We start from the raw sequence: 116,576 nt of genomic DNA on the forward strand, positions 1-116,576 counted from the left end.
TCATTTCATTGCCCAAACTCTGTAAGGAGCATTGTAAGAGGTTTTTATAAATACAAGTATAGCCTGAGTTTTTAATAATCAACCCAAGGTAATTGCTGTCCTGTGCTGGGTTTATTCCAGAGTGGCCACGACAGAGCTGTCAGGAAGCACCTGGTGGCAATGACAGTGACAGTATGTATGTGACCTGTAGAGCTGGGGATGCTGACAAGCACGACAGGGCTCTCAGTTCCAATTGTTCTTTTCAAACCAAGAAATTACATCCCGCAGTGTGTGGCATAGTGTATGCAGAAGCTCACTTGTGAGCAGAATCAATGCTCCCCAAGTGATGTGAGATAAGGGAGAGCATGGGGAAGTGGAATATCTTTATTACTTTTTTCAAGGGGAGATTCTTTTTCACTTTTTCATTTCCTCTTGCATTTCCTTTCTGTATTTGAGCTTTAACATTAGATTTTATGCTGTCATTATAGCATTCAGGCAAAGACAAACATATTTCGTTGGGATTGTCTCTCTTGTTTTCAGGACTGAAAGTCCCAAACAATATGGAGCAGTCACAGCCGTGTACACATCTGGAGTCTTTTCATCTGCTCCAAAGAGGCACTTTCCTTTATTCCTATTCACTCTCATTACTTAATTTCCTAAAGAGGCTGCAGCTCTTCAATGCCTGAGTATGTATGTCAAAATGTCTCACTAGGCTCTTCCACAATGTGGAACAGTATATCCCCTTGCCAGAGCTGAGGAAATACATTTCCTTTATTTTAGCTCATTACTCTTTAAGAAATTGTTTTTCTTCAATTATCCTGACAACCTGGATTTTGACAGCTCCAGACTCACTGAGTGAAGCTCCTGCATCTCTGCAAACACCTTTTTTCCTTGAGACATCTCTATCATCTGTCATGTCCTTCCTAAGTCCCAAACTTTTATTTGGGACTTATGTCTGCCACTGGAGGCTGGGTGTCAGCACACAATTTAAACACCGATTGCGAGGTTTTAAAATACATCTGGTTTACAGGCCCCTTTCTGAAAGGTAATGTGTGGCTTTGCAGGCTCATGGCAATCTCCACAGGTGAGCTTGTACTCACCTGTCCTGTGCTAATGTAACTTCTATGGCCAAGTTTTATAAAAGGACTCATCACTTGCATTGTTTGGAACAGCATCTTAAAGGAAGCATTAGCCCTTTGCTGGTGACACTGGGTAAGATGCATTAATTTGCTGGAAACTTGCAGACAATGTTGATGCTACTTCTTTCCTAACCACTGCTCTGAACATGTATCTCATTTTCAGGTGTAATGAACCTCTCTAAGCTTTTCCTTGTCTCATCTTCCAGTATGAATATTTTTTGGCAGTTACCCATGACAGTCTGATGGGAAAGAAGAGTGTATCACTTGCTGATTATTTTTTTCCTCTTTTGTGATGAAAAAGCACCTGTTGGGTATTTATCAACTCATCTCTTCTTCAGGAAAGAGAACAGACTGGCTAGCAGCAGCTTCAGCACTAACAGGCTGTCAGGTAAGTGGGTCTCATGGTCCTTTTAGGGACACAGCAACTGTGCCTGCCTGGCTCCACAGGTGACAACAGCTGCCCTGTCCTGCTGGGATGGCTCTTTTGCAGGCTTCATCAGCTTGCCTGAGTTTGATTCTGGTTTTGTAGCTGTTTTGTCACTGATTTTAAGGCAGCCTCAAAACTGCAGGTGCGCTCTCCTGTTGACAACTCTCTTGCCTCCAGTTAACACCAGACACCAAACTGTGGGGAAAATTAATGGCACCTGCAAATTCTGTGCACTTAAATACTGAGATGCTTCATTTGCAAGTACAATGAGGTATTTCGGTTTCTGAGGCCTGTGCCTCATGTATCTGCATATCTTAAGCATGTAAACAGCTGGAATGTGCTCTGCAGACCTGCTGGGCTGGCAGGCAGGCAGGCTGGTGTGGCTGTGCACAGCGTGGTGGGGATGGCTCCTCAGCATGTCCAGCAGCGTGCATGTGATACTGGTGATCCCTGCCAAAACAGCAGCCCCTGCTCTGCCCCTGTCCTCCAGTGGCTTTGGGAACAGCTCTCTATGGCTCTCTTCAGCACACCTGATTATAGCTGAGGACTCAGAATCACCTTGAACCTTGCTCCAGGGTACCCTAGCCCAGTTCAGACCCTGTACCAGAGCCAGAAGGGGAACTTTAGGCCCAGGGGACCTGCCAGGCCCTCACTGAGTCCAGAACAGCCTTGGTGACTTATGAAGAGGACCCATGTGCCCTCAGCCAAGAGTGCAATTTTCCAGAGCCCACCAGGGCTGGGCTTTGGGCTGGGCTTTGCAGAAGGGCAGTGTGTGCGTGGTGTGCAAGCAGTTAAATCAAGCAGAGATGTGCTTTGTAATCCCTCTCTGTAGTTTCCCTCCAGCGATTCTCAAGTCATTTTGAAAGCTCATATTTTGGTCTCAGTCTATATAGAAAACACAACAGCTCCAAACCCTCATCCCAACAGTACACAGGAAGGCCGTTGCTGTGCTCTCTGTCAGCACACATGGCTTTCTGTCATGTCCTGGGGCTCGGGTCAGCAGGCAGAGCTCTCCTACAATGCTCCCAGGCTGACAGGAGCTCAGGCAACTCCAACACCCTCACAGCCCAACCAGTGGGATGTCACGCTGGGGGAATATGGGTGGAGTTTGCTCCCTGGACCTTTGTGCCCCTCAGAGACAGGCAGTGACAGCAGGAGCTTCAGCAGTGGGCTGGGGCAGGGGCGCATGGCTGGCCAAGGCAGCAGATTGCTGAAGCCTTGCCCACAGCATCCCCGAGATATTGCCCTGGGGCTGCTGGGGTGAGGCCTAGGGAGCCTTCCTGGGGAAATAGAAACATTGTTCTTAGGAAACAAAATTATATTGTAGGCACCTCGGCTGCCAGGTTGCTTTGTGGGTGGGTGGCAAGGCTCATGGTACTGGCCTGTCTCTTGGGCTCTCTGCTGCCCAGCCAGGAGCCAGAAGCCCCAGGGGCACATGGAGTACAACACATGGCAAATCCTAATTTTAATTCTAACATCCTGTTGCAGGAGCAGCTGCCTGATCCCCAAGCTCCTCTGCCCTCCATCCCACAGGGGTACAGCTGAAGAAGTGCCTGCAGTTCCTCCTGCATCAGAGGCTGGCTGGCTCCTGAGCAGATCAGCCCTGTGCCTGGCCAGGGATGCCAGCTGCCCTCCTTCGCCCGCCCTCACCTCCCAGAAAGGGCTGAGGCTGCCACCTCCTCATACTCCAGCTGTGGGCAGTGCTGTGCAAGGCTGGCATGCACAGCTTCAGCTCGTCCCTTGCACTGCACGAGAAGGAAATGTGTTTTCAAAGCTGAGTTGCTGAGGAAACACCAGGCTGAGCATGCAGGTGGGACAGGCAGAGCTGCCGTGGGGGCGGTTGCTCCGCAGGACAGATGGACAATGTGAAGCCATTAGACAGGCAGGTGAGCTGTGTCAGATAGAGCAGAACTGCCTGCAAATGCAAAAAAATCAAGGTTGTCAGGGAAAGCAGGAATACAGAAGGGATAAAGAACTCGGCATTAACCTCCTCTTGGGAAGAGTGTCAGGGCAATAATAACTTGCCAGGGCTTTGATTTCTGGTGAATGCCTACGATGCAAGTGATTTGTTCATTGCTGGTGGAAGATTTTGTTGGGAGTAAAGAGACCAGAGGAAGCAGCCCACGCTCATTGGCTCTCTCCAGATAAGGAATTGTTTGATAATGTGGCATCTCTGCTTTCTGAGCAAGGAGTGCTCATGGACACTGTACAGGCAATTCAGTCCAGCTGGCAGCCTGCAGGGTTCTTTATTACTGTTTCTTATGATTATTGTAATTTTTGTTATTATGATTACTGTTATTTGTTATTACAGACACCTGCCAAGACACACATGCTATTTTTTCTGCCTTCCTAAACCAGTACCTATCTTGTTAGCTGTGAATCCGTGGGCACATATTTGAGCAAGCCACAGTTTCCCCTGCCAGAGTGCCAAAGTGGGGCCTTCAGAGGGGATTTCTCAGAATGAACTGAGCCAGCTGTGCTGTGGGATGTGTGTGCACATCCATAAAACAGACTGTCATTTTTTATCTGTCTTGCCCTTTTCTTCATAAGACAATGTCCAGATCACATAAAATTAAACTTCAATACATGGAGAAATGTGTTTCTCCATACACTTTTATATGTCCAAGCTTGGCTGCAGGCTGTATTCTTTTGAGTCAAGTTCTTGATACCTCCTGGGAAAGCCAGAACAAAAAGACTTTAAACTGGTGATGTTTTCAGGTGCAGAAAAGCTGACTAAGATCATTTGGCATCCTCTGTATGGACCTCTGCCCTGGAGCACCGAATGCAATTTGGGAATCAGCTGCCCAACACTATTTCTAGAGAGAGTCAGAGCCAACCCTGCTGCAACAGGTGGGCAGCCAGGGCACAGGCAGGAGCATTGCTGGCAAAGCTTTCACAGCCCCTGATTTACAATTTATTCTGTTTTTTCTGGCAGAAGATGTAGGTGATGTCTGGACTCATTTGGTTGGCCAGGTGGAAGGAGCCGGCCACGGTGTCGGCAGTGCCTGAGGTCTGTGTGCCAGCACAGCACAGCACAGCACAGCACCCTGCTGGTTTGGCCATCGGCCCTCCCTGAACCTTTCCAGGTGCAGGTGGCACCGGCTCTGAAACACAGCAGGCACGATGGCAGGGGCACTGCGAGACCACGGAAAGCCTAGGTCGTTGATGAGGCTGTTAGCACTTTCAGTCCTTTAATGTCCAAGTCCTTACCAGAAGACACTGGCGTAATCTCGGCTCAAGTGGAAAAATGCCGATGACTGGAAATGTCATCAGCTGCCTGTGGGCCAGGCTGGCCCTGAGCTGATAAGGAGCAATACAAAATAAAAATGTCAACACAAAACTGGAGAAACATAGAGGGTGGTTGCAGCTCTTCTCCATCCTCTAGGAAGCTGGGCCCCTCTGTTACCAGTCCTTCTAGGAACTGAACTTTCCCTAAAGCCTCAGTGACCAACTCTGCTCTTCCTTACAAAAGGGAAAGATGGCTGCTCTCAATGCTGTGGAGAAAAAACTGAACTCTTGCCCCATTGACTTAAATAAAGAGGGTAAGTTAACTTCTGTTGCTTTCTTTAATTTTTTTAGGGCAAATGTCATGATGTTCTCTTCTGCAACCTTGTTTTCTTTAAGCCCTGGTAAATGGTGGGGGAAGGAGACCCAGCCAAAAGGAGGGCTGATCCACCTCCCTCTCATCTGGAGTATGAGCTTTGAACACCAGCTGGACACTAGGTTTGGGCAGCAGCTCCTCTCACCCCATGCCAAGTGTGCTCTCAGGACTCCACAGGAACACCAAATACTGCAACCTTTGGGCAAAAGTAAAGCTAGAAATGACTATCTAGCCTTCTTTCTTTGGTGGGAGGGACGTGTTAATTCCTCATGGAGAATGGGATGCAAAAGCTCAGACCTTGTGACTTCTGGAGCAGAGCAGTGTCTGAAAATGTCACCTAGGCATTGAATCTGTCTGCATCCCTTCTCTAAGTTTACAGAGAAAATAAAATCTATAAAGTCTAGGGGACTATACATGAACAGCCAGCAGATTATAAATGACTTACTCATAAAAGCAACATGTGAACTTTTCCATGAGTGTTTTAGTGAGAAATCTTTGAGAGAAAGAGCTCAGTTCCCCGCTCCTTTCGGCAGCATGGGCTCTCTTCTCCTGTCATTACGGGCTCATCTTAGAGAGTAACCCCCCGAGCCATCTGCTGGCTCTGGTCTCCTCTGCACGGACACGGGCCCTGTGGGCAGCCGAGCGGCGGCGGGGGCTCTGGGTGAGGGCTGGCAGCCCCCGGAGGCAGCGGGGTCCCCGGGGGGCAGCGGTGTCCCCGGCAGCGCGGGGCTCTACAGACGGGCCCGGCCCGGCCCTGCCGGCCCCGCTAGATGGAGCTCGGGGCTCACGCACCGAGCGGGCCCCGCGCTGGGCCCGCCGTGCCCGGCCGTGCCGGCCCCACAGCCCGAGGGGCCCCGCCGGTGGCAGCCCCAGAGCCCGCGGGGCCCCGCCGGTGGCAGCCTCAGAGCCCGCCGTGCCCCCCGCGGCCCGGCCGGAGCCGGGGCTGCGCCCTGCGCTCTCCGGCTGAAGCCGGACAGTCCCAGCGCTGGCGAGCTGGAAATGTCAGCGTGGGGCTCGGGGTAGGCAGCCACGGGGGCGTGGGCAGAAGACGGGTGTTGGACAGCAGGGGGAAGGATGCGATGCTGAAGGTCAGCGTGACAAATGTCATGCTCGCTGTCAGGCACCGCCACGTGCCTTTGAAGCGCTGTGGCAGTGATGGCTTTAAGGAGAGATGCGTCGGCGCAGGGAAAGGTGGCCTGGCAGGCACCGAGCTCCTGATGTGCAGATGTAGGAGAGAAAAAAAAAAGCTTTGCTGAAACGCTTGCTTTCTGAATGGATAATTTAATCAGTGACACTAAGTCCTTCCAATTATTTCTTTCCATGGGTACTTCCTATTTATTAATTTACTTCATATAAATCCATCAAGCAGTTGCCACACAGCAAGTAAACAAAAGCACCCCAGAGTTTTGCTGGGGAGGCATAAAAGTAATCGAAGAGGTTAATTATCACCGTTAATTAATTGCTTAACAGATTTGGCTGTGCACAGCATCTCCCGGTGCCCTCGGGAAGCCAGGGCCATGTGGCTGGGGTGATGGCAGCAGCAGGGGCACCAGGCAGGGTGCCACTGGCAGGGCACTCATGAAGGGATGGGGTGGTCGGGTATCAGCGTCCCAGTCTGGGACAAGGAGGTTTTGTGGAAGCCTCAGGACACCAAGGGTGTGTCCATCAGTAGATTTCCTTACCTTCCAGAGTGATTTGCTTAATCAGCTTTGGCTTCCTGCTCAATTAAGCAGCTCCTTTGGTGGGGCAATGGGAATGGAGCGGTTGCCAAGGGTTGCCTTGGGAGAGAAGAAGGTTCAGAGGTTGGAAAACTCTCTCTGAAGGGAGCCATGAAGGAAGTTTAGACTAATTTAGCATAACAAAGGAAAGGTTAAGAGGTGACTGGATCATCATCTCTAAGTACTTATTTAGAAATAAGCCTTCTGGGAGCAGAGTGCCTTTAATTTGGAGGACAAAAGCATAACAATATACAATGCCTGAAAGATGAAGACAGATGAAAACGAGGTGTCTCCCTTGTTAATGCTTAATATTCCCTACTAATGTATTTGGAATGATGGAAGAATTTCCATCTTTGAGTATCTTCAAATCCAGACTGAAGATCTCTCTAAGAGATAAGCCTGGGGTCAGGCAGAAATTATGGGCTTGTGTTTCTGTGGCCTGTGTCTTGGAGGAGTTCACATGAAATTATTTTATCTGATCCTTTAGCCTTCAGATCTATACATCTCCCTGCAATAACTAACACTGCCACAAATGTGCTGATTCCATCTGGTTATTTGCAGACAATAACATATCACATTTTGTGTCTGCCTCTCCCCAAATTGTGGTTCTGATGTACATCCAGGGCCTCTGTGCCATTGCAGACTGCAAAGCCCCCTGTGAGCCCCCTTTCCCTCAAATGGATTTCAGTGATGCAGTATTTTGTTGTGCTGGTTTTCTGTCCAAGGACGGCAGAAAACTTGTTGCTGCACAGTGTGGTTACAACATGTTTTATAGTCCAGACTCTGTGGTTCAGTCTGCTGAGGACTACTGAGGTATGCAGTATCCCATCATCTGCACAGGCCATGTGACTTTATTTCTGCTGAGCTCTGGCTACTCTGAAAAGTGACTGTCGCTGAAATAGTGGGAACAAATACCCACTTTTACAGAAAATGTTACAGTTTGGGAGAAGGAGTTCTCTTCCCCCAAAAAAGTTCAGGTTTCTGCTGCTTAAGTCTGAATTTGCCTGATGAGGACATGAAAAAGCTCTCGGCTTCCAAATCCACCTGATTTAAGACAGCTGGCTGCATGGTTTGAATTTCTTCTCCTGGAGTCCTTGAGTTGCTCAGCTGAGCGTTGTGTTAATGCTGGGCTTTGAATTTGCTATTGCTCCCTGAGTGGCTATGCTCTGCTGCCCAACCGTGCGGTAGTTCCTCGGCTGATGTAAATCAGTTTAGCTCCACTGCCTTTGCTCCTCTGTCACATCCCCCAGCTTACAGCACAGCCTGGCGCCCCAAGGCAGCCACCGCAGCAACCTCACTTGCCCCCAGGGGCCGTGCAAAGGAAGGTGAGGTTTAGCTGGAGCTCCACTTAAAGCCCAGTTGGCTGAGGCAGAATTTCGGTGGAGCGGCGCTGTTGTAATCTTGGTCCCAGGGCCAGGGCTGGACGCTCCCCTCTCCCACTCTTTGGAACAGGCGGGTGAAGTGTTGCTCTCTGTCAGCCCCCTCGGTGCTGTGAGCAATACAAAGGAAGGCAGCGTCCCTGCACTAGGACCTTGACTTCAGCAGGCTTCCTGGTGGATTCAAACTTCCAGCATGACTCAGGGTATTGCAGTGAATCTTTAAGATAACATCTTTTGCTTGCCAGCATGTAGGCTGGCTGCCAAAGGTGGGGGAGGAGATCTGTTATGAGTCTTTTGTACGTGCTCATAGTAAATAGATACATGCCAAATTGATTACACTTGCCTTTCTATCTCTCCGCTAGGAATTGAAGGAAAGGAAGAAGTAGTCCCCTGTGGTCTGCCCCAAACCACTGCCTCACACACTTGGTTTCTTAGGTGCCTGTAGCTGCTCACTGCTGCTGCTGCAGCCAGCACACACCCCAGAAACAACGGCATTGGGATCCAGATTTTGCAGCATGGGTTGAGATCTCTGACCTGCTGGGCAGGATGCTCTCCCACTCCATGTTGGGATGCTCCCCCACTCCCCAGTGTGCTGCAGGTGAGAGAGTGCTGGTGTCCCTGCTCACAGGTGAGGGGAACCAGGATGCACAAGGCCAAGTGACTGGGGGTGCTGCTGGCTGGGGTCCGAGCTCCCCATGGCAGGGACACCCTACGTGGCTCAACCCCCATTCTGCAGAGCTCAGCAGCATGCTGGGCCAGCTCAGCCCCACCTCATGCCCTTGGTCCTTGCCTGCTTGCAAAACCCCAGGACAGCGTCAGTTTTTGATCTAGTCTCTCACTGCCAAATCATTAATTTTTCCAGTTTAAATGCTTAATACAATGGCCCTGTTTTGAAGTCTGCCAGCTGAGCTGCCTCTGAGCTGCTTAGGACTATCATTTCCAACTGTTCTCTGGCAAGATGATTTCTCAAATGATTTAAAAAAAATAATCAAAGTTCTAACCACATCTGTGGCTGCCTATATCTCTGGGAGCAGGGAAGATTAGCTCAGAGGCCATCAGGTGCTTTCTGAAATGGAAGTCTTCTCCTGCAGACAACACAGCTCCTGGCGGTAGAAAGACCAGCCGCTAATGTGTCTCTTGCTGAGATTTCTGGCACTAGTTTTGTGTGTGAGTGAAAAGAGCAGCCTAAAACCACCTGATTTAGGCTGCTATGATAAATAAACTGTGGGTTCTCTTCACACACACCATCCAGCTGTGCTGATGCATTGGCAGGCTGACCTGGTAAGGAGATCTATAGTGTTAGTGAGTGGTTTTACTTAAATGCTTCTCTATTCCTATTAGTTCTTCCTTAGACTGCAGTATTGGTCCTTCACCCTTCCCTAGCACAGCTGGCAATGGAGGCAGCAACAGAGCACATTTGGAGCCTTCTCTGTGGCATACCAATGAGGTTCTACTTGTGTACTGCAGCTGAAGCTCTGTTCCCATCATCTCTAGGAAAAGTTGATTAGGTCCAGTGGATTGCTGACTTCTTTTATGAAGAAGCTGTAAAAAGTTTTTTTCTTCTGCTAGTGCTTTTCTCCAGGGAGTTGTTGGCAGAGAGAGAGAGGCGAGTGTCTCAGCAATAATACATTTCAAAGTTATTATGCCAGCAGAAAAGAAATACAAGGGTTTGAACTTGGTAATATATATTTTTTTATGACAGGACAGAACTCTAAAGGGGCCCTCCTGCTGTGCAGACCTCCCTGGGTTTGCAGGGCTCCTGGCTGGCTGCACTGCAGGGTGACAGTGGCTGCAACTGGAATCCCATTTCAGGCTGAATCCTGGGGGAGGCTTCTGCCACTGAGCTGGCTCCCACGCTGGCTGGGGAAGATGGGGATTTGGATGGAACTTGTCTGTCCCTTGGGCATGTCCCTTCTTCTGGCTGTGGACAGACAGGGGCCCTTCTACCTACACCTACCAGTCAGGCACCTACCAGTGCCACCGAGCCCGAACCTTTGTGCTGCTGTGCTAATGGTAGTGCTTTCACATAGGAAATGAGTGTTTTGTCATCTGAGACCTCTTCTTCTTGTAATGATTAACCTTTTGCTAATGATTTGATATAATATTGGGCGACATTGAGTGCTGCGATATTGATGTTTAATGTGTTCCAAAGCAAGGGCTCAGGAAGCAATAAAGATTTACTTCAGCTAATGTGTGAGGGCTGGGTTCTCCCTGGGCCCTGCACTCACTGATGGCCTGATATGTTTGCCGTGGTGTGGCAGCATCGTCTAACAGAAGCTGAATTTCTGGCTAATAATTTAATGAAGGCTTTGCTGTATTTCCAATTACTGGAAAAAGCCATGATTCTATTCTGATATGTGTTATAAAATCAGCCCTTCGTACTGGAAGGAGCCAGGGGAGAGCACTTCCTATCTCTCTTTTGCCTCTGACCAGTGCTACAACAAAGCCTGCCTGCCCCATAACAACATGTTGGGCCATACAGAGGTGCTGCCCATGACTCTGGGAGGCAGCTCCTAAATGGAGGAGAGTAGCAGAGGGCAGAGCACCTTACTGGGGCACCCACCCAGCCCCAGGACCCTCCATGCCCCACACATGGCTGAGGTAGATGGAGCTGGCACAGGCTGACACCACAAATAAGATGGCGTGGGAGGAAAACTTGGAAGGACAAATTACTGTGAGTATTGATTCCCCTGACTGCTTGCAGAGGGATTTCATTTAGCAACACTGCCAATGACATTATGTGCAGCATCTTGTCCATGGCTGGTTCAGTGGCATTAAGAGAATTACTTTGGCCTAATGAATAGGAATAAGAATATTTCAACCTTCTCCCTGGAAAGTAATGGTGGATCATCAAGTGTGCAGCCAAGTTCAGGTCTAGTCACTTGCCAAGTGAATGCAAATGACAGGTTGTTTTATTTAATGGATGCCATGGTGTGTTGGCCAAAACTGTTGTCTCTTTTCTTTGTAGATTGGTTTTCCCCCCTCTCTTCTAAATCAGACTTTGTCTCTGCTCCTGATTGGCTTTTATTTTCCAAGCAGAAGACATTTTTGCTGACTCTTGCACTGAAATCTGTCTATAGATTGCACCAAAACTCCTCTATCAGCTGTATTTTATGCTGTGCTAAGGGAGGAGGCAGAAGCTGGTGTGCTGGTAGTGGTCACTGCCAGCCTGCAGTGGGCCACAGCTCCCATCTCCCTCCAGCTCAGAAACAGTGAGATGCTCCATCGATGTCACTGCTGCTCTCCCATCACTGGGACCACGGGGACATTGTGGAGTCCCACACTGTGACATTGGGCCATTTGCTGGCATGGTGGCCTGGGAGCAGCTGGGCTGGGGTGCAGTTGGGTTTGTGCAGAGCACTTGCTCTTGCAGTGCTCCAGCACCTCTGCTGCCAGCTGCCATTCAGCCAGTGCCCCACAGCCACTCCCCTCCAAGGCCTTCCTCCTCTGGCATGGCTCGTGGAAGTGCTGCTGGCCTCAGCTGCTGCTGTTGTCAAGAGGTTTGCAGGGGTGAGAGGCCAGCCCCTCATCTGCTGCAGGCTCACTCAGCCCAAGAGCGAGGTGGCTGCTCTGGGCTGCAGGGTCTGGGTGGTGCTAAAGCACGGCTGCATCCCCAGCACAGAGTCCAGCCAGCCAAGGCCAGGCATCTGCAGATGGGGAGTCCCATTCCATCAGGGCCTGGATTTAGTCCTACACATACAGTGACTTTTTGAACACAGGATGTGCCTCACCACAGCTCAGAAATTAGATCAGCATGAGACAAAATACCATCACAAACTAATATTTTCAGATGGGACATAGTGTTTTGCTTCATACAGCAGTGAGGATTTGCAATGGCCAAGGGCATACCTACTCTGTAGGCACATAGTTTGTGGTAATTGGGAGTGGGGCTGCAGCAGAGCCTCAGCCCCAATGGGCTACAGCTGTGAAAAACAGGTGAGCAGCATTGAAGGTAATGAGGCATGGAATGCTCAGGTGCACTGACCAATCACCAAAGGGAACAGAGGGCAAATGCATCAACAAAGGTGCAATGCATCAACATGAGGTAGAAAAGGTTGGGCTAAAGAACAAGAAGGGTGCTTAAAGCCTTCTGAAATTGTATGGTGATACTCTGTGTATTGTGGCAGTCTCAGCTGTGACATATGCTGTGACAGGTGGGCTTTTCCCCTCTTTTGTAAAAAAAATAAAACAACAAAAAACCAGAAAAGTGTTTGCAAAGTAAACTCTGACATTTCCGCTGCAGACTAGTCACCTTTCAAGCGAAATGGCTGTTACTGCTCACTGGCAGTTAATCCTTGCATGGAGATTTTTGTTTAAAGAGCTGGAGGGAGGTGGGGTTTTTACTTATTTGTTCAGAATCAGGGTTCTATCCTAATTAATTTTTTAGTTGACAGGTTTCTGCCTTGTTTCTCCAAGTGTTTTGATGTATGAGCAGAGATGTCGCACGGGATGTGTGTTTACAAAAGAGGCTGATGGGAAAGATCAAAACTGATTTGTTTTGTTTGCAGAGAAAGAGGCTCCAGATCTGTGAAACAGAGCAGGGAGTGTCTGAAGGCCTTAGACACCAGCATTTTCAAGCTGAAAATGCGGCTGTAAGCTGATGACCAAAGCCCTGCTGACCTTGCAGAAGCCTCGATTTCATGTCAGATGTCTGTCACATCCTGCTGCCTCCTCCCAACCTGCTCTGAACAAAGTAACTCAGTGCAGACTTGGGGATGAGCCCAAGGGCTTCTCCATCTCCAAGACTGAGCACAGCAGGGGCTGCTGAGCAATTTAGGAATGATCTGGGCTGGGAGAAATGCTAAACAGGTCTCTGACCGTTTGCAAATAAGCTGCAAAATCGTGCTCACAATAGGGCTGCGGAGCTGCCTTTTGACTGGAACCGTGCCTGGAAAATTATTTCCCAAGTGGGGACTTCAGCCATTACAAATCCCTGACTGATGTGGTCGAGGAACATGGCAAACACATGACCCATTACCATGATCCGCCAGGCTGCATCCTGCTAATGTGCTTGTTTAACTCTCTCCAGCACCACCCAGAAGCTTCTGCCTCTGTCTCCAGTGTCAGCCCTTCGTGGTGCAAACCCCCATCCCCACAGGCACAGATGGGAGCTCCCTGGAGGAGAGCTGGCCTGGCTGCTGGGAAAGCAGAGTGGAGAGCATGGGAACAGGCAGGGAGCTGGCTGCACTGCTCCCACAGAGCCTGGGAGTGAGTGCTTCCTGTGAGGGCTCATCAGGGCAGTGGTTTCAGTGCTGTGTAGGGTGGGACAGGGGATTGTCACCTCTTTCCTGACGCCTGACTTCTTCTAAAAACTGTCAGTCTCCCTGGTTCTCTTTCTTCTGCCTGGTTTGCTTGCAGCCTTTGTCCTTCGTGGCAAGCTGTTGCCAGGATGGATGGCTGTGGTGTGGGGTCTATGATGGGATGGATGGAGGTAGGATGGTAGTCCTATTTGGGCTCCATAGCAAAAGCATAAAGCATAGCTTTATGGGCATGGTGTCATGCTTTTGGGAACCCTTAAGGGCATGGGCACCATGTGAGGAGCTCCCTGTCTCACCTTGAATTTTGCTAAGCATGTTCACCTGCATAGGCAGACAGTGAGCTGCTATTGTCCTTCACAAGCTGTTCTAACTTGTCTCTAGCAGGGCTCCAAGAGCACAGTTTAGTTTGCCTGGAATGATTGTCATCCACAGCAGCATTGTGGCTGGGCCTGAAGTTGGAGCCAGCTGAGGTGCTTGGCTGACATGCACAGATGTAGAGCTGGGTGCTCTTGCCTTTCCAAGGAGCTGTGGCACTGTGTCCTGATGTTAGCATAGGCTGGCATTATGCTTGGTGAATTCAGAGGATGTTTTTACACAGTGGTGGTTGGGAAGGACTGAAGAGGGTTTCTTCATCTTTTTAAACAATAGGTAACAGCAAAATCAATCCCCTGCCTCTTTTAAAGACGGCTTCTTTTCCTGATCGGTAGATAGATATAATGAGATTCTCAAACTCGTAAATCTGCTGCGACTTTATTGCCTGCATCTGTTGGAGATGATGTGAAGAGAACTTCATACAGAGAGGACTCTTGAAAGGTTACAAAGGGAACCAGCAGTCTTCAGAAAATCTTCATCTAGAGAAAACAGCCAAGAAAATCCATGTAGAAGAAAGCACTTGAGCTGGATGAATAGGTGTCAGGGATGAATGCAAGCCACACTGGCAATGGGGCACCTTGTTGTGAAAGCAAACTGAAGCTAGTCCCTCATATGGGGCAGCTCTGGTGCAGGAGCCAGCCTGTGGCTTCTGTGCACAGCCCCCAGCCCAGCAAGGGGCTGGCCAGCACCCCTACCCTCACACCTGACACCCCTGTGCTGACAAGGGGGGCACGAGTGGGGCAGAGTGGAAATGTGTTGAGGCTTTTTTATTTGTGCTCTGGTGAATGTTGCCCCCATTTCAGCCTCTGCTCTGAGGCACTGATGAGAGGCATCCCTGTCACTTAGACCCTTCTCCAGGCTGCTGGGTCTGCCACAGTGGACAGCCCCATGGGTGGGGTGATGGCACACCATGGCCTCACCACATCCCAATGCTGCTTCACCCTCCCTCTGGGCTCTCACAGGGTCACCCATGGGGCCAGGGATGTGGGAAGGGAAAGGGGTGCAGGAAATGGCCACAGGCATTAACTGCATGGTTAAGCTGGTTGATAGATCAATGGGCATCTGATCAGCACCCAGGAGAGCTGGGGGCAACTCTGTTTTGTTGAGGAGCCCTGGTCCAAGGACTGGCAAACACTGGAAAGATTCCAGTAGCTCCTATGCAGGGTGGCTATTTCTCAGCTGGGACAGCTTGCTCAGTGTGGCCGTGGCCAAGAGAGTGGAAGGAAAATGAGATGTCCCAGCCTGTGCCTTGCCCCAGGACCAGTGGTCAGGGAGCTGTGGTTGCCAGGCAGGGGACTGCAAATAGTGAGAATGGGCTGGAGATGGTACCAGATGGTGCAGCCTGCTCCCAGAGCACAAGCTGTCGTGCAAGGTCATGTCTGTAGTGTGATGCAATGATGTCCTCATGATGCCATAATGCACGCTGGCACTATTTTAGTGGCAGAGAGTTAGACTTAAACCTTCATCTTCCCGTTGCAAGGGGCAAGATATGTTTGCTGGTTTTCCTGCCCCAGGTAGCCTCTACTCCTGCACCCTTGCTGAGACAGGAAAGCAATCCCGAAAGCAGAGCTGCAAGTGGGGAGAGAGCAGATGACATCTTTAAGCTGTGATCATTGAAGAATATTAACTGCTCTTGGGCTTTCTGACTGCCAAAAAGTGATGCTTGAGCAATGTGGCGCCAGGAATCCTGAAGTCACTTTTGTAGCCTTGGAAAATGCAGCTGCTTTGGGATTTCAGCCCAAGACGGCTGTTATTATCCACTGTGCAGAATGAAGCTTCTGTTGGGAGCTTTTACAAAGGCCATCAGTCTTCCCAAATAGTGGTTGTTTTTATCACCTGGCAGTAATGATACTCTCTGGTCCCTTTAATATCTGAGTGTGTTCCCAAAGTGAGACCAGGAAGCTCATTTAGGGCTTGCCCCCTCCAAGGGAAACAGCTTACAATTTTCTGCCAGGTAGCCCTACCGTTGTGAGAATGGGCACAACTCACCTAATAAAAACCTTGCTGACAGACACGACCTCCTGGAGGTTTATCTGAGCCGTTTGTTGCAGAGCAGAGCAACATATATCAGGGCTGAAATAGGTGCCAAGCAGCAATCCTAATGCACACCGTGGCTGCTGTAATTGATTCGCAGGCAGGACAAATACCCGGTGGAGAGTGCGAGGGGCCCTGCCTACTCTCCCAGCTAAAATGTTATAACGCTGTGTGAAATCGTATTGCTGAAGCCTGTGGCTAAAATCCATCTTGTGGGCTGGCTGGCTGTAAAGCTGCATCATCCAAAATATCCCCGTCCCTGCACACACTGGCTGGGGCACTTGGGCTCCAGTTCAGAAGGAAACATATTAAAAAATGGATCAAAAGTTATGACTCTTGCCAATAACGTGTGTGCAGCATTGCGTGTGCCTTGGCTTCCATTTTTTGCCTATGCTGTTTTATTGTTCCTCCAGGTAAATGTTGAATGAAAAGAGGAAGCCACTTAAAACCATGGGGAGTTGTGAATTTTAGCCACGGCTAACGTTGATGGGGATGGCTTGGTGTGGTAGTGTGGTGGTGGCTCTAGGAACATCCCAAATTCCTCACACTAGGAAACAGCCTTAAATTTTGTGGATCGTCTGGCATCTACTATGTACGTGTGGGGTCAGCTGTGGTACTGCCTTCCCATTGCTCAGCTGGGGAACTTGGTGGGAGGTGTCCCTGGAGGGGTGTGAAATGTCACTGGACACCCCTAGGCAGTCTCCCCAAAAATATAGGCTGGCTGGGGGAGCAGGCAGCAGAGACAAGCTGCCATCTCCTGCAAGCTGCTTAATTTCATCAGCTGCACAGGGCTGCTTCACAACACATCCCCCCAGCATGGGATCAGGCAGAATTAGAGATTTGATCCTTGGGAAGGGCTGGGGGAATGTCTTACAGTGCAAAACTGGAGGAGCTCAGCTTGTTTAGCTTATTAAAAAGAAGATTAAGAGGTGACTTAATTGTGCTGTGTGAGGTACCTTCATGGGGAGAGAAAGGCAGGTATTAAAAGGCTGTTTAATCTAGAGGAGAAAGGCATCGCACGAGCCCGCGCCTGGAAGCTGAAGCCAGACAAATTCAAATTGTGAATCAAACAGACCTTTTAAAAAGGGAATGTTAATAAAGATTAAACTACCCAGGAGAGCCGTGCATTCCTTTGCCTTTGATATATTTGGATGCAGACAGGACATGTTTCTGCTCTGTACACTTGAGCCAAGCAGGAGTTACCAGGCTTGGTACGGAGTAATTGAATGCCAGACGAGGCCCTGCATCAGGGAAGGTCAGGTGAGATGATCTAATGGTCTCTGCTGGCCATCAGTGCTCCCATGCCTGGAGGCTGTGATTTGTGTGCTTGTGTCCAGGCAGCTGGCAGGGACACGGCTCTACCAAGAAAAATCAGTGGAGAAACACGAGGAACGTGGCACTGTGTCAGAAGGGACAAGAAGACAAGTGAAGACTGATGTGTATGTGCAGAGTTAGAATACTAGAAAGGAAAGGCTTTCAGCCAGAAAAAGGCTTTTCATGAAAAAAACCCATATTATTTCTGGACAGTAGCAGACATGTAAATTTTTTGTGCTTAGCTACCCCTAATTTTCCTCACAATTCATTCAAAATAAAACTACACCTCAAGTTTTATGTTGACCAGGAAATCAAGGATTTGATATGAAAGCTTTATTTGGGGAAAGACAAAGACAAGTCACATGCCAATTTTATGTAAGTACATGAAACGATGTACAGTGAAACGATACCTGAAAATCTCAGAGAGACCCAGGAGTGGCTCAGGAACCACTGCTCACTTGGCAATGCTGGAAAATGTTGTGAATTAATTTTTCTCTTTTATTTTTATGAGCCACTCCTCAGGGCTGGCAGTTGAGTATGGATGCAGAGAGGAGCTGCTGTGGGGTATCCTTCATAATTTTTAATAATACTGAGATTCAGAAGAGCTTATCTCCTACTCTGTGCCCTGAGACCCTGTCCTGGCCCTGGGGATGGCCTGCCCTGAACAGGATTCTGAGATGCAGCACAGAAGTGTGGAGGGATGCACTGAGTCTCAGCTGCTCCAGGCGAAGTGATGGGCTCCTGCAGCAAAGGATGGAGCCCAAGAGAGGATCTTGCTGAGAAGTTGTTGTTCAAGGTGCTTTTCATAATATTTAAAAAATGTGTTTGCTTCCTCTGGCAAATGTTCAAACATCTTTAAAGTGTCTGTGGTGCCAAGCTGCTTCTCGCCCTGTTTTAAGAGAAATAAGCTTTCTTTAAAGAAAAGGAGGCACAAAAAGCGCAGCGAGCCCAAAGTTAACAGCGAGCAGACCGAAACTAAATTAACACCAGCAAGATTTCAGCTGCCCCTCCGAAATATTGTGTCTCACGGCAAAGGGCCTGCGAAAAGATGGGAGAACAGATTGCTTTAGCGCATCTTCATGGTGTCTCTGCGGCACAGATGAAGCTCAGGCTGGGTCCCCTTCCCCTTGCCAAGCCTGCAGTGGGGACTCACAGCCCCCAAAAGTGGACACTGGGAGGCAGAGGCTCTGCAGTGCCATGAACACCCATGGGTCCAGCACCACAAGGGGATGCAACTTGGGACGCTGCAGCCAGAGAGTTTAGAGAAGCATCACCTGCAAAACCAGAGCGTGAGCCCAAAAAAGAAGCAGTGGAGAGAAGGCAAGGGACAGGGAAGGAGAGCCTGGCCCTTCTCCACTGCCATAAATTGGAGGCAAGAGAATGGGAGCGTTGGTCGTTGGCCATGGTGTCACAGCTCCGTGTGGATTACATTGGCCAGCTTCAGTGATGAAAATAGGCAGCCAGCAGTGAGTTCCTCTTTGTAACAGAAAATAGTCAAAACAGCTTGAAAACTATTCATAATGAGAGCTCTGAGAACAGCCAATGCTACACACACAGAGTGAATACTGTCATTAAGCACTCTTTGGATGACAGTCCCAGCAGTTCATTATCCCCCATCACTGCTTGGGGAGGGCGGTGGTGGAGAGAGAGGGGTGAGTTTTTTTTTAAATGATCCTTTTCTTTCTTTTTTCTAAATTAATCTCCACTGTAAAGCAGAACACCAAAGGAGCAGTACAAAGGCAGCATCCTGCCTTGCCAGTGACCTCTGAGGCTGGAGCGTGGGGCTCTTGCAAAAATCAGTGCCATCAAAACACAATCCCAGCCTTGATTTTATTTAATTTGCTAATGGATTGTATTTATCTTTCTTTTTTTTTTTTAATGATATAGTTTCTGGTTGTATCTTCTTCCTCTGAAAGTGCAAACAAAAGTTTACTTGTAAGACCCTAGCTAACATTTCTGACTCAGCTATTAGGCAGTGTGTCCAGCAGCTGTGAGCTCCAGCCTCACCACCCATTCACCACGAATGATGCAGCAGCTGCTGGAAGCCTCCTTCTCCATGTGAGGATATTCACCTGCAGGTTGTGACTTCTTTGTGGATGCAGGTGGGTGTCCTGGGCTGTGTCTCTGAAGCCTCTCCATGAGGGAACTGTGGGGCAGGGGAACAGCCAGGAGGAACAGGTCTCCCTGCCCTTGTCCTGCAGTGGGCCAAATCCTGTAGTTCCCTGTGCTTAGGGAAGAGGTGCAGGATGCCAGGCTGGGTATGGGCAAAGGACTGGCAGCTCTGTCCATGTTTGCAGGCCAAGCCAAAGTGTATCCTGCCTGGGCTAAATGGGGATGCCAGCTGGAGGTGGTTTATAATTAGTTCATAATTAGCAGCTGGTTTGAAGAAGTGTTTGTTTCTGTCAGGACAGTGTTACAATGCACATTGGGTCTCCTAACCAGAGGTTTTTAGGATGTGAATATCCCTGTATGCCCAGAGGAGAACTCTGTGCCCTTGCCTGGTCAGAGGAGCCCAGAACCCTATTACTGCCATCCAAATTCATCAGGGCATCCCTTGGCATCAGGAGGAACACTTGCTAAAACTTGTGCTAATATTTCCCCAGACTGCAAAGTCACCTGGGCAGCTGTGATGAGTCACTGTGGCTGTGTGTGGCTCCCTGCACTTCATCAGCATTATCTTTCCTTCATCTCCAGTATCTGAGGAAAGCATCAAATCTTATTCCCGAGTCAGAATCTCTTCAATTCCAGCAACATTGCTGTGTTCACAACCTTGTCCTCATCCTGAGGCTGAGAACTTCAGGCAGAGGTGTTAATTTTTTAAGTCATTGAGCAATGTCCTGTTTGTGATACTGGATATCCAGAAATACAAGATACAGCAGCCCTTCCCATCCTCCCAAATCACCCACCAAACCCTCCACCATTCCAGCCAGCTTCACTGTCCTCCTCAGCCCTTGAAATAGATCCTGATTTAGAGCTGCTCAGCTGCAGGTCCCATTACAGCCCCCTGCTCCTGTGCTGTGGTCTGGCATTGTTGCATGGCAGGGACTGCAGATCACTCTTGGAATGGTTTTATCCCAGAGCAGAACACTGCTTGTTCCCAAGCGTGGCACTGCTCTGTTTTAATGAGCTTTAGACATGGCACTGTCAGCAGAGCCCTGGCTGTTTGATGATGGCCACTGGGGATAATTAATCCAGTGTGTGCCCAGAGCCCCATGCCTGCCTGTGGCCCTGGCTGGGGCAATGCCAACAGCATGGATGGGCTGTGGCTGAGATGTGAAACTGCCTTAAAGGGGCCTCTTACCCATCTCTTCCTCTTAAATTGAGGCTAACATTGTTTCTAAGCTCAGAGTCTAACTTCTTCCTTTGGAAAAAAAGAAAAAAAGACTATTTTTGTAAAACAATTCCAAGTGGGACTCTGTGACTCACTCCATAATGCTACCAGGCCCAGATTAGGATGCTCCTTGCTGATACCCATGTCTATACCTGGCCTCCACAGAGCTGGTGAGGACAAGGGTGGGGCTCCTCATCCCCGGGAAGTGGGCTAATGTGCTTTGCACCATCCCCTTTCCTGAATCCCCAAGGCACACAGCTCATGGGGAAGGGTTACCTGTGCTGCTGCCTTTGCCTTTGGCCACTTCAGCATGTTTCCTCCATGTTTGTCCCAGCTCTCTGGAGTGTGCTGCTGCTGCAGCTGGAAGGAACTGCTTGAATGGCACTGAGTACTTGTGTACTTGAAGTTCAGCAAAGCAAGAGTTACTGAGATGGCTTTCCCTTTCCAGGAAGAAAGCCAGAACTGGAACTGGCTTTTTCTTCCTCCTTCTTTCCTCTAAACCAAAACAAACAGAAGTTTTTAGCTGCTTCAGCTGCTTCAGGTAATCACTGCCTGTGTGTCAGAAAGAGCCATGGAAAACTCTCTTTGCTTCATAAAACTGAGGTGGCACATTCATCATTCTCCTGGACACAACTGGCCTGACACGTGTTGGCAGGGAAATGGCACCTTCCTGGCACTGGGATTTTCCTGCAGTGGCAGCAGTGGGCAGTGGTAACAGGACAGCCTGGGGCAGGAAGTGGCACAGCTTCCCTGCCTATCCCCATCCTCATCCCTGGCCAGGCTGGGAGGCCTCAGATGTGCTTTTGGCACAGGGTGTTTAGGCAGGGTCAGCACCACCTGGGAAAGCACCCCCAGAAGGCTCCAGGCCAGGCTCCCATCACCCCCTGTGTGGGTGCAGGGAGGGATGTGGGGAGCACAGGGATGGGTGCCACATCTCCTTGGCTGAAGCAGTGTGTGTCACCCATAGGGAGTGCCAGGCCTGGTTTTCTATGTGTTTGCAGAATGTCTCCTCATCCAACAAAATAAATAAATGGATAAATAAGAATTGCCGGGCGAGATGTGGTGGCAGGGTGCCAGTCCCAGCACAGCCAATTCATTTTCAGTTCTCATTAATTTGGACTGACCTTTGCTCACATTTCCACCATGAGCACGTTCAAAACAAGGCAGACATTTAACTCTGTTTTGGGCAACGTTACTCTAATGTGGCTTTTTTTTTTTGCTTAGCTCTCTCTTTTATGGTAAGCAAATGTACTGCCAACTTTTCTCTTGCTATGTACACCAGCGAAGGGAACCAGATGCTTTGTGTTTTCCTCCGAAATGTATCTGAATGTTGTTTTTTGTTTAGTGTTTCGGAGGGAGGGCTGGCTTACAGACAGCATTTCATAAATCCAGTCCTCAGTGCACACTGTTTCCCAACTTACAGCGGGTCCTGGCTGTGGATCCTGGCTGGATTTGCGGTCTCTCCTCACACAGTGTGGCAGCAGCCCCTGAGGCGCTGAGGGGCTGATTCCCAGCTGTCCCACTCTCAGTGGGGCATGGCTGCCTCGGGGGGAGACCCCCCTGGAGGGGTCCCCAGTGAGGTGTGGTGAGGGTGTGGGGCTGGGCAGGCTCATCCCGCTGGCTGGCTTCTTGCACAATAGACCATCCACAGCCTGGCCCCATGCAATGGCCATGGCTCTCGAGATCAGCCTGGAGACACATCCCAGGGGAAAAAAATCTCCAGTTCAGGAATGGGGTTTGCTGCTTGTGGGGGGCAGGATGTGAGGATTGGCCTGGTGAGTGCTGCTCTGCCTCTGGAAATGGAGGGGTTTCACTCCCAGAGACACTGGGGCCATATGGGGCTGCCTGTGCCCACCCCTCTTTGCCCGGGGGCTCAGAGCTGCTGTTCTGCGTGGTGGGGGCTGCTCCTCCTCCTCCTCCTGTCTGATAAGACCTGAGCTGTTGAAGCCATCCCAAGAAATTCTTGCTGTGCAAGAAAATCATGCAGTATTGGGCAAGATTGTCAAAAATACCTATGCCACCAGGGCATTTCTGGCCATTTTAAATAATTTCTCTCCTCTACCTCCATCAGTACTTCTGCTGCTATTTTTATAATCACTCTTCTGCTTTCAACTCCTTATCTTTTTTAGCTTTCCCTCTCCTTTTCACACTTCATGCCCTAAAATCTTTTCATCACTTTTTTTTTTTTTTTTTTTTTTTTTTTTTTTGGGTCTGATTGGGCTTTATTTCTTCTCCTCCACCAGATTTATGTGAGTTGTCAAGTCCAGCAGCCGTTTGTCTCTGCCTGATGACAGACTTGTGTCCCACCCCCCTCCGAAATCAGATTCATGGCTCTTCTTTAAGGCCCTTTAATATTTTAATGCTTTGACTATAAATTCCATTTTCTCTAAGCTTCAATCCTTCTGCGGGCCTTCCCGCGGAGGTTCGGGGCGCCCCCCCGCTCCCGGCCGTGATTTGCGGTGTGTCACAGGCGGCGTTTGCCGGGGCTTTGCTCCGCGCACGGGAGAGGAGGGCAGGGGAGGGGAGCGGAGCAGGAATTCGCTTTTCCTTAAGCTCAAACGATTCTTCAAACCTTGACAGGAATTGACTTTTTTTTTTTTTCTTTCAAGACATGATTTGTTGTGGGCTTGTTGTGCTTTTTATTAAAATGCTCTCGTGGAGTGCTTAGAAAGGTTGGCTTTGCACAGCCTCAGCTTCCTTCTTTAATAAATGCAGCCTCGGCTTACAGTTTTTCCCTCTGATGTGTCAGCTGGGGGACTCACTCTCCATCTCAAATGCACCCAGACTACTTAAATCATCCTTATTTCTCTCAGAGGGAAGAGAGACTTTTGCTCTCCAAAACTTTTCACACCCTAAGTTAATAAAACTTCTCTGCTGAAAGGGATGGATGTGACACTCTGCTCAGGATTTCATGGCCGAGTGCTGGATTATTGCTGTGGTGTAAAAGGCTCCCCAGCCTTGGTAAGCACATTGAATGTCTTCTTAAAATATGAGGTTGAAATGCATTTGGCAACGGCTGTGTTGCTCAACACAGCCCATCACCGAGGTGTCCTGTGCCTCTGCTGAAGCCACTCTGCTTCCAGGGCTGCACAGAGAGCTGGGCTGGGAGCCAGGGCAGAGCTACTCTGTATAAACCCCAGAGACCAGGAGGGCAAAAACACTGCTAGAAATTTGGACAGTTTTTGTAGAGAAATCAAGTCTGTCATTAAGCATGAGGTTGGCAGCTGATCCAAAGGGTGACAAAGCAGCCCTGCACTGTGCCAGGAGGGACCTGATAGGAAATTATCAGCAACATCTGGGACAGCGATTTCCTCCAGGTTTGTAAACATTTAACCAAGGAAATGTTAGCAAAATCTATTGCAGCAAAGAGTCGTGAGCCACCAGCATGGGCTGGCTCACCCTGCAGCCCTCCAGCCACTACTGCAGCACAGGGAAGCAGAGCTGTATCTCTTCCCTTGATTTTTGGCACCCGGGCCGAGGCGGGGGCAGAGCTGCTGAGTGTTTAATGCAGTGCTTTCCATTTTGGATATTAGTAGTGCAACTGAGTTATGACACAGGAGCTGAGAGAGGAGTCATTCCCTCTCAACACATTCAGGATTAGTTATTTTCCCATTAAACTGCTTTAGACACGGTGAGTTTGTTGCCTCAAATGGGTCACTGCATGTAACAGGAGTTGATAGGAAAGCCTAGTCCTACCTGATCAGTGTGAGTGACAACATGGACCTATTGAATTTGATGCAAATTTTGCTACAGATGCTTACAGACCAAAACTCAGTGTCACCCTCTGTATTTACACCACAGGGCTCTGCTGAGCAGCCACAGTAAGGCTGAAAGGACACAGCAGTGGTGGCACTGGCTGCAGTCAGGTTCCCAGCGCTCAGCTCACCAGGAGTCAGCACCTGGGGGTTCACCAATACCTCTCGTGGCCAGGTGGGTTTGTCCATTTGGGGTGTAAAGGGGGAAGAAGTGAACTATTATTTCAGTGCAGCTATTGAACAGAGCCATCCAACTTTCATGGGAGGGGGCCATTGGAAGCTTCCCAATGGAGAGAATGTGCCTTTATGGGTGTTTGTCATCAGGGTTCAGGGGGCCTGGTAATTATGGAGGCAATGGACAGGCTCCCTGTGGTCCCTTCAGGGAGGGAGTGGAGCACCAGCCTCCCTGAGTTAGCCTGTCAAAGTCATTGTCCACAGCAAAGCTGGCACCAGGCTTTGCTCAGTCCTGTAGGATGGCTGGTGATAGTGCCAGGCTCCAGGAGACAGAGGCGTTCTTCGGAGAGACAGAAGAGAGTGAGGCAACGGGAGGCTCTACTTGCACCTGCCTGCAATTAATTAATTACGAATCCACTCATTAGCTCAGCCCCATGGCTCCCCTTACTGCCAAGCCCCCAGCTGTCCAGAGAGCAAGTCATTATTTGAAAAGATTTCCCATTAAATCCAGAAGAAAAGGAATATTTGAAAGAAGAAGGGGCAAGAGAAACAGCAAGGGTGCACACACGATTGCAATCAGCTGTAGAGGATGTGCAGGAGTGGCTGGATCCCCATCTTGGAGCAGCCTAAGAATGATGAAATAGATTTCATTATTCTGAATCAGCCCCTGATTACTCTTGTGCCATGTGAAACACCCCCCATAGCTCCCCACAGTCTGACCTCTGCTTGCAGTGGGTACCTTTGTGTGCATGGCAAATACACCGGGGCACTCCAGGTCCCACCCCATCCTGTCGGCTCCGCAGCAGCCCCGTCCATGTGCAATCCCGGCTTGTGCAGGAAAAAAACGCCTGAAGATTTAAATTTGGTACCTGCCTCCCCTTGGTGCCCAGGCAGCAGCTTCAGCCCAGCTCACAGGCTTCTAACCTCAGCCAGAGCACACATCTGCTTTGTGGGCCGTGTTTCTGTTGCCTGCTCTCTGCTGCCTGCGTTAGCTCCCTCTCACTGCAGTGATTTACAGGCGGTGTTACGGCAGGACAGCTCTGACACTGATTGAGTCGCTTATCTGCCGTCTCCGTCCTGCTCCCTGACAGCCTCTCCCCCAGGTATCAATCTGCACATCAGTTCTTTATTCCTAGGTGAGAGGAGAGCTGTCAAGGTTGCAGCTACACTGTCATCTTCATCTAAGCTGCCAGCCACCCTTCATCACTTAAAGACCCTCTTTAACACAAACGCTTTGGGAGGGGGTCACCGTGTTGGAGATGGCAGCAAAATTTCATTTGCTCTCAAGGTGCTCAGAGCTTGATGGATTGGCTCTTATTTGTCAGGGTGCCCATAAATAAACAAGAGTTTCCAGGCTGTAGGTTCAGCCCCACAGCTTCTCCTTTGTGCAGCCCTGCAGTGGCTCCTGGCTGCCTGCTACAGGGTACCAGGACCCCTGTGAGACACGAGGCCTCCCTAGGCCTGGGTTGCCACCAGGGCAGTGTGACAGAGAAGAGGTAGGGTGGAAAAGACAAGTATGTGGAGCAAGATTTGGCGTTGGGATTTGCCAGGAGTCCTCACTGTCTTTGTGATGAACAGGGCTGAAGCTGAACTGCAGAACACCACCCCATCCCATCACTGCCCACTTTAGCAGGTTCATAGAATCAGGACAGGGACATGCTGGGATACCAGCACCTGTACCCTGAGGTAGAGAAACTGTGACAGGCTGGCCCCCACCAGTGCACTTTAGTTCTAAATAATTTTTCTAAATTATTTTTAGCCTAAAACTGCACTGGTAAGAGTGATCCTCTCTGGGATCACTGGCAGCATTAGGCCATGGCACAGGGTGATAGGAAAGGACCTGCATCCACTTTGGGGTTTGCTCTCAGATGCTGCTTTTGGGCCAGAACAGCTTCCAGCCATCCCCAGCTCTGACAGGAGATGCTGTGTGTGTGCACTGGATCTGTGTTAAAACCCCATGTAACCTTGGTGTGCCACACAGCCTGGGGTAATCCAAAGGGACAAGCTGTGCACAGCAAAGGAGAGCAGTGGGCATGGTCCTGCGTGTCTCAAGTTGCACCTCATTCTGCTGGGGCCTCTGCTACCCACAGCCCTCTTCAGTTTGGTTTCCTTGTTGCTGCTCTTTCATGAATAAACAAGCCACTGAAACATAATCTCTACCATAATGTTTATTAAATAGTAATTTTAAAAGGTTTTTATACAAATCATATAAACACAGTTTTATTTTTTGTTTTGTTTTGTTTGTTACACCAAAGAATCACAGTAAAAGCTCTTTAAGTCCGTAAGTCCTGGCTCAGCCAGTAAATGGTCAAATACCTTGAACTGCAAACCTTGGAGAATTTCCATTTCTGCATATAATTTCTTAATGGTTTAATTCCCATGCTCACCTCCAGCACCTTCCCACAAAATGAAGTCACCCAGAACTACAGCCTGCCCATTAGCAACATGTCCTGCCGTGGGAAGCGTGTGGAGGCAACAGCCCATTTAAGCACAGGCATTAATGCCGATTTTCTTTTTATTTTCTGAAGTTCACAGAGGGAATTGCAATCAGCAAACCTAATCTATTTGCAGAGGAGGATGCAATGAATTGAATGCACCAATGACCTTTCCCCCCCTCCCTGTTGAAGTTACAATCAAACACAGTTTTCCATAGAACAGTAAAGCACCCGGCAGAGGTAAGTGAGGTATTGGCTGTGCAGCATGATCGGCCTTCTCTCGCCTGGCGAGCTCACACGTGGGCCCTGCCCCAGCTGCCAGGGGCCAGCGGGACACACGGGCTGGGCCCGTGCCACCTTAGTGCCAAGGTCAGCAGTACTCCCCTGCCCCAGATCAAGAGATACATTAACACGAGTCAGTCCCACAGAATAAGTCACATACACGATACATACAGAGAATTCACGTGCGTGTGCAAACACACTATTTCTGAATATATCTATATATGAACTCTTCTCTCTGTACGCCTACTAGACACCATAACATCACCTTTTTAATTATATATTTTCACCTATTGTTTGCCTAAGTTGGCTTTTCTACTGTATGGTCCTTTTCCATTCATCCTTCCCCTCTCTGGTGATTTGAAGGGAATGAAATCATTGAGCAGCAGCAATCCAGCTTTGAAATGGTCTGGTACATTTCCTCTCACTGCCTCTGTTTCTTTTGTACAGTAAAATAACACCCCTGTGGAATTTGTCTGTGAAAAACGCCAAAGGAAATAAGGTGATTTGAAAGGAGAATCAGAGACACATTTACTGCTGTTTTTGTCGGGTGCACAGTGTGAATTAGAGAAATGGAGGCTTTGTGTGCGCATCTCCGCGTGTGTACACCCACTGCAGAGGGGCCGATGACGCAGCTGCTCTGCCTGCTCCCCCAGCACATGTGCACCTTTCTCACAGCAGAGAAGGGGTTTTTTTCCCTAAAATCTTATTGTCCGAGGGAGCTCTTCATGAAACAGTAGTCAAATGTTCCTATTCCCACAGTGCCAAGGAGTAGCTGTGGCACTGCTCATGTGTCCATGCTCATATCCTCTCCAGATGTTGCTTGTGTCCCCAAACACCTGGGCTCCTGCACGATGTGTTTGTGGGCCTGGGCAAACTGAGCTTCACAACACATCACATCTTTGTCAATAGCAGTTGGTGAGGAAAATGATGCCATCCCCACCCCAAACTACTTGCCAGGTAAAATGTAAAAACCAGGACATGCCAGGTATTACCAAAGAGCCCCTGGAAAAGCAAACCCAGTATGACAGAAAGGTTTCTAATTTATCTATGTGCAAGCTGATAGAGGTGATCCACCTGTACTGAACTGGAAATGAAGGCATTGCTTTGGGGTTCAGCATTTCAACTCTTTTTTTCTCCATTCAGTTATTTTCATAACACTCCTGTCCCACAGCACAGTGGTAAGAGGAGAGGTACCAGCTGCCACAAAAAGTAGCCAGACCATTTGAAAGTAGAAGGACCAGATTTCTGCTGGGGTCTAACTAGCAGAGAGTGGTGAAGAAGAGCATTTTGTGGGGAAGGATGAAGGCCTCACTTGCTTTTTGCTACAGCACTGATCATCAGCTGGAGGAAAAATACTTCTAAGGCACTTGTTCAAAGTAAAAAAAACAACCAAACAGCTCACAGATAGAACTTGGGGGTTTTGCTACTAATCAGGAGCAGTGCAGCTTTGCTCCAAAGGGGATGTGGTGGCAGCTGTTTGGTCCAGCAGTGCTGATGGCACCAGCTCACACCCCCCAGCTCCAGGGACAAGGGGAGCATCAGGAAGGTGAGGGGGTGCCAGTGGGCACCATGGCCAGGCTTCCCAGGGCTGTGGGCATGGCTCCAGCCTCCTTCCCTGTTCATTTTCCCTTCCTGGCACTTTGGAGAGGCTTCAGCACTGTGCCTCAAGTCAAACCCCAAGTGAAGCCCCCTTCCCAAAGCCATTGCCTAAGCGCCACCAACCCGACAGGCTCTATCTTTCCTTTGCTGCAATTTTCTCATTATAGCAAAAATTAAATGGCAGGCTCAAGAGGGATGGGAGATTCAAATAAAGGCCTTCCTGATGAAGGCCTCTGCTGTTGCAATCAAAGATATGGATTTAATAAATGGCTCTTATTCACAAATCACTTTAAGGCTCTTCAGCTTTTCTCAAAGAGGTGCTTCTACACATAGGGTTTCCCTTCTGTTTTCTTTCTTAATGATTTCAGAAAGCGCTGTTGTTACTGTTGACAGTAAAGCCAGTATCCCACCTTTCCCCTGCTACCAGGAGAAGAAGGAAAGTCGAAGGTAACAACATGCTTCCGTTTTCAGGACCGCAAACTGCAGCTTCCTGTTCTTAGTGTGGCGTGCACAAATCCCTACATTGATATCTGGACGGAGTCTAAAATGGACAGGGGCTCCGTGTGTGTGTGTGTTATTTCTAAAGAAATCCCTCAGCCTTCTCAGCAACTTACCAGAGAAAGGAGGTGGGAAATAACAACCAACATTTAGTTTCTCACATCCAAAAGGTAAACCAGGCTCCCTTACCACATCCAGCCACTCACATCAGCAGAATATGAAGATGAACAAACAAACAAGGGGCTCAGTCCCCCCTTGCCCGGCACAGTCTGGTTTGCAGGAAAGCCACTCGGTCCTGGTGGAGTGTGACCCAGCAGCAAGATCTGATGGCAGGAGCAGTGCCTCTCCCCACTCCTGCTCCCCTCATTCCCTGTTATGGCATTCAGTTCCCATAGAAAATGGCAAAAAAGTACAAAAGTACCCCTCTGCCAGCCCACCTCACCGGGCACAATGCCAAGGGTGATCCCCAGGCACCCATCAGGCCTCCGAGCAGCACTTCTGGTGGTTCATCTTCACCTTGTGCTTGATGCCATCGTACAGTTCGAAGTTGTAGTTCTCCAGCGTGGTGGAGCTCCTCGAGGACAGCCCGGCGTACGAGCACGTGCAGTAGAGGAGCAGACCCGCGCAGATGGCCCCAAGGAGGACACCCAGGGAGCTCATTGCTATGATGGTCACCAGGATGGGATCCAGGGTGTACAGCCAGCTTTTCTCTTTGTCCAGCTTCCCGGTTCCTGGAGAGTTAGTAGAGAACAGTGTGTCGTTCCTATCCGATCCAAAGTAATCTGCAGTGGAACGGGCACTTATTATCCAGGGATCACTTTTTACTTCCCCCTCACCTTTTTACATTTCTAACTTGGAGCTGTGATGGCTTTACAAGAGTTAAAGTATATATAGGGGATTATCTCAACAGGATTCACTAACCCAGGTCTAGAAATCATGTGAAGCACCCAACTGGCAAGAAAGTTTGACACCCTGATTCACTTTTAGACATCAGACTATTGACATAATGTGCAAGCATTCTAACCCACCAAAACTCTGGACCTTCCAGTGCCACTAGGTTCAAATCAATCTGTCACAGGTTTCAGACTTAATTTTCTTGATTTACAAGTCAAAATGCCATGCAAGCAGCAATTAATGCTTAAAAGATCAGTTTCACTCGTCCTAACACAAATACAATACATTGACTTCGCAAGGTTGCTGGCTGTTGGAAAACAGGAAAAGAAAACCAATGCCTTTGAATGCTAAGCCATCACTTCAATGTATGTTCTCAAGTGTGCTCTAGCTCCTAACAGCACTAAAGTTGAGATTTGTGAGTAATCTGAGCATCTGATACTGAAACACAGGCTGTCACAGCTGAATTGTCCACACGCATATGGACAATGTCCATGTCCATTTGCATACCAACCTGGATCGTCGTTGTCTTCAAAGTCTTGCTCAGAGCTTGGGAATTCATCCTCCATTCTCGGGAAGTTCACTAGAACAACAAAATGGGAAGCACTGTTTGTTAAAAGAGGCCTTCTGGCAGCATCATTGTCACTGCTCACTGGACTGTGAGACCAGCCAGAAGAAAGTAATTGTTAAACTACTACAAGGCTCTTCCTTGTGGAAGGAGTAGGAACTCATTATCTTCCCTTGGCCAAAGTCAATGAAGACTCTTGCACACTTGAGAGAAGAGGATCTTCACACTATGTCACATTTCATAACCACCAGATCACCAGCTTTTAAGAAGAAAAGAGAGTGAGCAAAAAGCAAAGAAATCAGACACCTTGAATAGCACTAAAATATTGTCATTGGTGCCTCCATAATGGCCATAATTCACTATTAACATGCTCATGGGTATTACCCTTACACCTTTGAGTAGGATCTTAGTGCCTGTCATTACTTGCCGCTAATGCTGGATCCATTTAGCACACACTCTACTTTTCATATTTTCCCATATGTCTGACTGGATATAGACCTTCAATGACCCAGTTCCTCTTTGGGTTTCAGATAAATTCACAGTAATTTGAGGAATTTATGTGTCTTCATTATATGTTTTAATACAAAAGCTGGTTGAAAGGGAGAGAGAGGCAAATGGTCATATCTAGGCCCTTATGTTAACATTTCCCTAATCCAAATTCCTTTTAGTGGTGACATCTCTTTCTATTGTTCAGCACAGACCAAGGACTAGCAACCAAATGCACATATTATAATCTGAGCAGAAGTAAGTTATTTTCCTGTGCAGTATTCCTATCATTTTCTCTGCGTACAGTTACCATGGCTCTTTTCCACTTTTTCAAAAGAAAATGTCTTTTCATTTCAATCTGTGAAGAGTTTTCAAAGCTGACTGTAACTTGGGGTACTCAACTGAGAAGGTGTCTTGAAATGATCAGGAATGCAAAAAATCAGGGACTAGAAAGCGCTAGAAGTCACACCTTGGAAGTAGTTGTGATTGGAACCAAGATTACTTTATGCCTTGTGCCAAAATGGCAAGAAGAGTTTAAAGAGGTTACTTACAAATAACCAAAACTAAAGACTGTAACTTGTACCTAAAAAGCCACATGCTAAGAAATTACTCAAAACCTTATAAAAGAACATTTCTGCATATTTGCATGGATATTTAGGACTTGAAAAGGCCTCCTGAATTGTCAAATACATTTTTTTGCTATCCCAGACAATGTGTCAGGCAATGCATGCCAGGGACATGTCAAGGTTCACTTCCAGAGCGGGTCTCTGCTGAAATCCATGCTGCCCCAACACCACCTGACCTCTGCTGGAATAATGACACCTTCTCATTCCTCAGGCAGAATTGTATCTGCACCCAAAGAATGAAGGGATTTTTTTGAATTTGCAAGTGAACCTGGCAACAGGAAGGCTCACAGCCCAACACCTGCCCCTCCTGCCGATGAGTTCTGCATCGAGTGAGTCAGTTAAGCTGACTCAAGGCTGCTGGTACCTTGTCGAAGAAACACAGGTGCACACTGCTTTCTGTAAATCCTCACTTTAGCGGTGAGTTCACATGATTTCTCAACAGTTCTCGAACTGACAGGCCCAGATGGCAACATCTTAGGGCTGGGAGAACTGCCTGAGGGCCTCTTGCAAACATTTAGATCCAAACATGTGGAAAAATAACTTGCAAAGCATTTCACACGTGGAGACGTCTGAGCTGCTAGTCACCCATTGGAAGACAAGCAGTGAGATTTGCCATCCGGGTCACCCACACAACCCTACAGAAACTGTTTGTTGCTTAAAACTGTATGAGCAGAGGTCAAAATTAGATGACAGTCTGCCCAAGGAGTCTATGTGTGGAGAAAGGCTCTTGGAAGTCATTTGACATTCCATATTGTAGCTGCTCTAAATTTTGTGTGAGAACAAGCTAGCAATTTGATCCTTTTGTAATTTCCCAGGGTAGCCTTGAGGGAAAAGCCAGAAATAAAAAAGTATTGGTTAATCAACACTTTCAAAAGAACACCAGTTCTTCCAGCCTGAAAGGAAGGAGCACTGGGAAAACTTGAAAAGAGAGAACATTTATACAAAAAGCCCAGCCTAGAATCTGTTTACTCTTCTAGTGATTTGCTCAATTCCCCATGCTAATACAACTCTTAAGTCCTGCTTAAATGATATCTTCCTACTTGCCTACTTTCCTTCCTCCTCAGGCCCTCATTCTTCTGTTCCCCACATGCCATTTCATTGCTATTTGATTGTATGTTATCATGCAGGGCTCTACACCCTCCGGAAAGCTTTAGAAAAATGTAATTCGACGTTTCTTTTTCCATACTGGGGCTTCTCGAGTCATTAACTGAATCAGCTCAGGCTGTGTGGGTGTCTGTGGGAATTGAAGCTGGTGGTCTCAGTTCAGTTCCTAGTGGAGATGATTTAGAATCCAGCCTGTCACAGAATCTAGCCTGCTGTTTGTCATCAGTTAGCCTCCTTTGGGACAAGTCCCAGCAATACGTTGACAAGTAGAGCAGGCCACAGAAGGCAACTCCCTTAGAAAGTGGTCCCCAGAAAAGCCCTGCAAGCTGGTGGGCAGAATGGGAGAAACATACATCAATCTGTGTTGTGGAAAGCTGCTTCCTTAAAGGGCAGATTTCAGGCACAACTTACCTTGCATTTTAAAAGGGAAAAAGTATTCTGGAGAAAGGTAGTCAAGAAAGTTAGGGGGAAACTGTAATTAAATATGAGGAATTATTTCTCCTGAGTGAAAGGCCATTTTTAAAGCCCATGTGCCAAATGATAGCTGTGAGCACCTAGCCAGTCCTGGCCAAAAGATGATATTAGCAATGATTTTGGAAACAGCCAGATGCCAAGAAAGGCTGTTATCTGTTGGATCTGAGAGCACTGCCAGCTAAAAGGCTAATTTATGGGACCTGGAAAAAGAAAGATAAAATTCTAATCAGACAAGGGCTGATTTAATACCATGTTTGTATGAACTCACACAGAGGGAGAGCAGGAGAGAATTAGTATTTATATAGAGATTAAAGAATTTCAGTGTACATCTGTTTTAAAATAGTAGCAGGGGTGGGAGGGATTGTGCCAGGGTGGTGACAGGGGCAGGAGAGCAGTCAAGGTTCTCTGGTGTCCCACACAGACATAGACACATGCCCATGGCAGGAAAGCTCTCCAAACCTGCCCGAGGCAGCTCACCTCTCCAAAGCTGAGCTCACCATGTCTCATGGCACGTACTTCCCACCACCACAGGTGCTCAATGCCAGCCCTCCTGCACGGGCTTACCAGCAGCAGCACCACCTCTGGCACAGACCCCCATGACAAGCCAAGAACTATTGCTTTGGAGAGAACACCCAGCCCTGATTGCTGGAACCCGGACACATTCTTCCAAGGCAAATGACAACTGTCAAGAAAAAAAATTGCTGTTTCTTTCCAGCCTGACTTTGTCTGGTTTATGTCCAGGCACCAGGTGCTGCCTCCTGCCAGGTCACTGAGGGGAGCTCAATCACCCTGGGGCAGAGCTCTATCACCTGGCATCTCTCTCTGCACACAGGCATTTGCAGATTATCTGTGGTGTCTCTTGGAGTCTTTCTGGCTGAACAAAATGAGCCTCTCAGCAGGAGGTGCCTTTCCCAAACAATATATCAAACTTGCAGTAATTTCCAGATCTTTTTATTGCCTGCCTAGAGCCACTCTGGCACAGGATAGCCTGGCCTGGAGAGCATGCAGGATGCACTCCCACCATCCCTGTGCTCCTGCTCCCCACTTTCTGCAGCGGTCCACAAGCTCTGGGGCTGAAAGCCATGCACCAGGGGATGGGTGCTTTGTGAGCTCTGCTCCTTACAGTCTTCCATTCCCAGTAATATCTGTGGCTGTGCCTGATGGGACAAAAAAAGCAGAGTGTGTAGGAGGAAGAAAAACAAATTGCTGGTTTTGGGGAAATAAGCAGCACATGGTTGTTTCCCCACTGTGGAAAGGACTCGAGGGCAGCCAGCTACACGCTCACCCCTCTCTCCTGCTGCTACCACATCCCTCTTGGCCAGTGCTATCCTGCCCAGTGAAGGGAGCGTAGGAGGTACACTGCTGCTCTGCTGCCAAACAAGTGCCCGTGAGGGTCTGAAACATTAAATGCAGCCAAAGCTAGGAAAATGGGGTCAGAAATTGACATTTCCCAGTCTTGGCATAACGAGACAGAGCCCCGGCTCTGCTCTCATCCTTGCTTTTCTCTCTTTGCTCATTCCCAGTCCTTTTCTCTCCACAGCAATAGTGTGACTCCAACACACATCACTTTGTTTTGACACGGCGGAGCAGCCGCCGTGGCCTCGCCTTGACACCGCTCTGCTTGGCGCAGCGCTGCTCCTCTGGCTGGGAGCCCCGGGGCTGGGGGGGCACCTCCCACCCTCGGCAAATGGAGAGGCACCGCTCACAGCAGCAGCACAGGCTCCAAGCAGAAACACTCCCTCGCAATCCCCCATTGCTCTATTTCCAGCTGAAAATCCACCTCACTTCTCTCTTTCCCACTCCTCCAGAAACACAGGACTACTTTAGTTTACAGAAGGGATAAATCCCTGCCAAATTTCAAATTAAAACAGTGCTTTGGCTACAGCTGAGCATCAAAGAAAGCAAACAAGCTGCCACTCCCTGGCTTGGCCTCCCTCTGCAGTGCAGGAACTGCTGGACCTTATTCTCAGATTGCCTTGGGGCTGCCCTGGTGGCGGCCAACTGTGCACACCTCAGACCACCACAAAACCATTGTCAAACTGAGGGGCATGGATGATCTCTTGCAATCCTTGGGCTTCCCATATGAAGATACGGTGGGAAAGTATGGCTGGGCAGCTGAAGACCCCTCCACCAAAAGCACCTGGAGACATGGAGCCAGGCTGGGTGTTTGGTGTGGAGGTGGCCATGAGCAGGCAGCTATTTCCAGCCGTGGTGCTGCCCTCCAACATGTGGCACCTGGCCCTGCTGAACGCACAGCAGGTGGCCAAGGTGGCTACCCAAAATGAGTACCCTGCCAACCCTCCCTGCAGCAGACACATCCCCCATTGCAGCCTGACCCCTTCTCCAGCCCTGCTTTTGCACCTCCCCTCAGCAGTGGCACCGGGCCAAGGAAACAGTGGTGGTGGCATGTGTGTGTATGGCATGACTGTGGCATTACACGGTGTAATCCTCTCCTCTCCCCCTCTCAGCTCTGGAGAACCCAGGTAAGGAGCTGCCATGCAGGTTCTGCACTCTGTGCTGAGCTCACCTACCCCAAACCGAGCGGCTCCTCGGCGAAGGGCGGCACTGGCCCCTGCTGCCACGGAGCTGGGGGAGAAGCTGGCAGCCCTGTGGCATCCTGGTATGTTTATCACCCTCCCCGTTGTTGCTGTTTGTTTTTACAGTGCAGTGGCTAACAACACGATGCCTCAAACTGGCAGTCACGCCTGCAGTTTCTGCTCAGAGCCGCCAAAGCCTGTGATGGAGGAGCTGTGGCAGAAAGCCAAGCGGCTGTCCAAGCTCGCCTCGGGGCCTCGCCTGCTGTCTGCACGCCTCACTCTGCCCCTGACACGGGCTAAGTGGGGGCTGGCCCTGGTAAAGTCAGCAGGTTTTCACAGGGTTTCTAGAGGGACAAAAATCCAAACACAGCCCCACACACAGCCTGGTTTCTACCTTGTTCCCTTGCAGGTGGCAGCAGAGGCGTTTCCACCAGGCCAGGAAAAGCCAACTTCACCCCCACAGCCCGGGAACAAGCAGCTCTGGGCACCCTGTGCCAAGTGCCATCCTGCAGGTGCCTGCCCTGGCAGGAGGCTGACCCAACTGTGCGGCTGGTGACTGAGCTCTGCAGCCTGCTCCTGCCCGATCAGCCATCTCAGGCACGCTGACATTGCCAAGGCACAGCAGCGCCTTTCCCACGGCACCCTTTGCTTTGCCAGGTCAGTGCTCCCTCTCTCACATGACTGTTAGGCACTGGCTTTGCCCCAGTGCTTACAGAGAGCGCCCATGGACCCCCTTCTGCTCCTTCAGCACAAAACCAACTGCAGAGATAAGATAAAAAGATTGACACCATCACAGCACATACCACTAGGGAGCCACGCCCAAAGCCTCCCCGTGACACACAGGACACAATGCTGTTCCCTGAAAAACAGAGCCCCCACTGCTCCCCCAAAAAGTTTTCCTCTTTTTTTTTTTTAAGTAGACACATAAATGCCTGAAGTTACTGGCAGAAGAGTTTGCATCAAAATCACACTAAGCTGTATTTATTTCCTTAAACAAAGCATGCTAATTTTAGCTGCTTTCTTCCCTAGGATGTGCTGCAGCCTGAGCAGCACCCAACTCTCCGGCCAATCTGTCTGTGGCGCACGTACGGAATAATTAATCCTGAACGATTTCTCCCTTTTCGTCTGTTTACTTAACAGAATTTTTTTCTTCCTTGTTGGGAAGCCATCAGTCACTCTCTCTCCCTCCCTGTTTTTCACATGTGCATATTTGTTTTGAATTTTGCTTGAACAGTCGCTGAAGTGTACAAAATGCAAATTACAAGTGTAATTTGCTTTGCTGTACAATTACAGGGAAAAAAAGCCCTCTCCCAAAAAAGCAGCATGGGTACTCAGCTTTGCTTGTGTTTGAATAGCCAGTGTGAGGGATCACATTTGAATTATTTTTTTGTTGATGGCCTGAATTCCTAGTAAAGTCAGGAAGTTTTGTTGCAAAGCTGAGCTTTATGCCAGGGTAAAGAATATGAGAGAAGGAAAATAAAGAGGGAAGGAAAAACCTCTCAAACTTGCAGCAAAATATATTTCACATGAAATGTGATGCTGCTGACTCTGCTGAAGGGGTGAAGGGTGCACATAGGGAAGATGGAAAGCAGAACTGCTGCAGCAGAGGTCCCTGTAGTAACAAGTTGGGAGGACTCAGGTGGAGGGAAAGCAGGGACCTACACCTGTCCAAACACTCGCACAGGTCCCCTGCACAGTCTGACACGCAGAAACAGGGACTGCAGAGAAGAGGAAAGGAAAGCATTGCTGCTTTCATTATTAATTTTGCTAATGGCTTACCCATTTTTTGCTGAGCTCAGGGAGGGAGCATGTGGCTCAGCTGAGCTGGCAGCCAGGCCAGCCCCAGGGGCCCTGGAAAGTCGGATGTCCTGTCTCCAGGGGCCCCAGCTGGAGAATTTCTGTGTAATCACACTGAGCAATTTAGCACTTAGGCAACGCTGGTGAAATCCCCAAACAATCCCAAGAGTCAGTCCAGCCTCCCCAAACTCCCATAAGGCCTGGTACAAATGTAATGGATCTAAAAGCTGCTGTTAATACCCAATCCTGAGTGCAGCGAGGCAGGGAGCCCACAGCATCTGGGCTGCTGGGAGCTGGGTCTGCACGCAGCAGGAACTGGAGCTCCACTTGGCTAAAAGGAATAGTCCTGATGCTCCAAAGAGTTTTGGAACTCTCCTTTGCTTCAACCCACAGCGTTGTCATTAGCAAAGAAAGAAGAAGAAAGAAAAACCCCAGATATTTGTATAAAAATATCATCATTTTATTACATTCCACACAATACATCTTCAAAGAATTTCAAATTTCCACAAGATATTTTTCACACACAGGCAACTGGGCAATGCTGGGGATGTCAGGGCTCAAGGAGCAGGGGAGAACTGGGAGTAAAAATCGAAGTGACCTTCTGTTTTGTCTTTGGTGATTTTGGTTTAAAAGACAGGGTGCCACATTCTCCTCTCTGACACACCAATGCACACTTGCTAAGTCTGTGGGGGTGAACCTGGTCAAAGTGAAATCGTCTGAACTAGGGAGACTGAGCTGACTTTGGAAACGGGACAATATCATCTGCTGACATGGCTTGGGCTGACTTGAAAGTAAGCACATGCCAGTATTTCACATCTGTTTTAATTTGCAGCTGACCAAGGGGGATAGGAATCCACATCCCAAACCAGATGCACTGCAACACCAGTGCTGTGTGATGAGGAGGCTCACACTGAAAGCACTCTTACCCTGGAAACTCCTCTCCAGGGACCTTTCAATGGCACTGCCTTCCAGGTGGCAGGAGCTCCCTGGGTCTGTTCTGGCCCTGTGGGACAGGCATGTCCCTGCTGCTCTCCAAAACCTTGTGGGAGCCAGGCCCAGGTGCCATGAGCACCCACCATACCTAATGTGCTCACCATGGCACATCACCCTGGGCTTTTCTGCACTCCTTGCTTGTTTCAGCCACTTGCTGCTGCAGCTGAGAGGATCCCACTGAAATCTGCTGTGAAACCAGCACGGGGAACTGAAACTGGCTGCACGAAATTAAGGCAAGGATGGGGATAGAGTGACACCCCCATTGACAGAGATCCCCTTGGGATAGGGCTATGCTGCAACAGAGGCCAATACCACTTCAGCACAGTTTGTATTTTTACTTTTTTTCCCAGACCAAAAGGCAGCTCAAGACTGCAGGGAAGTTAACAGAGCTGCTCATCTTGATTCATTTTATGCAATATTAATGGGCAAAGGAGGGATGGGCACTAGCAAGTTTAGAAGGGGGGAGGGAATCTGATCAGTCATCACAGATGGACACAAACAAGATGGAGAACCTTGCTCACTGGAGGTACTTTTTTTGCCTGCAAACAGATTAGGGTTAAAAATTCAAACCACTTTTGCATGTCATCATTCAGTAATTTATATAAGGCATTTCCACTACAATACACTGGGCCATTCAACAGTCAGAGGCATGTGGAGGCTCCTCCTTGCCTCCCCAGTTAAAGCAGCAGCAATAGCTGGGCCCCCCAGGTGCACTGGCTGGGCTTGGCTTGCTAGATGTTACTGGTGCTCTAAGAAGCAGAACATTAGCAAACGCAAAACTGACATTCTAAAAAGTCAACGGGCAATTTTTATGATTCAGCAGCTATGGATTGGGCAGAAGGAAAAAAATCAAACCCAGAAAAGGGAACTATACTTCTCCCTTGAACATTTCTAGCAGAAAGACAAGGAGGAGCCCTCTCCCCCTTCCCTGTGTAAAAGCAAAACCATCAGCACCCAAAGTGAGGATACTTATTAAATAAATAAACCTTCAATTCTCAAGAAACTACAGTATTTAGCATCCACTAAGACCTGCTGAAGTCTACGTGTTACCCTAAGGCTGGCTTTAACAGATACAAACAAAACATTCATTATGAGCTTCTCTGATATAAGGCAACTTTAAATAGATTCACTTGCAGGTGGGGGAAGAGGAGGGCTTCCCCTCCCTCTTCCAAACAATGGCTGTGTTTTCATGTTGGCTGCAGAAAGAATAAAATGGAGAGATCTCTTGCTTTTTGAATGTCTATGGACCTCTCTGGATTCTTCTAGCCACCTGAGGCGGACATTCCTACTGTCCAGCCTGGCCTTTTCTCAATTTGCACCCAAGACATTAACACTATCAAACAAGAAACCCAGCCAAAGCTAGATAAGGCAACAAAAAAGCATTGCTCTCTTCCCCAGGTAAACAAATCAGGGCATTCACCATAAACACGTCCCAGACCTTCCAGAGAGGAGGTGGGAAGGAGGGAAAATTAACAACAACAAAAACAAAAATAAAAGCATTCCCTGTGCAAGTAGAAGCAACAACAAGCAAATTAAAAAGGGGCTGTTTCTAAATATACATTCAGTCAGTCAGACACACACAGTCCCATGCACACTCACACACGCAGGTTTAGCACATGCACACGAGCCTCACACACAAGCTTCCAGGCTCACCATCAGGTTCCCTTGCAGGTTGCCTACAGGGAGGAGAAAAAAATCCCAAAACCCAAAGAAGCTGACCAACAACAAAAAAAACCAACTCCCCAAACAAACACAACAAAACAAAATAAACCCCCACCTGACACCCCAAGTATCTTTGAAAAGTAATAGAAAGGGAGTGTTCACTTTTGAAGTGAAGGGGCGGTGTGTCTCTTCTGGCGATCCAAGATGCAGCATTAGTTTAGAGTTTGTAAAAGATCTGGGGAGGGCTGGGGGACGGAGAAGGGATGGAGATATCTAAGAGTTCACACGTATGCTAAGTAAGGAAAAAAGTGCAAAACTGAGGCAACGTATTTGAAGTCTTAGTTTCTGTCTGTCTGTCTGTTTTGTGTTTTGTTTGCTTTCTCGTTCCTGTTCGGCTCTCAGCAGCGCAAGCTGGGGTCTTGCTCTAGTTTTATGGTTAGGGTGGGCTCCACGGCCACAGGGGCCCCGTTGGCATAGTGGGAGGTTTTGTAGGTGATGGAGTGATCACTCTTCTTGGCCGCATAGCGGAACCGGTGGTAGTGGAGCACAAGGGCCAGCGCGACGGAGACCAGCACCACAACAGCACCTCCGGCGGCAATAACGTAATACCAGTAGGCTGGGATGGGCTGCACTGACACCGTGTCCACTGTGGGCTCGGTCCCTGGCAGGAGGGTTGCCCCTGGGAAGGAGACACAGAACAGGGTTGCTAGGTGGGAGGCATGCAGACGCACAAAAAGAAACACACATGCTTTCAAGAGTACAGCACGGAGCAACACGAGGTCCCACAGCCGCCTCCAGATACAGGGCGTGCTCCTAGGGGAGGGCACAGACTGGCATTTGCTGAGCCCACATTTTCAAGGGCCTTTCCCTTCCCTTTTAATTAATCAGGCTGCCTGGAACGCAATACAAATTCCATATGCACTATTATTACTGTTATTTTTGGCATCAATGAATGTTTTTTCCCCTTCTTTATTTTGGCCATCTCCAGATCAGCCACCTGGTTTTGTCTCCACATGGCAGATGTTGTCAAGCAGTGACAGAACACATCACGTTCGTAATTGGAAGTAAAGCATAATCTCAGATGGCTGAGGAAGTTACCACAGGAGACTGGGAAAGAGATTACAGGGAGAAGCATTTGTCATTCTTACTGCAAAGACAGAGAAGAAGTTCTCTGTCTGAAAGTGCTCTGCACACAGGTCTAGTCTCACTAGGTGCCCCATTCACAGACCTACACAAATTTCCTTACTATTTCTTGAAGCAAGAAGGGATGGTAATAATTATTAATAGGGCATGGGCTGCAAAATTCAACCCAATATTCAGACAAGAAACTTATGCTCTCTGCAGCTTCAGGAAGCCAAGACTATGGATTCATGCTGATAAAGCACCACACCTCGGGAGGGCTGGAGAAGCACCTGGCTCCCTTGAACTCATGGGCAGGCAGTGCCCAGACTCAGCCCAGCCACGGCCAGCCCTTCCTGCTCTTGCAGCTGCGGCGTGTTGCAGGGCAGGGCTGCTGTCCCTGGCTGGGTCACTTGGGGACATCCTGCCCACATCTGTGGCTCAGGGGGCCCACACAGCCTGCATGCACCGGCAGCGCCCACGGCAGGACCGCTCTGCACTGCTGCTGCTGCTCCCACCTCCCCGGCAGCACTCCCGGGGGAGAGCTGAAAATAACTAGGGAGGGAGGTATTTTTGCACCATGTTTATTTACTGGTTACTTCAAGGGGGCTGCAGTGCCCAGGGAAATTCTCAGGAGGGTTTGCTCTGCTGCTGGACACGTTGACCCCCTTCCTGTGCTCACCCTCTCCTCCTGCCCCTGGCTGGCTAGTGGGGGGCAGCTCCCTGACTTGGTGCTGGCCTGCAGAACTTTGGGGGCTCCTGGGTTTGGTGTCTGCACATTGTTGAACTCTGTGCTAACCAAGCTCCAGCTCGGTTTCCTGAGCAGGCTTGGAGGACGCCAAGGGGAAAACACAAAACAGTGCAGGATGCGCTCAACTTTGCCAGCAGCAAGGGCATCTTGCAGCACAGCCTCTGCCCTCCCCTACAAACACTGCCTAACAGCAGAGTCACTGGCTGGAAATTTGGGATGGCGATGGCTTTGCTGCTAGTGGCACAGGAGATGAGGCAAAATGATGGTTCCTCTGCCACTCACAAGGCTTTTCTCCTCTCCCTATTCCTCAAAAACTGGGCACAGGGACTAAAACCAAGAATGAACAGTGCACCCAGATGAATAGCTACAACAACAACAAAAAAAAAACACCTCAAAAGCTAGGAAAAAAACACACAAGCAAGACAAATCCTGCTTTTATAGAGCAGGAGGCTGGGAACCACCCACATATTTGTCATTGTAGGCAAGGAACTCGGATGTCTCAGGAGAAGCCTAACTGGAGATATGCTGCTCTCAACCTGTCTCACCCCAGCTGCCCCTCACCATCAGGAGCGGGGGTGGCCCTGTCCCTGCTGCCCCCCAACAGTGCCTGCAGAAGGGGCATACAGGCTGGGCTGTGCGCTGAGGATGGCAAAGGTAGGGAGCAGGCAGCCCTCTGACCTCCTTCCCTAACTCCACTGGGCATGCTGGTTTGGGGAATGAAAGCATCACACCCCTGTGCCTCCCCAGCAGCTGCTGCCCCTCACCTGTCTGCATGGGGGTGGCAGTGTGGGACATCCCATGGGGGCTGCTGCCAGCTCCCTGGGAGGCTGAGCATGTTCAGTGCTGCCTTGAGCCTCACTGATAACCCCCCACTGTCTCTCTCCACAGATCCAGCTGGCTGAGCTGGCCCAGACCCGAATGTGACCCAGCACCATCCCCAATGGATCAGCAACACCTCTCCTGTGCCTGACAGCATGGGGGTGCTGGGCTGACCCCCAGGGAAATCGTGGGGCTGATTGCTGTATAGAGGCCACTTGTGTTTACACTTGGTGACAGTCTCTGCTTACATAGCACCTTGTTTCAGTGAGAGATTTACAAACAAACAGCCTCTCACACCACTGATATGCACCAGGTCCCATGGTGGGAGCTGGGATGGGGAGAGGGGCAGGTGTCAGGGGTGACAACAGCCCCTGAGTTTCAAGAGAGTGGGAGGAAGGCTTCCTGCTGATGGTTGTACATTGCCCAGTGGGAGGCTGAGTGTGCAAAGGGTGGGTCTGGCCAGAGAGGAGCACGTGCCATAGTGCCCAGCCTGCAGCCCTTGCCCCTTCCCTGTGCATCTCTGCCTGCCTGGGGATGGAGGGAAGCAGCATGATGTACTGAAGATGATCCTGCTTGTGGGAAAGGTCCCTTGGGGAACTCAAGCTGGCTGCAGCTTCAGGACAGCCCCTGCTTGGCCCTGACCCACCCCAGATGTCCCAGCCAGGGATTCAAGCATGAGGGTGGTGCAGAGCCCTTCCTCAACCCCCGTTTCCACACTGCATGGTCCTGCTGAGGAGATAGCAGAAGTCTGGAGAGTTCATTTAGCAACTGAAGTCATTAAGGAATCACACTCAGTTGTCTCTAAGCCCTAATGAAGCCAATTCCCAGTATTAATGATTGTTCTTCCTTACATTGCCAGACACTAAATATAGCTGCCCATCCACTCAACACACAGAGCTGATGTTATCTGCTCTGTTTTTACTGGCTCTGCTGCTCTCTGGAAGTTTTCTGTTATATTAGTGGAGAAGTTCACTGCTCAGGGAGATGGAAAAAAAAAATCCATCTTCTTAACTTAATAATTTTTCCACTCCCCTTTGCCTTCTGCCACACACACACTTGCCCTTCCTCATTTATTCACTAGTGCTCTCATCTTAATAAAGAACTGCCTCCTGCTGTTGTTGTCAAGTTTGTGGCTGCTGTGTTTATGGCACAGCTTGGAACACCAGTCAGTGGAAACCTGATTTAATCCCTAGAGGGTGGATATTTTACGTGGTTGTGCTGCTGGTCCTCGCACCTCCACCCTGGCCAGGTACTGCCCCATTCCCTTTCCAGTAGGGAACACTCTATAGGGACTAGTTTTGGAGTTTTGCACTGAGAATCAAAACCCAAAGAAGGAAAAGCAATAGTCATCTAGGAAAGAAAAAGGAGAAAATCCTTTCCAGAAAGCTGCCTGGAGGGCTGCCTGCCTTGCTCTGCCGCTGCCGTGTCACAGCTCATATTCCTGCCCGAAATCACTGACATTAACTGCTGTGGACAAGCAACACAGCTGGACTTTTCATAGATGACACAGATGAAAGCAAGTATTACACTCATCTAATCTGAATGCCACAAAACCAGTGTCAGTCTCAACCCCAAAACTGCTACCTGTCATTGCTCCAGAGAGATATCTCTATCTTGACTTTAGGATACCAGCAGGCAGAGAATCCACCAGTCCCAAAGGTAAATTCTCCCCGTGGTTTTTCTCCATGGTTTTTCTCCATGCATTATTTGGAATATATATTTTATTTTTCACCTGGTATTTATCTAATTCCTTGTTTCCAGACACTTGTTGTACCCTTTCTTTAAGGGTGGAATGCATCAATGCTCAAAGGCAGTACAGTTGAAGCACACTTTCCTGGTCCTGTAAGGTCCCAAACTACTAGGTGAAACATACTCCACCTACAGATTCTCTTCTTATTATTTGCTTTGTGATCCTGGAGCCTGTAAGGTGCATATTTTCAGCTTTGCTCCCAAGCCAGGAGAGGAAGGATTTGCTATTATTTTTAATGGTATCTGACTTTTTCAGTTCATCATGTAATTGCAGGAGTGGGGGCTATAGAACATCTCAGTAATTCATACATGGTTTTTCCTCTCCAGCTCCATTTTTTTTCTCCACCCAGGGACTTCTTCCCCTCATTTTACCCTCCCCTTCTGTTGGGCATGTCTGTCTCTCCCTCATTTTAATTATCATGTAATTGCCTCCAGTCTTCATCTTCACTTCTCCATCTTTTCCCTCTGCACTTTACTTTTTCTTCCCAGGTCAGTCCATCCCTCTGTGCCATCTATTCCTGCCAACCATCCAGGGGAACCTTTTCAAACTTTTGCTGCAATTGCAATTGCTCCCCTGTTACGACCAATGCTAGGATGTCCTTGAGGGAGCCAGGAATGGGCAGGAGCTGCTGGAACAAGCTGGCAAGTGCCTGTAACAGCATCTGCCTGTGGTGCTCAGGGACCTCACTGTTTCTCCCCAGCCAGTGTGCCCTGGGGAATACGATGGGGAAGTGGAGGCACTCAGGCAGCAGGGCAGGGCAAAGGGGAAGACAAGCAATATGAATTAGCAGGACTTTAGGACAGACTTTAGAATAGAATGTGAGGACCCAGAGAGGGGTTCAAACTGTAACAAGTCTCAAAAGACAAGGATGGTGTTTGTAAAATAGATACCAGACCAGGCCTAGGAGAATGCAGAGCAATGGTGGAAGTCATGAATGGTTGTGAGGCTTTAACTGCCACCTGAGAATATCACAGCAGCTTTTCAGTAACACCACAAGCCTGAATATCAGATAAATAAGCCTATAAACAAGCAGAACTGAATTCCTAGTTGTTACACTATGGGTGTGACTGTAAAACATGGTGTTGGACCCTGCACTTGTCCCTCACATTGGTAACACTCCACAGGCTGAATCCCCAGGGACAGAGTCGTGCATGTCCCTTCAGTCTCGGCGCCTACTTTGCCATCGCTCCCAATGCACACGCCCAGGAGAGACAGCTCTGCCCACATGGAAATGCAGCTGCTTCTAGGATAGAGTCCAGCCATATCTTACAGTTCACCAGCACAGTACAGACATCATGTCCCAGTGAAAGCAAAGGGCATTGTTGATTCAATTGACAAAACAACTCTCAAAATTAAGGGGAACTCCAAGTTTGCTCTTCATCACAACACAACTCCCAGACATATTCCTGAAGAGGCAGGCAGGAAAACAAAATCCAAATTTCAAAAACCCATAAACCCCTCAGACTAAACTGATGTCTGCAGAAGTAGATAGTTTTTCCCACCCCAGAACAAGACAAACAGCACCCCCCCGAAAAGAGAGAGGCAGTTCCTTGGAGTTCCTCACCTTTTCTCCTGCCCTGCAGGTTTGATCAGAGAAGTGTTGGTTTCTATTCTCCAGGCTAGTATTAAGCTGTTAAATATACCATTTTCACCTTGTTTTCCTTTTATTCACTGTCACCTTCAGAGCTTCTGATGGCAGTTTGCTCTCTCACTTATACCTCCCAACTCCCTTCCCTTTCCCAGCAGACTCACCCCACCCTCCTTTGCCAGCACTGAACATGCCACTGCCAGAGCATCTGTGAGCTAGAGAACCACCTTCCCTCACAACAATGTGAATTACTCCCACCAGATTTCACTTTTAACTGGCTACTCTTTTTTTTCCATTTAAGTCAGTTGAAAACTACTCTTTATTCTTCAGCCTTCCAGGCTTAGCTGCTCTTCAGGAGCTAAGTGCTTCTCATGATGGCAGGTTTCCTAACGCTATTCAGTCCCAAGACGGGGGACTTGCCTGCTTGCCTGTTTTCTGTCACCTAGCAGAAGTCAGAGGATGCCATCTCCTGCTGCTGTGGTGGGGGAAGTTTAGTACACACTTGCCATTTCAGTGCTCAGAACATTTGCTGTTTGTACAAGCACACACATTGCTTTCCTTCGATGTAAAAGCCCATGCCAGCAGAACAAAACCACCGAGAGAAGTGCAGTTTTACCTGGAAAGTAGGAGTTCTCACCTGGGAAAGCTGTGATGGGTTCTGCAGAGGAAAAACAAAAACTCATGTTAGAGAGGAGAGTATTACACCAAGCCCCCAGTTCACATCCTCATTGATTTGCAGTGGCTGAGTGAAGCAGGCTTCCACAGGAGCCACTCGCTGGGAACAGCACAGGGAGCCAGCCAACCTCAGCCAGGACTGTGAGAAACCTGGCTCCAGCTGGGGACCAAACAGACACAAAAAGCTTTGACTCAAACACACTTCAGAGGAAAATATGTCTGAGGTTGAGGGTCATTTGTATTCAGCCTGGTTGGCCTGAGTCATCCAATGACAAAGCCTCACCTGGCCCAGTGATGAAACCCTGAAACCCCCTAAATTTCCAAAAGTGGTTTTGGTTCTGGCTCAACTCTGGCACTGTTTCTCACACAGGAACTGTGTTAATTCTGGGCAGTGATGCCCTGCTCCTCTCTATCTCACAGTGACAAGAAACAAAGGCAAGTGATAGTTTTCCTTCTTTCAAGATACTTTGGAGATGTAATCTATTACAAATTACTGGATCTGAAAAGCAATAATCGGTACTTACTACTGATTACTTTCTTGCAGAAGTAATAGACTTCTGATTATTTTTAGATTACTTCTGCATTATGCCTGTGAGTCACAGAAGCAGACTCTGGCTCTACTGAGTGCTATGAAATCATCATTTGGGTTCAAAATGCGAATGACACATTTGTCAAAGGAAAAAATTATTGTGACTTATTAGCATTCTTTCATGCTAAAAAGGAATCAGATTACTTCCAAGGATTATATTTGAAAAAAACAGTAGCCTGTGCTGGAGTCAGCTATTCTCTGAAAGAAAGAGAGCAGCATGGTATTGCTACCATTTCATTATTATTTTGGTGAAACTGGAAATGACCCCTAAGTTATGTTAAAGTTTGCAGTGGGAACCCTTTGCTGGAAAAGTTTGTTTCAGAGCCATCTGAAACAAACAATCCTTATGGGTTTTAAGATCCACATTCAACTTCCTAGACAGGGTAAAATAATTTTGTATAGCAGTTAGGTGTGTTTTTTGGGCTGAAAAATGCTTGAAACTTCATAATTTATTAATGCATTTGTTTTTGAAATATTAAGCTTTAAGTTCATGAGGCCCAAGATACAATAAGACTGGAGCTAGGTGAATTGCTGAGCTCCAAAGAAGTTAGATAGGAAATACTATTAGTGTTAATCATGGCTCTTGCTTCTCTTTAATGCCATAGAAGGCAAGAGATTAAAACACCACTGTCAAGCCTTAAATACAGGGAATTTGACATCTGAAGTATTAGCTCCTTTGACAGATGGGAGACCAGCAGAGTTCAAAGCATCAAAGAAACGGTGCTTAAGAGCCTCTCTGGGACACTCCTAGTCCTGTGTTTTATTATCAGTGCTGGTTTCTGCACCATCTTTACCCTCACCTGCCCACATAGGGTGACAAGCAATGTAAGCAGCTCTTTCCAAGCATGGTTTGTCTGGTGCTTCCTCCCCTGAGAAACACCCCCTGGGACAGAGTGTTTGTCCTGCTTGGGCTGGGAGGCACTGGGATCATCCCTTGGTGGGGGTAAGGAGAGCAGCTTCACTGAATGGGGCTTTTCAAAGCCCAAAAGGGAGAGAGGCGCTTCCCTGCTTTTTTCATTGGCTTCAGGATGGGTCAGACACTTCCTAGTGAAATATGCTTCTCCCAGGACATGCACAAGAGCAGGACCTTGCTGCTCTGGGCAGCTCTCAGCACAGCTCCCACTAATTAAATACTGCTGGTCCCATGCTCAACTGGGATACCTCTAAATACACACCCAAGCAAGACAGCAGCCAGAGCCATCAGTGTGATTGCAATTTCCTCCAGCTAGAGGAAAAGTGCAGGCAGTGGCTCCACCTGCAAACTGCTGAAACACTTTTTTGCTCCTTTTTTTCCCCCAAGTCCTTTCTGTTTTTACCTGGCTTTTGGCCTGATTTGGGGAATGGTGAATTCTAGGGCAAAAATTTCTTTTGTTATTGTGTTAACATTGCTGTAAAACCTCTCTGCAGTTTTTTTTTCTTATTAGAGAAGACTCCTTTTGAACTCGTTGGCCCCTCTAAGTATGTAATACTGACTGACAGCTGGCTTCTTTTGTTCAGCACTTTCCTTTTAAATTTGATGTATGTCCTTATCACACAGAATAGTCCTCAGTAACCCTCAGCTGCTCTTTCAGCTTTGCGTGGCAGAGACATGTGCTCCCTTCTCCTCACACCAACGCAGGCAGAGCCCTGTCCCCCAGAGGCTGAGTCGCCCTCCTTTCTTTCATGGGCAATCAAAGTCCCAGCTGAGATCCAGAAGCTCCTGCTAACTCGGCCAGGGGAGGTGTGGCCCACTGACAGCTCGCAAGGCAAGGTGCCCCCTCCCTGCCTCCCTGCCCCCAGGCGGGATGCACACGTACCCATGCAGTTCTCCAGCGGGATGTCGGTGCCCAGCCGGATGTCATCCAGGGCCAGCTCTCCCGAGTGGCCGTTGCGGATAAATCCCTCAAACACGATCTGTGGGAAATCGGGACAGAAATGTCAGTGCTAAGTTGGGCGCTTCCCAGCTTAGAACCACCTACGGAGAGTGGCTGCTGCTCCCAGAGGAAAGGGTGGGAAATTGCTCCAGGCTTTCCCTACAGACCTGTGGATCACCTGACACTAGTCCTGCTTCCTTGCCCTGCCTCTGCCAGCCCTTTCCCAGGGAAAACTGCTGTGCCTGGACAGTTCAACAGAGAGATCTTTGCCTGGCCTGGCAGCTCCTGGCTTGCAATTTTTTTAGTTAAGTGCCTCTCATAAGGAAAAAAGACTCAGTGAATCCCCCCTAGCCCTTGCACAGATGGTGCAAGTGGCATAACTCTGAGTTACTGCAGCAGCAGCTTTGGCCCATGGTATTAACTGAGCTATGATCACAAAAAGGAAGGGAAGGACACAAAATGCACAACTACATTAACCGTAAAGTGCTGTTCCCATCAACATTACATAAGAAGTATTGAAATGTCAGGGGAGAAGGGTCAGCTTATTCCTACTTAATCACAGGCAAAATATATTTACAAAAATAAGTAGAGTCGTTAGCTCTAAGAACTGCTGAGTGGAGACACTTGCAATATTTACATAATGACGCCATTATTCAGCATGCTGGTATATTCACGTTTAGCACACAAAGTAGTCAGCCAGTGCCCATCATTCTTATCTGTAACCATATTGTGTTTCCTGGTATTTTATTAAAAAGCCAAACCCATACAAACTAGTCAGACAGCTCCAGCTTTTGCTTTATATCCCCCTGCCTACTCTGAAGGCATTGGAATAGGCTGCCAAGTGAAGTGCTGGAATTACCATCCCGGGAAGTGTTCAGAAGGCATGTGGATGTGGCACTTGTGGATATAGTTTAGTGCTGCACATGATGATGCTGCATTAATGACTGGACTTGATGATCCTGGTGGCCTTTTCCAACCCAATCCTAGTGATACTGGGATTCTAAGGGTACAAATGATTTCCTAGGGCTACGTACTTCACAAACCTCCTCTCCCAGTATTAGGTGTCCTCTTTCATCTAAGGTGCCTGGGATCCATGCCTGCCTTCAAGGACACCTCCCTGAAGGGCTGAGCATCTGACTGCACAGGCAATGGAATGTCTGGGCTGTGGGTCCCAAGCTCGGGCCGTCAACCCATGTGGGAGGCAGCAGTTTGGAGGGATCAGTGGCCTGACAGCAGCAGCTCCCTGGGTCAGGGTCAGGGCTGGGAGCTGGCTGGAGCAAGGCTCCCCACCAGGGTGGTCACTAAATTGCTGCCTCAAGCCTGGGAGTCCATATTTCCTTCTGCCTTGGAGGGTGCTGGACGCTGTGCTGATGCTCATTAACAAGTGGCAACAGTAGCACTGTCTCCCTGGCAAACGGCACGCTGCCTGGAAGGGACAACTGTGCCAAAGACACTCCTGGAAGCAGCAGCCTCTCCATGGGATGCTGGTACAGCTGTGCCAGAGGGGCTCAGGTGGCTGTGGCAAGGCAGCACAGTTCCCTTCCTCCCTCCAGCTCATCCCTTCTCTTCCCCTGATCTCTGAGAGTGGGACAGGGCCATGATCCTACAGCCCGGCACCGAGCCCTCTGATCTAGGCTAAGGTATCAGAGAAGAGGATTCACAAACGAGCCTCCATTCCCTCTTCCTTCTCCTATGTCAACACTTGCAGCTGAGGCTGGAGAATGGCTGTTTGCTGCCCACCCTTAGGAGCTGGCTGTGCTCCCTCCCAGCTTCCCACTTCTCCTGGCTGCTGGGTTTGCTCCCTGAAGCTGCCTCTGGTCAGACTATCTGATGACCTTCACTTGGAAGGGGAAGAAATGCACAAAACAAAATGAAGGGAAAAAAAAGAAGGAAAAAAAAGAAAAAGGGAGAATATTTGCAAAATGGGAGATCTGAGGAATATGAAAGGCAACAGGCTGAACAAAGGCCCAAGTCTGTGCAGAAGACAGGCACTCTCAGAATAACAAACAGTGTAGCTTAGTTACTATGGTAACTTGAGAAACACAATGAAAACAGCCACATTTCCCAGTGATGAATGGGCCTGGGCTCTGAAACACTGAGATCAAGATGCTGGAGAAGTCTACCTGGTCCAGCACAGCTTCTGCAAGCATCTTACCCGGTACTCCATGTCGTAGCTTGGCAAAATGATGCGGCCTTCCCTCCACTCCTCCCCTTGGTCCTCCGTGATGACCCACAGTGCCTTGTGCTCCTGGCTGGCTTCCCGCCAGACCCGCAGCATCACCCCATTGCTGCCCCATGCCTGGTACTGGAAAACCATGCAGACAGCACTCTGGGGCAAATAGATGGTGGGGCTGATGAGCCGGGCTCGCTGGCTTTCCCGCCTTCCGCTGCTTTGCAGTTGCAGGTAATTCTTGACATCTGTTTAGGGAGAAAAACGCCATTCTATATTTTTTCTGCAGCCACTGGCAACAAGTGTCTCACCTACTGCCAAGTGGCTTTGGCAGTGCTGCATGGCAGTGCAGCCCCATGCCTGCAAAAGTGGGGTGTCACACCAGCACCCTTTGTGTGCTCATCCAGCTGAGCCACTGCTGTACCCTGTGCAGCCCAGGCAGGGCATCAAGTTGCACACTTCCCTCACCAGCCACCACCTTCTCCCTGGGTAGGAGACCAACAGCAGAAAGTGGTTAAGAAAAAGACTGACATAATTAGAAGAAGTGAAACAGCTGGAGCAAGTTACTGTCAGAGGAAGTGATGCCATGATAATTGCATTGGCAGGGGGTATGTGTGTTTATTCTACTGGGAGCTTCCTCAGTGAAAAAGCCTGAGGTGGGTTTTTCTAAACGCCAGTGCTGAAAACTCATCTTGTTTTGAGGATACACACAACAAAATGAAACTCTGGCTCTCAGTTTTTCTGTAATGCAGCAAAACATCCTCTAAAGCACAGCGCAGAGGAAGGACATGGACCCAATGCATGAAGCATGCATAGGTGACAACTGGGTGGTTGCAAACTTGAAGGTAGCTGGAATACATACAACAGAGGATTCACTTGCTTTAATATTACATTTTAAGTGTGCCACATTTTTTGTCAGTCCTCAGGGAGGAGAGATTTGATACACTTGATATCCCAGGAGAAGTTCAAGGCTGAGGCTGGAACTGGAGATACTTGATCTGAATACCAATAGCAGCAAAAGCACAAGGATACAAATCCCGAGGCACACCTGACTTTAGCTGGAATCAGTGATTTCCAGCCCTCTCTGATGAAAAGCCTCCTCAAGGAGTTTCCCATTTGCAGCTTGGATGTCTGAAGTCCCTTAGCACAGACTGAAAGCCCAGTGTGTAGCTGAAGTGATCTTTACCTGTCTCTCCATCATGACCAATGTCAGGATGGAATCCCTTGGGTCGCTCCAGCTGCAGAGAAAGGTGACCCAGACAGGCCAGCTACAAATATTGCTAGATTTTGCATTTTGCCCAACAGAGGGATGTGCATGCTTGCTCTTGCTGCACAGTGGGCAAGTGCCACTGGTGCTTCATGCCAGCATGTGCCAGGCACAAGAGGATTATCTCTGCCCCAGAACTACACTGAAGGGTTGGTCAGTTCCTTCCCCCACATCTTAGCCTGCTGGGCCAAGCTCTGAGCAGCAGCTTGGCCCTGCCTGTCCTGCTCCCCCTGTGGCTTCAGTGCCCACAGCAGTGACAAGAGCAGTGTCTGTACTCAGAATGTTTACAGAGTGTGCTCAAAACACCTCCAAAACTTAAACCAGAGAGACCTGAACTTGGAATCCATGGTAAGATAGGTCCCAACAGAAAACAGCAGCTGACATCACTGCTGCTCAGCAGTTAGGTGACATCACAGCCCAAGGGAGATCTATCAACAGTGCTGGCCCTGCTGCAAGATGTCAGTGCCAGAGAGCAGAAACCAACCACTGTGAGCTACGCAGCCTTCTAAAATAAATTTAGGACAAGATAACAGGAATATTTGCCATCATTCTTCTCCTACCATGTGTGATCAAAGTACTTCAAAAGCATATCCACTCCTATGAACTTTCACTGATTTTGCTGTATGAAGGACAAATCTGTTCCCAACTGGCCACATAAAGAAACAGCAACATTTTAGCAAAATTTTCCAGCCCCTGTGAAATGTCCCTGTGCCACCTGGCACTTTATGCCAGCAAACAGTAGCAGAAAAAAAGGATGAAAGTGTGTTTGCCCACTCCTGCTTGAGTGAATCACTTGAAAAAGTACCATGCCGTTTTCTAATGGAGGAGTGTTCTTGTGATTTACCTCAGAGTGGTAGTAGTGGAGGAGGAGATGTGGGAGATAAACAAGTGGAAGAATTAAAAAAAGAACAAGCTGTATTCCATGCCTAAGGAGTGATAAGGCATAATAAGTCATCAAGGTCTCCTGAATTAAAATCCTCTTTTTGTAATTCACTACAAGCCTCTTCAAATAAAAAAGCAGCAACAAGAAAAGAACAGCAGCAACAAACAAGGGAGCAAATCAGACTGCAGTCATACACTTATCTCACAGCTGAAATGGTCTCACAGGCAAATCTTAAATAAAAGCACTAGCCAGGTTGAAGAATGATCAAATCCAGATCCTCAAAGTTCAGGACCAACCTTTGGTGCCAGTACCTAAGCTGTCTGAGTGTAGGGTTTTGAGCCATCCTTGGATCTACCCATAGCCCGCAGCTGACTAGAGGGGACTGACTATTCTAATGGTGCAGCTGGACACCTCCCATTATCCTCACCCTGAAAGCCAGTGGTATCCAGTGTGGCTGTCTTGCCACTTCAGCAGAAGAGCCTGTGTGCCTCTGAGTCACATCCCTCCTGCCAGGATTGACACTGACCTTCTGTTTGTTCCCATTCCTATCAAACTGTGAAATCAAAGAAACTCTTAAACTACAGCCAAAACTAATGCTCCCTTCAGCAACACAGGATCTTTCAGAGACTTGGGAACCCCCCATCTCCTGTGCTCTCTGCCCAATTCTTGCTGGGGCTCAGAGAACTCTCCTGGACCTACTGTCAGTCCCAAGGAGGCTCAGTCTTTGACTGGTGATTCCAGTTGCTCCCCTGCAAATAGCAATGGGTTTGGGCACCGTGCACTCTTGCTCCTGGTACCAGTACCAGTTTCTGGGGTGGAAAGCCAAGTGCAAGCAGGCATGACTTTCTATGTCATTTGAAGATGAAATGGCTGGATCACTCTAATGGCTAGTTGGACCTTTGGAAAAGCCCTACAAATTTGCTGAGACTGACTGAATAAGGGCACTGTGGAGGTAATTGTTGGAACAGCATGTGGAAGCCTGGTGGTTCCAGTAGTCACTCTGTTTGATACAGTAAATGGAAGCCTTTGGCACAGAAAGCATCTGAAAGGCTGATTTCCCCTGTTAAAACACTTGAAGAGAGCTTTGCAATGATGAGCTGATCAATTCTTCCAGGATCAGAAGTGCATTTTAATCTCTTTCCCAGAACTTTGCTTTGCAGGCTCTGTTTCTAACACGACAGCTACATCCTCCACAGAACTGGCACTGCTAGTTCAAAGCGCCGGCTCAAAAAAGGCAGGAAAACCCACTCAGGCATTTTACCTCTGTTTTGCAACTGATGCTATGGAATAAATCTCATGGACAATTTATGGGATCATCTGGATGTAAGGGAGCCATTAATGTGAGCATGGAACCACCCCAGCCAGATGATGGCAGAGCCCCTCCTGTGTGCATGGCAGTGAGTCCTGGATAAATCACCAGCTGGGCTCTGCAAACCAACCATCTGGGCAACGTGGTTTTCTCTTGGCACACCTGCCCCCTCCTGCTAGGAAGCCATCTGAGAGGACATTAGGGGCAATGGGGGATGAAACCTCACAGTTTGGGTCAGACTGCAAGCACAAGCCACAGCAGCCACCCCCTCTGCAAGGTCAGCCTGCCTTGTGCTTGGGTCCTGCACATCTCACACCCTCTCTCAAGGAAAGCACCTTCCCTCACGAATCTCAGCAGCACATCTGGAGGTGTTCCAGCAAAACATGTTGGGCAGCGTGTACACAAGCAATTATTGAGCTTTTAGACTCCCTCTGCATTTCCCCCTCACTGGATATTGTTGAGTTACAGCTGCTGCTCCCGTGGAGGAAGCACATTAATTGCCCTCACTTACATCCCTCCAAAGGTCGCTGCACTCTCCTTTGCTGCACAGTGTGCTTTAGCTGGCAGCACGGCAACCCAGTGGCAGCCACCTCTTGTCTGTCAAATCCCAGAGGTGACCACACTGCTGTGGGCACTGTCTGCTGCTTGCACAGCCCCAAATGCCACCGCAACCACACTGTGTCATGGCCAAGTGGACATCCCAGTGAGGCATGAGCCTGCTGTTCTTCTGGGGCATGTGAGGTGGAAGCTGTATCAGCTCTTGCCATTCCTGGGGAGCAGATCAGCTTGGATGCTCTCATGACTGCAGGGTGGTCGGGTAGCAAGGGAATGGCAGCTGCATGACTATGCAGATTGAAATTTGATAGCTATCACATTTTTAAATTTTTTGGCAAATCATGCAAATTCACCTCAAAAGGCTGCCACTATAATTTCGTGACAGGCCTCTCCTCAATGACAGACTTTCATTTACGATGGGAAGTCAATCCTCCATAAAACTAATATTTATATTAACTAGATCACTGCATCTACTGGAAAATCCCCTCAATTTTGATTATGTGTTAATTAGCCTGCCAAGTCCTTGCCATTTCAGTCTCTAAATCAGCCCATCAAAAGGCATAAAATCCCACACTTACCTAGAACCAGGCTCTCAGCCTGCTCTCCGGACCCCTTCTAATGGACCCACCATTACATCCTCTCAATTAAGCCTCGTGCCCTCAACAGCACAGTGCAACTGTGAGTCCTGTTACCTTCCCAGGGAGTGCAGGGAGGGCACAGTGTCCCTGACAAATCAAATGCCACTTAGATCCTGCCATTTATGCTATGTGAGCTGCCAGCCACCAAAACTTGTCCTTTGGCAGCGTGGTGGGCACCCTGCCTGCCCCTGCATGAAAGGTGTGCACAGCCCCACCATCCCAGCATCTGTGCCTGCACAACTGCAGAGCTAAGCAGGCTGGGGCTGCATGGCTGCAGAGCTGAGCAGGCTGGGGCTGCATGGCTGCAGAGCTGAGCAGGCTGGGGCTGCACAACTGCAGAGCTGAGCAGGCTGGGGCTGCACTGCACAGGCTGCACGCACTTGCTTTCCCCAGCCCTGCTCTGTGACCCACTGCTGTGAAGGCATGGGGTGGTGCACAGCTAAGGTTTGAGAGAGGTGTCTTGCTTTGCAGAGAGCATTCCAGCCTGCTTCTTTAAGCAGGAATGTCACTGGTGTTTGGGTCCAAAAAGCAACTGAGGCAAGCAGTGAGCCCCAGAGAAATGGTTTCTTTTCCTCTGCCTCCAGCCCAGCCCAAGCAAGCAGGAGCTTTGCTAGAACAGACCATGGCCATACCTCCTCCTCTCATGAAAGGCAGTATGGGCACATGGACAGCCAGAGCCTGGCCCTAGCCTGCAGCCAGGGAACTCACACTGAGCAGCTGACGCTCAGCAAACCTCTTGAGATTGGGGTGCTGAGGTGTCCCAGCTCTGCCATGCTGTGGGCAGCCAGGGCATGAAGGACTTTCTAGCATTTGCTGTCCTCACTGTGCAAATGAGAGTCAGGAGAAACACGTACAGCTTTGCTGAGAGGCAATCTGCCTCACACATGAGGGGAGCGAAGAGAGACAGAGATGGATATATGGTCTCCTTCCCACAGTGTGCAGCTGCTCACTCATTGCACAGAAATGCTTGACTTTCATACCACCCCACATGTAAAACTCCTTCCTACTTCAAAGGACACAGGATTGACCCTTGAGGTCAAACTGTGTCCCCAAGGCGCAAGCCCTGAGACTCTCATGAGAGTAAGTGCAGACCCACTTCAGTTCAGCCCTGCCCTGTTAACACCATGAAAACCTTTTTGCTAGTTTGGACACAGTAGAATCAAGGCCTTCCAACAGCAGTTCTCATGGATTGCAGGAAAAATATGAAACTTTCCCTTTTAAAGATCCCATGGGAAAAACACAGGAATGGTAAGGGGTCACCATCAGCTTAAAAACAGCTTAACGTTTGTTTCTCTTAAAAAATAAGCTCTTACGAAACTTCAGAGCACTATAAACACTCCTCCGCCGAAAACACTTTGAAACAAATAAACCTTTCCCTGCAGTGCCTGCAACGCAGTTGAGCAGCATTCCTGACCCTCCAAGCCAGCAAGGCCATGGCCCACAAGAGAAGCTCTCAGTGGGTTTTTGCAGCCCAGCCCAAGAGCTGTGTGGTCAGGAGAGCGCAAGGTTAAAAGTGCTTCCTTTTCTGTGCACACGTACAGCTGCCAACATCCGAACAACATGGGGTTCACGATACTGCCAGGGCTCTGTCTGACCCTGACGCTGTGCTCACCCGCAGGAGAAGCAATACGTGGTAAAGCTGCAGATCCCACAGTTCTCTTCTAGAACCACAAGGTATTTGCTTAAGCACTGCAAGAAAAGGGAAGAGGGAAAAAGTGGGCAAAACATGGAGATTCCATCTCTTCGGTACTGGCTTATTAGTGTAGCATCAGTGAGAGCAATACAATCACACTGACCAGCTAAGGATACAACCCAGGATCTTTAGACCCTTCAGGATCAAGACCCCAGTGAAATTCAAAGATGGTGAAAAGTTGAGGTGCCCAAGTTATTAACCCAGATTTATTTTCAGGTCTTAAGACCTTTATCTTGACACCAATGGCATGCTGCCATTGCATGCAGCAGGAGGAGGGATGAAATCTCATTGAAACCTGAACTTGTTGCTCCGTGAAGCTCGCTTGGTGCAGCTAAGGGGAATCTTTCTACAGATGGGAAGCATCTGAAAGTCCATAGAGGGAAAAATCCTGACAATCTCTTATGGGGGCATGGAAAAGGGAGCCAATGGTATTTTCTAGGCTTGCAAAGGGCAGGTAGCAGTTGGAACCACGCTGGGCTTCTGCTGAGCTGGGCACTTTGGGTCCACTTGCACCAATGAGGTCCCCAGACATGTAATGGGAGCCTGCAGGAGAGGACGTGGAGTTAATCCATGGTGCGAAGAGCCCAAGGAACACAGGGCTAAAAAAAGAAATGCAGAGCTGCCTGAAAGAGTATCTTGGAAATAAAAATAGTGGAATGAGAGCAGTGGGTGTCTTGTCAGTCTTGAGAAGTTCTCCGTGCCAAAGACAAGGAGGAATTGCATGCAGCGCATAAAATGAAATTGGGAGATATCTGAGGAATTCAGGCCTGTCTCTCAGCAGACTTTTCTAATCAAGTGCCTCACAGAGGATATTTCACCATGGTCATTTCCTTTCCTCTCTCTTATGCAGACTGAGCCAGGGCTCTTCCTTTCATTATTATTTTTTCCTTTTTAATTTTATTTTTTGTTTTGCCATTTTCAAAAGAAGTTAAATCACATTCCACATAGCTCTTAAAGGCACAGCACACGTTCTTGCTACTGTGGAGCAGCCATGGCCTCTAGCCTGGGCCAGCACCTTTAAATCAGAGCAAATAGGGCTCCAGAAGCCTTGAGTTCTCCTTAACTTTTGCCCTGCCTCTAACCAAGCACAGCTGCTCTCCTTCACCCAACTGCTCACCCCAGGGTGGGGAATTCACAAGCAAAGACCACCCTGAACAACGGCTTTTCATTCCTTGCTCCCTGGAGTCTGAGCGTGAATTTTCTAACTAGAAACAAAGTGCTGGAGGGAGCACGAGGGAAGGGCAGGGGAAGAATGGGGGAGTGTGAACCAAACAATGCTTTGATTCTGTCCCCACCAAGGAGCTGGCATTGCCTCTTTTTCATGTTTCTCCAGTTGCCTTTAAAAGCTCCTTGGGGAGGAAAAAAGCAAATAGTTGCTTCTTTTTGTGTCATGTCTTCTTAATTTCTAAGAGCAGGACCAAAGAGAGGCATAGCAGTGATGCCTTTGAATTCCAACTCCTCTGCAGCCCTGTGGGGACAAGGCAGCAGATGCCAGGATGGCACACCCTTGCCTGAACCAGACAGGAGGCAGATCCATGGCAGTGCCAATGCTGACCCCTCAGCCTGTGTTGGTGTTTGCTGCTGGCTTCCCCTGCTGCTATGGGTAAGCCACTCCAGCCCCCTGGAGCCACCACCTCCTCCTGCTGGAGTTCCTGCCTGCACCCCCTCAGTGCTACAGTGCCTGACTGCACAGCACCCTAAGGGAGAGCTCTCCACACTGGCACAAAAACAGACCACTGAACTCAGCAGGACGACATTCCCCAGCCCCAACTGTGAAACTGTGCAATTCATAACTGAGAAAAAGGAGAAAGAGGAGAAGAGGGGAAAAACAAGGACTGCATGCTGCTGTCTAAGGCAGCACCAGCCTCTCCTGGGCTACAACAGGATCTTCTAAGAAACTATGGCCAACTAATTGTAGAGAGACTCAGGGGAGAGGAAATGAAATGAAAAATTGAGTCTGAGTTATAAAAATAAGTAATTTTTATCCTACTTGCAGGAGACTTATATTAATTAAACATTATTACAGTGAATGAGATGGGGAGGGTTATTAAGTCTGGGGCTGGCTGTAAGTGTTCTCTCCTGTTGCCTGAGGCTCCACTGAGCTCCAGATATTAATCTTCTGAAGCACTCAAATGCTGAAGAGATAAACACTTGAAATATGAAAATATTTTTCTCCCTAGCAGACACTGTATCCCTATGTCACGCCAAAGAATTTTTCAGATGTCCATATGGGCTGCACTTACAGCATTACCGTGTCTCTTAGAAAAAAGCTAAGCACCTCAGGAGCTGAAGAGAGAAATGATGTGTGCATTTGTGTGGGGGTGATTTGTGTGTGGAGATGTAGCAGATTCTCCTCTTCCCATATGTTTCTGGAATACATATTTTCCTCTTTAGCACTGCCTACCAGGTGTTGGCTGCACGGCTTTCCAACTGGCTGGTGGCACTGCCAATCTGGCCAGTGACTCTGCCAGGTGGCTAACAGGTTCGCCTGCATGTTTGCATTCTGAGACTCAACCTTACCCAGGGGAGAGCGAGGAGGGACTCACAGACACTCATGGGGATGGGACTCACAGACACTGGAATCACCAGGCATCAGGGCAGAGCCCAGGACAGGTAAGATCAGCCAGCTCGCCTGCAGGAGCCTTGACTTTCACAAGTAGTGACTGAGAGTGAAGCAGTGCTACAGTGACACAGCCTACTGTTATAAGGAAATTGGCAAATGTTCTTCGTGCCAGCCATGCCACAAAGTCAATGAGGGATAAGGAAAGCACACTAGTCCTGGCGTGAGTTCCAAGATGTGAAGCTGAAGAACTTGATCTATCAACCACATTGCCAGAGGCAGGCTCCCTTGCAAGCCATGCCAGCACATCTCAGTGAGGTCCTCCATAAATTAGGCTCTGTCACACTCATGCAAATCTTCTGCTTCCAAAGCACGAAGAGAAAAAGAGCAAAAGTCAAACAGCAAGAAGCTGGCATTTCTAGCACTCTTAGGGCTTAGCTCATCCTTCACTTGGAGGAGACTGAAATCCAGCCTCTGCAAGCCCAGAGTGCAGAGTAGCTGAAGACTATAGGCAATCTGAGTAACATATGGGAGAGGAAGAAATGCACTCTGGGGAAAAAGCACTGGATCCTACAGAGGACATTTGGATCAGGATGTGGAACAAAGCCTGGGCTAGCCTTCACAGTCCCATAGGATTCAAAGCCCAGTGTCTGATTCAAATCCATCTCAAGAGGACAGTTAGTACAATTCAGTGCCAGTGGTCACAGTCCTATAAATAAGTCATGAACCATACAATAAAGCATCTGAAAGTTTCCATAAAAGAAGTTCAGCTCTGCACAGCCCTTGCAACTCATGATAGCTGTGCAATAATCATTCATACTGTTCACATGGACAAAGACCCATCAGCTCTCTCTTCCCTCCTTTGGTTGGTATTAATCATCTTACCAGGCACAGTGTCAGGGTTTGGATCAGAGTTGCCAATCCAGGTGCCTGAAGGCTGGAAAGACCACGTATAGCCAGTTGCCAAGTCGTGTGACCAACCACAAAGGTCTTCAGGAAGATCAAAGTTGCAATTGAAGTTCGCAGGGAGTTGGAAATCTTACAAAAAGAAATAGAAGCAAAATAAAGTCAGATTAAAAAAATGACCTACCCATGAAGGGTTGCTATTAAAAAACAACCCAAAACTAAAATAGCTGGCAAGCCATCAAAACTGAAGAAAGCATGAAATCTCACTCAGACTGATGCTTTTAACCTATCTCACATTTCCTCAGCTCCAAGGATCAGCCTTAAGTTCTGTATCATCAAAATGTTCACACCATGTCCTGTGGCTAATCCACCAAACTAAGCAAATATAAAAGCAAGAACCAAATGCTTCCAGACTCTAATCAGCACCTTTTCTTCCTCCCCTAGAGTGGTCAAAATTAAATGCCTTTTTAAATGTCAGTGAAGAGTCCTTCCTGAGTGCCCCATGCTCAGAAATTCCTGCCTGGTTCCAAAAGGAGAATCTCAAGTGCTCCAGAAACCCAGCTCCTGAGTGACAGACCAAGCCACTTGCACCAGACGGGAGCTGTCTGTCATCCTGGAGAGCTGTCACTCACTGCTTCCTACCTTCTTGTGGAAATGTTACCAGGGAAAATGTGGGGCCACCATGAGCTCAAGCTTTTGGATTCTGAGTGAAAGAAGCCAGCCTCTATTTCTAGCTCTGCTATGGACTCACCACATGGTCGTTGGGCGAGTCCTTTAACTTTCCATCTTGAAACAGGAGCAGAGTTAATTCCCCTGTGACAACAGCTTTGAAAGCTCTGGAGAGCTTTTCTGCAGGCTGTGGGCAGGCGGGCACATGCCAGGGGCTGCATGTGGCAGTGAGGCAGCTGCTGGCTCCTTGGGCTGAGGGAATCAGTCATGTGCCATGGAGGCTGCAGAAATGGGCTGAGTCCATACCAGGCACTCAGCGGACATGCATGTCTGAGCCTAATTATAGGCCAGGATTTTCCTGAGCAAAGAGGAAGTTTTAAATCACAGTGCCCACAAAGTGAGCCATAGCCAGAAGGAGGTGAGTGACTCAAGCGATAGGCATCAGCAGAACTTCACTGCAAGGGGCAGCGGGCTTTTTTTACATGCTCCCACTCCAAAATAAAACAATGTGGATCATGGATCCTTTTATTCCAATCTAATCTCATACCCTGGAGAGCAGCATTGTTTCTGTTTGGCTGTCATAAATCTGATTGTCCAGAGAAACACACTCATTGTTTTATGGAGTATGAGAATGAAAATTTTTGCTAAATCTGAGGGAAGCTGACAGGGAGGCTGGTTCCATGCTCCACGACATACTCTGCTTGCTCTCTTGCCCTGGATTGCACCCAGGAATTGTGTTCTTGCAGAGACTGTTACTGGCCTAAATTTCCTCTCAGCACTTTCCCAAGTGCCTCAATGGTTGCAGGGTTGCACAGGCTTACCACTAAGGCAAAGCAATGAGAATCAGGCCCTTTGAGCTACTTCTGCAACTTGCATTTCTAGAACTAAAGTACAGCAGAATCCCCATGGGAGGTGTGAAAAAGCCAATTAATGTTCTTTTATAAATTTATTTACTTAAAAACCCATTAATTTTTTTTTATCTGGGACTGAAAGCTGAAGTGACAGAAGTCCTAGGAGATATCTCAAAGGATAGTTTTTCCTTGTGAGATTCTTCTTGAAGTCCTTGTGTACATGCTCCAGTGCTGAGGCCCAGGCTCTGCTGTTGCACCCAGGGGAATGCATTTCCTGATCGTTGCACTGTACAACTAACCTTGCACAGCTCTGTCAAGCCCTCTCCTCTTAATCTGGACATTTCACAACCTTTAGATGCACACATCCCCCTTGCAAGAAGCAGAAGAATATGATGTCTGCTTTTACAGACAGGGATTTGAGGCAGAGAAGATTAGCCCTCCCCCAGCATAGGCCCTTAACAAGCACAGCATGGAGTCTAAACTAACATTCAGCTTCTTCCATCCTCAGAAGTAGTCAAGTGCTACTGTTACCAAACCATTTCACGTACATCTGACAGCCATCTAAGGCTAGGTAGATGAAATTCTGTGTGGAGTTAGTGTTCCCCTCTCTCTACTGCCCACACAAGGAGCCCAGACTGTCCTCCTAAATTTTAAGCTGCTGGTATCAGGGAAGATGATCCTTAGGCAGATAAGTGTTCAGGACATCAGTCTTTGATACATGTTGTGATTTACTTCCACAGTTGTGACTTCTGCAAAAGGAGCCCTGCATACCAGGCAGTCTGAATCACCTTCTGAGTTTATGATTTGCAGCCAAGAGGTGGTCTGGAATGGAGATGGTTCCAAACAGGGCACTAAATGAGTTTCTTCAGGTCATGTAAGGAAGCTGGGAGACCAGCTCTTCATCTCTTGTACACCAGGGACCGAATTAGTTGCTATCTCTTGCTCTTCCATCCTTCCTTGATAGAACTTATCAGATTTTGGCAGATTTGTTTATGGGTTGGTTTCTTTTTTTTTTTTTTTTTAATCCTGGCCCATCACTAATAATATTACTCTAAGCTTTCCAGGAATCAGCCCCATGTATTGGCACTAATGGGAAGATAAGAGTATTTTCCTAGCTCTTAACCCATCAGTTATTGAGATAGAGATGTGCTGCTCTGATACATACCCTCCTCTTCTCCACAGCTGTCACCACAGTCTGTTGCTTCTGCATCAGTAGGGTAGGGAGTGGTGGTTTCTTCACTCTTCAAAGTGGGCACCAGTGTCTCTGCAGTGGGCCTGACATCTGAAAAAAATGGAGTAGAGAAGCTGTTTGCAACAGACAGAACAAGAAGCCCAGGTAGTAGAAACAAGGCAAAAATCTTTTTCTTCATGTTCTTATAATGGCAGGAAGAGATAGAACAAGTATGCCATGAGATTTCCACATGCTACAAATGTCAGCATGGTTTGAACTTCAAGTGAACTGTCTTTCCATATGGGAGTTCTATGGATTTGGAGTTCCCACTGAACAAGCCTCTTCTCTAGACATACACACTACTTTTTCTCTTAATTTTTTAATCTACAATCTACATGGGTAGTTGGAAATCCACTTAGCTGTCATTACTGGATACGTGAGATCACAGGCAGAACATCTTTTTCTTTCATAAAGCCATATGACACATTGAAAAAACACACACAACATTCCCACCAATTGTGCCAATTTATAAAACAAGTCACTCAAACCCACAAATGATGTAACCGCAAACGGACCCAGAGGATCCCCTAGTGAGCTCTGGCTCACTGCAGAAAGCATCTGGTTTCACACTCCAGGCTCCTGACTACGCTTTCAAAGGGTCTCTGTCCAATTTCCCTTTCTCTAATGTGGCCCATGTGTAACAACCTCCAAGCAGGTGTCAGGGGAAATTTAAGCAAGAAAGGGAAGGATATTAAGATCAACAGTAAATGACATTAGGTTCCAGCAAACTCTCCTTTTATGGGTGCATTAAGTGGAGTACAGCAGACTTGATTCTTTCCACTTTTAGAAAGAGGCAGCTTTTCTCAGTTATGTGTGATTGCGTTTCTTTGTCGGCACCCTTCAGGATATCATTTAATAAAGCCAGAAGCAGGAGGAAATGGCTAAATACATTGAATATTTTCCATAGGTTCCTTTATGCCCTTTTATTTTCCTGTTATTAAACATGTTGTACATAAACTCTCTGGTTTTTTTTGGTTTTTATTTTTTTTCCCAATGGCTGTCTTTTGTTCAGGATAAAATACCAAATAGCCTCAAAGTCTTTTAATTTGTAAGTTCAAATTTGTAACAACCCCATAAAACTCCAAATGCAACCAAGAAGCAAATTGCAAGCAGCCAGGCACAGAAAAATGTCATAAAAAAAGAAAAAAAAAAAGCAGCAGGTGAAAGCAACATATCGAAAGCTGGAACTTATTTAGAGTGGGTACATTTTTTTAGGTTGTTGTTCCTGTATATCAAGATTTATAGCTGAAATGTGACAGTGTGGAAGGACCTTGAAAGCAAGTCCCATATGGGACACAGATGCTGAGCGGATGTAAATCACAGTGCTGCGCTGCCCTGGACTAGCCGCAGAAATATATCTTGAAAAATCAGTTACCATGGTAGAGCTGCAACACGATGGTTACAAGAGATAATGAAAATAACAGGCAGGACAGCGTCATGTGTGAAATGGAAAGTGAAAAAGAGAGGTCTTGCTTGCTCGCTTTCTCACTCCTCCCTGGCCCTGCAAGTGTCTGTTCAACTGGTGGTAACTGCTAATCAAAATGCAAAGTCACTGAGCAATTGAAACCAGATGTTTGGATCTTCAAAGGATAGAAACCCAGCTGCTAGTGAACATTCATCATTCTCCACTCTTCAGAGGAAAAATTTTGGCAGGTCTTTGAAAGAAGCCAATTGCTGACTGCCTGCTTCCCAATTTTTGAGTTAGTAGCCAGCTAGTTTGTGAGCCCAGTTGTGGCTGTTACATGTTTAACTCAGTAATTAAGATGCTTGCTGCTGATAAGAAATAGAAACACCTGGGCAGGATGAACATGGGCTTAGACCCTCTCTTGAAAATATTTTAATCATCTTGTTTTAATCTATTTCTTAATCTTGTTCCCAAGCAAGTGCAATTGGCCTGGGTTTTTGCAGCCACTTTTGTAACATGCCTGGGTCCTCCCGGCAAAGGAGGGCCCTTTCTAGGGATTGTCAAGCCTGCTGCATGTAGCCAGCCTGGATTATGCATGCAGATAATGCCATGGGCTATCTCTGCTCCCCAAGTTGCATCAGGGATATAAATGCTTTTTATAACATGGTGAATCCACAAGATTACAAGCCCTGCTCTGATTACAAAGCTGAATGCCTGTAGATTAATAAAGCTAGGGATATTTATGACCTGGCAGCTGAGTTTTAAACATTACAATGTGCAAATTATTACCCAGACTGGGAAACGACCATAAAGCACCTTGCCTGGAAAAAACATGTGCTGTTGCTACTGATATTGAAAATGAGCATGGACACACATGTAAAAGAGAATTTGGGCCAAAAATAGCACAAGGCATTAAAGATGACAAACCCCTCATTCTCTAAGCTGGAGGAGTGCAGTGGAAGGGCTGGCATGCACATGGCTGGAGGTCCTGCCTCCCTCTATGGCAGCGATGCAGTGCTGTGATGCACCATCCAGCAACGGTCTGCAGAGATCTCACAGCTGCAGACTCCTGGGAGCTGCAGGAAGCAGCAATGTGGGAGCTGCCTGACCATGTCTGCACAAAGCCCTCAGCTCCTGCTTCTTGCACCTGCTTCTCCCACAACATCCTAAGATGTCGTAAAATTTAAATTAAGATCTAATCCGATTTAAAGTTCAGATAATTTACAATGGATTGCCAGTCCAGGGGGATATTTACTATTGACTTCAAATGTGAACAATTATTGTTATTAATAGTGTGTACATGTGTTGTGTGATTTGCTGTTAAGTGTTTGCAATGCATCTTGCAGCATGTCACAGGAGGAAATGCTACTTAAGACTGCACAAGAGGGTAAAAAAAGATCTGTGTCTTTCAAGCTTCCTAGAATGGGAATTCTTACAAAATATGCTTTCTACAGATCTGTTTTAAAAAATGGAAATCATACCTCTTTATCACTGACATCTGGACTCCAGATTCATATGTAAGCAGATTATTAAAAATAAAAGATTCAAAAAGAGGATAACTAGCTGCCGGCACTGCAAAGTTAGCATCAGACCAAATGACCCTTCAGGTGAATTTTTTGCTTTTGGGAATGAAACTGTGGAGAAATCAATCACCACTGAACCTCAGAGGGTCAGAGGCACAACCTCTACTGATCCCAGTAAGTGTGTGAAGTCAGTTTTCATCTCTGTATTAAAAATGGTGGCTGAAAGGCATACCATGTGTGAAAAACAGGTGGGTAAAAGTGACCAAGTTTCCTGGGTCCTAGGGATGTTTGTAGAGATGTTGTAGAGTTAACTTCCCAACCTTGTCTGCAAAAAGGTTTCCACTTGGGTTCAGTGAGAGAGGGACTGTTGTTTTTACAGCAAAGCCTTGTTGTGGCAGCTCAGGATACGAAGTATTGGTCACTGCAACTCTGCTTCTCCTCCTACTTTTTGTCATATTATTTGGACTAAAAAGCCCAAATGTCCTCTAACATAAGAGGCTGTGAAAGACTGCACAATGTCCAGGTAAAAGATCTGAAAGGAGCGTGAAGGGAGTTGAGGACAAATTCTGCATGGGGCCCTGTGTGAAAGCTTGGAGTCCAAATATTGCTGCTACATCCTGCATCAAGGCCAGTTCTTTTCAAGGTGGAAATTAAAGGTGGGGCCAAGCCACCATACAGGTGCTGTCTTCATGGCTGCAGCATCCCTGCCACAGCATGGCTGAGGTAGGACAGGAGGAAATAACCTGAAGTTTGCACCTTGCTGGTGTAGTGCCTGGCCCCAGAGCAGGCAGTGGGCAGAGGTGTAGGGGCTCCTACCTGTCCAGTCACAGCCCAGCACCTCCAGGCGCATTCCTATTCCCGCTGGGGACCACCTCTCCGGGTGCACTCGGACATACTGGGCAGGAACAGGGTCAAACCTCCGGACTTCAGGGATGTCGTAGTGGATGTTGCCTTCAAAAAGCTACAGAGAGAAAGAGAGAGAGAGAGAAGGCAAGAGATGTGTGCATTGTGAGCATTTCACATGCTCTCAACCGGACTTGATATTTTGGGTCTGGCAGAATGTGGCCACAGAATGTGGCCTGACCCCAGGCCATTGAGCCCAGCTGAGCAGAAATTGGGCTGTTTCTTCTCGGTTTCAAGAGGACCAGCCAGGCTATTTCTGAGAAACTTGCACAATCTCTCCTGGCCTCTGCTCAGAATCCAGGGGTTAGATTCTGATCCAAGCCATGCAGGGGAAGCCTAGGGAATATCCACTAAATTCACATATAAATGAGATCAGATTTGTCCTGTGGTAAATAAAGAAGCTACTGCATGTTCTAGGATGGTGTAAATGGTTGGTTTTCCTCACAGTCCAAGTACTGCTCTTTTTCAGCTTACATGAACAAACTAAAGTCTGTGGGGAATAAACAGAGGGCTATAGGTAGCATCAGCCCTCATTTGAAGGATCAGGAAAAATTAAAACTTCCCCAAATTTTAGGCAGAGGAGTATGCATAAAAACAGAACAGGCAGTAGCAGGGAATTTATTTATTCCTCCTTAATCCCCCTGCCACTCCCATAGCACTAAGCAGAAAGATTATGGGGAACTCCAATGATAAAGAAAAAATATGGGGAATTTCAGGGTCACACCAGTGTGGCAAAGGGACTTCAGATATAGAAAATTTCCTAAAGAGAAGTTGTGATTATCTTCCTCTTTCAGAGGTGCACACCACAACAGCCACACCTTTCCCCTTAAAATATGTAATTAGTTCATGTAAAACATAAATGTTTTACACAAAACATAATAAAACACACCATCTTTTGGACTCTGACCTGCAGGAGCTGGGAGAAGCAGCAGGTGATGTCCACGTCCCCACGCCTGGTCCACAATAGAAAGTGGAAAGAAATTGCCATCCCTGGGGAAAGGTAGAACTTCTGGCCACCAGTACAGGTTTGTAGCAGCACCAAGGGACACAACCTGGGATTTCATGGTGACAGCCCCAAGCTCCCAAGGTCTCTGTGGGAGCGGACAGCCAGCTTCCCAAGACCCCATCAGGCAGACTGAAGCTAGTCAGAAAAACATCCTGTTTCACAGCTGCTCCAGGCAGTGCCTACCTTGGCTTGCATTGTTTTGGGGTCCTGGATGAAGTCCCAGTCCTTCCCATTCATGCTGTAGGCCACCTTAAACTTCTTCACAAAGGAACGGGACTCAGTGGTGGTCACACTGTCCCCTCCACGAGCCCCCTGGATAATGACGCCTTTGATGTTCTTCGGGACACCAAGGTCCACCTGCAGCCACTCCTCCCCAGGCTGGGCTTGGGGCACACGGGGAAACCAGCCCGAGCGGCTGCTCACCAGGCGGGCCATGCTGGGAGACCAGTCATAGCCTCTGATGGAAGAGGCAGAGATCTGTGAGTCAGGAATGAGGCCAGAAAGCATTCCCAGCAAGTTGGAGCAGGGTGAATCTGCAGGGAAGGAAAGGTCATGAACAGTCAGGGTAATTGAAGGGGCATGCTCATGGTTCTCCTCACAGCATTAAGCTCTGGACACTAAACCAACACCAAAGGGCATTTACCCCTCCCTCCAGAAGCTGCAGTCCTGTCCCTCCAAGTGCATCTCTTGCCATGGATGCCTCCATGCTAGTCACAGTGTCACCATTCCCACCGCAAGGAGCCATGAAGTGGCAAGGGACAGCCCCCTGGGACAGGCTGTTGGAGGGACAGAGGAGCACTGAAGCCAGGGCGAGGAGAAGACTCTCACCAGTGATACGGCAGCCATACAGCTCCAGCCTCAGGGCAATGCCGTTGTGCCAGGTCTGGGGACGGATGCGCACGAAGCGTGTGAGCACTGGGCTGTGGATCTTGTTGAGAACCACCTCTGTGGCATCCTCATTGGCCTGAAATGTCTGCAAGGGAAGGGAGGCACAAATGTACACTTCCACACACTGTTACATCCTCACCAGATAAGCAGTCAAAATAATCTCAGCAGGGAAAACCAAGGAAAGGCTTTCTGGTCAGGGCCAGCCTCCAACCAGAGCAAGCACCAGAGGCTTGCAGGGACATGTGAGCCACTGTGAGGACAGCATGGTGGATGGACTCACCTACCAGGCAGGAGGGCCAGGAGCTTTCTGCCTGACTGCCTCTCACAGCACTTTGAGAACCATGAGCACCTCAGACTATCAGGCCCCAGCTGCTTCAAGCTTGCCCCGAGACCTAGATCTGCTCCAGCACAAGGGACAAGATGCCCCCAAATAGGCTGACCCCCTGATGCATCCTTACACTGAGCTCCACCCGGAAACATCACGTGCAAGCCATGGTGTGAGCAGGAAGGGTGCCCCTCTGCCTGGGGTGACAAGCTGCTGCCTCACTCAGCCCCTTGCCTTTGCCTCTCCTGTGCACATGCAGCCTGCCACATGGAGACAGCTTTTCAGGAGTTTATGATCCCACATGGTATGAAAAGGCTGCTCCCTTACCAGATGGCCATAATCAATAACTACCAGATGGATGTTAGATCCACCTCTTCTGCCCATTTTTTTAATAGGCTGGACAAGGACTGGATACATGTGTTTCTATTTTAGGCTGCAAAGCCATAGTAGGAAAGAAAAGGGAGGGAAAGAGGAAATACCCAAGGGGAGGATAATTTTCAACCCTTTCTCTGCCCCAGCATAAAGCACTAGAGCTCACTGACCAAGGCTGTAGGCATTGCCTGCTTTCACTCCAAGCACTTCAGGACAGGGCTAGACTATCCTCCCATCTCAGCTAGGAACCACATCCACATTGAGATGCTGGCTGGGTTCTTCTGCAAGCTCCCACAATGTGTATGTGTACTAAGCACAAGAGTTCCCAGTAAGTTTATCTCAGGAAAGCAGGAGAGTGTAATCTCTGCCACCAGTCTCTTGTGGGAGGCAAGAGTCAAACAACTGAGGACAGAAGAAGGGGTGAGGCAGTATTCTGGCCTCTTGCCTTGAATAGCAGCTAGGAAGCATTTTGTGAGCCTCCTGTGGCTCTAGGCTTGCAGATGGCACATGTTACTTCTCTTCTCCCAGGATCCAGCACGGCAGGGTGTGCAGAGGGTGTTTACAGGGCTGTTCATGGCACCCCAGCTAGCTCTGGGCTGCCCCTGCACATCACCATCCACTCCTTCAGCAGTGGATGGAGCAGCCACTCCATAGAGGGAATCACTTGCAAATCTGGCTAGTAATTGGGATGAGGGGTTGATGTGAACTTGAGCAGAAATGCTAATCTAGAGAATATATATCATGCTGCTACCGTTTAACAACACAGCATGGTTTATGTGTTTTTAATATCCTATTTTATCCTGTCTGACCTCACTTCCCATCTTTTTCCTTGCTCAGCAGACACCAAATACCCTTTTTTTCCAGCAGGAGGGCTATAAGAAGAGTGGTTACTGTGAAACACTCTCCAGGCATATGTGTGTGTGTGTCTTGTAAACCCGCAGGCACAGACACACAGACACACACACAAACAATTTTAAAGGATATATTTCCACACCACAGCAGAGCCTTCAGCTTTATGCCAACACAGAAGCTGACACACAACACCTTATCTCTGAACCTAACACCGGAGGACAGGAAATGTTTATCTGAGCCAGTGCAACTATTTTAGCATAAGGAGCAGCATGTCAGGTCAGACCAAAGGTCTCTCTGTCCCAGAGGATGGCTCCTAATGGTGGCCCCAGCAGATGTCCAAGGGCAGCAAGTCCAGTCTTCTCCTGGCAACCTCTATTTGCTTCCCACTGTCAGCAGTGTGAAGACTTCATGAGCCAAAGGTTGCATATGGACCAGCATGTTTAACAGTCACTGACGAGGTTTGCTGCTCTTTTTGATTTAACATGTTTCAAGTTTTGTTCTTTTTTAGCTCACTTCACACATACAAGCATCAGGGGCCAGAATCCAAATTTACACCAGCATAATTTGTTGCTGACTTCTGCACAGTCAAGCTTGACAGAAAGCAGAAGCAGGACTGAGCCCAAAAACTTTATCACTGCTATAGGCATCACTGAAAACATCTCTTAGATGACCTTGGTCTCAATTACTTGCTTCCAAGAAGAGCAATTTCAATTCTGCTTTAGATTAAAAAATCAGCAACTTACTCAGGCTAGATCACATTCAACAAGCTATGAACTCTGAATCTGGGCCATGACACTCCAGACTGCCAGCTTGTGAGGGCAGAATTGGCACCTGACTTCCAGCTGTGCTGTCAGCTGCTCTGGTAGGATTCCATTGAACCTCGCTTCTGAACAGCCCCAACTGATCACGGCAAGTCATCGCTTCGCACCCTGTTCAGCATAACACAGAGGGGCCACTTTCAGAGGGCATGTGCTTGGTGCTGTTAGAGACCTGAGGTATTCCCACATGCCTGCTCTTTCAGCCTCCTTCCCAAGTGGAAATGCATTGTGAGTCTGCAGGTCCTGATGCTGCTGACCAGGATCTGACCCTGACCGTCTGGTTTCCCTGTACTGAAGTCCTGACCCCAGAGCCCCAGCACACTGTGGAGAGAGGCCCATTGACTTCAACAGGCTCCACATCCTGCCTCAAATTAGCACTCACAGCATAGGAAGAACTAGCAAGAAAATGTGTGAAATTGGGAGTGCCAAGAAAGCAAAGATTTCTTCCCTCTCTACCAAAATAGAACATTGCTATTCCTCCCGTCCTATCTGCTTCCCATCCCACTCAGCACATATTTTGAGCCAAGTCTTCGAATGGTGTAAATCAACATATCACCATCGAAGTATAAGAAGTCACAGTAATTTACACCAGCAGAAAAAAAAATACCTGGCTGTGATCTAGAGAGATAGATAGATAAATAGATATACACTCAGTGGAGAGCACACATGCCTATGCACATGAACACACGCTGAAGGGTGATGGAGCCAGAAGACGAATGGGAAAACCATTAACAAATTAAAAGCACCTTCCAAGAAACAGTCAAGGGAGCTCTCTTTCACTGCTGCATCAAAGAGCTGCCCATCTTCTCCTCATACACTGTATGTTTACTTCCGTTTTAGTCCAGACAGCAGGTCTGCATGTGAAAGTAAATTGATAATCAATGAGAGCTGACCTGCTTAATTAATTTGCTGCAAGAAAGCAAGTGGTTAGGGAGAGGCTGTAAAAGTAGGGGACATGATGTCTAGGCTAGAGGAGGACTGCAAAAGTTTTCCGTGTGCATACACATGCAAGCTCCACAGCAGCATTTACAAGTTGCATTTCTGACATGTTGGAACCATCATAGGGTGATGGGGGGGATTGCTGAAGCTACATTAGTTCCAGTGGATATGGGAACTGTGCCATTGACAGCTTGGAGTGAAGGAGATGAAGGACAGGGAGACAAAAAGTGCCATGAAGTTGAAGAGGCAGCGAGTCAGGGAGGGGGTAAGAGGTAACCTCTCTCCTGCTTTATTTGTTATGCTGCTTGGCCACTATGCAATTTCTTGGGGTGCTGAAGAAAGTGGCTGAGGGAGGAAGAGGAGAAGGCCAAGGACAGCAGCAGCCCTGCCTTCATCCATACGTATGTGTCTCTTTGGACCCACTAGATTTACTGCAGGATTATGTTACTCCTGTGGAGACAGAGCTCTGGAACAGAGAATGCTAACAGGATTAGGGCTTCAGGATTTAGACAGAGAAGCATGAAGGAGAAAAGTAGGGGAGATTATTTTCCTTGTCAGATAGGGAAGGCATAAAATGGGGCATGTTTGATGGTGGGAGGATTCTGGCTCAAGTGGAGGGTGGATAGTTCTGGATTTATTAAATCCAGGAACAAGGAGTTAAAAGAAAAATGATACTTGGCAACACTTAACAAAGCACTGTGTCTGGGCAAGGCACACTGTGCTGGGCTGGGCTTGCCAGCTCCGTGTCTTTGAGAGGCTCCACTCAGATTTGGGAGTCATCAGGGACATGAGGAGTGGTACTATGTTAGCCTGCAAAGGAGATATCGGGCCCAGAAATACAAAGCTGCAGCCTTGCTAGGAAATTCAGGGCTGTAATACTCCCCAGGTACTGCACCAAGGGTGAATGCACAAGTCTGCCTTTGGCAAAGCCTGATGTCTTTGTCCTGCCTAAGAAAGCAGCAGAAGCAAGCTGGGACCTGGATGTTTCTGGGCAAATCCTCTGCACCATGTCTCTGCACAGAAACACTTGTGGCCCTCTGGCTCATTGTGCCAGCTTTTCCTTAGTTTTCCAGATAAAAAAGCCACAGGACTTAAAGCTTTTCTCTCCTTCCTCAGGTGAGTAAATACAGGAGACCTAAGAACTGAAAAGACAGAGGAACACTCCTAAGGGAAGGCACAATGGTCTCCAAAGAGTCATCCTCAATATTCACAGCCAGCACCAAAAACCTCTGATGTTCCCAGCTGCAGTGTACAGCTGAGACCCTGCTCCTTGCAGCAATTCAATCTTTGTGCAGCTACCACCTGAAATGCCACTCAGGAAAGTTAACTAATAACAAGCACAAAACCAAAATAAGTAAGAAATGAAAAATACACATCAGCTGGATCTTGCTGCCATTTCTCATACATTGACTTCTACAGATTCTGAAAATTTTACACACAGATCAATGGAGGCAGTGAGAGCAGCACTCATCATGGCCCAAACCCACTCCAAATCCTGAAATCCATCCCATCCCCAGTCCCTTGCCACACTAGATGATTCCTATGAGTTCATCTCCACAGTTACTAAGACGGAGCAGCTCACAGCACATGGGAGCCGGAACCCAAGATGCTACAAAGAAGGAAGAGGATCAAAATGGATGAGAGCTTGGTTTTCTGATAAAATCCTCATAGTTGAGCCTGTCCAAAGAAAATGGACAAAAATAAAAGGTCAAATCCTGCCAGGTGAAGAAAATGGCCAAAACCAAAAGGTCAAATCCTGCCAGGTGCTCTTTTCCTTCCTTGGGTTCAAGAAGAGTTGTTGTTTTCTAAAGACATTTGCAAACCATTAGATAAGATCTGGCACGCACACCAGGGCTGATGCCTGGAAGATAACCTCAAACCTCAGAGGCCATCAGCCTGGTCCCAGGTCCCAGGTCACAGGAGGTGGAGGAAAACAGAGTGGGCAAGAGCCAGACCAGCTTTTCTGCAGCAGGGTTAGTTTGGCCCTGTCCTCTGGTAGGGGCATGCTGGTGAGGATGGCACGTGGTGGTGGCCATTCTCCTCCCTGCCTCCCCTCTCAGGGACAGACAAGAAGACAGCACAGAACCTCTGGCCAGGTTGCTGGGTTAGCCTCCCACCCTGGCCCCATGCCTGAGGGAAAGACAGAGCACCAGCCCCGGAACAGGGGGATGTCTGGGCCAGGCTTTGTAGGGACTGGGCTGCCAGGAAGGAGGAAAACCTAGCAGGGATGGGGTGGGAAGGGGAGGGAGTGTGTGTGGAGCTCCACTCCTGCCGGCTGCCCTCCCACTGCCTCCCCATCCCAGAAACATAGCAGTGTTCGGCACGGAAACAGCCCAGCCAGCCCTGTCTGCTGTGAGCACATATTAATCACATTTTCCGCTGCTCCATCCTGCCTTTCCCGTTTCCCTTGCTGCTGAGTGCCAGCAGCTGGGGACTCAAAGGTGAGCCATCACATTTGCAGGGAAACACCCTGGCCCCACTGTCATCTGAAACACCGGAGGGAGGGGAAGCAGGGGGCAAAAGAGAGGCAGTGAGAGCTTCCCATCCTCTGCAGGGAGCATCATCCCCTCTCCACCCCCCTGCACTCGCTGGTTTTCTCTTGCATTAGCTCCTCGATGAAGATGTGAATGTTAGCTGACCCGCCTACACGTGGCAGAGCACTGCTTTTGGCCCACAGAGCTGGCAGAAATTCTGAGCAGTGCTTGGTACACCCCGTATGCCTATGCGTGCATGTGCATATATACGTGTGCATGTGCAGATATATGCATGTGCATATATGTATGTGTCTATATATACATATATATATGTGTGTGTGTGTGTTTGTATCTATCTGCATGTATATAGAGAGTCCCTGTCTGTCCACACCTTCCCCTCCCTCCCTGCTCTCATGGCACCAAATCAAGCTGCGGCAGACTTGATGAATCCCTTTGGCATGGTTTGCTCCAGCGCTGCAGCCTGGGCTGCACCGAGCTCCGCACTGATGCAGGGAGGGAGCTGCACCTTGAGCACAGACATCTGGGAGCTTGTTTAGCACAGGAACAGCAGGATTAGTGTGGGCATGGAATGTGGGACCAGCGCCCCCCCGGCACCAGGTCTGTGAGCAAGTGGCCTTGGCCTGGCCCTGCTGTAGCTCAGCAGCTGGCAGCCAGTTGTTTGGCGGGGCAGGAAAGCAGTCACCCGGATGCGAGGGGTAGGCGAGCCACCAAAAAGCAATTACTTATCCTCCAGCCTTGGGAGGTGTCTGGTACATTAAGGCCAGAATGTGGGAATGAATAGATACTGGAATAGAGGAGTAAAAAAGAAGAGGTTTGATTTTTTCCACTTTTTTAATGAAAAGAGAAAACAGAGTAGAAGAAAGCTGACAGAAATCAAGGGCCAAGTCCTGAAATGGTGACAATTCAGATGGTTGTAGGATTGTTTTGGATTGACACCAGCCAGGCTTTAGGGTCTTGCTGGAGCAATGTAAATTGGCTGAGCAGCACTGAAACCAGTCATGCTGTCCTGCTCCACCCTGGCTGAGGGTGCAGTGTCCAATGCCCAGGACTGCAAGGATGGAATATTTATTCTCCTCTGCAACTAAAACCACCCTCCAGGCCAGATTTCTGCTCCAGATAAGACTTGAAAAGATAAATTTATTGCCAGTGGTTATTTGGAACACTGAGCTGTGTACGTAGCTCATCTCTCTGTCCAGCATGATGAGTATATCCTGCCTGACTCAGCTTACAGAAAAGGTCCCAATGAGACCCCAAACTCACCTGGGGTGAGGAGAGAGATGGCCCTGGTTCACAGAAAGGTCTGCTGTGACCAGTGGGTCCTGGTAGAGCACAGAGGCTCCACACCACTGCATGGGCACTGTGTTAGGGCTATACATGAGCTCTGCCATGAGCTACTGTCCTGGAGCCAGCGCACCCAAGATCTGGGGCAGCCCAGCTGAGGACTCCCCTATGTGGTGCTGGACTGCCCTGTGCCTCCATTTCCCTACTTCTAAAATAGGACTCACACTCCCTCACTGGCACACGAGGAGCTGAAAAACTCCAAATATTGCGGGTATGAAACCCTGATAGGTACCTCTGCACAGTGAGGACTCATTCTGGGAAGCAGAGGGAATTTGAACCTAAGACTTGTGGGGAAGGGGAAATCACACAGCCCGGAAGGGAAGGAAATGTCTGGATGAATCCTGGACAAGGCAGGCTACTGCATTTCGTGCCAGCAAAGGGAAGGGACAGCTAATTTAATAGAAGTGCTGAGCAATCAAAAATGACTGGGACATGTGTGTGGGGGGAGGTGTGTGGGACCCAGCCAGAGTTCACACAGACACACTATGGCACATCAACAGGGAGCACCTGAACACATCAGCAGTGCTGGAGGGTGCCACAGAAGAGCAGAGAAGCACTTTCTTGAGGCACCCTTAACCAGGGAACAACCACGTGACCAAAGCAATAGACAGAAAAGCCAGCCTGGCACCATGGCTACCTTAACCCTCCTCTCCATACACTTCCCATGCAGACCACTCCAAGTTTATCTTTCCTGGCCACACACCAGCATCCATATGGTGTGAAACAGATGAACACTCATACCCTCCTTCCTCCTTGCTCCCACCTCTGTGGGTGTCCCAGAAACACAGCAAGAGCACGCACAGCTCCCAGGGCTCAATGCACCCAATTCTGACCATGCCTGCTTAGCGCAGATCTCACAGCTCTGGCAGCCTGAATTGTTTCTCATTATTTATTGCTCATTTTGTTCTCTGGGATGGTGCAATTGCCTCTTAGGATTTGTGCCCTTTCATTTCCAGGCCTCAGTAACTCCTGAACTACAGTTTCATGTGGTTTTGTGATTGTTAACCCAGCATGCAGACGGGTCTACGACCACAAAAGCTCAATGAATCTTATATGGCAAAACACAGGCTGTGAAAACATTTTCTCCTTCATTTGCAGTCAAAGAACATACTCTCACCACCATGAACGATGCAGCAGCAGCCAGGTTTTCCAAGGAATAGTGTTTCCTCATTGCTGTGCAGAGGAGAAAGGACTATTTCTGCTCAGAGCATCATCAGTCTTTTAGCCGCCATCAGAAAAAGGGTCCCTCACAGATTAAACCCTCTGGGCCTGCAAAATCTCTGTTCTCTTCCCTCTTGTTGGCTGCAAGACTCACCAAGGTGCAGGAAGAAGAGACAAAAAGGACATTACCTTGTGGTTTTTCCCGTGTCGGTACATCATCCAGTCCTCCCCATTGGTGCTGACCTCCAGCTTGTAGGTACGCACATAGTAGCCCTTCTGGGTTTCTCTTGAGATGGCACCCTGTGTGGCAATGGCTGTGAGCACAGTCAGGAATTGGAGGTCCACCTTGCCAGGGGAAAAAGGGACAAGAAAGAGAGTGGTGACCACCTGAGAGTCCAGAGTGGCTAATTAGTTCCTCTCTCTGTCTCTGAAAAATTAAAAGGTGCAAATTCAGCCCGTCTCACTCTCTCTGGGTGCACAGTTCAACATCCACGACCCTTGCCAGGGCTGACTTCAGCAGGATAGAACCCTGGGACAAGAGTAGCTAAGGATCTTGATGTCTGTTTATATGGGACCATCACAAAGCCTTCTTCCTGCCTCAGACCAAGCAATAGGATCTGCACAGAAGAGCACATCCATTAAAGCAGGACAGAGACTGACTTTTTCCATGTAAAATAAAAGCATAATATCCAATTAGCAAGTGCTGCAGCTCTTGGTTTTGCCCTGCTGGTTTTTTTTCCTGTTTGTTTTACAACATGGGTTGAGAAAGGTCAGCAGAGCTGGCTTAGTAGCCCTGCCATGAATGAAGAATGAGACGTCTGCTAGAGGCAATGACATTCAGCACCTCCTGCTCGTAGTGCCCTTTAGCAAGCAGTGTCTCCCGGCGATGTGACACAGCCAGAAGCTGTGTGTGGACACACTGTGGCTCTAACCAGCTCCCAGGGAAAGCCTTTGCTCTGTCAGCCCCCCGCCTGACATCAGCCCGCTCACGCTCCCTGCATCGCTGATGAGATAAATATTATTCTAGTTGTTTTTCTATGCACCCTCTGGAGACTTTGGTCCTCAGGCCAGTGGTGGAGTCAGTGGCCCTTGTAAGTGGCAGAGGTCTCTCAGTCTCTGTCAGTCTGATGGAAAGTCCATCAAGGTTTGGGCAGAAAGGAGGGGCTGGGAGAGAGACAGCGGATGGAGTCAGTCCTTGTGCGGGCAAGCTAATGGGAGAGCCAGCCTGCCGCATTTCACCGAGGCACTGCAGCTCCCCTGCTGCTTCTCCCCATGAGCCAGAGGCAATAAAAAATTCAACAGCCCTTATGGTCAAGGGTCAGTTTAAGAGCGTGACACTCCATTTGGTGGGGGAAGAGGCGAGGGGGCTGGAAAGGTACCTGGAGGTACTCTTTGTTGCTGTCTACAATGGGGGTCCAGCCGTTGTCATCACTGTTGAGCCGGCTCTGCTGAGGGGTCCATCGCCCATCCGAGTAGGTGGAGGAGGCACTGATCTGCATGTTGGAGATCCTGCCAGACTCCATCCCCAGAGGCACATTGCACTGGAAGTCTAGAGCAGAAACACACATACACAGAGATTGGTTTACACTCTCAGTACTTCACCCCCGAGTGAAAGGCAGCTCTGAACTAATCTCTCCAGCTAACCCTGAGCAAAGCTGCCTGACTGGAAAGATGAACAGATCTGCACCATCTTGCAGGTTGTGTGTTCACAGATGGCACTGAAAAATTATAGATAGGGCAGCTTTGTGTTTGCATGGCCCTCTGAACACTAATACAGTCTGGATCTTTGTCCCTTTCTCTATCTTCTTCACCTTTGTTCAGTTTTGACACAATTCTGTCCCTTGCCTGCCTGCACGCCACCAAGATGTTCCAAGTACCCTTGCCACAAAGCTCCCATTTTGAGGGCTGTAGGTCTAAGCACTGACAAGGCAAGGAATACAGACAGACACATAAGGAGGGTGCTTACTGTTGCCGGCAGGAACATCAAGGATTGGAATGGGCAGCTCTAAAGGTTTTGTGAGCATGTGAGAGCAGGGATGCACGTGTGTTTGTGTCTGTGTCTATCTGCATGCACTGTATGTGGTATCAGGCCCATAGGGATTAACCAGACAAGATTATGAAAGACACTGTTATGCTTTTGTTTGGATCTCCTCACTTCTAAGGCTTTAGAAGTCACAATTAGCTCATTTTTATGGCACATCTCATCTATTTTAGAGCAGCTGTCCTGTAAAAACAATACCAAAGAAATCAGTGATAGAAAATACTGCATGGGTGCAAACGTGCTTCTGCTGTAAACCAACGGGGCTCCACCAAACTGCCTGTGTTTTTTAATGTGGTCAAGTCAACCTTGGATGGAAATGATGGGCCAAGTTAGGATGTCAGTGCTATTATTAAACTTTCATTTTACACCACCATAAAGGAAAACAGGCCTGGCACTTTCATAAAGGCTCTGGTGCTTGATTTCTCAAGCTTTGTGTTCAACATTTTATTCGCAAATCCAGATCAGAAAAGGGATTAAAGAACAGATCAACTGAGTGTGGCAATAGGTGATGGTGAAGAGCTCATGCTTATCTGTAACTCTCACACCTCAGCAGAACAATCCTTACTCATAGAGTAAGAGATTGTAACCCTGCTGCTCTGGTGCTGCACAACCCCTACTCTACCCTGCTCTCTGTCACAGGCTTTCAGTGGCAGGTCAGGGATTCCCTGTCTTTCTCTGGGACTGAGGGTTGTCCTGGAGGCTCCTTGTGTTGTATTAGAGGTTTGCTGTGAACAGAGGTCAAGAACAGTAGCTCTGAGGCAAAAAATATCATGGGAAAACAAATGGAATCTTTTCTTGCCTGTGTTATCATAAAAAATCAAAATGCTCCTCATTCTCAAAACACACAACTTACTTTCTCACTCCATATCAATTTGTTTTATAACCCTTATTAAGGGTTATAAAACAAAATTTGGCTTGAAATTCTTAGAGCTTTAAGCAATCTTTAATTAGACAGCCAAGAAATTCCAATTTGTGGTTTGGGACTGTGAATTTCTGGAAAACTAGAGAGAGAGAGAGAGCGCATATTTTTCCCCATGCTTTAATGAATCTGCTGCACATGCTGGGCTAAAGTCTTCCCCTAAATCCTTTGGTACATACATGAAGGATGCTAACCCAAAAGGTATTCAGAAGACTTCACAAGCAAGTGAAAAGTCAAGAAAAGGTCAGAAAGTTAAATTCTTACTTGAAATCTTACTTCTATCAAAATAGAGAAGAGACCTAAGTGAAACTGCTGTCTGCACTGCTGGTGGAGAACCAGTCCCTGGACACACTTCTGCCTACTTTACTCTCACATATGCCAAATGAAAGATGGGAAACACAGGGGACACAACTAAGTCATACATACACATTTCCAACTCACTTTCTGGGACTTCCTGGTGGATCAAGTAGTACTGAGCAGAGAAACCATCCTTAGCCACTGCCAGGTCCGTGTGGAAGGTGAGAGAGAGGACGCCGGTGGTCGAGCGGATGTCCGATGGCATATTGACACCACAATACCTGCCTATCAAGGGGCCAACTGCAAAAGAAAGAGCAGCAAAGGTAATGCCTGCTTTTCCACTGGCCTCCTGGGTCACCAGCTCATTGCTGATCAGGATAAAAAAGATAGGCTTTGGGGATGGGCTATTTTTTATATCCATTGGCCTGGTGCCATGCAGTGCAGAAATATCCACTGCAGCAGGCATTGCTCTGCAATTGCTGGGAAATGCTCCAAAATGCTCTGTTTCTTGGTTTTGCTATAAGGTAGGGAAGTACTCCCATCATTGCATGAACCCACTGCCCTTCCCTGAGGGAGAACTGCTGGTGTTTGGAGTGTCCCATGGGGCTTTTCAGATCAGTGGTTACAACAGAGCAGTAGTTTGTGGTTTAATGAATGCAGCCTTCAGCAGGCACACTGTCCCCAGGCTGGCCATGGTGTGCCCTAAAGGCAGGTTGCAGGCTGCAGCCACCTTTGAGGTTAGGCACCCTTGGTGTTCAGACAGAGACTGCACAGTTTTGGAGCTTTGTGACACCAGGAAGGGCCAAGGAAAGCAGTGCAGCACCCCACGGCTTACCCTGAGGGATGCCATCCCAGATGTCTAGCCAGTCATACTTGCAGTCTCCTTCCCCCGACTGCAGTGGGTCATGCTCGAGGTCAAAAAGCAGAAAGTGGAGGAGGATTTCTGTCTTTGGCTTGGCTATGATGGTGAAGATGCAGTCCAGGTTGTGTGGATACTTGTCAGGGAAACCTGGAGACTCAATAGTGCCGTTGGAGGCAGTGAAGTTTCTGGAGCAGTCCTCGGAGCCTGTAGCAGCAGGAAAAACCCAGAGCCTTAGCAACAACGAAGCTTAATGCCAACAATTTGGCACTGTGAAAACCCCATTCTGAGTTTAGGGTTGCATATTCACTTCTGGAAAGTCCTGCAGCTCAAGAGCTGTGGGAATAACTGCAAGAAGTGAGAAGGTGATTTTCAAAGCTTTCCACAGGTGGAGAGACAAGGTCCATGAGGTACTGTAGTGGACAACATGGTTCAAAATCCCTTAGACAGCTTTGCAGACATAATCTGTAAACCACTGCTGATCCTCCTGACAATTACCTCAAAACCAGGACTAGAAGAGTGATCCTATCCAAAGCCATTGCTGTGATTTGGCAGGACAGTAATGTGCCACATCCCTCACACTGGTGGTGGTGGACAGGGAGGCCACACCATGTTGGCCTGTCTTCCCCAGCTGGCACTTTCCACTCTAACCCACCCCCAAACTGACCTGGCAGACCTGTGTGCTGCTCCAGAGCCTGCAGAGAGGCCGGCTGGCACACAGGGAGCCTCCATCCACAGTAGTCATGACACAGCTGCTACCTGCAGCCATGCAGGCAAAGGTGCCACAGCGACCCCAGGACTGGTGGAGGAGCCCCATTTGGGGAAGGAGCTGCCAGGGATGGGGCAGAGAGGAGTATTGGGATGTACTCATTTTGGAAAGGCTGTTCCCATGGGCCAGTCTCCTGCAAACTCCAGCCTTCCAGCACAGATACGTGTGCCTCAGTTTCCCCTTGAGAAAATCCGTAAGCACAAATATTTACACAGTGTAAGGGCCTGTGGGAGGGCCTGTGGGAGGGTGCCAATGTCTCCACTGTTTGCTGCAAACCCTTGGGAAGTGCACAGTTAGCCTGCAGCCCCCACTCCCACCCCAAAGACCCACACAAGGGACAGGGGCTAGCTCCAGCATACATCCCCACAACGTGGCCACATTAATAATGGGGATAACAGAGGCCATGGCAGGGGGGGTCTCTGCTGAGAGCAGGAACAGAGCCCTCTTTTTCACAGAATGAGCCATCCACACCAGAAATGCAAGTTATTTCTATCCTTAAGCAAGACCTTTGCATGGTGGGGAGGACGGACAATGTTGCCTCTTATTTATTGCTGACCTCAGCACTGGCCTCGGCTGCAGCCGGGCCAGCTCAGTGCCCCCTCTCATACAGCCAAGGTGCCTCGGGCTGCTTGGGGAAAGGGGAATTTGTGTCATATTCATGCCACGGTGACTTTGAAAGCCTTGCCAGGACAATAGGCAACAGAAATCTGCAGCCTGGAGCTATCAGAGGAGAAAGAGGGTGTTAGAGAGGCTGCTGGCCACTGCTGCAACCTGGCACTAGCATTCACAAAAGTTTCTGCTTCACTTCCATGGGACACTCTCCTCCTCTACAAACCCTCTTGCTCAGGCTCTCCCAGGCAGTACCAGCCTTCCCAGGACTAATGGCAGACTTGTTATTCAATTCAGCATTAACCTACGGAGTCAGGCCAGCAGCCTGCAGTAATAGCAGGATCTTGCACTGCATTATGCAGTGCCTGGCTGGAGAGCTACTCAAGAGAGGCTCTTAATTGACTACCTAATGAACCAGCCAGCTTTTCTGGTGTGAACCTGTGGGGTAAAATGCAGAGGCAAAAAAAACCAAAAAACCAAACACAAATCACAGCATAATGCCATGAGCAGGGATAAGGGTGTACTTTGTACTGAAAGACTAACAGATAAATAGTGAAAATAACACAAGCTCTGAGCTAGGGAGAAAATGAAAGGCTAAACCTAGAGTCAGGGACTGTCTTCTAGCAACAGGCAAGACCACATTAGACAACAGTTTCCTCACGTGGCGTTCTTATCACATTTGGCATCTTTGTCTACATTTTGGCTAATAGCAGCAAACACAATGATTAGCTTCTTATAAGGAAGCTGCAGATAATCAACGGGAGTCATGCTGACTTCTGCAGCACAGGCCAGCCTGAGAGGAGACTTTGATGCCCAGCGCTGGAGAGCTCAGGCCGGCCCTGCGAAACTGACTCATAAAGGGAGCAGCAGGGAGGCTGGACCAGCCAAGGCAGGCGGCTCTTGTCAGCCCACAGATTGCTGGCTGATACCCGTCAGGGGATTCAAAGACTGGTATGTGGTTGTTTGTATGCAGATTGCTTCTCTCTCACACTGTGATAAGGGAAATTTAGCACAAGTTGGGGAAATAAATGCTCCATTGAAAAGAGTTGTTTTTTTAGATCACCTTTAAGACAGAAGGAATCTGCAGCCACTGCTGCTTTTACTGATGAGGACAATGACAATCTGATGACCTTTAAAGCTGGTGACACCCTTGCTGGTTACCCTGACAGCTCAGATGGAAACTTGGCCCATGCCTGCCTGCCTGCCAACAAAAGGCAGGGTTTGCTTGTGCTGCAGGAGCCCTGCAGCCAGCACTGCCCACGGCCCTCTCTGGAGCCCTGGCAGGGACTGGGGTTGGACAGATGTGGGCTGGGAGTGCTCCCGGATCACGGGCTCACCCGCACTCCTGTGCCAGAACCTGCCTTGCCAGGCTTGATTTCGTGGGCTGTGGTTGTAAGAAAGTGTGGCTGTATCTGGAGAGGATGGCTGCCTGCAGGGGTGGGGGTGGCAAAAGGAGCCAGCGCCACTTCAGCTCCAGCCTCCATCCACTACCTGCTCTCCTCCAGATGAGCCCTTGATTCCTCTCCCTCCCTCCCAGTAACAACTTCTCCTTCCCTCACAGATTTGGTCCCTTACTGGCTCCCAGCCAGACCAACAGGGTTCCTGTCTGCCACGCCTTCCCACAGCACGGCCAGGCCACCTCAGCCAGCTGGACCAGCCCACAGTGCCTCATGCCCTGAGTCAGGGCATGGATGGAGTATGAGGTCAGGCACAACTCAGCACAGCCTGCTGGGCTCACAGGAAGTGTGAGCAGGGTGAGAGAGGCAAGGGGGGCTGAGGTGGGTCTTCTCACCTGTATTCTTTGCCATCCTTACTGATGGCAACTGACCTTAGCAAACCCCAATATCTGGCTGAATCACTAAACTTTCAGGACTAATCTGCATCTTAACCATAAAGTAACAGTGGTGGTGAGCTGGCTGCTCAGCAGCTCAATGGCCAGTTATGCAGTCCAGGCAACCACCAGCAACAGCACTTTCCTCATCCATCTGAACCTTCACACAAGTCCTGTCCTCATTGATTCACAATGAATTTAGGGAGTCTCCTTCTCTTGCAGCAAAGTCTCTACATTCACATCTACCTCCAGCCAGGTTGTGGGCTCTCTGTGTACCTCTGCCTGCTGCACAGCTGGCCCAGGACCCCTGGGCACTGCTGCCTGTGCTCCTCATCTTTTCTTTAGAGATGCTGGATAAACAGCCCTATTGTGATCCTTTTTGATTCTTTCCACGGCACAGACTTTTTTTTTTTGTGCTGGACACAATGACTGAAAGCCACGTGTGTTGTCTTCTAACACATCACCAAAGGACTGCGGGCACAGGACAGGTGCCCGTGTGCCCACACAAAACACTCTCCTGATCCCTCAGCATGCAGGCACACCTCTCTCACATGCACACAGAGCAGAGGCTATTTTTTCAAGCCTTTCTTCCCAGGCACAAAATTCTGGCAAATATTTAGACAGAAACACTACTGAAAGGGCTTTGAGGAGATTTTTCTTTCCTCAATAGTAATTAAGAATTAAATAGTTATGAACACTTCCTCTTATATCAGCCTGGAAGGGTGCTGCCGCAGACTTTGACAGCATTGCTGACAGCAATCACTTGAAGACTAGAGTTCCCCAGTTACAAACCCCTCATCCATGGAGAGAAAACACAGCATCACTGATCAACCCTGAATCACAACTCCACAGGAGGGGGAGCTCCATGCACTTCTAACAGAGGGACACCCCCCTTTTAGCCCTAACATGCCGGAGAGTAAAGATATATGTTTCTAGTCCTCGAATACAAGAGAACATTTAAGGAGGAACCCTGCTTTAATTGCACCCTGTGATCCAAAAATTCACTGTCACGTGCCACTAAGATCTTTACCTTCTTGGAAATGTGACGCACAGACTTGCTTCACTTAAAAAAAAAAAAGTCCTTTATCTCTGGAAAATATGCTAGAAATCACATTGAAAAGGTGGCCAAAGCATCTACAGACAAAGATAATTGTGTCAGTCTGGGAGACAGGCACTGACTCAGACACTCACCCGTCTTGTAGATCTCATAGCGCAGAGAGAAGCCGGCACCTTGCCGTGCGTAGTCTGAGGTGAACTTGATATAGAGAGAGGGGCCAGAAGAGATGATGGTAGGAGGTGCAATGTTCCCACAGTGCTTGCCCAGCAGGTCTGCTGCTTCGCTGTCCCCATCGCGGATCTCGATGTAGTCATACCTGCGGAGGCAGGTGAAATGGCAGGGAAACCATCTGTCAGGGACGTGCTTCAGGATGCCAGGCACAAACAAAAACCACTCTCAGTATCTGCATATTTCACAGAACGTCTTCCAGACAGGTACCTGGGACTCTTATTCACAGCACACCACAGACCCCAAAACACTTTTTCTCTTTTGTCTGACTACATTTAGGTCCTTTCCTCTGCTGTCATTCACGTCATTAATTTGTTGTATGTACATCCGCTCACCTTCACAGCCAACATGCAAAATTTAGAACACGCTTTACCTCCATTTCCACAAAACTCCTTTGGCATGGGAGAAGCTCAGACACAACTCTCCTGAGGTTGCTCTCCTCCCCTGAGCTCTCTTCTGGAGTGCCATTGTGTTGTTTGGCAGAGCTCGCTTTATTCCAGCATCCATGTGGGATTTGGGCAAGTACATACCAAGTGAGACTGTCAGTGTTCAATCCACGTGAGCAGGTAGCTCTTTTGTGCACTGATATCACATTGGTCCTTTAGCAAGCATGGCAAGTAAACTCACTTAGCACTTGGACATTAATATTAATCCTCTTCTATCAAGTGCTAATGAAGATTTTCCATGGATGAGAAGTTTTGTGTAAGAGCTGGGTACCTACACTCATTATCGCTGATCCTATACACCCTGCAACTGCAACCTGCCTTTGCTAAACACTACTGGCCTGGGTATCTGACTGGTCTGGGGGAGGAATGCATAGGGTTAGAAGAATTGCCTCCTGCTGCAGAGACAAAAGCTTGTTGCAAAGCTTGGCTGGAAGGTGAAACTGCCACAGATCCCTCCATATTTTCTAGGCCATGAGTAGGCAAGGTAGTAGTATCAGGCTCTGCGTGCTGTGAAGAAACAAACAGCTTTTACGTGTACATCTTGTTCTTCAGCTGCTTTCTAACACCCACGTCCTCCCCGCCCCTCTCCTCTGTGGCCAGCACGCTGCTATTTACAGAAACTGACCATCTCTCTAGGACTGTTTATTTGCTTTGTATCAACCTGTTTGAACAACATGCTACAGCTCTTCTTAAGGGGCCAGGGAGGAAAAAAGCATTTCCAGGCTGCCAGGAATCTGCCTTTCTTCTTTGTCACAAGATCTTCTGTTTGAGAATGGAGAGTTGAAAGGAGAAGTAGCTTGCTGGTTACAGAATGATCCTCATGTGACTCATTCCCATTCTGCAAAGCACATATCGGCGAGCAACAGCCTCAAAACAAACTTACAGGGACTTAGTGTGCTCCTCCACAAAGAAAGATGGCCCAGACAGCTTTGGTTTCACTCCTTTCTGGGATTAAATCAGGCTGAGAGCCAGAAGCAAAATGCCTGCAGATAAAATCCTGTCTACGCTGGACTGAGCACTCAACTAGCTGCAATTGCCCAGCCTTTAACTTCATTACAGACTCAATTGGCTTGGCCAAGGTGAAATCCAAGCGGTCTTGAGAAGTGGCACTCGAAGAGGAAGAGCATTTGGCTTAGCTGGTGTGTGGACACACAACAATGCAAATGAAGATCTGCTCCCCCTGCTCTCTCCTCAGCTCGGCCTAGCCCCTATCACCTTGTGACCCCTTGTTACCCTGACACCAGTCAGCAGCACCCTGCGTGACTCCACTAATGTCCATCATGTGTAGCTTCATCCTACCATCTCCCCAGGGAGGAGGAACATAGAAGGCAGTGTTAGTGCTTCTTCTAAGTAGAATTTTTTCCTCCTTGTTTGTCTATTTGTTTAAAGTAGTACTGAGCAAACAGCGGGGACATTTTGTTCTCTAAATAACTACTTGCTTTCAGCGTGCTTGCAGCCCTTCCACATTTGAAGTGCACATCTGTGCTGCAGAACTACTGGCTACTAGTGAAATTTGAGTATGTGGCAAAAAATTAATTTGGCAAAAACATGAATGTTGGCAAAACACAGTTAATGGAGTGGACTGTAAAAGCTGCCATTTTCATGCACAGGCAGAGGTTAGCTGCATCCCAGGGAATCACATCTGTTTGTGCCCTCATGGGGTTGTTCCTCGCCAACACAGTACATGGCTTCAGCTGCTTGACTGCAATGATCACAGCTTCTGCTGTGGCCAGCACAACAAATATCCTAGTGCTGTCCACATGGCTCCTCAAGCCACCCAGTTCTGTAGGGGCCCTGGAATTTCAGAAGCAAGTTCTGGACCAAGAAATTTTTGCTTATTGAATGGGTGACAGACTTCCAGTAATACATACAATTAAGGAATATTGCAATCTGCTCATGGGCAATCTGCAAATGGAAAATTAAAAGAATGAATCTAGTAAGTAAATCATCAGGAAATATTTGCCTTTTTAAATTAAGCCCTATTTGGCTTCATTCAAGCAGCTAACTTAGCTTTCTCACACTGGAGCTAATCCTGAATAAATCAAATGTTAAAAACAACTGAAAAAAGCCTTTAAGAGAAGGTCAGGAAATAATTTTTTGCCAAATGTAAAATGAATAGAAATGTGTAAGAATTTTCTTCCCTAGTCAAAAAATCTTGGCCCAAGTCCTCTGCTCTGCATGAGGCAAAACCTTTTCTTTGGGTCATATAAACAGAGTGTGAATTGGGGAAGTACTACACTTGGGAGAAAGCACCAGTCCAGATGAGCAGGAGCCCCTACTTCCTTCTCCATCACAGCAATTAAGCTTTAGGCTTTCAAAATGAAACACTAAAGACAGCCAATCAAAACTGTTAAACTTCCAAACTTCAGCAAGAATGCCAGCTAATCCCTACCACAGATTGTTTTGGAACCATGAGCTTTAGGCATGTCCATGCCTTGGCCCTCCATCAAACAGATAAACCCCATTCTCCTCATTCTGGGTCAAGTTACAATCCAGTTTGGCCAAATCTTCGCTCCTGTTAAGCTTAAATATGGATTCTAGACTTTCTTCTTCCCTAGTGAAAAACAAGAAGAAAAATTGGAAGAAAACCCAACCATGCTTCCTACTCCAACCATTTCATTTTCAGATAACTATGGCCTAGGGCACAGCTGAGTGGGACACATTTATGCTGCAGTGGTGTTCAAGCTGTCTCATACAGTGCCCAGCAATCTGCATTTCACTCATATAACCAAATCCGTTGTTTCAGTCAACATGCACCAACATTCTTGTGGGCTGACCTCTCTGGCATTACCTCCACTGGGGAAGCTGCCATCTCCAAGCACATTTCATGGCCACCTCTCCACACCTAGGCATCGCTCCAACGAGCCAAGCATAAACATGTGAGGGCAGGGTGCAACCTCTGTAACCCACAAGTATAATGGATTGATTAACCAACTCTTCTTTTGCAGGGAAGGTGACCACACTTGGCTGCTCCTCCAATGGCACAGTGGCAAGATCTTCTGAGCTGCCACTTGAGTGACAATGCCAGTGAGTTGGTTTGAAACCACCTCAAACTGCTTTTCACCAGGGAGTTTTGAGGCTGGGAGGCAATGCTGAAGTGCTTTTAACTGCCCAGACAATGGAGGCTGAGAAAAGGGAAATACAAGGCTTAGATGGTCTTCTTGAAGTAGTTTAACAGAATTAAATGAAAAATGTACAATGCTTATAAATATTGCTGCATTTTTATTACAGATTTTTCAGTAGAAAGTGCTTTGCTCATGTTAAGAGAGCTTTTATAAACTAATTATAAAGCACTTCTACAGCCTGTATTGTTCATGCTTGTTTGCTTGCTTTTTCCTCCAGTCAACCTCTCTGCTTCCCAGGCTTTCCTTTCTCTTTTTCCCAAGTCACTTTGCTGCTGGCTTCCCAAATGAGGTGCAACAAAAGCAAACAAGCCCCAGCTGCAGCGATTATGAGAAGACCTCCAGCTTTTCAGTCCTTTTCTGCTGCAAAATAGGCAATCTGCTCCCTGACCATTGAGCTGTGCTCCATGATCCCCTAGGGCCAGGGCAGACCTCCCAGGTGCCCACCCAGGCACTGCTGAGCTCCAGAAATGCTACAACCCATGTGGGGAGCAGCACCAGAAGCCTGTGACATTCCTCTGGGTGCTCCTCTCCAGGGGGACACTCAACACAAGCAGTTTAGTGACCCATACTGCTGAACACAAAATCAACAGCCCCATTGACCTTCATCCCCAGGTCCCAAGAGATGTTGAGTCCTTCCCCCCTGAAACATGCTTCAGGGCATTATAGCTTAGCACAGGGAGAAACATGAATAACAGATTATTCATATGTTCACAGCCATATCACTAGTCCTCTGAATGCATAAACTTGTGCAAGCCCTGCTTCAAAGCCTAAGGAGGACTGGCCAAGCTCTGACCTAGCTGGCAGCTTTCTCTGTCTCTCTCTAGGTCTATGATTTGAAGAGGGTGAGGATTTGCACTCAGCAAAGCCCTGTTTCCAGTGCTTGCCAGGACTGGAGAGAGAGAGGCAAGGCTCTAACCTGAACCTCCCCAATGTTTAATTTGGAGCTATTATTTATAGGCGTTTCCATGGGGCTCATGACTGCAGCTGGCAAACAGTAATGATGGGATTCTCACGAGATCCTGGGAGGTAAGAAGGCAGAGAGGAGCCTTCTGCCCCAAGGTCACACAGGAAGTTTGCAGCACAGCCAAGAATAGAAGCCAGTCTTGACTGGAGAGATTATATTCTATTGGAGAAATCTGGCCTAGAGAGACAGGGAGACAAATAGGTACAGACTGCATGCCAACAACCCTAAATTTGGGAATGCCCAGGACTGACTTGAGCCTTCAAGACCTCTGATCTGCTTGAACCATATGTCATTGTGTCTTGAACGCATCTGCTGAGGAGAGGTAGAGAAACTGCAATTATAGTGAAATTCAGCAGGTGTTAATATTCTGCAGGTAGCTGGGCAAGGCCTGTGCTTAGCCACAATGGCAGCTAGTAAACACAATTGTTCCCCCTTTGAAAAGGTGGTGGGAGGTTTCTCAGAAATTCTTATAAAAAGCATGAGGTTTTTTGAACATTCTCTAAGAACAGACAGTTTCTTAGAAACTAAATAGCAGTAGTAGTATAGAGATAGTTAAGAAATGGTGAACCAGCATCTCTGTCCTTGTTGTGCAATCAAGAGGTGGCTAGAATTAATGTCCATTATGTGCTAGCTGGCTTAGTAATTTTTCTGTGTCACCACTCATCTTCATGCTCTTTTGTACACCACCTTCCAACTAAATCCTTATTTCATGGGTGGTTACATTGCGAAAGACAAAAAAAAACTTTTCTGTGATGTTTACACGATCTTGAGCAACAGCAGGACATGCCCTTCAAAGGTTAAATTGTTCCAGAAGCTACTGAGGACTTTTAAATGATTTTTTTTTTTTACAGCCATGATAGCAGAGGCAAGTACCACTGTTGTCTGATGAAACAAGAGCAATGAAGTTTGATCTTAGCTGCCAGCCCTTAATCAGAGTAATTAATTATAAATACAGCAGATGAATTGGATTCTCCTTTGACTTGAACTGGTTTTACACATGTGTAACTCATCATTTTAAGGGTAATCACTCCTAATTTATCCTGGTGTGAGAAGAGAATCAGTCCTCATAGACACAGGCTCTGATACAGATTTGTGCACAGAACTAAAAAGCCTGTACCACATCTAGGTTTAGCCAACGAAACATCCTCTACTCTCAGTGGAAGCAGATTTCTCACACCCAGCTTGGATTGGGATTAATTGTTCTTCTGCACCGACAGCAGAAGTACTTTAAATCACTCTTACTGACTAGACCTGGGCTTTGGGTGTCTGAACAATGCAGAGATGAATCTGATCCCAGTCTGAACCTTTTGGGGCCATTTTTGCCTATGTTGAGGCAAAAGATGCTCACAGAGCTTGCCCTTGTTTTGCCCTTATGGAAATAACTGACTCTGGCAGCAACAGAGAGAAATGGGCTATAATTGCTCTGAATCTGAAGGGATTTCACTGGATTTCAGTGACTAAAATGACAAAAATCCAAGCAGGGGGAGAGCTAGGCTGGTGTGGGGGGAGTGGGGAGCGATGGCACAGGCAAAACTGCTTAGGATTTCTCAGAAGTTTGTTTTGAATTTGTTGTATCCAATTACATCTTGTGTAATCACAGTATTGTGGGGGTTTGTAATCATTCTACTGTGCTTTGGATTATTTTCTTATCTCCTCAAAAAATCTGACCAGAATTTCTGAGAAATGAAAAAAATCCAGTTATCCAGTTAAAGGCAAAGAAAAAAAAATTAAAAAAAGGAAAGAGGGAGAGAAAAAGAAAAATAGAGAAGGAGAGAAAATAACCCTATTGGATTGGAAAACTTTTTCAAAAAGACAGAAAAAAAAAAAGGAAACTATAAAGAGCCTCTATTTTTTACCCTTTGGGTTGTTGTTTTCATCCCCTATGAGCACTGTGGATGGGAAGAGGCTTTCAGCAGTTACTGCTAACTCATGCGGGGGGGCCAGGGGGGGAAGGCAGCCAAAATACTTCGTGCAAAGGGAGGAATAAAACCTAACTGCAAAGTGCTCCCGAGGCAAGTTCTGATTCAGGAGGGAATTTCAGCTCCTAGCATGCTGCTGCCCTCCCTTGAGACAGGAGAGCAAAGGCTCCCCCGCGCTGTGCCGCTCATCCCAGGCTGCCTCCCTCAAGCTGCGCCGCCGGATCGCTGCGAAAAGGCGCCTTGGGGTGGAGGGCTGCTCTCATCTGGGGCTTGTCTGGAAAACCGACGGTTATATAAGAAAAGAGATGTGCTAATGTGCACTTAGGGGGTTTTCTGCAGGCTGTTGTTCAGGAGTTACACATGGCTGTTTAATTTTATTTCTGTCTCCAAAACCATCTCTATAAATTCCTCACTCTTCTATTTTTAGCTACAGGGGTCTTTTGTTGCAAGATGTCTTTGGTGTTCATTGGTGAGGGAAGAATCATGGTGAAATCAGGAATAAAATATATAAAGCATGCTCAGAATAAGCCCCCTTTCCATGGCATGCTGCCTTCTGTTGCTGTTCTAAGGGAACTGAAGCAACTCACAACCCTTTCATACCCCAAAACGCAGGACACTTGAGAAAATGCATTTGCACTTTTCTCCTTCTGCTACAATCCATCTGTGGAAAAAATTAGACTTTGGTTTCGATGTCATTTTACTGTCACCACTCACAGGCACTTGATCACTAACAGAAAGAAAAAATAAATATAATAAAAGATAACAACCACAAAAGGAAAATTTACTGCCGAAAAGCAGCAGAGCAGGCAGAAGGCAAGGGCAAATGCTCACTTTGATCTCTTTGCAGTGGGGTACAGATTTCCCTTTTCTGATGAGATCCAGTGCCTGACAGCCCAAGCAATAGGTGGGGACAAGCTTAGGTCAGGCTGTCCAAATTCTAGGGTGCTGATGAGGATTAGGGACCACTCACATGGCCTGCTGTGCCAGCCCTAGTCCCAGAGGAGGGAGTGATGTCCCATCACACCTTGCTGGTGCAGTATCATCATGGCCTTAGACACAACATGCAGTGAAAAGCAAAAGGAAAGAGTAAAAACTGGGATCAGATGAGGATCAGAACTTGGTAGCTGGACTTTCCACTATCACTCATTTGCGCTGGCTTTTTTTCAGCACAAAACTGAAATAAACACCTCGTTAAGCACCAATTGTATAAAGGAGGTTGTAAGAACAGAGCCCTGACCAGCCCACCCTCACCCTCCTGGCTGTCTATATCCCTCATTAATGATGGATGGTCACCCAGGGACTGCCCCACCATAGCATGACTTTCTGACCCCGCATTTTCTCAGACACAGCCTGTTCACAGCCCAGATCCCGCCTTAGCTGATGCACAAGTGAGTAAAGCTTTGCTGCCAAGACTGGCCTGCAGCCTCCACTATTTGGGCATTCCCACAATTTGGCTGTGCCAGCTTGTAGTAGGAGCTGTTTCTGAGGCAAACAGTGCACCAAAACCTTCTTGATCCCTCCTTGCTTGCTGCATAGCACAGCTTCTCCTACCCCCTTCTCTCCTCACAATACGGGCATTGCAGCTCAATAGCTATCTGAACCAAACGGTGCCAAGTCTGAGCACATCAATGCCTGAGTGAGGGTGAGTGCTGTGCCACACATGTGCCACACTTTGCTGTGCATTGGCAGCAGCAGTGACCTCCCACATGGCTCTCCTTGACAGCAGTGACTATCTGGGCATGTGGGAGGAATTAGCTGCTGGCAGGGGCTGGTTGGTACCCCTGAGGTGAGCTCAGCCCAGGACAGCAGGTCAGAGAGGCAGCCACATCAAGATAGAAGAGGGAGACAGAGGCGAGGGAATGGGATGCTGCATGAGGCTGGTAGGTACCTTTTCTCCTTAAGGTGCTCTGGGAGCAGGGGGTTGGGGCTGTCCCTGTTTCTCCCACAAACAAGGACCCTGACACTGTTTTGTTCAGAAAGATTTTCTTTCAAGCAACCCTTGTGTCACCCTCCCGTTCAGCTGTGGCAGTGTGTCTGCTTTGTCCTGCCAGCTCAGCCATGGAGTGTTTACAAGCCTCCCTCACCCTTCCAGGCTCTGGTTCAGCTCCATTGACACTGAAGGCAACAGACTCCTCTCTTGGCGTGTGATGAATCAATTACTTCCTCTGACACTCTATTACTATAGCCCTTACATCTCCAGATTGCAGATGAAAAGACAGGCTGAAATGGGGGACAGGGAAGGGGAGAGGTCTCCTGAGGTCTCCTTCAATTGAGTTGTTGGACATCTGAAGAAATCCCCATCTGCCATATTTAAAGACAGAGAGATGTTTTGCTCCGGAATGGCAGAAAAATCAGAGGGTTTTCACAAAAGAAAACCTAAGAAATCAAATGGGTCAAAAAACTACAACAAGATGCAGTGAGCATAGATCAATGGTGAGTCAGTTACCTCTGCTGATGGAGATCCCAGACCTTATTCCCACCCCTGATTAACAGCCAAATATTGGTATTACCAAAGAGACTGTCATTACACCTTCCTTCTCACTGCAAAATAACAATGTAAAAGAAACCTCACACCAACACTCACAGAAGAGGAAGGAAGCTGAGCACATGCCTCAAACTCTCGTGCTGCCGGTGGAGGGGGGGGCACTTCTCCTTGTTGGACATCCATCAACAAGCCCAGCTCTGAGGTTTCCCTGGAGGTTTCTAACACGTGGAGCACTTCCCATGCAAACACTCTGCATGCAGCATGGCCTCAGCAGGCACGGGGCTGAGAATAGGAGCTCTCCCATCACCAGTGGATGAGTACTGCCTGAATCAGGAAAGCACAACTCCGCCTCAAAAGATTCCTCACGCAGTATCTTCTGTACTGCTGCAAGAAGGTGGGGGCAGCCACATAACACCAGCAGCCACCCTGCTAGTTTCTGTGCCATTTGTAACAGAATGAAGTCTTTGGCAGAGGATTTCTGCTGTCAGACCCCACTGCTTCATGCTCTGCTTCTAGGAATTCATTAAACAATAATATCCTCCATGTCTGACCCAGTGTTACTTTAAAACCACACCATACCACTGTACTGTGGTTGCTCACTAAGGCTGCATGTAGATCTCAAGAATTCCTTGGGATTAGCAGTGGGGTGGGGTGAGAAACCAACAGAAAATCCCTAGGTTATTCACTCTTTCTAATGACCTACTGATCTACTCACTAAGCCAGCATAAGGAAGGCTTTCTATGTGTATTTGAACTAATATATCAAAGACATCCTAGCTGTGATTAGTGGACCATGACTGCTATTAACTTATAAGGAATTCCAGGATCACCAGACTGTGGTTTGCAACATATTATTACCATGCCATTCAATGGTGGTGTGCAGCCACTTGATTTAAAGGAAACGGAGAACTTGCCTCAGACTAAAACCTAACCTCCCCCAGTTCCTTCAAATATGTTCTATGCCGAGTTCTGGCCAAAAGCAGCCACAAATTTCTTGTGTTTTTCAGTCTGCTCTTTGCAGTCTGTTCTTTTTATTTTGCATTCATATTTAATTGCAGAATTCACACCCAGCCAGAAAAGACTGAGAATAAACTGGTCGTCTTCTGCTGCACTCTGACCTACTCCTGTGTGATGCTGCTGCTCAGCAGCCTTTGGAAGGGAGCGTGCTTTGCACTCTTGCTATCTAGACTGGGTTTTATGCCTGCAGATGCCCAGATCTTCTTTTCTTTATAACACAGGGAATTTTAAGTGACTCACCAAGGCAGGAACAATAAATCAATAGCAGGAAAGGGGAAGAACCCAAATCTCACAACTCTCAGAACTGATATTTGCTGGGGAGTCTGCCAGTCCCTTGTTACAGCCTGACAACAGGGATTATATCCATTAAAAAGGCTGCAAGTAGCTAAATCAAACAGTTGCTCACTAAAAGGCTAAACTAGCTCCTATGTAAATCAAGGTAAAATCTCACATTTCCTTTACAGAGCTTTGCATATAGTCCTTAACAAAAATATCAGTCTAGAACTCTCCTTACATTCACTAAACCTTCAAACTCCTGCATCCAGACAACAAACCCATGATGTAGAAGAGCATTGCTAAGCCCTCTGTACCACACAAAAAAAGTGACCAAGACTCATAGTCCCACAGACATTTATTTAGGCTTCTGAGACCTCTTTGGGATGAGCCTCTGTGAAGGGTGTCACCTGGTGTCACATTGTGTGCTGGAGCACTGTTGCAAAGATAGTCAAAGGCCTCAGGCTCTGCTGAAACAGCAGGAGCACCTCAACACTGTGGTTATCAGGCATTCCAGTGGGATTACCCTACTCCTATCCTACTGCCTCTACACTGAGCAGGGTCTGCAAAGATGCAAAGGATTTAGAGCTGGAGCTTGCTCAAAAAAGGCACATGTTTCTGACACTTTTAGCTGAATTCTGAACCCACTTAATCAGGAGTCACCACAGCCAGCCCTGTGCTGGCTCCCTCTCCCTTGCTGTGAGGTCCTGTTCCTTCCCTTGCTGGACAGAGAGGCTGACTAAAAAGTGAGTACACCACCACGACTACCAGTTCCTCCTCAACAGCAGGAAGGAGGGGGAGAGGTCTCTGTCTCTAATGCTATTGTTCCCAGTGTCACCAGCTGGCCCTCAATTTGTCATCATGCCAACAGGAAGCAAGGTGCAAAACAAGATTTGATTCCTATGCGCCGGATGTTAGTGAGCTGGCGGGTCATAGGAGACCCCATGAGAGCGTATTTGGGGCCATCACCTTCTGCAGAGCCTGGAGCAGACCTGTCCCTCCAGGAAAAGGCTCTGGGGCACAGAGGAGCACAGCCACAGAGAAAGCAGAGATGGGAAGCAGAGAAGAGGGATGTGAACAACCTTGAGCTGTTAACTCATGTGGCTGGTCTCATCATCACAGCTAACCCATTCACTGATGTTCCATTTTGGAAAATGACCCAGGCTTGATGGGAATTATGAACCATACAGCGGATGCTGGATGGAGTTAAAAAACAGTAGAAGCTCATTTGAAGACAAGTTGAGCTGCAGTGTCATGTTACCCAGACTGAATAATTTCCTGTACGTTAGAGATGTTGCTTCTGGCTACCCATGCCACAAATGTATGAGCAAGCAAATGCCTTCCTTAACATCTCATCTTTGACTTCCCCTCACTGCAAAGTTAAAGCTCGACTCCCCCAGTACTTCAGGAGATGCAGTCACTTCCCCTTGCATCCTAGCAAAGAACCCCTCCAACCCCTGGCATTCTCTAGTGCTCCAAATGTATTTCTCTTTTCTAAGCATTTTGCCAATCACTAGATGAACTGCATTGTTTCTAAAATGTTTGCTAATAAGCTACTTATGCATACTTTTCAAAGCATTTACTAATTAGCTGTCCATGATTGCTGCCTTGTCTACTCTTAACCCTCACTGATGGAAGGATGGCTTCTCCCAATATTACACTCTTGTTTGAAGGAGATGGCAAGAGAGGCAGGCTGAAAGCAGCAGCCCCCAGCTGCCTGCCTGGCTTTGGCTACTGGGTCTGGATGCAGCTCTGCCTGCCACATCAGCTCAGAGGAATTTGAGCCAGCGGTTTTGTGGCTCTCTAGGAAGAATGCAGAGCTGTTTTCTTCCAGTGCTCAGCTTTTTGGCCGCTCAGGAGATGGCCATGCTGCCATAAGAGGCCTTCAGTGGCTGTCCAAGCTGCACGTGTCACCCTTTGTGCTGTGGCATGTTGCTGCCGGTGTCCCCTGGCCAGCAGTGCTCTGTGAGATGGGCACTAGGAAGGTGCTGTCTCCCCAGCCAAACCTCGGTTCACTCTGGCCTTCAAGCTGGGAGCAGACGTGTCTCCTCCTGCCGTGCCTGCCCTGTACCCAGCACACATCAGGATCATTCAACTCTCTTGGCACCATTAGGGCTCTTATGAGGTCACAGTGACCACTGCATAAATTTCCTCATGATAGTGGCCCCAGTTCCTGTTTCTTGAAACCTTCTGGGTTTGACAGGGGGACCCAAAGACAGGAAAAAGAGCCTGACTGCAGCTCAGTTGCCAGTTTGCCTCCTCCAGCCTATTTGGGAGTCCCCAGCCCCTGCCTGCAGAAACTTTAGCCAGCGTTTGGCATGTGCCACCAGAGGGGGCTGCGAGCCACGGCAGCCGTCCCCTAACTCCTTCCCAGGCAGGGACCCCACCGATTGCAACCCAGTTGCAGCATGTGCTGGAAATGGCTGCAGAAAAATCCACTGGCCGTGGTCTGACTACCAGTCGGGATTTTTTAAAACACCGTTCCTCTGGAGCAGATGTTATGAGTCAGCTGGAAGGTCTTCTGCTGGCAGAGGAAGCACGAGCACGTCCACTGCAGCCTGGAGGGAGTGTGCCTCTGCCGCATGTGCATGGCCCAGCCCAACTCTCTGGTAGGGTCAGCTGAGTGTGGCTGGGGGTGGCAGAGTCAGTAGCCAAATGCAGGAGGGAGCTTTTAGTGGTCCAAGGAGAAGACCAGCAGTGGGAGGGTGGCACGAACAAAAAGGTGGTTGGTCATAAACACAATGACTCATGCATAGCTGAGGTTTTGGACTTGGATTTTCCAAGCAAGCAGAGCACACAGAACAGCACAATGGCAATTAAGAAGTAGTGGACAGCTTAGCTACATGACTGCAAAAGCTGTCCCTGTTGCCCATCTATTGCAAATGGTTCAGGTCACTCGTGGGATCCCAAATAAACTCCAGCATGCACAAGAGTGCCCAGTAACCCCCATATTACACGGAAATGGAAACATTTCACCACAGCAGCAGCCTGTTCTTTTTCACAGGATGCCACTTCCCTGTTCATTGAGCAGATACCAATGATGTGGGGTGCAGTACCTGAGCTCCAGCTGCACTCACAGCACAGATGGGAACAAACAGCCAGGCACTAGAATGATCATTTCTGAATAGCTCGGCAGATCTTTTATCAGAGCATCAAACTTCCCTTTTGGCTCTGGCATTACTGCTGTGGCCCCACAGCTGCAGGACAGCACAAACAATAGCCCTGGCCCCTACTCCTTGTCACAGCATGCCCACCCTCCCTGCCACAGGGATCCCTGCTGGTACACAATAGCCACAACAGCAGGAGGAGGCCAATTTTCTCAACCTAGTGTGCTCCCAAAGCAAGACACTTCCTCAGAGCACAGACACAGCACTCAGAGAGAGATGTTCTGGGGCTTCAATTACACCAAATTACTCTTTTCATGATGGTGGTGATAGAGTGCAGTTAGTTAATGCAGCTGGACACAGCTGAAAAATAAAAGCCCAGGTGTGCTTCCAGAAAACAATAGCAACAAGCAGCACTGAGCAGCCACCTCTGTCTGCCACCTTGGGCATCCATCCCTGGCTGATGTTTCCATCCTCCAGGCTGCCAAAGCTGTTCTCTGAAGGCAGCTCTTGCTCTGGCATCTAGGCAGCACCACTTTCACAGGCCCCTTCCAGCCAGCTGCTGGCCGAGAGGAAATCTTTGACCTTTCCTCAGAGATCCCCAGGGTGTCAGGCACAGCACAAAACACAGGAGGAAATGCCTCCTGTCCCAGAGGGAAATCCAAAGCAGATACAAGGAAGGCCAGAAGGGACACAGCAAAACTAAAAAGACTTTGGAGACATTTTTGTAGGCTTTCAAATGGGTTTTAGGAATGTAAATGTTATGCTTTATGAGGGAGAAACTTTAGCCTAATAAGGTAAAATGAAATGTTGAAAGAAGAAGCAACAGAGGAAGGGGTTATGGTGTTTACCTCTGGCAGCTGGAAGCACAGACTAGCCCCATTGTTGCTCCAATAGCAGCCAGGTAGCAACACCGGAGCAGGGGACCTTGTCTGCCCAGAGAGTGAGTGCCTCCATGGAGTCCATCTGCCTGTCACCTTGATGTGAATGTGCTCTATATTAATGATGAGATGTCAAAAGGAGGGCTCTGCCCTGAGACTGTCTTTGATGCTGATCTCCTGTTCCTGTTAAGGTTCACACCTGCAGCTGCAATGAGGTCCTTGCTTCTTCATAAAAAACCCTCTGACACTCAGATGAGATTTATCACTATATGGTGACCTATTATTAATGTAATCTATTAATGCCCAAGCTTTACGCAGTGTTCATATTTGCCTCCTCCTGGTCGGTCACTTAAAATAATCTCACTCCTATCCATTTCTTTCAGGCCATGTTTATCATACACTGTTTTCATTGTTCTGTTATGCTTCCTATCAAGCACTGTCCATGAAGCTCTTTCAAACCCACTCCTCTTCAGTGCTGGCTTGAGAGAGCAGGCACCCTAAGTCAGCTTGGCTCTCAGCTCACAGCTGTGGCCGGCAGAAGCTCAAGTGGATAAATCCTATTTCCCTTTAAGAAAAGCTTCCTTGTGCACGTACACGCAAAAAGGGAAATAGTGAGACCACACAGCAGCCACTCAGAAGATTGCCACTGTAAAGCAAAAAGCAGCAAAGGCATAACCAACACCCCCAGAGCTCAGGCAGTCCTGAGCACACTACTGAACACACCACCTGCAGCCTGGGACCAGACAATGCTCTCTCACAGGCAGCAAAGCATGGCAAAAGTTGCACAAGATGATCAGAGCTAAAACTGGCACCTTCCTACAGGTGGAGGAAAAGCCTGGTGCCCATGGGGATTTCCAGCTCTCTGACCAACCTGTTTTTGCTTGCCTGAGGCCTTGAAGAGGCAGAAGCTGGAGTACCTCTGGCCCAGTTTGATCCCTGCCCTGCACACAACACTGTCCTGGCCCGTACATATGGCACACTCTTCAGACTGCAAATACGGGCCTATACAGCTTTTATTACTGTGAATTTGGGGCAACTGCATTAGCTATGAGGAGGCTGTGCAGTTCAGCCTATGCAAGCAGCAATAAAATCTGATAGCATCTATCATTCTCACCTCCACTGCAAGGCCTTGTTGTGTTCATCTATGCCCACTTTAAGCCTTTCTGTACCTTCTCCCTTCTTTATACACAGGCCTGATCCTGCAAAGCGCTAAACAACTTGCACACATGGTGACTTCAGGGAGAGTTCATGGTGTTCAAAGCCTTATTAGCCCAGACTTTATCTGTAGGGGGTGACAAAATCCCCAATGACATCAATCAGCACACCTTCATTAGAGTTAGAGGAGCTATGCTGATTTATGATAGCTGAGGATCCAGCTCTGCACTTCATAACCTTCAGTACATCATCAAACCCATGCTGAATTCTTTGTTCTCCGCAGGACTGATTCTGCAGCCCCATAAACGCTTCCCCTGTTCCTTTGTCCTTTTTTACAAACAGAATTTCCCTCTCCATATGCAACCCCCTTTTAATCAACAGGACCAGTGTATTGAGCAGGACTGTTATGTCAGGCCTGTTTTAGGAGACCCCAAGCTCCTTCACACTCAGGCATCCCTGTAGCTGGCTGTGCATTCCAGATGAAACCCACAGGTTTCTATGTCTGCTGAGACCATATTATTAACTCAGCCTTTTATGGTGCCCTTTGATGCCTTTAATTATTCTTTACTAGTTGTTAATTGTTTTTCCCAGACATCTAGTTTCTGGGTCCTTTCTTAGAAGAAAAAGGGAATAAAAGGCAAAAAACCCCATCTCCCCAGTTTACTAAACACAGCAGAAAAAGCACTATGGGAAATCAGATCCAGCCCAAACAGCTCAGACCACCATGTCTCCAGCCTCACATGGCACGAATCTGGGTCTCCAGCCACAGGGCACTCTGCCATACCTCTGCCTAGTTACACAGCAGGAAATTGCTCTGCTCTCCCAGCATGGTTTAAAAGAAGAGTGAGGCTACTTCAACACAGAAAAAACAGCTGCCTTTTAACCTTTTAACCAGTTGGATCTTGCTTTCAGGTGGTATCAGGCCAAGTTAAGAACTACAAGTTCATTGCAGAGTAGGCTCATCCTATGTGTCCAAAGCAGCATCTTACAACCTCACAGGCAACCCTTGCTCTGGAAAGGCAAAGAGATGCAGCACTGTGGGGGCTCAGAGTGATGCTTGATTTCAAGTGGAAAGAAGTACAAGACCCATACCCAAGACTAGGTAAAAGCAGGAAGAGGGGGTAACTATGTACTAGAGAGGTAGAGGAAGGCTCTTACTTGCAGTCATGTTTTTCGATTTCGAAGTGAGGGTTGAAGTTGAGGATAATCTTCTGGTTGGATTCAGGGGTGTAGATGACCCATTCACAGTTCTGGTGGGAGGGGTAGTCATTGGGGTACCCTGGTGAGGTGATGTACCCAGCATCCTTGGAGTTCAGGCGACCCCCGCATGGCTGAGCTGCAGAGACACAGAAGGGAACAAGGCATTGAGAGATGTTCTGGGCATCAGGTGTGCACAGCAGGCCTCCCTGGGCCACTGATAGGAGTGGTCTGATAAAGACCATTCTCCAGCCCATTGACATCCCTTTGGTACTCTAATATTGATATTAATCTCTGGGCAAGGAGAATTATTCTGCAGAACAAACATACTCCTTTCCCCTCCACCTCCTGCCACACTTACATACCACATTTCACACAGACCAGAAAAGAGAAATGAATGCTCTTGCCAAGGCAATTACAGAGCCATAAAGTAAGAGACAGATTGATATCAGATCATCTGTAGCTGCCTCATTTTATCCCTTCTTTTGCCTCCTTTGCAAGCTGTTCTGTGTCAGTCTCCCACAGCTGCCTCAGGAGACACCAGAATTTAGACACTACAAATTCAATCCAGCTGCAGGAGGGCAGAAAACTGTGCTGTTTCCAGGCAAGGAAACTGAGGCATGTCAGGGTTGCTGGTGAGCCCAGACCCACCCACACTGTGTGGCAGAGCTAAGGACAGCACCTGTCCTTCCTGGCCCCAGCCTGCAACCCCATGAAAGCCCCTCTCCGTTTGCTGTGTCTCCCTCCCCAACCTGCAAGCTAACCCATGCACTGGAGCTGCAGACACAGATAATCAGCAGTGGTGGTTTTGTGGGACTAGCCCACAAATGGCTGGCAATGGCTGCGTGGTAAGCAGAGGAAGCTCTCTCAGCTTTGGGCTAGAGCAGGCCCTAGAGGGTGATTTTGTAATCAAAAAAACATTTAATCTCATGAATGCTGCAAATCAAATTTATTATTGCATTACTTGCTGGGAGGAAAATCTCCATCATGGGGTCACTTGATAATGCACTACAAATCCCAAAGTCCCTTTCTCCATGGGCCCCCATTGTGTGTCCTGCTTTCCCCACTCCCCTGCCACCCCCTTGTATCAGCACCCAGGCCCACAAGCTGCAACAGCTGCCTCCAGAAGACAATATTGCCTCTTCATACCCAGAAAAACACACAAACCCCACCAAAATGGGCAAAACCCAACAAAGGCCTAAGTCCCTCCATAGGGCAGGCTGGCAGGCATATGGGATTACCCCGGTCCCACATTGTGGAAAGTTGTCCTCCCTGACAATAAGCAGTGGGTACAATGTGGGAAGCAAACCCTCGTGAGATGTTCCCACTGTCAGGTTAGCCCCACAGCCCCAGAGGATCCTGGACATGCAGGAGGATGCAACTGGGTTTTCCCAAGACCCACATTTGCACACCCTGAGATGGAGGCTGCAGCACAACCCACACCCCCAAGGGAGCCAAGGCACAGAGAAGCATCACCCTTGATATAGGAGGGTAACCACACATCCCAGCAGCTCCATGAGCAAAGGGTGTGTTCCACCGTGTTCCCCATTGCCTTGGTCCTGAGCGATGTTCCTCTCCCTCCACAGCAGCACTCACTGCAATGCCCCAGGCCCACCCAGGAGAAGCAAAGCAGTGCAGATTGTGTGGCCTCAGCCCCTTGCTGCGGGTCTGGCTCCGTTCCTCTGCCATAGGGTTTGCCAGGTCCCAGGGGTGTCCCCTGCCAGGCTGTCACAAGTCTACCAGCTCTCGGTAGGCACATCCCAGTCTGAGCTCATATTGCCCTCTTGCCAGAGCCAAGGCGAGCAGCAGGAGTCAGGCAGGACCCTCAGCAGAAATGCTTCCTGGAAAAAAAGCACTTTGAATAAACAACCTGCTGCCTGCACGCTGCCTGCAGAAAATGCACGTGTCCTGTGCAAAAACAAGGGCAACAGGAGGGCCCTTCACGGGCCAGCGAGGCTTCCTTTGCCGTGAAAAAACACTCAGTTTCCCCCATGTTTTTCATGCCCTCTAACACATTCATTCTTCAAAATAACTTTCTTCGCACACACCCAAAGGCAGATCTGCAGCCTTCCCTTTTTCTTAAAATAATCCTGTAAGTATCCTGAAAAATACGAGGGGAAAAAATGCAGCACTGCCATGAAGAGCTGAGAATACCAAAAAACATCTGGTTTTGTTCCACAGGAGAGATTGCTCAACACACAAACATTTACAAACCTACATTCTTGCACAAATATCTTCTCTCAGGAAGGCATATTTGCCCACACATGTGTTTATGTGGGCTTGGAGGGAGGGAGAGAAAGAGACATTCACGTGGAAAGAAGAAATTCATGGACTTGTTGACATCAATGTACAAATAGACGTGTAATTCACACTTCACTCATGTACGCACTTTCACACCTTCTCATAAAAATTCACACCTCGTTTGCACACATGTCCACCCCCTCCAGCAAAGAAAAATATTCAAGCTGCAGATTATTTTTCTTGGAAAGGGCAAAGTCTCCAAACAATGAAAATACAGTCAATCCTTCCACACCTCGTGATTCCCTCCCGTCTCTCCAGCTTTCACACACATGCTACCCGCTAGGCTGATACCACCAACATCACCCACCACTCAGAAGCTGCTAGCCCCTTACTCATGCCAGATACCGTGAACACCCTGTGAGCCCTTGCAGCTCAACCACTTGGAGGGGAACTGTCATGTGAACAGAGATGTCAGCTCTTCCCCAACTAATGAACCCAGGAGCAGAAACACAGTTCTACTCAATTCTGACCTTGAAACTTCTCCTTTGCCCTGCAAGGCCATCACAGTTCAGTGGGACTGAGCTAAAGAAAATCCTACTCTTGATCCTAATTTCAGGTCAGCTTGGTGCCCAAATTAGACTGTTGGTGCCAGTGAGGACAGCCTGAATGAGAGGGGCTGGAGCCCAGCTCCCTGCAGCTGAGACCTCTCCAGCAAAACAGGACAAGCAGGTGAACCTCCCAAGTAAACACAAGCACCAGCCACATCCCTCAGGTGTTCAGATTTCACCAGGAAAATGTCACCATCTTCCTGGAGCAGTGAAAGTCTCCCACCTGCAGGAAAGCTTATTTATGTCTCTCAGAGAAACATTTTGTCCTCTCATTCATTCCTACCCAAGAAGTCCACAGAAATGAAGGGGGCTACTTCAGTACAGCACTGCCTTGCCCACATGGCGGGCAATAGCATACCAGGAACTCAAGGCTTCTTAGAGTTATCTGAAGAGGCAAAATTACTTCAATATCTATGTAAATGTTCTGTTGGGCTTTTTCTCTTTTGAGTCACAGGTATCTAGCAGGTACCTGCAATGAGAACAAAAAAATCTGTCACCATGCCCACTGATGGGCATAGGGTTTGACTCCGCAGTCATGCCAACCACTGTCTTTCTGTATAAAATATGGCCTTGCTTTGTATTCAGCAGAGGCTCAAAGTTCTATGTTAATGGGTTCTTCCAAACTGATGCATTGCATCCATGCAAAAGAAAAAAAAAAGGAAAGGTTGGGGCATGGCTACTGCTCAGTCTGTATGCATTGGAAGCAAGACGTGTTCCACAGCTAATGGGCTTCAGCAGCTTTTGCCAGCCCTGAATTCACTTAATAAAATTAAAATTAAATTCTGAAGTACAAGCCAAGACTGCCAGGTGCATGGGACATCCCATTGCTCAGTAAGCAAAATGCAGGCATTCAAAGCAAACTGCTGGGGCCCCTGCCAGTCCACATAGTAGAGGGGCCAGTGGAGTGCTGTGCCAACAACAAGGCCACAGGAGAGCAGCAGGGCTCCTCAAGGGAGGTTAGAGAGGTCAATACTCCTTGGCAGTGTTGGAGTAGACTTATGGTCAGGTTGGGAAATCTGCAGATCCCTCTTTTCATTAAGGCTCACCATAACACAAATTATCCCTGCAACTTCCTCCATGCATGGCCACCCCAACAGGGGAACTACACCAGAGGATGACAATCAAGCCACAGGAATGGGAAAAGAAGACCTGGAGAAGGTCATGAGGTGCAAAATTCTGCAAATGCTGCACTGCACAGTGCACTGCTCCAAAGTTTCCCATGGAGATGGGTGTCAGCAGCTGAGCTCCTCACCCTTTACAAGGCAGACACCTCTTTCTGTGCCTTGACCTGCTGGAGACACCCAGCCTGATGAAGTCTCCTCCTGCCTCCACAGGCCACAAAAAGCGATCATTACTCAGAGGACCCAAAAAAAAATAGCCAGGCCCCAAGAACATTCACCTATACTTGGGGTTTTTCAGCTCTGCAGCTCATCAGGCACATCTGAAACCTTAGGCCGGGAGCAGGGCATTCTCCTACTTGAATTTCCTGCCGATTAAACCCCTCTGGATTTCCCTCACCCCAGGAGAGCAGGGCTCACTGTTATTGTTGGACCTTCCACACAGAAACTAAAGCCAACTCTGTCTGTAACAAAAATAATCATCACCAGAGAGGCCCGTTTCACAACAAACATACATACTACAGCCTCTCAGAACTTGTAGTGTCCAGCACAAAACTACCATGTGTTTTGACCTGCTGAGGTCAGTTTACTTTTGGGATAGCTTTCAGGGCTACACACAAAAATTAGGGTGTTCTGGATGCCTTACAAGCAGCAGCAGCATCACTTACTGTGCTGCTGGAAAAGAGCAGCCTTTGAGGACAGCAAAGGAACAAGGGAGTGAGACGTGGGCGTTCCACAGCACGCAGATGAACTGCCTAGCCTTGTAATTTCTCTTCCTGGCATGAGGCCCTCCAGCCCAACTTCACACTCTTGTTCAACCACTGCAGAAGATTTCCATGTCCCAGGATTCAGCACTGATTCAGCACCGTCCCAGGATTCAGCACTGAGCAGAGGAGATTTGCCCTGTCAATCCCCTCACAGCACAGCAAAATACAGGTGCTGGCATACATGACCCACTTCTCTCAGAGCTGCTGAACTTAGCTCAAGCCCTTGTGCAGGAAACCCATGTTTCAGTTCTGTTCATCACACAGCTCTTCAGAGTTTTTCAAGGTCCATGCATGTCCAAGCACTTTGCCAAACCTTGGTATGGAGGAGACAAACAGATCTCCTCTGCCAAGGATTCATTACCATTAACGCTTATCCTGCCTCCTTTCCTGAGCTCTGACCCTGGCTGGGCACAGCTAACATAGCAGGGGATCTCACCCCAAACCACAGAGCACAACTTTCACAGGAGGCAGAAACACAACATATGAACTCTCAGACTTAAATCATACAGTTTAACCATTGGCCAAGGAGAGAGACAAAGTGCAGAGGAAGCTAATAAGATTAGATGTTTTATCCCCAGTAGCATAGATCATTTTAGCAGAAGCGTGTTTGTTTTGGATTGCAAGATAAAGCTTCAAAGGCTTCCTGAACAAATTAATGGACAAACACACCCAAACAACACAAGGCTCTTACATGCACATTTCATTCCGGAGCACTACCCACATCCACATCTTGAGACTTCACACAATCAGGGAGAGTCTCCAGAACATTTAATGGAGGAATTTTACCAGGTTAAGCAAAATTTCACTTAAAAGTAGAGACACAGCAAAGTAGAATTTAAAGACTGCTTTTGTGATTTGAACTAGGATTGTGTTCGATTCAAAGTGTCTCAAGCCTGTCATGAGACAAGCTCATAAAACACTGTCTGGGCTTAAGCAAGAAAGGAACGCGCCAATCCATCAGTTGAGGAATGCAGCCATTTGACTGCTTCCTAAGGCAACAGGGAAGGGATGCAATATATTCATTTTATAGCACTGGACAGCAGTGAAAGGGGAACACTAGAAAGCTCAGCAAATGGAAGATTTTAGCTCTGAGCCTTTGCAAAAAAAAAGATAATTTCAAATTATTTTTAAATAAGAAGGGAATGTTGGAGAGAGGAAGAGAGAGAAGAAGATTTGGAGACTTCTGATAATCGCATTTTTCCCCCATGTTAATTCACAAAAGAATTAAGTAGAAACCTTGAAATAGAGACCTACTCAAACTTCACCATGGAAAATGAGAGGGCCAAATCTTGCATGCAAATCCAGGTAATTTGCTTTGAAATCACTGGAGTTCAGCTGATTTCTACCCCTGGGGTTCTGAATAGCCGCCTTCCAGGGGCTGACATCGCTCTGTACACTTGAGCCAGTGACAACCCTGACCTTTAAATGTCCATCCTGTCCAACCCCTCTCTTTGATGAGATTTTATATCCTGTTTATCCACCTTCACTAACTATTATTTTTCATCTTATATCAGAGGCAAATGCAATTCCAACAGCGTAACCAACTTAATAGCGATAGTCTCCCTATAGAGATGTGTACACACAATTCTCCCAGCTTGCCTGCAAGTATAATCTGTGGGTCTGGAATTACAACTCCTGGCTGCTCCAGTAATCATCCTGGGGAGCATGCCAGTGTGTGTGTACACATGCAAGGGAGGCAGATAACTGCATTTTGAACTTGGAGAAATCTTGCCTGCCTCTCTGTTAGGCTCTCAGGGGCTTGAAATCTCATGGAAACACACTGCCATCTCCCAGAAATAGGTGGCAGCTTTAGGAGACCCTCAAGCTGCAGGTCAGACAGTTTCTGAGTAAAACTCCCCAGTACTGCAGGCAGGGAAACAGAAGCTTGAACCTTCCTGCATGGCAGCCTGCCACCCTACCTATAGGCTACATAAGGAAAAAATATGATGGTGAAAATCTGCTGAGCCACCCCCATTAATGCTGTCAATAACAAACTCGTTCAAGGGCCATGGAGACAAGAGACATTTCTAGTTGTACACATGGAAAAAAGATTCCCCTAGGATTTGTCTCTAAAGAGCTCCAGGCTTGATGAAAGGTGTTCAATGCCTCTGAAATACTAATTAGTATTATTATTACAAAAATTCCAACAAGAAAAAAAAGCTTATCTCATCTCTCATCTCCCCCACACCCTCCCAGCTTCCTCACACCTTTTGAACTCATCTGTCAGGGTCCATTCTGAAACTGAATCCTTTTTTCCCCATCAGGCAGTGGCAGTTTACCCCTGACTCTTTCCCACAGCAGCTGGCAGAGCCTCTCAATCTCACAACACCCCTGGCTTGGCCCTCCCTCCCAGAGGCCCTGCTGGAGCCTCAGAGCACAATGCAGTGCCTTGGCTGCAAAGAGCCCCACAGATGGGAGAGGAGGGGAGCAGCCCCTCCTGAGCCACTCAGAGAGCCCCACCAGGGGTGCCCCCGTGCACACGGCTGAGCAGTAGTGGCTTCAGCCTTTGGTGCTGGTGGTGAGGCTCAGCAGCAGCTGGATTTGAGCACACTGTCAAAGTTATTGCACATTCTGGTGAATGTCTTAAACACATTGTTACCTGCTGAGCACATATTCAGCAGTCAAACAGAAAGGGAGGAAAGCTGCAGTGAGTTTGGGGTGTGCATGAGGGTGAAAGTTGTCAAGGGGCTCTGGGTTTGTGAGGGACGGCACAGAGAAGGGATGGATGCAGAAGTGTGCGTGTGTGGCAGCAGCAAGGCTGGTGTGACTCTGTGTGTAAGAGGGAAGGTAGAGACCTGTGTGCCTGTGAAGAGAGAGGAGGAATCAGGGAGATTATAAGTGTATGTGTCTACATGCAGATGGGGTTTTCCTCCTTCCTCTTTCTGCATGCGTTCCTTTAAAAAAAGGGGGTTCAAAGAAGCCTTTCAATAAAACATAAGCAGAATAAAAGGAGAGCATCCTTTTGGCTTCACCATCTTACTAGAAGGGACATAGAAAAGGGCAAGCATTCAAGCCCTACACAGACAGCATTTCACAGTGACCGGGTGACCCATGAGAACAGCTGGGCAGATGTCTTGCCTTTGTCCCAAACGCACAGGGAGAAATGAGGGTAGGTTTCAAAGACTGGAACCCAGTACTTTATCTCTGGAGCCCATTTTCTTTGATTCATCAAGTGCGAAGACGGGGGAAGACACAGTCAGACATAAAGTCCTTACAGCTATCCACCCCTGCAAGTTATACTTCAGGCTATTTTGCATGCCAACCTGTTGCTTGTACCCCTTTTCCCAAACTGCTTGGAAAGAGGTCACCTCCCCAAGGCTGTAGCTGGAGCCCAGCCTGCCAGCATTACTCTAGCTGTCCTCCCTGATTCACGGGCACTGCTTGCACACAGAAAGGGTTACAGATCCAAGTTGTGATTTTGAGTGTTTGGCCCCGTGCCTGCTGACCTCGTGCTGACAAACCTCTCCTCCGTGTCTGAGTTTGTGTCTTTTCACTGCACAGGCATCAAGCCTGGCTCAGGATCCGGCCTTCCGAGCTTGCGCTTTGGCTCAGGCAGGGAGCAGGCTGACCCTTTGATTCTGAGTGTGATTAAACCCATGCTACTGTAGCGCTAAGCCGTGTGCAACACTGTTAGCAACAGCCCTGATTTATGTTGTTGCTAGTATTGCGGTTTCCACCAGGGTGTAGACAGGGATTTCGAAAATAGCCCAGCTACCTCTTTGTCTCTGCGTGTGTATTATAATTAGAAATGTGTCAAAGGGCTGTTACAGAGTGAGGATGGAGCGGGAAACGTTTACACCCCACTTCTGCCCCCACCCCGTGCTGACACCATCAGCCCCAGCTTGGGTGTGTGCAGGCACATCAGCTCTCTGCACTTCCCGGATTAGACAACTGTATTCCCAAGGCTCCATGGGGGCACGGTGGTGGTGACTTCACCATACAATGGAGAACAAGTTTAACAGCTTCCAGTTTGCTCTCAGGTTGCTGCAATCTGCCCCCACCACTGTGGCTAAATGACAACTTTTTTCTATTTTGATTTCAGATAGGATCACGGGTCTCAGATGTAGACAATTTATTTTCCTAGCACAGCTGGTCTGTCAGAGGTCATATAATTTGGCAGCAATCCCAGTGCTTAAAAATTAATTTTTCCTTATTAATACAACTGGGGGTCCCACAGGATAGGATCCCAGCCTTATCTGAACCTGACAGCTTCCTAAACCCCATGAAGGATGCTTTCTCCTCTCAAGCTATCTGCAGTACAAGGCCACCATGTCCTGGTGCCTGGCAGCACTGGAGGTTTCTGCTAGGAAACCAACCCACCCTCCTGCCGGGACGGGAAGTGCTGCCTGCTCCAGCCCAGCAAAGTGGGGGGCTTTCTCTTTTTGACCTTCTAAAGCCACACACAAGGTACCAAACACAGAGAAGATACTGGTAAGGAGGATGGGGGGGGCAGAAGGAGCAAGGCAGGGAGATGGGAAGCACCTCCATAGAGCCTTCTGGGACCAATATGCATGCCTGTCACTCCAGACACCACACACCATGATTTTCTGTAGCAGTAAAACTAGGAAAACAAAATGCAGCATCCTAACCTGGGTCAGAGCCCCCCACCGAGCTTGTATCAGTGGTTTTCAGTGATGCTCCGACAACTATCTGATTCCTAGTCTAAAAAAGCTTTTGTTTCCAGTAAGAGCCGAGTTAACAGCACACAGGCATAAGGCACTACACTCAGTGTTGTGTGGGTGTGTGTGTGCATGTTTGTATGTGTGGCCGTGCGCTTGCTTGGCAGCAATTTGTTTTGGTCCCCCTCCCCACCTTGCTACATCTCCTAAGTCGCTACTAAAAATAATAGCTTTTAAGTAAACTATTTTGAAGGCTTCAGAGTGAGCTTTGCTCAGAGCTGCATAAACATCATCTGAACGGCTCAGTACTTGGGTCACTCAAATCTGTTACTTTCTTACTTCATTGCTTTTTACGGGAAAATGAAAAACACACAGCCATCCAACCTTCAGATTTATCTTCACGGGTCTCCCACCCACTCTCCTCCATGGTTATCTCAGGGTTTGCTTGGCTACATACAAATTGGCAGCTGCACTGTTTATCTCTTACTGTAGAAATATTGCATGAGGTTTTTTTCCATGTGGATTATCATATTATTGTCTATTAAAAACGTCTCCCCTCTCTACTAACCTCCCTTAGGGAACCTAAAGAGGGACTTCCATAATGGGGGAAGGCTTTCAGATACACCAGACTGAAACATAAATCCATCTACCTCTGGCATGTTTCCCTTACTAGGCTGGCTAATTTACTGAAGCTGAATGTAGCCTGATCGAGGTTTGCATCCCATTACCCCATACCTTTGCTCACTGTGCTGGCAATAAAGTCATTTGACCGGACTTGCAGCCACACATCATCATCTCAGCAAACCACCGCTGGTGTCGGCCACAGAGAGACAACTTCCTTGCTGGTTCCAACACCATGTGATGCTCTGCTTAGCCGGGAAAACCCCGCATTCAAATAAACACTGCTTACAGCGCCTGAATGGCCTGAGAGACACGGTTTGCTCAAGCCTCTTCCTAGCTAACAGTCCTGATGCAGAGCTCACTCCAGGATAGAAGGAGGTGAACACATGGACGCAGGCACACATTCGGGCTCAGCGGCCACAGGGATCACAACCAGACCGGCCAGTGCACCCTCAGGAGCCAGCCTCAGGTTACAGCCCGATCTGCCACAGCACAAAACCTGCTCCAGGAGATCAGACACTGCTTCTGCAACGGGGTTCATCTGAAAAGATTGTTGCACTCAGCAAGGGCCTCCCAGGACACTGCCCTTTCTCTTCATCCCATCATGTGCCTATTCGCTTTCCTGCTTGAACAAAAGATGGGATTTTTTTTTTCTTTCCTTTATAACCGTAAGGAAGGAGGTGATGCCAACCGGCAGCTGAATGTTTATCGGCAGTGTCTGTGCTTCGCGCTGCAAAAGAGAGGGATTTTCTCAGGCATCAGAGACTCTCTCACTTCCCCTTTCCAAGGGGAAGCTGGGTGGCCACACAGCTCCGGGGCAGGAGAAGGGAGAATGCACTCTGCCATCATCTAACGCTGCTCGGGTCAGACCGCAGCTCAGGGCCCTGAGCCACGTCCCGAGGCCCCGACTAACGGGAAGGCAAAGCCACAGCGCAGCAGCTGCTGGCTTGGCACTACCGTTCTGTGCCAGGCAGCTCCTGAGCACAGAAGGAGCCCCGAGAGAGCACTGGACGGCAAATCCTTTTCCTCCAGAGACTATTCCAGATAGGGACCCTGTTGCCCCCAGTAGCGAGATTCAAACCCAGTGGCCGGGGAGCATGGGGCCCAGCGTCAGCCTGCCCCACTCCTGTCTCCATGCCGAAGCAACGCAAAGACGGGTTTCATCCCTCCACCTCCTGACAGTCCAGCCTAGCCCGTCAGCGAGGAGCAGAAAAAGACACTCGCGTCCCAGTACATGAACCCGCCTTGTCCCGGGACAGCCCAGCGTTTGGGAAGTGCGTACAGGTCCCGCACGTACCGCGGGCAGCCTTTCCTGAGAGTGCCGCCGCCACCGCAGCGCTTCGTCCGCTCCCAGCTCTGCACGGCCCCGGCTGCCTGCTCCCGCCAGACAATTTTAATTTCTCACCTAAAGTTTCCCGAGGTTGCAACCGGCGCGGGGCAGCGGATATTCGGATGCGGGTGTTCGACATGTGGCTGGTCCCTACCGCTTCCCCTCCCTTCCCCGCAGCTCCCCAAAAAACCAGCACGCAACTTTCCAGTGCGGCTCCATCCCCTCGCCCCTCCACGCCGGGCGCTGGGAGCCGCGCGGCTGCAAGCGCTGCGCTCCTTGCCGGGGGTGCGCCATCCCCGCCCCGCCACACGCATGAGCCCCTCCAAAACCCGTGCTGCGAAAGCTGCGTGGCGCGGCCGATCGCTCACGCATTCCCTAAATTTATTCCCACGCAAAGCATCTCTGCGTGAGACCGGGACCGCGCCCGGGAACCCGAAAGTTGGGCGGACGGGGACATCCCCCGTTCCTGAGGGCGCCTTACCTGTCTCCGCTGTGCCTCCAGAGCCGGGCAAGCACAGCCCTAGAAATCCCCAGGCGAGAAGAAACGTATCCATCCTCCGGAACAAATTATAAAAAAACCCGAAACCCACAACGCAAGACCCGAGGCTGCGGGGCCGGGCTTCGCCTCCCTACCCCGGGAGCGCCGCGCCCCGTGTGGGCGCCCCACTCGCGACCAGCTCCGGCGGGGCTCAGCGAGGGGCGGCGGCGTTCCCCGCACCGGGGCTGCGGGGCGGGCGGTGCCGGCGGAGCGCCTCTCCCCTAGGGCGACCCGCGGGGCCGGCCCCTCGGCATCCCCCGGGGCGCGGCGGCGGTGGTGCGGGCTGGGGCGCCGTCTGCGCCTCCTCTCCCTCCCCGCCGGCGCCTCGCAGCCTTTTCAGGCAGGGCGGCATGTGGCTGTCAGCGCCGAGCGCCGGCGCCGCCCCCCGCGCCCCCCCGCCCGCCCGCGCACCGCCCCGCGCACCGCGCCGCCCCTGCGCCCCGCCCGCCCGCCCCGCCCGTGGGCAGCGCTGGGGGCCGGGGCAGCGCGGGGGCCGCGGCAGCGCGGGGCGCGGAGTGGCCCCGCGGAGCCGCCCCGCGGAGCCGGGCGCGCCCCAACCGCGCTGCCGTGCCGCGGGTGCCGGCCGGCCCCCGCCCGGGCGCTGACGGCCCCGCAGCGCGGGCAGGAACCAAACCCGATGGAAATAACGGCAAAAGAGTCGGCTGTGCGAAGGGAGACACCCAGAAATTGTCGGATGGGGGAGCATCAGGACAAGGATTGTCCCTGCTCGTGGGCTTCCGCCGCTGCCGGCCGAGACCCAGAAGCGCCGAGGCTCGACCAGAGCCGCCTGCGAGAGCGGAGGGAGGCGGCGGGAAGCACACGCTGCCTCGCTCCTGGCACCCACGGTGCGGTGCAAAGTCTTCTGCAAGGGACAAATACAAACCCCCTCCCGGACTGTACCACAGTTGACTTCCACGCTCCAAACCCGTTTTCTCCGAGATGCTCTTTAAAAACACAAACCGAGAGCAGCGTTCACATAGTTATCCTAGCATTGCTCCTAAAGTTTCCCCTTTGCCTCGTGAGGGTGGGGAGTCTCTGCCCGAGCTGGAACTGCTGGGACCATGCGTTTACTTGTTGCTTATATTCACAGACCACAACAGGCTTAAAAGCTGGTATCTGGGCTAACTCACACCTCCATCCTCTTTGAGAGGTGAAATTTCAAAGCGAGTGAAAAGACCCCTAAAACTCTGCACCAAAAAGCTATTTAAAAACAATTCCTTTA

General features: G+C 48.6%; 1 protein-coding gene across 7 annotated transcripts; it reads right to left on the bottom strand.

Moving 5' to 3' along the window:
- Positions 1-26,631: 26,631 nt before the first annotated feature.
- On the bottom strand, positions 26,632-115,738 carry NRP2 (neuropilin 2). Of its 7 annotated transcripts, none has more exons than XM_071434735.1 (17): positions 115,298-115,738; positions 103,474-103,651; positions 86,854-87,035; positions 82,430-82,660; positions 81,739-81,894; positions 79,717-79,886; positions 78,527-78,682; positions 69,975-70,119; positions 69,330-69,679; positions 68,054-68,198; positions 64,244-64,360; positions 61,538-61,690; positions 51,733-51,995; positions 49,521-49,617; positions 47,077-47,118; positions 30,701-30,769; positions 26,632-30,077 (listed from the first exon to the last, which is right to left on the bottom strand). In XM_071434735.1, exons 1-17 carry the CDS (start codon positions 115,368-115,370, stop codon positions 29,773-29,775), a joined length of 2,832 nt encoding a protein of 943 aa, XP_071290836.1. In that variant the 5' UTR covers positions 115,371-115,738; the 3' UTR covers positions 26,632-29,772. The 7 variants fall into 7 exon arrangements, with proteins under 7 accessions (XP_071290836.1, XP_071290840.1, XP_071290838.1 ...); XM_071434739.1 differs by having other exon boundaries at positions 26,632-30,026; positions 47,098-47,118; positions 115,298-115,737; XM_071434737.1 differs by having other exon boundaries at positions 47,098-47,118; positions 115,298-115,737.
- Between the last annotated feature and the right edge of the window lie 838 nt (positions 115,739-116,576).

This window comes from Agelaius tricolor, unplaced genomic scaffold (assembly GCF_023055355.1).
Source record: "Agelaius tricolor isolate 1412-34295 unplaced genomic scaffold, bAgeTri1.0.p SCAF_10, whole genome shotgun sequence".
Taxonomy (NCBI): Eukaryota; Metazoa; Chordata; class Aves; order Passeriformes; family Icteridae; genus Agelaius; species Agelaius tricolor.

Bases quoted from the DNA above. Each gene is read 5' to 3' on its own strand.
- NRP2 (XM_071434735.1), bottom strand. From the start codon at position 115,370: ATGGATACGTTTCTTCTCGCCTGGGGATTTCTAGGGCTGTGCTTGCCC. The intron at 70,120-78,526 runs GTAATGTCCTTT...CTTCCCTTGCAG, and splicing joins GACACGGGAAAAACCACAAG to ACATTTCAGGCCAATGAGGA. The intron at 68,199-69,329 runs GTAGGCACTGCC...TTCTCTCTGTAG, and splicing joins CCAAAACAATGCAAGCCAAG to CTTTTTGAAGGCAACATCCA.